The sequence below is a fragment of the Oncorhynchus keta genome, chromosome 12 (assembly GCF_023373465.1).
Source record: "Oncorhynchus keta strain PuntledgeMale-10-30-2019 chromosome 12, Oket_V2, whole genome shotgun sequence".
Classification (NCBI taxonomy): domain Eukaryota; kingdom Metazoa; phylum Chordata; class Actinopteri; order Salmoniformes; family Salmonidae; genus Oncorhynchus; species Oncorhynchus keta.
Window position 1 is genome coordinate 2,108,400 of NC_068432.1, and position 144,179 is coordinate 2,252,578.

The window sequence follows — 144,179 nt, forward strand, 5'->3', positions numbered from 1 at the left end:
TAGTTTTCTTCCCTGTTAGTGAGCATTTCTCCTTTGCCAAGATATGCCACACCTGTCAGGTGGATGGACGATCAAGAAACCGATTACACCTCATTACACAGGTGCACCTTGTGCTGTGTACAAAAATGCCACTCAAATGTGCTGTTTTGTCACACAAACAAAATGCCACAGATGTCTCAAGTTTTGAGGGAGCATGCAATTGGCAGAAATGTCCACCAGAGTTGTTGCCAGGGAATTTAATGTTAATTTCTCTACCGTAAGCTACATCCAACGTCGTTTTAGAGAATTTGGCAGTACATCCAACCGGCCTCACAACCGTGGACTGCGTGTGCGAACGGATTGCTGATGTCAATGTGAACAGCATGCCCAATAGTGGGGTTATGGTATGGGCAGGCATAAGCTACAGACAACGAACACAATTGCACTTTATCAATGGCACTTGATAAAGCACAGAGATACCGTGACAGATCCTGAGACCCATTGTCATGCCATTTATCCTCTGCCATCACCTCATGTTTCACCATGATCTGTACACAATTCTTGGAAGCTGAAAATGTCCCACTTCGTCCATGGCCTACATACTCACCAGACATGTCACCCGTTGAGCATGTGTGGGATGCTCTGGATCGTCATGTACGACATGTACATGACGTGTTCCAGTTTCCGCCTATATCCAGCAACTTCGCACGGCCATTGAAGAGTGGGACAACATTCCACAGACCACAAACAGCCTGATCAACTTATGTGTCGTGCTGCATGAGGCAAATGGTGGTCACACTAGATACTGACTGGTTTTCTGCTCCGCTCCTACATTTTTTAAAGGTATTTGTGACCAACCAATGCATATCTGTATTCCCAGTCATGTGAAATCCATAGATTAGGGCCTAATGAATTTAAATTGACTGATTTCCTCATATGAAACTCAGTGAAATCTTTGACATTGTCTTTGACATTGTTATATGTTGTGTTTTATATTTTTGTTCAGTATAAATAAAACCAACAGCTTCCTCCTTCTGTTGTCACTGCCACGTTTTACAGTGCAACACTGCGGCCTGCTGGTGGTGCTTCTCACTGACCTGTGAACTCATTGAGGCAGAGAGAATATGACTATTCATGGAGATACTGAATTATTCAGCTTTTCTTAATATTTCATCATTTGTTAAAGGTAAACATGGGTGAGCTACATTTAGTTTGATATATTCTGGAGTGTTGCGCATCCTTGCCTGCCCTTATTTGTATGTCTCAAGGAAACCTCTTTGGCTTAGCTGCAGAGGTCACACTTTATTTGGATAGTCTGGATAGTCTGTCTGTAAATGCTCTACAGATGGTCACACTATCAATAAACTGTCTGTTGACAAGCAACTGCTTGCTCGGGTTAGGTTTAGAATAAGGGTAAGCGTTAAGGTTATGTTTAGTAGATAGTTGAAATGTTACTGATAGTCTGTACAGCAGTGTTCCCCAACTGCCGGCCAATTTACCCGCAGGTGATTTTATTTGGCCCCCCCAAAAAAAAATTGAGCAAGAAAACAAAGATTATTTTAAAATATATTTATTTTTGGACATAAAAGACTAAAAACACCAGAAAATCCACTCCAATACATTTTAATTTTGGAAATCTGTTACAAAGTATTCCCACACATAATAGAGATGTGATCCAATACAAATTTAAGCAAGGTTTAAAATTATGTTTGAGTCCAATATTATCTGTTTGGGCTTCTTGCGGTCAATTTGCAGTCTAGAAATGATCTGTAATTGTGTTCCGGCCCCCTGACCATCCGCTCAAGAAAAAATTGGCCCGCAGCTGAATATAGTTGTAGCTTTATAACATCTACAGATGAAATATCCAAATAAGGTGTTAACCGAATATGAAGGAAGGTTTCCCTCTCCCTATCTTTCTTTCTATAGTACAGTTAGGATCACAATCCCACAGGGAATCCCTAATAAAACAGTAATGAGCTGATGCCCAGAGGCTATGGAATCTGCCCTTCGGTTCAATTTGATCACACAGGCTTCCCAGATCAAATCTGATCTGTGCAGGTAGAACCACATATAAAAGCCCCACATAAATGAGCTCAGGAATACTAGCTATTTGTACGCCTCACCCTGATTCATTGGCAGGGTTTTTCATCTTGTGCTTTGGGGAGTTTAGCCCCAGGGCAGCCTTCAGGCCTGGGGAGCAGGGGACCAATGACTGCATCTGCTGTAGGATAACCCGGGGCCCCTCTATGGACTCGCACTGTTTTTCATGTCTCTTCAAAAGTCAGTCCATGGAGAGTGACAGCATGAACTCCTGACAATAATGTGCCTGCAGCCCACTCTAGTGCTTTGGTTTGTACGCCTTCTATGGGCGCCTGTTGTCACAAGACCTTAATGTCAAACTCCACAGGTCACAAAGTGAACCCATCTGATGTGATCGACTTGGAGAAGTAGAGGCGTGACAAGATGGCCGTGCTATTTTGAAAGCTTCTTACCTTTCTCCCTCTCTCGGTTCACTTTTTGGATAAGATTTCTAAAGACTGTGAAGAGATGTGTTCATCTGGTTTCTGCTTTCATGAGCTCTTTCAAGTGCTTTTCTGAGGAAATCACGCCAGTGTGAGTTATTTCTGAGTGGGTTAATCTCATTTCTCAGGGCACTTTTATAATGGAGCGCTGTTAAATTATGCATGCGGTGTATAATAGTGTTATTGGGGGCGGTGAATTAAGCAGGTGGCATCCCAGGCTATATGTCCTCCCAGAAGCCCCCTCTCCTCTGACTGTTTAAATCGGGTGGCACAGTGAAAGAAGACATTCGAGCATTGTTTCATACGCTTGACTGTAAAACAAAACTACAAAAAGAGAAAATATACTTATGCTCTTGGCTTTGCGCATATTTATCGTTTCATGTGAGCTATAAGAACAGATTTAAATGTGCATATTCAGTACTGTGTTTTCCCTAGTAACAAATTGTATCCAAACGGTGATGGTAAACTACAGATAGCGAATTGCACACATGCAGCAGCACACATTTGCATGCTGTCAAATTGTAGAATTTAGGTGTTCGGTCCAAGGGTAACCATAGATTTTAGTCTGGACTGTTGTGAGTCTATGTTGTGCTGGTGCTGAAATGAAGAACAGAGTATCCGTGTGGGAGGTCAGGGGATAAATTGCCTGATATAACCACTGCACCATGCATAATGTAGAGGTCATTCAAGAGCCTATGGAGAGAGACAATTCTGGGCAGCAAGCTGTATTGTTTAGTATTAAGAGAGAGGAAGAGGTTCCATGTAGCCCAGTTAATATTTCATGGTGCTTAAAAAAAAAGACATCACATGATGCAAAATGCATCATTACTGTGACACTTTCTGTGTTTTGAAAGTTCTATATCTTGAAAACTTAATTGCTGACATGCAAAACAGTTTGGGACTGTATCAACAGTGGACTAATGAAACAAATAGATTGAATGGAATGTTTTACAATTTATTTCCCAGTAGAACAACCTTTGAAATAGTTATGTAACAAGGTTCCTCACATGTAGAGAGTCTAAAAGTGACAAAAAACAATCCCCGCCTGGGTGTCATATGTACTCTATGCAACTGGTTAGTACTGTACAATATGTAGGAATGTACACGGATATGATGGTAGCCAAGGTAGGAAGGATTGTTTTTGATCATGTTGGTCAATTATACAGTGGCCATTGGCAAGCATCCACGGTCATACATACACACCTTTGTCACCGTTGTTGAAACATCTCAATTAAATGCATTCACCAGAGAGAAAGGTTCATGAAAAACCCAGGCTGAGGGTAAAGGCAAGTCAAAGAAAAGTGGGGGTAGAGAGAGATGGAGGACATGGAAGGAATAGAGGACGCAACGAAGTTCACATTTGAAGGGCAGCCTCGTGTTTCCTAGTAACAGAAATCCCTCTGGATGACTCGATGACATGCTTGGGAAGAGCTGTGAGCTGATTCCTGGAATGGCTTGGCATGTGATAAAAGTAGGAGAAGGCTAATAAAATGCACAGAGGTAGCTGTCTGCCTCCAAATTAGTCACATTCTCATTTGTTGCTACTGGCACTTTATAAATAATTGAGATGGCGGTGTCTCGATTCTGCCATCGCCCCTACCTACCCCACTCGCTCTCCTCACTGGGACTGCCGAAGACTTAACCAACCAGGATAGGCTAAGAGGGAGAGGAGGGGTGTGCAGTGAAGAACACCATCCGGGAGTCCGTCTTCCGCAATTAAACAGTGCTCTCATCCCCATTCTGTCGAGCACCGTCTCTCACCAGTCCATGAAAACATCCCAAGCAAGCTTAACTCTCTCTCTCCCCCCGTCTCTCTTTCTCTCAAACACTCACTCACTCACTCACTCACTCACTCACTCACTCACTCACTCACTCACTCACTCACTCAAACCCACAAATGCAGACATAACAAGTCCAACACCCACCACAACAAAATGTAATATTTGATGATTCAATTGATGTGGTCCAAATATATATTTATAAGTCAACTTATGAAGTTATAAAGTTATAAAAGTTCATTATGCAATACCTTACATTTTTCATAAAAAAAATATTGTTCATTGACTTTGTAAAAATACTCTTAAGATTTCAGAGTCTTATTTAAGTTATATTTCGCAGCAAATTTGCAATTAATCTGAAGTGAAAATGCACATAGGAATGTTTAATAAATAAATATGCGGGGGTAATGCAGCTCAATTATTACATGAGAAATTGCCATACTTTCCAACTGGGAATGAATAATAGAACGGGCCTCACTCGCCACATGCTCCCTGTCTTTGCTAACCTTCAGCTCAATTTACCTCATAGCAAGAGGTTATGATATCAATAGGGGTATTACAGCGATCAATAATTTACACACGCTTCCTAGCCCCAAAAAATATTTAACCTTCCTCTCCAAGTCATTTCTTTAACATTAATATGGAAAGTCTTCAGACATTGGAAGATGAAATATATTCTGAAATTCTTTAAAGTTTGTAGAAAAATAAAACAGAAACACATGAAGACAATTATAACAAAACAGTTAGATTGAACAATATAAGCATTTCACTTTTTGGTGAAGCTTATTTATCCTGATTTAAAACCAGGATAAATAAGCTGCAGCCACAGATCACATGTTCCCAAGACACAGAACAAGAGAGAAAATGTCCATTAGGTTATCCTCATGAGCAAGTAGACGATCTATTATGTTGCTTTTGCCCCTCCTTCAAATTATCCTTTATTAAAATAAGTTACGCATTGCCTAAGCAATTAATCACATTTTAAGATCAAAGTGAATATTACAAATCCACTGATTTTATTTTCAAATGCAAAATATTGATCCTCTGGCTAAAATATCCAGAGAGCCTATTACACTTGGGAATACCGTGTGTGGCCTGTAACTTCAAGTTATAGTGAATAACTTACAGTATATTTAACAATATGTTATTTTTGTTTTTACTTAAAATTAATATATACATCGAATTTACACAAATTGAATCAAATAATGATTTTATTTAAAGTCTCGACCTGCTGTTCCACTTTTACAGAAAAAGTATCCAATACTAAATGACTCATACAACTGCACTTATTCATCAGGAAGAGAATAAAGACAAATATAATGAAGTGAGTTGGTATTATTACAAGTTCAAACAATAATAGTAGTTTCACATACTATTTCAAACTCTATTGCATTGTTATTAGTATAATAATATATTTAACTTGAGTACAAAAACTCAGAATATAAAGGGGCAGGGGGAACGACACACAGATAAAAACCGTGGAAAATTCTCTTGACTTTCGTACTGGTTTAAAAGATACATTGAAATCTTCAAATCCTTACCTGGCATTGTGAGAGTCCCCTCTATCCCTCGAGTCACGAGCTCCCATACACTGTCAGCCCTCCACACAGCTCCAAGCTTCGTTTTATACCAATATATAATTAATATTGCATCATCATTACTTAATAATTTCAAACCCCACGATATAACCCAGTGACACAAGGGCATTAATTATTAACCAATCTAATTAGGACCAATGTCTTGGTAACAGTGCGTCAATGAAAGGAAAACATAAATTACATGTGCATATAATTGTTGCATTGTGTTTGACTTTGGTTTATCATTCAGCAATGAAATATGTACTTTTTTCAATCGTATTTATGTGCTATATGAGTCGTTTTTAATCGCAGCAGAGAATTGGGAATTCCTAAATGAAACAAGTCATGTTCTCTGTGAAACTCATGGTTTTACAATGATTGTATCGCCTGTAATCTTGAGGCAGGATTTATTCAGACCAGGAACAAACCCTGAGTTAATACTCCCCTAGTCCAACCCGAGAAACAAAATAGATAGTTAAATACAATACTATCACAACCTCACACAAATGGCAAAATTCCTTTAAGCTCAACCTAAATGTTTTTAAATTGGTAATAGCCTGTTGTAATAGTGGTAATGGCCTGCAAATGTCTAATTCTCTACAGTTGACTAAAACACAAAATAATCATGCAACATTTTATCGAAATAATCAATTGCTGATTCAATGGAATTTGAGAAAATATTCAATGATTTATTAATGAAGTTTGAACTTCACTCATTTTGTCAAGTGAAATCCAAGAGTGAAGAAAAATACTCATAGTATTTCAGTGATACTCCAAACTGTTTTACATTTTTCACATCAAAATAGTCCATGACAAAATATGCCGGTTTGACATGCCTTATTTAAAATTAGCCTATTAAAAAAATCAACTCGTGTTGCGTCATAAATAATGTGAATAGTATTTGACTCGTTTACACATAACGGTAAATAAAGTTCAGCTAGTTCACAAAGAGAGCACATTTATTAGCATTTTTGGGGTGGTTGTGTTACCCCTATGCAGTGAACACACATTCATTCCATCTTAAATATGAATCATAAACGTCAAAATGGTTAGTGTAATTGATTAAATTGTCCAAACAACTAACAGGTTTTATGAGTATTCAACAGGACATATCACACGAGAGAGAAGTCATTTTCTCCCTCTATTTATTAGGCCCTATGGTTTAGTTCTGTGATTGAAGAGGTGTCATAGGCAGTCACAAAATCAACAACGAACATTTCCTCCAAGAGACCTTTAGCACGTTACGTTTAATTCCAAACTAAACAACAGGACAAAAAAAGTGAACGAAATAATTGAAATGTAAATAAATCCTATAGAGTCTCAGTAGTAAATTCCAGTCAGGCATGAGATGTTGATATATCCCCGTTATCTCTTCAAAATGTCGTATTTTAGGCATTATTTGAACTAATGCACAGCAGAATATTTCATCCTTTTCTGTTTTTGCCGTTGGTTGCAAAACCACACACGAACCACGTTCTTTTTAAGGTCCAGTTTTTCAGCAATTGCAGCTATTTTTTCCGAAGAGGGACGGGGCTGGATAGCAAAATATGCCTCCAAAGATCGTTTCTCAGGTGCGGCTATCGAAGTGCGTTTTCGTTTGCGTTCGTTGCCATTGAAAAGGTCTGGCTTGCTGTTTTTCTCCCGGTAAGCAGCCTCAGCCTCCTCGAGCCAGGCTTGGAGGACAGGTTTTAGCGCAATCATATTATTGTGAGAGAGGGTGAGGGACTCGAACCGGCAGATAGTGCTCTGGCTGAGAGAGCCCACCCCAGGTATCTTCAGGTTGGCGAGAGCTGAGCCAACGTCCGCCTGGGTCACCCCGAGCTTTATCCTCCGTTGTTTGAACCGCTCAGCGAAGGCTTCCAACTCCCTAGGATCCGACTCCACGTCGTTGACACACGACATTCCGTTGTGCACAGACAATGAGTGCGGATGACCAATGCCCATAGCTTGGTGAAGGTGACCCATGGTCTGGAGGTGGTGCTGGTGGGCTTGAGTGGCCATCATAGAGGAATCCGGAGCCCCCATCCCGCTCACAGAGAGACTGGACGAGATGTGATCCAGGAGATCCCCCTCCAAGCTCTGGTTGAGGTGGTGGTGGTGGTGGTGAGGGGTCAGGGTGGTGGAGTGGGTGATGGGCACCGTAGAGGAGTTGGGGTTGCAGGGGACACTACTCATGGTATGGTAAGTCACGTCAGGCTTGAAAGGGTGACTCTTGCCGTGAGAGACAATGTCAGCAGCCGCCAGAGCTTCCGCGCGTGCCAGTGGACTCTCATCAAAGCAACCGAATATATTGCCCTGAAGCTGCAAGCAAGAGTGCGCATATTGAAGTCAGTGGGGAATTCTGTCAACTCAGGATTAAAAAACATTTCATGAACAGGGAGAACCCTCTTCAAAGCACAGGTCATAAAAATTAATATGAAAGTAGCAGCTTAAATAGACATGTGGATGAGAGAGAGGGAGGGGTTGTGAGGGAGAGAGAAAGAACAAGGACGGTAGTGGATAATTAAGTCCTTCTGATCCACTTAAAACCTTTTAAATGTCTATTTTTTATTATACATTTGTCCCTCAAATAAATGACTAACATACCTGCGGGGCAGGCAGACACACCCTGCGCATGCCTTCCGAACTCGCGTGCAGGCCAGAGTATTTGGGCTCCTGCAGCACCGGGTGCATAGAGAAATGCTGCTTGCCGTTCATGGTCATCATCTTCGTTGCGCACCTTGCAGGTAAGTGGCCCTGACATAGAGGCAGGCTCGGTTCTCTGGCTCGCTGCTGTTACTGAGCTATTTCAATTGGCAGAACCTCCCGGTTTGTCTCTCTCTCTCCCCCCCACCTGCCCCTTTACTCAACTTACAAGTTACAAATCATGGGAATGGCCTAGGTACTGTGCGCAAGCGTGATGCGCGCTTGGAAGTGAACGCAATTAAATGGCCCATGAAACAAAACGTTTGGGCCTATTAGGCATGTCCCACTGGGCGCAGACGTCATTTCAATAATCTCAATACCTTACTGTATCTAGGCCTCTGTATGTCTACATTAACTTGTGGTTCCAGGCTTAATGTAATGAACACAGAGAATATAGGCAGTCTATTTTTCTTAATTTGGTCATGTTTCTTCTCTCTTTGCATCAATGATAAAACAGGAGAGTGGTTAGCTTCAGCACCAGTCTTGGCGTCTCGTGATTCTCACAGTTAAATGAGGGAACATGGGCGCTCACATATTCCACACGCTTACATTGTACATTCGTTTTTGTTGTATATCCCCCTTCCATTGAGAGTGAGGTCACGGACAGGGCTCAACAATTGTTGACCGCGACCATGGAGCAATTAGAGTTAAGTGCCTTGCTCATGGGCACATCGACATACGTTTCATCTAGTGGGTTCCGGGATTCGAACCAGTGACCTTTCAGTTACTAGCCCAACGCTCTTAAACTCTAGGCTACCTGCCCCATCCACTCTTCAACAATCGGAGGGTGAGGCAAATTAATACCACACAAGTTGTGTAAAAAAACAAAAAACATTTTGAAGTGTGTTGATGAAATAGCCAACACAAATAGACTAACAATTCCCTTACCCAATCAATTTATGCTGAGAATCTGAGACTGTGCAAAAAGCAAATTTATGTACTAAACCTTTTTCAAAACATTAAAAGAAACAGAAATACATCAAAACATTGTCAAACTTTTCTTCACTGATCAAACTTTCTAATTATAGATGAAGAACAATTGTACTTCACACTACATACTTTTTCAAAAACGAAAGAGCAATCTATTTCGCTTGGTTTATGTATAAATCCCATGGCTATCTCTCAAGCAACAGCTGGTAAATTGATGTTAACATGTTAACGACATTATTTGGATATGAGTTAACAGAATATAAAGTTTAAAGTTTGATTTTCACTGGCCAGTTACTTTAACAATTATTCTGAAACCACAGCCCTCTCCTATTTGCTCATACAGGTAACTGCCAAAAGTAAAATAAACACCAACATAAAGTGTGTTAATAGGGCGTTGGGCCACCACGACCCACCAGAACAGCTTCAGAGTGCCTTGGCATAGCTTTTACAAGTGTCTGGAACTCTATTAGAGGGATGTAACATCATTCTTCCATGAGAAATACCATCATTTGGTGTTTGTTGGTGGAAAATAATCTCCCATATGTCTTCAATTAGGTTGAGATCTGGTGAGACACACACACACTTTAAACCCCTTAAGCTCATTTGGCTGAGTTTCCAAAGGCAAAGGCCCAATTCTAATATTTTTTTTCCACTAATCTTTTGACACGTTAGATCTTTTTACCTCAGAGCTTTTTCAGAGCTGATCTGATTGGTCAAAAAACCAATGAGTGAAAAAAATATCAGAATTAGGCTATTAATTGTTAAAGTTAATTGCTACTACAGGTAGCTGCCAATATAAAGGCAACACCAGTAAATTAGGTATACAAGTATACTGAAAGCAGGTGCTTCCTGAGTTAATTAAAGGGATACTTCTGGATTTTAGCAAAAAGGCTCTTTATGTACTTCCCTGCAGTCAGATGAACTCGTTTATGTCTCTGTGTGGGGTTTGAAGGAAGTTGCTAACTAGTGCTAGTGCAATGCTAACTAGCGTTAGCGCAATGACTGGAAGTCTATGGTTATCTGCATGCCAGCAGATACCCATGGACTTCTAGTCATTGCGCTAAAGCTACTTTGCTTTGGCTTGCGAAACTACACCTAACTTCCTTCCTACTCGACATAGAGACATACAATTGATATCCACAAGTTCATCTGACTCTGGGATGTAGATAAGGACATTGCCAAAATCCTGAAGTATCCCTTTAAATTAACTCAGGAACCACACCTGTGTGGAAGCACCTGCTTTCAGTATACTTGTATACCTAATTTACTGGTGTTGCCTTTATTTTGGCAGCTACCTGTATTTCCCAGATAGCCAACAGGCTAAAGCCAAAATTATTGTAGTTTAATCAGGACTGACCCAAATAGTGATAACTTTTATGCTGATCATCCAATAGGACACACACTTGTTATTTACAGATATGTCTGGTCTTAATCCTCTTCATTGCATTGGGATAGTGTCAGTTCATGATTATCTACATTGGCTAAATCTGAATACTGGATCTTGTAGATACATAAGGCACCTACACACAACAGCAATGTTGGCTGGGCAGTACCTTGCTCTGCTCTCTATCCCCCATCCAGGTGAACACCTGTTCTTATATATGTTCTTAGTGCATTATATCTCATGTGGCATGCTGACTGTCTCTCCCAGCAGTAGAAAGAAGAGCCAGGCAGGCCAGTGACACAGTGCTTCCATCTGATCCGAGCCACCTTTCCTCCGGTTCCCCAGACAGTGAATAATTCAGCAGCACAGTGGCAGGCATCCATTACCACATTGGCATGTTCTTATTCATTATAGAGATTAAAACAGGCAAGGTCTTTTCTCACAAGGACCTGTTGAGAGAGAGAGAGAGAGAGAGAGAGAGAGAGAGAGAGAGAGAGAGCGCACCTTGGCAGGGTACATACTCTTTTTGTATACAGTAGGCCTACTTTAAGGGAAGTCAGACTCCTCGAACTCCCCTCTATACTTGTATCATTGTCAAGCTGAGGTGCAAAGATGTTCAGAGATGAGTTCTGAATACACAGGACATTGTGTTATAAATCCATTGTGTCAAAAGAGCACTATCCTAAAACTTGCTTGATGTTGTTGAGACGGGGATGGGGATAGGGAAGATATTTCATTGGGGTTCAACAGTGAATTCTGGCGTCCCAGAACCACCCCCCTCTATACCTACCCAGTCTCCTTCCCGCTTACTTTGGGACCCAGCTGGGGTATTTTCTCTTCAGCCAGAGCCACTGGCTATCCCTTTCAGCAGCCTCTGACGCTGACTTGATGGCTTGGCGTAAGGCTGGGCCGTGGAAACCAAGGTCCTTCAGCCAACCTGGTGGTAGATGTTGCCACAAATCCACAACAGACAACCTCCACTGGGCAAAGCCTCACTTTCCAGTCTAGTCTACCTGTTCTGCATCTGCTGCAAGCTTAGCATACTGCAGCCTCTTCCTCTCGTATACCTCGTCCATATTATACTCCCAAGGCACTGTTAACTCCACTAAGTAGACAGCATGCAGAGAGTTGGACCATACATAGTACCAGGTCTGGTCTTAGGTGGGTAGCAGTTACAGTGGCAGGAAAAAGTATGTGAACCCTTTGGAATTACCTGGATTTCTGCATAAATTTGGCATAACATTTGATCTGATCTTCATCAAAGTCTCTACAATAGACAAACACAATGTGCTTAAACTAATAACACACAAACAATTATACATTTTCATGTCTTTATTTAACACAACAATCACAGTGCTGGGTAGAAAAAGTATGCGAACCCTTGGATCATTAAAATGCAGACAGAAAATATTTACACAAGAAGCAATCTAATATCACACAGTCAAAACTCTCCGTCGTTTAGTTAAGTTCACCATTCTGCGATTCTCACTGTTAATAAACAGTTGTTGTTGTGACTTAGATGAAGAGAAAAATCACAATTTCTAACCAATTTATGCAGAAATCCAGGTAATTCCGAAGGTTTCACATACTTTTTCTTGCCACTGTATGCCTGATGAATCTGACAGATTATCCAGTCTCGGGCCACATTGAGCTGTCCAGCCTTTGTCCTTGGAGAGAGCTTCCTTTGTTTTTGCCTACTATGGACAAATGCTTTTCGTTGCACAGGGTCATATGGGGAGCACAATTGGCCCAGCGTCGTCCAGGTTAGGGGAGGGTTTGGCTGGGGTAGGCCGGCAATTGTAAAATAAGAATTGTTTCTTAACTGACTTGCCTAGTTAAATAAAGGTAAAATAAAAAAATGCCGCCAGGCACGTCAGTGCTTTACTGTGCCTCCAGGTGTACCTTTCTTGGGAGAGGCTCACTTTGCTTTCAGTCAGGATGTGTCTGAGGGTTGCTGGTGTTGAACACGGGGGGCATGATGGATCTTCACCCAACCACTTGGGATTTTGGGGTGACGGAAGCACATTATGTCGATCTTGTTACGGTCTTCCTCCTCTTCATCTGAAGAGGAGAGGCGAGAAGGATCAGAGGACCAAAATGCGGCGTGGTATGTGTTCATAGTGAATTTTAATAAAGAGAACACTGAACACTGCAACACTATACAAAAGAGTAACAAAAACAATAAACCAGTGACGACCGTGAAGCTTCAAATGAGACCTGTGCTGAACACAAGCCACTAACATAGACAATCACCCACAAACAAACAGTGCAACCCAGGCTACCTAAGTATGATTCTCAATCAGAGACAACTAATGACACCTGCCTCTGATTGAGAACCATACTAGGCCGAAACATAGAAATCCCAAATCATAGAAAATCAAACATAGACTGCCCACCCAACTCACGCCCTGACCATACTAAATAAATACAAAACAAAGGAAATAAAGGTCAGAACGTGACAGATCTGACAAGGATTATGCCCTCCATGTTCTCCCACCTCATCCACTGCCCCTGCTTGTGAGAAAGCATTGGCACACCTTGCTGCTTATTCCTGACGGCGCACTTCATCCTTAACTAGCTTCCGCCTCTCTGGAGGTGTTGCCTTGTGCCATTAGGGCCGACTTTCTCTGAGACCGAAGCCTCCACTTCTCTGTTGCACTTGCCCTACGATGTCCCCGTGTCAGAGGGCTGCTTTTGCTTGTTGAACTGCTTCCCTTGGAATCCACTTCTGTCCCGTTGACAAGGTTGGTGAAGCATCTCTCGATGTTGTTTTCCGAGACGGTCAGAGTGTCATCTCTAGTCTTCCTTTAGTGCATTTGAACTCTACCAGACCAGAGAGAAGCAGCTCAAGGACTCATTTTCCACAGAGGCCAATGTTGCTGAGGCATTGTGGAGCTCCTAACTATTTCCTCGTGTAGGAGCAATTCATCCTCCCCATCTTCTCAACCTTTGTGAGGGCACTGTCGTACACAGTTAGCAGCCACATCAGACGGGGTAACAGTCCAAACTGCAGGCACCAAAGCTTCAGCTTACCAGGAAGCATGGATCCGTCAATGGTCTCGAGGCCTCTGATGGTCTCCTGCCTTGAGGCTTGCATCATACCATCTTCCAAAGATTTTGATGGGCTGCTCAGACACCGTTGGTATTGGTTCATCATCGATGAATAATCTTTTGTCAGATAGTTTACCTTTGGTGACGGAGATGCTTATTGACTTGCATGGTTTTATCTTCATCCTGGCCCATTTGATGTTATCTTGAGGCTTTCCCAGCCGACGTCTTGTGCATGCCGTATTATTCAAGATGTTACCTTGGATTAAGTATAATGTCCGTCTCTCACATCACATGAACTCTTGTTCTTTGACTTTTTAATAACCGCATGCATAATTCAGTAGTCATTGTGGTGTATTGTTGGCTTGTCATCTGTGTGCATTCCCATTCTGAAAATTGTATCAGACATGTTTTATGGATTTGATTGGGGTGAGATGTGAAAGCAGCATTCCTCTCCCTGTAAAGCTCTAAAGATTTCCTCCTCCAAATGACCCTCCAATTGTTGTCTGCCTCTCCGCTCTCCTCGTCTGTCTCCACTTTGGACTCTTTGGCACGTGCATGTAGAGTGCTCATCGCCCGGGCGACAGGGGATGTGAGGATGACGAGTGGCTGAGGTTGGTGGTTGACGTTCCGTCCCACGGGGAACCCAACAGTGCTTGCATTAAATCAAATAGACTCTGAGTGTTTTCACTTGAATTCCTAAAGTAAGGAATGTTCATGCATTATTCATTAACATTTGAATATGTCAAAGTCACTGAAGCAAAGTTAAGTTCTCCCTGTGTTGGAATTCTGTTTGGGTGGGTGTCATGGAATAACCTGTTCTCCCATTGTCATACAAATACATCTATAATTAAGCAATAAGGCCAGAGGGGGTGTGGTATATTGCCAATATACCATGGCTATGGGCAGTCCTTATGCATGACGCAACGCGGAGTGCCTGGATACAGCCCTTATCCGTAGTAATTTGGCCATATACCACATACCCGAGGTGCCTTATTGCTATTATAAACTGGTTACCAATGTAATTAGAACAGTAAAAAGTTATGTTTTGTCATACCAGTGGAATACGGTTTGATATATCATGGCTGTCGGCCAATCAGCATTCAGGGCTCGAACCACCCAGTTTATAATGTGGTTATTATATACACCGTGTACAAGGTCTCGAAAGTGTTCCACAGGGATGATGGCCCATGTTGACTCCATTGCTTCCCACAGGAGGGTCAAGTTGGCTGGATGTCCTTTTGGTGGTGGACCATGATACACACGGGAAACTGTTGAGTGTGAGAAACCCAGCAGCGTTGCAGTTCTCGACACACTCAAACCAGTGCGCCTGGCACCTACTACCATACTCCGTTCAAAGGCACTTAAACATTTGTCTTGCCCATTCACCTTCGGATTGTGTATGCGTGCCATTCAATCTCAATTGACTCAAGGCTTAGAAATCCCCTTCATCTACACTGAACGAAAAGGGATTTAACAGGTGAAATCAATAGTTTTCACCTGGTCAGTCTGTCATGGAAAGTGTTTGTTTTGTATACTTAGTGTGGATATGGTGCCCAGTAATCTCAAACCTGCTTATTCAGTACCAAACCATGACTATAACAGAGCTATAACAATCAGGAGTCAGTAGGCTGTCATATACAGAAAGATGTGCAACATTGCTCAACAGAAAATAGCATGAAATCCATGTGATAACACAAATGTGTCAAATCTAGCTGTCACTAGGTGCCAGTAGGAGGTATTCTGACAAAATAAGTCCCTCCTTGTTGCTTAGAGGTGTTAAGAGTAAGTAAATAAGTAATATTGTGCCAGTGTAAGACAAGTAGGACTAAGGCATTAGGGACCTGACAGTGTTAGATGCCAGTCTAAACAGACATAATTGCTGTACCAGTATGGAAATTATTGTAGTAGTTTAGTGACATGTAGAACCACTGATTATCAGTGACACAGTTGAAGTCGGAAGTTTACATGCGTCTCAGTCAAATACATTTAAACTCCGTTTTTCACAATTCCTGACATTTAATCCTAGTAAAATTCCCTGTTTTAGGTCAGTTAGGATCAGCACTTTTATTTTATGAATGTGAAATGTCAGAATAATAGTAGAGAGAGTGATTTATTTAAGCTTTTATTTCGTTCATCACATTCCCAGTGGGTCAGAAGTTTACATACACTTAATTAGTATTTGGTAGCATTGCCTTTAAATTGTTTAACTTGGGTCAAACGTTTCGGGTAGCCTTCCACAAGCTTCCCACAATAAGTTGGATGAATTTTGGCCCATTCCTCCTGACAAAGCTGGTGTAACTGAGTCAGGTTTGTAAGGCCTCCATGCTCGCACACACTTTTTCAGTTCTGCCCACACATTTTCTATAGGATTGAGGTCAGGGCTTTGTGATGGCAACTTCAATACCTTGACTTTGTTGTCCTTAAGCCATTGTGCCTCAACTTTGGAAGTGTGATTGGGGTCATTATGCATTTGGAAGACCCATTTGCGACCAAGCTTTAACTTCCTGACTGATGTCTTGAGATGTTGCTTCAATATATCAACATAATTTTCCTCCCTCATGATGCCATCTATTTTGTGAAGTGCACCAGTCCCTCCTGCAGAAAAGCACCCCCACAACATGATGCTGCCACCCCCGTTCTTCATGTTTGGGATGGTGTTCTTCGCCTTCAAGCCTCCCCCTTTTTCCCTCCAAACATAACGATGGTCATTATAGCCAAACAGTTCTATTTTTGTTTCATCAGACCAGAGGACATTTCTACAAAAAGTGTCCCCATGTGCAGTTGCAAACCATAGTCTTTTTTAGATTGGAGCAGTAGCTTCTTCCTTGCTGAGCGGTCTTTCAGGTTATGTCGATATAGGACTCGTTTTACTGTGGATATAGATACTTTTGTACGTATTTCCTCCAGCATCTTCTCAAGGTCCTTTGCTATTGTTCTGGGATTAATTTGTACTTTTCACACCAAAGTACGTTCATATCTAGGAGACTGAATGTGTCTCCTTCCTGAGCGGTATGACAGCTGCATGGTCCCATGGTGTTTATACTTGCATACTATTGTTTATTCAGATGAATGTGGTACCTTCAATTTGGAAATTGCTCCCAAGGATGAACCAGACTTGTGGAGGTCTCCATTTTGGAGGTTTCAGCTCATTTCTTTTGATTTCCCCATCATGTCAAGCAGTCACTGAGTTTGAAGGTTGGCCCTGGAATACATCCACAGGTACACCTCCAATTGACTCAAATGATGTCAATTAGCATATCAGAAGCTTCTAAAGCCATGACATAATTTTCCAATCTGTATCAAGGCACAGTCAATTTAGTGTTTGTAAACTTCTGACCCACTGGAATTGTGATACAGTGAATTATAAGTGAAATAATCTGTCTGTTATCAATTGTTGGAAAAATGACTTGTGTCATACAAAAAGTAGATGTCCTAACAGACTTGCCAAAACTATAATTTGTTAACAAGAAATTTGTGGAGTGGTTGAAAAACGAGTTTTAATGACCCCAACCTAAGTGTATGTAAACTCCCGACTTCAACTATATATCATTCAGATCTATACTAAAGAAAGGACACAACACAGGTTTTAAAGGTAATATTTTTTGGGAATGGTTTCTCTCGCATCTTCGCAATGTTGAAATTTTAACGGTAATATATATTTTTTTTTTTACTTGTCTAATTCAAGTTGTTTATTTAAATGTATTTTGTTCCTAACACCATTCCTCCATGTTTATTGGTAAAAGCAAACATGCTAGTGAGTTAGAAATCCATTTTACAAACAGAATAAATCAAAAATACATACACTTCCTGAAAATATAAACAATAACAAATCCAAAAAAATATTCTTCCAATAAGTGTTTTACATTTTACACTAACTACCATGTCATAGTAGCGTCCACAAGGTAGTACAAACATTGGGAGAAAATCCTCAAAGCAATTTCTGAAATCTCACTGAAGTTATAGTCCTGCCATTAGATTTCTCCTACTGAAGTTATCAAGCAAAGGGCTGTTCATATGTTGCTGTGAAATATGCAATCCAAACAGGAAAAGCACATAGCAAACAAGAAGGGTACTGTGCAGTGATAAACTACAATTTCTTATTCTCTGCAATTGTCCTTCTAGAGCAGGGTTCTCCAACCCTTTTCCCGGAGAGCTACCATCCTGTAGGTTCTCACTCCTACCTTAATCAAACCCAAATCTAATAATCAGCTGGTTGATAAGCGGAATCAGGTGTTACAGCTGGGATTGGAGTGAAATCCTACAGGAGGGTCGCTCTTCACGAACAGGGTTGGGGAGCCCTGTTCTGGAGTCTGACTGGCATCCCTTTCTCACATTCCAATGGGCTTTTTATTGATCTCCAAAAAGAAACATGTTGTGACCTAACTGATCTAAAATTGTCATGCTGATAAAGTTATCGCCAAGCCTCACACTGATAGGACAAGTCAAAGTCTAGAGAGGAGTCTTTACTTTCCTGTTACTCTAATCTAACTTTCCCCAAGAAGACTGCAAAATGAACAAGGGTCAAAATCTTACAGGGGCTACGGCAACATAAACCGTTTTCAGCGCTTATATTGAATCCAATGGTTTAGTCTTGAGTTACAACAGGGTGGTTGGTCCTGGCCAAATATGAAAGCATAACACGCTATAGGGTTCAATATCTATACTTCAGGGGCATCTCTAAAGAATTTAAGCTCTCCCTCTCTTGAATAAATGTAAATACAGAATGGAAATATAGCTTTTGTTTTTCATCAATTATACAAGAGTTGATGTTAGTTAACACATTCAGAGCCACCAACGTTTCTCCACTTGCAGGGCGGTATGGGGGGGATCCTCACTCATTAACATTAGGTGCCTCACTTATGTGGAAATGGATTAACTGCTGATGTATGTAAATTAAGATCCGAATCTGTGCATGGAAACATTACCAATCTGTAACAACTGACTGGTTATTTGACAACTCTGTCAAAACCATGCATTTTCCCTTGATGAATCCTGGCAGAGATGAGTTGGTATGAATGTGTCTTTGATGTTATGTGAAGTGACGCCACAAGGGTTGGTTTAAACACAAACCTATGTTAAATAAGCAGAGTAAGTGGGACCTCTTTTCCTGACAATGTCCACATTCATTCAAATGACTAATTAAAAATGGGGGAGTATCAAAGTAAATCCTATTGCAAACATTTACAACATTTACAGAAGAAAATCACTCATCTCATAAAAAGTCAGCCCTCTGCTGATTACGTAAGGCAAAATTAGAGATACAAATCAAATGTTCAGTATACATTCAAACAACATTGTCTACAGAAATCCAACACGTTTGACAATGAATGACTAGCTCCTCATCCAAATATGTCTTTGGCTTTCAGATGACTAAGGGAAGGGGAAAACAGTTGTTACACACCATCTCAAAAGTGCGTAACAGTCTTGGTGTTCATATGTACATAAAGTGGCACCACACATTTAGTCGACAGCAAAATACTCAGGGGAATATCAATTGTATCTCGAAATTCAAGACGGAGGTTGTATCTAATTTTGCAAGGGCTTTTCAACAGGGGACTGTAAACTTAGTGACCTCTGCTGTAGACCGAGACGGTGAGATCTGTGAGGGTGTGGCCGTCCCTGGACTGAGGACCTTTGTGCCTCGAAATTATAGACAACATTAGCCAAACAAGGGAGCGAAGGAAACCATAGCTTAAATATATATAAAAATAACTAGCTATTCACAGTAGTCACAAATGTTGTGTGTTACCGATTATCTAGTAACCACATCGAAACATACATCTATTTATAACAGTTTAGATTTTTTTCTCAGAAAAAGTGAGATTTTAATAATTATTCAGATGTTTGAAGAGACAAAACAGTCTGCCTTTTCAAGCTTCAAACGTATCATTAAAGGAACTGCTTTCTCTCATGTGTTTCATTCTTCAGTCTCAAAATACTGGAAATTGCAACAAAAGAAAAACCAAGTGATTTCGTCAAATCGGCTTGAATTTGTTTTTAAAAAATAAAGTAATTCCCACTAAAAAGTGTGACGTTCGTATTGCATTCATCGCCTCCATGAACGACTCTCGTACTCGTCATCCTCATCGTCGTCTTCCTCCATAAGCAGGTAGGGGCTGACTTCCTCCTGGAGGAATGAAATCAAAGAACATGCATTTTGATGTCATTAAAACATTTGACTAAAAACGATCTATAATTCTGCAAAATAAATACAAAACTCACTAAATCAACCATTTTGCAATCGATAATTCGTATTAGGACACAGCTATGCTGCACTCTCATTTATATAATTTAATTCTGATTTATTAACATGACATGCTTTTCCAAAATGCCTAAATGGTAAAGAAATGGGAAATGTATGGGGAGAGATGTATAGTAACATACCTTATTGGCCTCATCCTTCAACCTCTCCTCTTCAGGCTCTGTGGACATGGATGGAGTCTTCGGCTTGTGCCATGAAATCTGTAGAACGCGACCTTTGAACTTTGCTCCTTGGTTTGCAGCCTATAAAATGTGAAAATTATCATGAAGGGTGAAATTCAATTCAAACTTGTGTTAACTGTCTGTTATAAAGGCATCCAAATGTTACGAGCTACTGTGCGTCACATCTGCAGGACATACATTCTCTGCTTCACTCCGGGTCTTGAACGTTATGACAACGCTGGTGGCATCCTGATCATGAAGCTCCTGTATCTCACCAAATTTCTGTGACAAAGACAAGAATACGAAACAGCCGTAAGTGCCAGTGGAAACTCCTTTACACATCTTCTCAGGCATTGCTTTTACTACTATAACGATTCATGCTTTGTGCCACAGGATGAGTTCTAGCTCTGACTTTCCAATTTTAAAATAAGCCATTTTGGGGGAACCATGCAACTAGCTGTATAGGATAAGATGTGATGGTTGTATTTCCTTACCACAAAGTGAGGCAGCAGCTCCTCCTTCTCTTCCTGTGTGACTCCCATGATGGCAATGGCCCGGGGCCTGTGGTCCACCACCATGTGATTGCCCCCTCCTCTTCCTCCTCCTCTGTGTCCCCGTCCCCTGCCCCTGCCCCGGCCTCGGCCCCTGCCCCTGACGCCTATTGGATCGTCTACCTTTCCCCGCCCGGTCGGTATCAAGCCCAACCACGTGGCCTAGGGGAACACAGCCAACAAAGTCATCAGATCCACAGCTACTCCTCAACATCACACAAAATGAGGTGCCACCTGGCACTATTAGGAGAGTACCACAGAGACAGATGTGGAAGCAAGAAAGACAGTTGTGCCACCTGGCATGTCCTCAGCAAACAGTGCCATGCAGCGTCAGTATCTAGGAAGAAAATGTAATGCCACTCAGAACAAGTGTCCCCACAGGTCTGGTATCCATCTTTAATGAGTCCAAGGGAATATGGACCAGCAGGCTGATTGTGATGGGCCTGATGTCTTGGAGCGGCAGGTAGCCTACTGGTTAAGGGCGTAGGGCCATTAAACAAAAGATGGCTGGTTCGAATCCCCAAGCTGACTTGGTGAAAAATCTGTCTGTATCCTTGAGCAAGGCACTTAACCCTAAATGCTCCTGTAAGTCGCTCTGGATAAGAGAGTCTGCTAAATAACTCAAAATGTAAAAATGGTGAACGCCAACACTCGTCCTTCCCCACCCCTCCTACTAAATGTCATCCCTCTATTTTCTTACAAGGAACACAAGCTCAAACTTCAATGAAATCAGATGCATCAATGTAGGATATGTGTTTCGTTAGGATTAGTTAGTGGGTGTCCTCTGGGCTTGGTAAGTGCCTGCAGTTTAATGTGCAGAAGAGGGATAAAGCCATGCATATTTCATGGAAGCTAATTTAAGCACACCAGGCTGGGAAAGGATGCAGAGGTGTTGCCATGAGAAGAAAAAAACAACAACGAGTTTGTTGTTTAGAACCTGATCCTCTGACACCGAGGACGTGTTTTCCCTCTGGAATGGATTGTATAATTTTTTCATGTTCCATATTTTTGGGGTGTGCCGGCAATGATTTTGCCCTGGCGCAGCACCCCAGCTAAATGACTGCAGAGGAGTTGTCTTGTCTGCCACTACTCTTTCAGTATGCCAGAACAATGCTACATTCCAGACATGGTCATTAGTTCTAGAGAGATGACTTCCGAAAGTATGGATACTCCGTCTACCCACCTCAACCTGCAGCTGACCCAGTTTCTGCTTCAGGTCTGTCGTGTCCTCTCCAGAACTCATCTTCTTGTGGAAATCAAGCTCTGCATCCAGAAGCTCCTTTTGTTTCTGAGGGAAAGCACAAATCAAACAGAACCATTGATATTACGTTTGGATTTCCACAATGCATGAACTACATAGTATAAGCAAATACTGTAAATGGCGGTGATGGCGCAATTAAGTAATTACAGCCCTATATGATATGGTAGGTAGACTCACATCTATCTTGGTCTTGGACTGGGCCGTGGAGTGGGAGGCTGGGTTCATCTCGTTCTGGAGCTGGGAGATCTTGTCAGTCAGATCCTTCAGAGTCTTCATAAGGTTGGCCCTCTCCTCTGGCTTCAATGTGGCCCGGTTCTTTTCAAGTCTGTTTATTAGAGCCTATAGGAGGAAGGACATGAGATTGACTAATCAGTGCTAGACAAGTAGGGTTTTCCAGGACAACACATCGGCTCTTTTGGTCTTACCGGTGTCCTTAGTTTTGATAGTGAATGGACAATGTGATGATGATCACTGCATGTGGCTTTATGTGCAACTGTAAAATGGAAGGTGGTGATGGTGGTATCCTTTAAATGATTAACTACACTGGACAGAAATATCAACGCAACATGCAACAATTTCAAAGATCTGAACCATTTATAAGGGAATCAGTCAATTGAAATAAATTAATTAGGCCCTAATCTACAAATTCACATGACTGGGAATACAGATACAATCCATTTGGAAAGTATTCAGACCCCTTCCCCTTTTACACATTTTGTTACGTGACAGCCTCATTCTAAAATTAATTAAATCATTTTTTGCCCCTCATCAATCTACACACAATACCCCACAATGTCAAAGTGAAAACAGGTGATTCGAAATTGTAGCAAATTCATTAAAAATAAACAGAAATACCTTATTTAGATAAATATTTAGAACATTTGCTTATGAGACTCAAAATCAAGCTCAGGTGCATCCTGCTTCCATTGATCATCCTTGAGATGCTTCTACAACTTGGAGTCCACCTGTGGTCAATTCAATTGATTGGACATGATTTGGAAAGGCACATACCTGTCTATATAAGGTTCCACAGTTGACAGCGCATGTCAGAGCAAACACCAAGGTCAGAGACAGGAGAGGCATAGGATGGGGAAGGGTACCAAAACATTTATGCAGCATTGAAGGACCCCAAGAACAGTGGCCTCCATCATTCTTAAATGGAAGAAGTTTGGAACCACCAAGACTCTTCCTAGAGCTGGCCGCTCAGCCAAACTGAGCAATCGGGTGAGAAGGGCCTTGGTCAGGGAGGTGACCAAGAACCCAATGGTCACTCTGACAGAGCACCAGAGGTCCTCTGTGGAAATGGGAGAACCTTCCAGAATCTCTGCAGCACTCTACCGATCAGGCCTTTATGGTAGTGGCCAGACTAAAGCCACTCCTCAGTAAAAGGCACATGACAGCCCGCTTGGAGTTTGCCAAAAGGCACCTAAAGACTCTCAGACCATGAGAAATACGATTCTCTGGTCTGATGAAACCAAGATCGAACTCTTTGGCCTGAATGTCAAGCATGGAGGAAACCTGACACCATCCCTACGGTGAAGCATGGCTGTGGCAGGATGTTGTGGAAGATGTTTTTCAGCGGTATTGACTGGGAGACGAGTCAGGATCGAGGGAAAGATGAACGGAGCAAAGTACAGAGAGATCCTTGATGAAAACCTGCTCCAGATCGCTCAGGATCTCAGACCGGGGCGATAGTTCACCTTTCAAAAGGACAACGACCCTAAGCACACAGCCAAGACAATGCAGGACAATGCAAGAGTGGCTGTGAATGTCCTTGAGGGGAGCCCAGTCAGAGCCCGGACTTGAACCCAATCGAACATCTCCGGTTAGGCTTGAAAATAGCTGTGCAGTGACGCTCCCTATCCAACCTGACAGAGCTTGAGAGGATCTGCAGGGAAGAAGGGGAGAAAGTCCCCAAATACAGGTGTGCCACGCTTGTAGCTTCATATAGAAGAAGACTCAAGGCTGTAATTGCAGCCAAAGGTACTGAGTAAAGGGTCTGAATACTTAAAAGTGATATTTCCCCAAAAATGTTATACATTAGCAATACATTTAAAAAACCTGTTTTTGCATTGTCATTATGGGGTATTGTTTGTAGATTGAGGGGGGGAAACTATTTAATCAATTTTAGAATATGGCTGTAACGTAACAAAATGTGGAAAAATGCACTCTATGCATCTGTTGGTCAGAGATACCTTGAAAAAAAAAAGTAGGGGTGTGGACCAGAAAACCAGTCAGTATCTGGTGCGACCACCATTTCCCTCATGCAGCGCGATACATCTCCTTTGCATAGAGTTGAATCAGAATGTTGATTGTGGCCTATGGAATGTTGTCCCATTCGTCTTCAATGGCTGTGCGAAGTTGCTGGATATTGGCAGGAACTGGAACACGCTGTCGTACATGTCGATCCAGAGCATCCCAAACATGCTGAATGGGTGTACAGGTCCTTGCGACAAGGGGCTGTGCAATATCATGCTGAAACATGAGGTGATGGCGTAGGATGAATGGCACAATGGGCCTCAGGATCTGATTACGGTCTCTGTGCATTGAAATTGCCATCCATAGAATGCAATTGTGTTCGTTGTCCGTAGCTTATGCCTGCCCATACCATAACCCCACCATGGGGCACTCTGTTCACAACGTTGGCATTAACAAATAGCACTACCACACGATGCCATACACGTTGTCTGCCATCTGCGTGGTACAGTTGAAGTCGGAATTCATCTGTGTGAGAGCACACTTCTGCCAGTGGCCAATGAAGGTGAGCATTTGCCCACTGAAGTCGGCTATAACGCTGAACTTCAGTCAGGTCAAGACCCCGGGAAGCACAAAGATGAGCTTCCCTGAGACGGTTTCTGACAGTTCTTCGAAAATTCTTTGGTTGTGGAAACCCCAGTTTCATCAGCTGTCCGGGTGGCTGGTCTCAGACGATCCCGCAGGTGAACTCAGATGGAGCTCCTAGGCTGGTGTGGTTACACGTGGTCTGCGGTTGTGAGGCGTGTTGGAAGTACTGCCAAACTCTCTAAAATGACATTGGAGGCGGCTTATGGTAGAGAAATTAAATTATCTAGCAACAGCTCTGGTGGACATTCCTGCAGTCAGCATGCCAATTGCACACTCCCTCAACTTGAGACACGTGGCATTGTGCTGTGTGACAAAACTGCACATTTTAGAGTGACCTTTTGTCCCCAGCACAAGGTGCACCTGTGTAATGAGCATGCTGTTTAATCAGATTCTTGATATGCCACACCTGTCAGGTGGATGGATTATCTTGGTAAAAGAGAAATGCTCAATAACAGGGATGTAAACACATTTGTGCATATAGAATTTGAGAGAAAAAAATATGCTTTTTGTTCATATGGAACATTAATGAAATATTTTATTTCAGCTCATGAAACATGGGACCAACACTTCACATGTTGCGTTTATATTTTTGTTCAGTATATATGTAATATAAGCAACCATACCTTCTGGCATTCAATCTGTTTCTCAAGCATCTCCTGTTTTTTTTTCCTCATGTCCTGTTGCAACTTCAATGTCTCCTGAATGAACAAAGAACAAACCAAACAATTGATTAGAGCGGAATTTAGATTTTTGTATGAAAGGTGATGATACACTGAAGCTTATTCAAAATGCTAACAGCAAAAGTGACTTGCCTGCTTCTTTTTCAAGACCTCCAGTTCTTCAAGTGCTTTGGCAGTTTTACCAAGTGACTTGGATGTTGCCTTGAGGACTGTGGACATGTAGGGTCCCTTCTGAAGGGCCCCAGAGGAGGCGAGGAGTGCCTAGGATAGAGAGAGGCAAACAGACCCTTTGATTACTACCTTACCCCCTGTGTCAATCCACTCTCTTTGCCATAATACAACACCGTGCTGCAGACATGTATAGGGGCACACTCAGACCCACAGAGCATAGGAAATTACTGCTTACTGCTGCAGTGTCCGTGCTGGGGTGCAGGGAGTCCAGTTTTCCCCCGGCCACAGCCCCAACACCGTGGCAATGTTTGGGCACCGTCTTATTATTCAGCACATAGGCCCCGGGACTGTGCTGCTTTATCACCTGCTGGTTTATACAGAAAGATAGAAAGTAATGCATAGATGATGATCACTGCTGACCTGGAACTTAGAACTTCTCTGTTCAAAACCAAAACTGCTGGTTGAATGAATTAATGGTTTGACCAGCTAAGAAAAGTTTTTTTTTGCAGTAGTCACAAGTGTGCTGTTCACCTTGTGGACGTTGGGTTGCTGTTGCCCCATGGCAGAGCTCTGGCTCGGTCCGTCCCCCTGACCCTGACCCATGCTCTGTCCCTGCTGCTGGGTGTTGGCCTCTCGGTGCCAGTACACACGGATGAAGCGGTTGTTGAGCACCGCCTCAATGCTGGAGATGGCTCGCCGTGCCTCTTCGTTGGCTGTGTACTGGATCAAAGCTGCCTCTGGGTCACCACCAAACACCACCTATTGGAGACAGGACAGGTCAAAGAAGATACAGGAAGTAGTGATATAGGCAAGCAGGTGTGTCCTTGATTACCCTCGAAAGTATGTAGACGCCCCAATAATGATCTAAAGAGTTCCTGTGTTTAGTGGTACAAATGATATCAAGAAATTGTGAGTAAAGTGCTGTCGAGATAAAAAATAAAAAAGCTAATGAAATAGTCAACTACAGTCATGTTACTCTTACCTGAATATTCACGATGGTACCAAACTTGCTAAAGTGTTCATTCAATTTGGTGATGTTGTTGAGATCTCGGGGGATTTTGCGCACTTCCAGCTTAGTGTTGACATAGTGATTCTTCTTGGGGAAGCCCCCGTGTTGGGGCTTGTTGTTGGGGAAGTTGAGTTGGTTGTTGGCCTGGTAGTTTGACCTGGAAGAGAATGACAGAAGTGAGTGACAGGGCAGAGGAGCCAATGACAGTGATCTGTGAAGCAGAGTTCGGGTCAAGTAACGAGTCATCTAAATCCAGACTCTTACAGAGCTCAATTAAAACTGCCATTGAACTGGAATCGCTCACAACGCTGCAGTGGTGGAGGGTCGGTACTGTGAGTGTTCAGGGTGGCCCTTGTGTGTGTGTGTGTTCTTACTTGTCCATCCAGGGCTTTTTGGGCAGCTGGCCCTCTGTGGGCCCCATGGGCCTCTTCCTGCTCTCCTGCTCGGTGCTGCTGTAGCGGGACACACTGCTGGGAACACTTGCCACTGCCGGCTCTGTCTGGATCACTATGTTAGCTGCTGGGAAAAGGAGAAAAGCAGTCGGTCGTAATGACACAGCTCGAACCTGGACGACAATAAGGATACGTAAAGTGATTCTAGCTGTTCGAGTTGTTTGATCATGTTTTCCAAATAAATTAACATATGGAACTCGTCTCATGTTTCGTATTGGTTAGGAGCAGAGGAAAGGACCAATCTAAATAACTAAAGTGACTGTGTTAAGTAAAAAGGATTGATTAATTAAAGTGGGACAGGATAGACCCACATGTGATACCTCTGGATCCCTGGCCATCTCCAGAAGTGAGGCCAATCAGGTTGGGTCTCTGGGTCTGGATGCGGGGGATGAACTGCCTGTACTGGGGCCGGCTGGCTGCAGTGATGCCTGGAGACTCTGGGTTGTAGGCCTCTGGGTCGTAATTATCTGGCAACACAAGGGATGGGACACATCATTAGAAGAACTAAAACAGCATTTTACACTGTGGAGAGTGACAATTCCCAAACAGGCATATCTGTAACAACACCTACTTTAACTGTATGCATGCATGCTTACAAGGAAAACCTAAGTATAACCATACTATTGAGCTCAATATTATAAAGTCAGATTTTTCTATATAATAGGCTATGGCTTGGGACTGTCAAGAATGCATGCACTAAACTAAAACATGGAGACACCCAGAGCAAGTAAAATAAATACACACACACACGCAGAGTTCCTCTGTCAAGTGTCTGTGTTCTTTTGCCCATCTTAATCTTTTATTTTTATTGGCCAGTCTGAGATATGGCTTTTCTTTGCCTAGAAGGCCAGCATCCCGGAGTCGCCTCTTCACTGTTGACGTTGAGACTGGTGTTTTGCGGGTACTATTTAATGAAGCTGCCAGTTGAGAACTTGTGAGGCGTCTGTTTCTCAAACTAGACACTAATGTACTTGTCCTCTTGCTCAGTTGTGCACCGGGGCCTCCCACTCTTTCTATTCGGGTTAGAGCCAGTTCGCGCTGTTCTGTGAAGGGAGTAGTACACAGCGTTGTACGAGCTCTTCAGTTTCTTGGCAATTTCTCACATGGAATAGCCTTAATTTCTCAGAACAAGAATAGAATGACGAGTTTCAGAAGACAGTTATTTGTTTCTGGCCATTTTGAGCCTGTAATCGAGTCCACAAATGCTGATGCTCCAGATACTCAACTAGTCTAAAGAAAGCCAGTTTTATTGCTTCTTTAAATCACCACAACAGTTTTCAGCTAATCTAACATAATTGCTAAATGGTTTTCTAATGATCCATTAGCCTTTTAAAATTATAAACTTGGATGAGCTAACACAATGTGTCATTGGAACACAGGAGTGATGGTTGCTGATAATGGGCCTCTGTACGCCTATGTAGATATTCCATTTTTTTTTTTTTTTTTTTTTTTTTACAAATCTGCCGTTTGCAGCTACAACAGTCATTTACAACAGTAACAATGTCTACACTGTATTTCCGAACAATTTGATGTTATTTTTAATGGACCAAAAAATGTGCTTTTCTTTCAAAAACAAGGACATTTCTAAGTGACCCCATACCTTTGAACGGTAGTGTGTGTGTGTCTGTGTGATATATATATAATTATTGTTTTGTATTAAGAGTAGAGAAATGGACTGCATTTCAAATCATTCATTTTCTCATGTATGTGGGCAGGATTAGTCAAATATAGTTTGCACTTATCTAATGTGCACCTTACAGCACCAACAGTAGATTTCCAGTTCAGAAACAGTGTGACCCTCTGGTCAACATAAGTTATTGCACCCTAAATAAATGACTTGATCATGCAGGCAAGGCAGTTGGACACAAAAACAAAACTAACACCACCACCCAAAAAGGAAATCATTTGCAAAACGTGAATGAACCATAAACATTTTTAAACCAATATAATTTCTCTGTCTTTCCTCACTTACTACAGTCAAACTGAACAATACCATTTGGTTCACATTGATTTGAAAGATGCTGTATTTCAAAGAAAACAAACTGACAAAAAGCAAAATAACATGGGAGCTATGCTTAAAAGTACCACTTTTCCATGCCAATTGAGATAATCATAGCTGCTTACATTCTGACTGAGAATATTGGGGGTGTAGAGAGACTGAAGAAGATGGAGGTGGTGGAGGAAGAGGAGGTAGAGGTCCCACTCCAGGCAGTCCCAGAGAGGAGGCAGAACTCGCTCCTGAGTTGTTGGGAGTATCTATCCCACTTGCTGGTATTAATGGGGGCCCTATGGGAGATACAAATCCAAGCTGAACCCAGTTAATACTAGACAAAGGCCATTTACTTAAAACTCCTGAACAGAAAAGGCTAGGTAAAGCACAGACATGCAGTATAGGGTGAGCACTAGTGAGGGTAAGAAAACAACAAAGACAGCTGTTTCTCTGAGGTGCGTATCTGCACTGAACAATTTCAAAGATTTTACTGAGTTACAGTTCATATAAGAAATCAGTCAATTTAATTCAATTCATTAGGCCCTAATCTATGGATTTCACATGGCTGGGCAGTGGTGGGTGGGACTTGGAGGGCATAGGCTCACCCACTTGGCAGCCAGGCCCAGCCAATCAGAATAAGGTTTTCTCCACTAAAGTGCCCTATTACAGACAGAAATAGTTCTCAGCAATGACATTGTAGGTAGCTTATGGTGGAGAAATAAATATTACATTCTCTAGCAACAGCTCCGGTGGACATTCCTGCAGTCAGCATGCCAATTGCCTGCTCCCTTAAAACTTGAGACATCTGTGGCATTGTGTTGTGTGACAACTGTACATTTTAAAGCAGCCTTATATTGTCCCCAGCAAAAGGTGCACTTGTGTAATGATCATGCTGCTAAATCAGCTTCCGGCGGGAATGAAGCCCTCTACCTTAAACAAATGCTAACGGCTTCCTACTCAATGACGTAAACCAGTGGTTACCAACCTTTTCTGAGTCTAGATCACCTTGAGGCAAAATGCAGGTCGATTTTTTAATATATATTTTTTAAACGTGACTTAAAAAGACGTAAGCCTACGCAATAACCTATTAAAACAATTCTGTAGCAGAGGTTTGTAATTAGGCTATATGCAGAATACATTATCCCTGCATATTGGCTATGCTTGAATTGCCCTGCCAATGTTCTTCTCAAACCATTTTGAAATGATATTTTAGGTATATGATCACAAATGGCAATAGATCATTTGCTGAGCATAATAATGTTTTATTTTACTGGACTGATGGCCTGCATCTGATGGTCAACCTGAGGGGAGGGAGAGTGTATCAGTGAGGCTGCCCCTCACCCGACTCACCGTCCCTCCCTCCGCTGAGAAAAGGGGACAGTCTTCCAGCTGATGGCGAAACTCAAGTCGAAGGAGGGAGAACGTTCAACACTTTTATAAGCCATAAAATGCACAAAGTGTTGAAGTTAAACATGAAGTTACTAATAAAATCAGCAGCGCTTTGCTGTATTCGTTGAATCTCTATCTAGTCATGGTTTTAAAAGTTTTAAAATCTCAGAGTATCAACTTTGCTGTGCGCTCAAGACTTATTTTTACAGTCTAAGAAACTGTGCAGACACGGTGATCTGAGCTATCGGATTGGCCAGCAGTTGGCCTGTAGGTGCACTTGATTTGCACTCTGGGCCTGCCGGATAGGCGGAATTCTACCTTCAGACACATGAAACGGTTCAAAATGGTCACACTTTGCCTTCCCAGCGCTAGGGCTGCTGAATCAAGTGCACCTACCGCCAACAGCATGAAGCGAATAAAAAAGAAAGAAACTTAATTGCCAGGCTTTATCGTTGTTTCTTTTTACAGAAATGTTTGGTGATCGACTAGGAACGCGATCGACCGGTTGTTGACCACTGATGTAAACAAACATCCATGCATCCTAAAATGACTCTCACCACATTAAGATCCAAAGTTAGGGCCCTGGGTTTTTCCTAATTATGTGACCTGACCAGGAAAAACACTTGGCCTTAACCTATGTCAAACACAGACTGGTAAGTATTCAGGGATCAGGAGTGATGGTCGAATTGGAGACGGCATCATAGCAGAGACATGGTAACATTACTCACCAGGAGGAGGCATAGGGAAGATGCCCGGTGGGGGCGGCTGGCCGTGGGGGGGCATGGGCATCCTGATGGCAGGGGGCGGCTCGGTCATGGGTGGCATGGCCATCCGGGCCGGCGGTGGCATTCCAGGTGGGGGAAACGGGATCATAGCGGGCAGCGTGACGTCGTCCACAATCAGAGGATCATTGCCGTGGTCAAAGGGACAGAGGTCACCACGCACACAGAAACCTTTCTCTGCAGAAGACAGAAAGGAAGATCAATGAAAATTGCTTAAAAACGATCAATTACATTCTTACCATAATTGCACTCAGAATTGCTTTCTAGAATTGCTTTCTAAAAAATGACATCAGCCCAAAATTAGATGCATCTACTTTGCAACCGTTTTGTTTAGAGCTCCTGATAACATCCAGGCAATTCTCTGAACCCTCAATGGTGGGGCAGAGTGAGAAATATCGCTGCGCTGTTGAGACTGTTGGATAAATATAAACAGTGTCCCATTGGAGAAGCGGCTCTAAGCCTGATCTGTACTCTCAGGGGAAGGATGTTGAACCTGGGTCATTAGTGGTGCTTTAAACCAGGCTCACACTTACTGAGGTTTAGAATGCAACCAACCTACCGCATTTAATTTCTTAAACAAACAATTGGCTGATATTTGTACAATTTGACTACTGTAGACACATGAACTTAACACTCTACAGCTAAGGCTCCTAGCATATACAATGACTAGAAGGCCATCCAAGGCCACCTGCTTCAATTATTCTCCTTTCACAAGTTTTTGCATGTACATTAGAAACTATTTTGGATATGGATGAGTTAAGTCTTGTCGTTCAGTCACTAAAACAGATAAGAGATGTTCAGCTACATAAACAACAGGTCATTATTGTAAAAGAGAATGGGTTCTCAATGACTTACCTGGTTAAATCAAGGCACAAGTAAAAGCCAGATATTGTTGCTAGATTAACTGTAGGGCTAAGAGACATAGGTAACATCTAATTTCATAATATAGACCTAAGATCAGAGTGAAATAAGACTATTTCAGTTGAAAAGTCTTTCTCCGGAATAACCCAGAGGTGAGCCCTTACCGTCGTAGTCGCGACAGCGGTGCTTGACTGAAGTGCTCTTGTTGAACAACTTGCCCTCCCTGTGATTGGAGTAGTAATTAGACCAGCTCTCCGTGGTGCTGTCGGGCAGGTGAGCGGGCGCTACCACGGTAACAGAGCTGGGGACAGCTTGGCCAGCAGAGGAGGGGAACGGGTGCTGCTGGGGGGTTGGCAGGAGAGGTGGCGGATGCTGGTGTTGCTGCTGTTGTTGGGTACCCAGGGACCCAGAGGTGGAGTTGAAACTCTCAGGCTCCTTCCTCTCCACTTCAAACTTTGACCTGTAATCTGTTGAACATACAGAGACACAGAGAAAAGCTTTAACCCAAAAGTCACAATGCGAACTTAACATTACACCACTGGTTCAAGGTTTAGTTTAAAAAACGTTGAAGTACTACTTAAGTCCTTTTTTGGGGTAGCCATACTTGACTCCTATAATTATATTTTTTTACAACTTTTATCTCCAACACATACCTAAAGAAAATATTTACTTTTTACTCCCATACATTTCCCCTGACACCCAAAAATACTCGTGACATTTTAAACGCTCATGCAGAACAGCAATATGGTCCAATTCACACACCTATCAATATAACTTGTTGTAATCCCAACTGTAGTGTGCCTGTCTGTACAAAAAAATAATAATTGTGTCGTCTGTTTTGCTTAATATAAAGAATTTGATGTGTAGCATTTACTTTTACTCAAGTATGACAATTTAGTACTCTTTCCACCACTGTACTTCAGTACATTTAAAACCAGATACTTTTAGATTTACTCAAGTAGTATTTTACTGGGTGACTTTCACTGGAGTCATTTTTTATTAATGTATCTTCACTTTTACTCAAGTATGACAATTGAGTACTTTTCCCACCACTGCCCAGAATTTATCAAAATCTTTATTATGAGACATCCACACCACAGAGGATCTCCCCAGTACAAGTCCAATCAATAGGCTAATTTCTTGAATCTTGCCTCTTCTTAGCAAAGATTTGTTTTCAACCTTTTAGGTTAACATTTGAAGTGAAGCAGATTTATCCAGGTTCGCGCCCCTGTGAGTCTCACCTCTCCCTCTGCTGTGCTCCTTGTCCCTGCTCATGTCTCGGCTCCCACTTCGGCTGCGGCTCCTGCTGCGGCTGTAGCTGCGCCCACGAGAGTTGCCTCCGCGCCGGTCATGCCTATCGCGGTGGGAATCTGTGCTTTTACCGTGACGGTCCATGTCACGCCGCTTGCGGTCGTCTCGTCTGCGGTCATCACGGCCCCTGTGTGGTCAGGCGATCAAGGCATGTTGGTTAGTTATTTAGCAGCACTTTTTATACAGTACCAAACTTTTCATGGTAATTTGTACTACTGATGTGACTAGCATTTCAACAACAAGACCTACATTGTGTGTCAAAGATCATTAGACATAAGGGCCTAATCAAACCAACATCTTGACCTCCAGAGAGCATCATCACTGTCAAGAGGTGAACTCACTGGAGAGAACCAGGAAAATAACAAAAACATAGATATCAGCCTTACCTTGACTCGTTGAAGTCAGAGCGGTTTCTCAGTGGACTTCTTCTCCTCCTGTTATCCCCCCTATCCTCTTCTACATTTTCAACCTTAAGATTAAGAAAATAACAATAATGAGCTATATCCCAACCATCAAAGACTGCAACATAATACAACGGAAAGGATTCTGCATGAAGCCAGTTTAACAAATGCCCTTACCTCCACAGCCTCCTGTTTTAGTACAGGGAGTTTGGTGTCCTCTTTGGGAACTTCCTTAGCAAGTGGATTACCCAAGTAGTTTTTGGTGGTCAAACATTCAAAGAGCTTATCAACAAATCCAGTGGTTTCTGTAATAGGTGAAGTATCAAGGCATAAGACTTTTAGAAACATTTCTCTTGAATTATTTCAGACTATCATTCAGTCACCTAAATGTTTCCACAATGGAACTACTAGTTTATGTGATGAAAAACAACACTGACATTAATGAGTTGTGTGTCCTACCTTTTTGTAAGAAGACATCCAGTTGATCTGCACAAAGTGCTTTTAGCTCTTTCTCAGGTTTGTCCTTCTTTACCAAAGCCACAACATAATTGGCTAAAGCAGAGGGGTCAGCATCACATCTGCAAAAGCAACATTACCCATATTGCTCAGAACAGGGTTTGTAATCAGACAATATCTGTCAATAATCATGTGTAGCCAAGCCAAGAAAGTTGCAATGGCAAGAAAGTTTGAGATTTTGAATTGAGGCAGCAGGTTAGACACGAATCTAGTTCTACCTAACATATATGTTAGCAATGACAACACACACTTATATAAACTGGGATGTCAGGCGTTCTAACTGGCTAGCTAGCTGGTTGGCTACAAATGCTCGACGTCACCACTAGCAGTGTCTAGGGGTAGCTAAGCTACCTTAGTCACTACGCCAGTCTAGTTAATTTAATATCCTAAGTTACCCATACGTCACAAGCCACACTTGCTGTGCAGTAGTAATATCAATGATTATCGTTGATTGGGACGATGTTGATTGAGTTTAACTAGCCAACTTTAGTTAGCTGGTAGTCAAAGTTAACTAGCTTTCCAGCTGGCTAGTTAGTTAATGTATTGCGGCAGCGACACCAAAACACATAACGTTATCTAGAATGCCTTCGTGTGATTTGTTTCTACAATTTGCCCAACATACCAGATATGCAGAATGTTTAACGCCGTATAATTTACACAAACGTTCAATTGGTATTTGCACTGCCACAGAGCAAGCTAGTGGTGGCGTAGCTAGTTAGCGTGCTAACTCGTGCAAGCTAGCTAGCTAAGTGTCATTTCAATTCATCACTCACATTGGCTCCAGGAGTTTTGCGAGCCACGACTTCAAAGCTTCCACATTTTCTATGATCATCGTGAAAACGGCTTAATAATACTGACTATAAGTTCAAGGTGTGTTGTGATATTCCTACTTTCATCGTCTATAAATGTATATTAAGCTTAGGCCTTTACTAATCACTTCACTTGCAGGTCGGACGAGTTGCTTTACGTTCAAACACAGGCATGGCAACATAAGGTTCATTGCTATTTTGGATCATTGGGGCGTCCCAACTCTGACGTTACCCCCATTGAAATTGAAAATGTTAGGGTTTGATAAGGGTTAAGGTAAGATTTAGGGTAGTGATTAAGCTTCGTTCAGGTTAGGGTTAGGGTTAAAGGGTATGAACGTCCCAAGGATACCAGATAGCACTAACCGCGACATAACGGGCATGTCGTAAGCCAATCTGCTGGCCAAACCGAGGGGTTGTCACTAGTTATCACAGCCACAAGGTCTACAGAAAATCGTAAACATGAATGAAAACTAAAATTAGCTTTTTGGTCTTAATTTAAGGTTAGGGTTAAGCATACGTTTAGTAGTTTTGTCAAGGTTCGGTTCAAGGTTAGGTTTCAAATCAGATTTTAAGAAGACAAGTTGTATAAATAGGCGGGGTTTATCTAATTGTGGATGTGGTAACTAGTGACGACCAAACCAACTTTTGTAGTAGGAAATATTTGTTTCTCTTTTGGTCCATTCAACAACAGAGCGATACGAACCTTGTTTCAGCAGGATGTTGTATCTTATGTCATGCCTTATTGGAATGGATGTATTGATAATATCTATTGGAAACAAGTTTGGATGTTGCCACACACATACCTACTTGTTAACAAAATTATAAAAGTTTCCTTTAAAATGATTCATAAATATTATCCTGCCAACCACTATATGAAGAAGTTTAAGGAAAATATAAACTCAAATTGCTCCTTTTGTAATGACCACCCAGAAACAGTGTTGCATCTATTTTGGCATTGTATTCATGTAAGAAAACTGTGGCAAGACATCAGTTGATTTATAATTGAACACTTTTATGAAGGTCTTACACTATTGTGGGGAGATGTACTGCTTGGATTCTTTACCTATGATAGGAATAAGCTGAAACATTTTTATGTAATTAATTTCATTATTCTTTTGGCCAAATTTCATATTCACAAATGTACATTTACTAACAAAAAACACATTTTCTTACCCTACAAAAATAAATTGAACTGTATTTTAAGACAATTAAATACTCTACTAATAAAAAATCTGTTAGAATTATAAGTGTATGTATGTCCCTTAAGGTCTTTGTGTAATGTGATATTGTACCCCCTAGCTCAATTGTCCATTGTATATAATCTATATATACTTGTGTTCCCTCATGTTCTCTCTGTATTGATTTGTTGTCAATAAAAAATAAAATAATAAAAACACTTTTGTAGGATTTCGCTCTAGGTTTTGCAAATTTATTTAAAAATGTAATTTCAAAGTTTCAATAATACTGGAGCCAGGCCAGGGTTGACTCTTCACTCAGTTGGTAGGAAAATAAGACCTTGCCTAAAATCGTATCAAAATCATTTCACCCTGTTTAAAAAAACATATATATATAGTTTATATGCATTTATATGCGTTGATATATGTGTGAAATATTCTTATTGTGTTTTTGTACTCCAGAGAAAGTAGTCTGTGTCCATATGCTGTAAAAGAGCCACTCGCTTATACTACATTTCCCAGAAGTCTGCATAGGCTGTCCCTTGCTGTCGTGTAGATGTCATCAGCCAAGTGCCGAAGCTGTTGGCGTGGGTTTTCTTGACAGATTATCAGTTTTGACCGTTTTCTGCATATTTCTATATCAAAATGACGGTACGTCGTGGCTACTTACTCCACTTGTGCATGTATGATGCTTTTCAGGTTTAATGCTAGTCATGTTATGTATAACTAGCCAACTACTTTGTTAGCTAGCACTTAGCTGCATTAGCATTAGCTAACTTGAACTAGCTTGCAGCTAACACGTTACTTAGAAAAGACGAAACTAGACACCGGGACCTACGTCTAGTTAAGACGCCTATTTGATGTTTAATAATAATAACACATCTACATTTAAATGATACATTACATTAATTTTAGGAGCGGAAGGGAACAGCTAAGTTGGACTTCCTCAGAAAGATAGAAGAGGACATGCAGCAGAAATGGGAGAAGGAAAGAACGTTTGATTGTGATGCACCCACCACTATTGGGGAAAGCACCAAGTAAGTCTACTGGGACTGTTTATTTTATGATCATCAACGCTCTATTTGAGTTTTCATGTCCACTTTTCCCAACCAATTTCTAATGGACCACCCTCTCCTTTGTAGCAAAAACAAATACTTTGTCACCTTCCCCTACCCTTACATGAATGGAAGGCTGCATCTTGGTCATACTTTCTGCCTTTCGAAGTGCGAGGTAAGATTTATATAGATTTGACTTACATTTAGCACTATAGGTCTTATGTTAAATATCCTCTGAAAGATTCATTTTACAATTTGCTGAGATATCTGTCTTTTTCTTTGTAGTTTGCTGTTGGTTTCCAACGCTTGAAAGGGAAGCAATGCCTATTTCCATTTGGGTTGCATTGTACAGGAATGCCAATCAAAGTGAGTTAATTTTAATCCCTTGTTTGCTGTGTACATTATACATGGTCATGGTTGGAAGTTAGACATTAAAATGTATTTTAATCCACAGGCCTGTGCAGACAAGTTGAAGAGAGAGATGGAGGTTTACGGCAACCCGCCACAGTTTCCTGAAGAGGAGGAGGAAGAAGAGGAGAAGCCCAAGTTTGCAGATGAGTTCATCATCAAGGACAAAGCTAAGGGCAAAAAGGTGAACTTTAGATGAACATTTCAATTGATCCTCTGTGCTACTCATATTCTTGGGGGAAATTGTTCCCATTCATACACCATGTAATCTCATTGTGATCTCTTGTGTGATCATCAGAGCAAAGCAGTGGCAAAGGCTGGAGGGTCAAAATTCCAGTGGGACATAATGAAGTCTCTGGGGTTGAGTGACATGGAGATAGTGCCGTTTGCAAACGCAGCGCACTGGCTGGAGTACTTCCCACCCATGACCGTGAAAGATCTGAAGATGATGGGTGTGAAGGTGAGTGATAATGTCTCGAGGCTGCCTGCTGGTTCGACTTAGGAGGCGCGCACACCTCCAACCGCTTCCGAGTATATTACTTGCTAATGTTCAGTCTTTGGATAACAAAGTTGATGAGCTTAGAGCAAGGATTTCTTTCCAGAGAGACATCAGGCCTGTAACATACTTTGTTAAATGGAAACATGGCTCTCTCGGGATACTCTGTCGGAGTCGGTGAAGCCAGCAGTATTCTCAATACATCGCGCAGAAAGGAATAAATATCTCTCCTGGATACGGACGGGTGTATTTCATGATTAACAACTCATGGTGTAATTTTAGGAACATACAGGATCTCAAGTCCTTTTGTTCACTCGACGTAGAATACATCAATTAAATATCCACCTTATTATCTCCCAAGAGAGTTCTCTGTCATTGCCACGGCTGTTTACATTCCACCTCAAGCCAATACCTCGACAGCCCTTAAGGAACTTCACTGGACTGACTTTATGTAAACTGGAAACCACATATCCTGAGCCTGCATTTATTATAGCTGGGGATTTAAAAAAAGCAAATCTGAGGACTAGGCTGCCAAAGTTCTATCAACATATCGACTACTACTCGTGCTGCTAAGACTCTCTACCATTGCTTTTCAAACTTCCGGAATGCTAAGAAGGCCCTCACCCATCCTCCTTTTGGGAAAATCTGACCACGACTCCATCTTGCTCCTCCCGTCCTATATGCAAAAACTCAAAACAGTGCTTCGAACTATTCAACCCTTGTCTGACCAATCGGAATCTACGCTTCAGGATTGTTTTGATCACGTAAGGTAGATTGCGAGTATAATCTAGATGCATACACGGATACGGTGACTGAGTTTATAAGGCAGTATATAGGAGATGTAGTACCCACTGACTATTAAAACCTACCCCAACCTAACCATGGATAGATGTTAGCATTCGCGAACCACTGCATTTAACCATGGCAAGGTGACTGTTTATATTCTGCCATATTACCAGTGTAGTTATTCACTCCGCCAGGCAATCAAACAAGCTAAACGTCAGTATAGAGACAAAGTGGAGTCGCAATTCAACGGCTCAGACACGAGACGTATGTGGCAGGGACTACAGACAATCATGGACTACAAAAGGAAAACCAGCCATGTCGCAGAGACCGACGTCTTGCTTCCGGACAGGCAACCGCAAGGCTCTCCAGAGGGTGGTGTGGTCTGCCTAACATATTACCGGGGGCAAACTACCCGCCCTCCAGGACACTTTCAGCACCCAATGTCACAGGAAGGCCAAAAAGATCATCAAGGACATCAACCACCCGAGCCACTTCCTCTTCATCCCGCTATCACCCAGAAGGCCAGGTCAGTACAGGTGCATCAAAGATGGGACCGAGAGACTGAAAAACAGCTTCTGTCTCAAGGCCGTCAGACTGTTAAACAGCCATCATTAGCACATTCGAGGATGTTGCCTATAGGCATAGACTTGAAATCTCTGGCCATTTTAAGGAATGGAACACTTTAATGTTTACATATCTGGCATTACTCATCTCATATGTATTTACTGTATTGTGGACTATGTTAGTCAGATTTGGGTATATGTTGAGTCATTTGTTAGATATTACTGCACTGTCAGAGCTAGAAGCACAAGCATTTCGCCACACCCGCAATAACATCTGAAAATCATGTGTATGTGACCAATACAATTTGATTTAATGACAAGAAACCAGTAAACTGGGCTTGATTCTTGTATGCAGTACCATGAATCCTGATGTTAAAGGGTAGGGAGCAAAAACGTAACATATGGATTTGTATTAGTTCATGCATTTAAGTCTGAATTCAAGTTAAAACTCATTTTTTATTTTTCAAGTAATTACATAAAATGCCGATGTCATGCCGGACAATGTTTTTCCGTGGAGTGGGGTGGGTAATATGGACTGCCTTGCAAGCCAGCCTATTCCCTATACTGTGAACTCTTAACATAAATAACTTAAAATGTGTAACTTCAAATTAAACAATTGTTTGCACTGATTACTACTGGTTTCAATAAAATGTTCAGGCAACTTACAAGCAAATACTTTATGAATTTGTTACAAATCAGCTTGCAAGGTTGTGAGCCAACTTGCCTGCTAACGTTAGCCCTACCAGCCAGTTGAGTCAGCCAGTTGCTATCAACACCTAGCTTACAGATGCAATAAAGTAAACCAAAGTTTGGGAAATGCATAATGCCATCTAACCAGTTATCAAGTAATGTTATATACAGTTGCCTTAACCAGCCAGTTAAAGTTAGATATTTTTGCCTGTTCGCTAGCCTAGCCAGCTAACTAGCCTAGCTAGCCAACCACCATGGTCGATATAGCTACGTAATAAGCCAGAAATCAACACCAACTAGTCTAGCAGAGGCAGGATCCCACAGAACACACAAAAGCCAGCCGATATAAAGCAGAGACTTACCGAAAGACGGCTGAGTTAGGAGCGAGGCGCTTCAGAGCAAGAGACTGCTTCACTGGTCGAGGGAGAGTCAACTAATCCAATAGCGATATAGTGTGGTAAATCCAAGTAGATAGATTCCAGGGGCAATAATACATAGGAAGAACGGGTTGAAAAATTGACCAAACAAATTGGGGGATGAAAAAGAAGTCCAGACAAGGTACTAAACAGGCAGGAATGATTTGCCAGAGGCAAGCCTGTTGCTGGTACAGGAGAAGTTAGAGCAACCCAGACTAGAAAAGCAGAGCAGGATCATCCGTCCCCCACATGTGGGGAATCTGGCTGTTTAAGTCAAATTGTGATTGAATTGTAGCTCACCACTATCAATACTCGGTCTGCATGGCTAATGGTTAACGTTAGCCAGCTCAAGTTAGATAACGCAGAGTAGATTCTCCATATGATGAGAGTACATTGTGGGTAGTTTAGAAGATGTATCCTGAAATAAGTTAATAAATATGTAAAATCATAACTGTTTGAAGTTATAGGTAACCAGATCGTGACCAATGTTCCCTTAATTTTATAACTAAGCAAATTTCACGTCTCCTGGGCACTAACTTGAACATTGTGGAAATTCTATGCAGCTTCCAGCTCACGCGTTTACTGTGAACACTGAGACTGTACCTGCTTTAAGTTAGTTTTAACAGTGGTCAAGTTGGCTACTGTCGCTATTTGATCATAATGTAGGCCTACCAGAGTGCCCTACCGTCAAGAACAATGGAGAAAATGCATCCCATAACAGCTTTAACATGGAAATAGCTGTTCTCATTCAGCCTACTGTAGCACCCAATGTATGGTGTTCAATGTAGGCCTACATTCCATGAGACTTTTGAAAAAAACACGCATGGCTTGATATTACCCTGTTTATCAACTTGTCCTTCAGACAAGGTGACTGAAAATGTTTTTTGATGCAAGAAACCACTTTCAAAATAAAATGGATAATTATTCCCATACCATTATCAGAATCTCATTATGCTACACTCTGCCTATAGGCTTCAATAAGCTAAGTGGCCAGTCTCAAAATACAACACTGCCCCTTTAAGACAAAAGAAACGGCTCTTTACCTGACTCGCTTTTCAAAGATGTTTAGAAATGTACACATTTTGGTCTCCCGAGTGGCGCAGCAGTCTAAGTCACTTACAGATCCTGGTTTGATACCGGGCAGTGTTGCAGCCGGCCGCGAACGGGAGATCCATGAGGCGACGCAAAATTGGCGCAGCGTCGTCCGGGTTAGTGAAGGGTTTGACCGGCCAGGATGTCCTTGTTCCATCGCACTCTACCGTCTCCACTGGCGGGCCAAGCACATGCACTCTTGACACGGTCACCAGGTGTTTCCTCCGACACATTGGTGTGGCTGGCTTCCAGGTTAAGTGAGCATTGTGTTAAGAGGCAGTGCAGCTTGGCGAGGTCGTGTTTCAGAGGATGCATGGCACTTGACCTTCGTCTCTCCCGAGTCCGTGCGGGAGCTGCATTGATGGGACAATTGGATACCACAAAATTGGGGAGGAAAAAGGGGATACAAGAATAAAATGCATGCACACATTTTATGCTCTTGAAGGACGCAATCACTCCCCTATTGCTGACTACAAATTATCTATAACTGGGCTAATACCTCAATAACTGGATAGAATATGTACAAAATGTGCACACGCGACTACATGCAGCTCTCGCTTTGATATCACAACAAGCGCATCTACTCACGACCGCTAATGCTGTCAACACAGTCCAGTTCAAAATAAATGGCACCGATCCATATCTGACAATGGTCTATTTGCATCTAGGCCTACTGCATTTCTGATTGTTTATGCCGCACCGGTCTGTGTCGAGTCCGGGCTGAGTCGTGCCTGTCAATGCAATAGAATCCTACTTCAATGCTTTCTGCCTACAACAAAATCTCTTGCATTGTTTGTTCATTTTGGTATGTTGCATTGAAAGTGGGTAATACTGCGTTGATTTAGATCACAATTGCCGCAGTTAAGGGAAACGTTCATAGTGCTTAACAGGGAAAACTAGAACAGTGGTCACCAACCTTTTCTGAATCAGTTTAAGCCTAATCTAATGCTCAGATTCTTTTTAAACATGACTTAAATGTAAGCCTATGCAAAGTTAACCAATTAAAAACAGTACTGTAGCAATGACATCCATGTATGACTATTTGAAAGTTAAATGTGTGGTTCTCAAGTTAAGATTCAGGCCTTAATTCTACAGATCAACAACCATTACTCAATTTTGAAAGTATTTCAGGTGCTGTCCAGGTTCTTAAGCATAATTATAATCACAGGTGGACTGGCGACGCTCCTTCATCACAACCGATGTCAACCCATTCTACGACTCCTTCGTGAGGTGGCAGTTCATCACCCTGAAAGAGAGGAAGAAAATCAAGTTTGGTAAAAGGTATGTTTAGAACTTGGAAAGGTTTATTATAACCTTGCAATGTGTAAACCTAAATGTAAATGTTAAATGTAAACCTTGTAGCATTATTACATTGATTTACATTCTAACTTTTTGCAGGTATACCATCTACTCTCCAAAAGATGGACAGCCATGTATGGACCATGACAGGCAGACTGGAGAGGTGAGATTTTCTTGCCACTACATGAACTTTTATTCATCACATGCTTTGGAAAAAAACAGGTAACAATGAAATGCTTACTTACGGGCCCTTTCCAACAATGCAGAGAGAAAGAAAATGGAGAAATAATAATAAATGTGCAATGAGTAGTGATAACTTGGCTATATACACAGGGTACCAGTACCGAGTCGATATGCAGGAGTATGAAGTAATTGATTTAGATTTAGTACATATAACTTGGAATAAAGTGACAGATAATAAACAGTAGCAGCAGTCCATCTGATGAGTCAAAGTTAGTGGAAAAAGTGTCAGTGCATATAGTCCAGGTAGCTATTTGGTTAATTATTTAATCAACTATTTAGTAGACTTATGGCTAGGGGGTAGAAGATTTTCAGGGTCATGTTGGTTCTAGACTTGCTGTAGCAGAGGGAACAGGTTATGACTTGGGTCACTGGAGTTTGACCAATTTTTAGGGCCTTCCTCTGACACTGCATGGTATAGATGGATGGCAGCAACATAATCTCAATGAGGTTTTGTCCCTCTGTTGTGTAGCTGCAGCTCTATAATCAAGTTTTTACATTCTAGGGAGTTGGACCACAGGAGTATACCCTCATCAAGATGAAGGTTGTAGAGCCCTACCCTGCAAAACTAAGGTACTACATGTAGCAGACAAGACAGTGTTTTTTTTAGCATGACCTACATTGTCATTGATATGATATACAATCAACTTTGTCACATTTTAGACCTAGCAGTTTTGCCTGATAGCAGGTAACATTTGTTGCTGGTTGGAGAAAGACTACCATTCACCTTCTGCAAATACTCTTCTGAAAACTGTTACCCTCAGTGGCCTTAAAGGAAAGAACATCTTCTTGGTGGCAGCTACTCTCAGACCAGAGACCATGTTTGGCCAGACTAACTGCTGGGTCCATCCTGACATCAAGTACATAGCCTTTGAGATGGCCTGTGGAGATGTGTTCATTAGCACGAGGAGGTCAGCTAGGAACATGTCTTACCAAGGCTTCACCAAGGAGAACGGCAAGGTTACAGTGATCATGGATGTTCTGGGAAAGGTGTGCACATTTAAATGACATCCTTATGTTTAAGTGTCTGCACACACATTTACCCAATAATGTACGTTAAATAGCCTGAGTTCCCTCTGACACACACGCACCTTGTGAGTTTGACCACACACACTCACATAGTGGTAAATGTCTTTTTACCTTCTCTGTAGGATATTCTTGGATGTGCTCTTAGTGCCCCGCTGTCGTCTTACCAGACCATCTATGCCCTGCCCATGCTTACCATCAAGGAGGACAAAGGTATTGAGAATGCTCCAAATACCGCTTTTTTTAACTGCATCCATCCTGTCTCTGCTAGAGCACATTGAGACGGCTTGAGGCAGTCCTCCTTTTGAAGAGCTAAAGTGAAGGAGACATAAGTCATTGTAGAGCACAGTGAACATTGCTGAAATGGACAACAAAGATTACTTTTTATTAGGGGGTAGATCAGCTTTAATATTACAGATAGATTATGGCTTCCATCAATGTAATTGCCTGCATCATTTCCAATCCCCCATATTTTATTGATAAATATTTTTTGTGTCTTTATTATATTCCCCCAACACCACCACCCCTCCCTTAATTGAAGTAAACTAATGGAGAACAACACTTACGCTTCTATGTGCATTCAGGAAGTATTCAGACCCCATGACCTTTTCCACATTTTGTTACAGCCTTATTCTAAAATTGATTAAATTGTTTCTCCCCCACCTCAATCTCCACACGATACCTCATAATGACAAAGCAAAAAGTGGTTTAGACATTTTTGATAAATTATAAAAATAAATCATATCACATGTAAGTATTCAGACCCTTTACTCAGTACTTTGTTAAAATCAAATCATATTTTATTGGTCAAATACACGTGTTTAGCAGATGTTATTGCAGGAGTAGCTCAATGCTTGTTTCTTGCTCCGACAGTGCAGTAATATCTAACAATTTCACAACATACACACAAATCTAAGTAAATGGAATTTAGAATAATGGAATTAAGAATATATATGGATGAGCAATGTCAGAGCGGCATAGATGAAGATACAGTAGATAATATAGAATACGGTATATACATATGAGTTGACTAATGCAAGATATGTAAACATTATTAAAATGACTAGTGTTCCATTTGATTAAAGTGGCCAGTGATTTCAAGTCTATGTATGTAGGCAGCAGAGACTGTGCTAGTGATGGCTATTTAATTTTGATGGTCTTGAGATAGATATAAGCTGTTTTTCAGTCTCTCCGTCCCAGCTTTGATGCACCTCTACTGACCTCAACTTCTAGGTGGTAGTGGTGTGAACAGGCAGTGGCTCAGGTGATTATTGTCCTTGATGATCTTTTTGGCCTTCCTGTGACATCGGGTGCTGAAGGTGTCCTGGAGGGCATGTAGTTTGCACCTTTGGCAGCGAGTCTTCTTGGGTATGACGGTACAAGCTTGGCACACGCTGCAGGTCCTCTCAAGCTCTGTCAAGTTGGATGGGGAGCGTCGCTGCACAGCTATTTTCAGATCGCCGGAGATGAGGTTCAAGTCCAGACTCTGGCTAGGCCACTCAAGGACATTGAGAGACGTGTCCTGAAGCCAATCTGGTGCCGTCTTGGCTGTGTGCTTTGGGTTGTTGTCCATTTGGAAGGTGAACTTTTGCTCAAGTCTGAGGTCCTCAGCGCTCTGGAGCAGGTTTTCATCAAGGATTTCTCTGTACTTTGCTCCGTTCATCTTTCCTTCGATCCTGACTAGTTTCCCAGTCTCTGCCGCTGAAATACATCCCCATAGCATGATGCTGCCACCACCATGCTTCACCGTAGGGATGGTGCCAGGTTTCCTCCATACGTGACGCTTGACTTTCAGGCCAAAGAGTTCAATCTTGGTTTCATCAGACCAGAGAATCTTGTTTCTCATGTCCTGAGAGCACTTTCGGCTCCTTTTGGCAAACTCCAAGCAGGCTGTCATGTGCGTTTTACTGAGGAGTGGCTTCCGTCTGGTCACTCTACCATAAATGTCTGATTGATGGACTGCTGCAGCGATGGTTGTCCTGGAAGGTTCTCCCATCTCCACAGAGGAGCTCTGGGTTCTTTGTCACCCCCCTGACCAAGGCCCTTCTCCCCAAATTGCTCCGTTTGGTCGGGCGGCCAGCTCTAGGAAGAGTCTTGGAGGTTCTAAACTTCTTCCATTTAAGAATGATGGAGGCCACTGTATTCTTGGGGGACCTTCAATGCTGCAGACATTTTTTGGGACCCTTCCCCAGATCTGTGTCTCGACTCAATGCTGTCTCGGAGCTCTACTGACAATTCCTTCGACCTCATTGCTTCGTTTTTGCTCTGACATGCACTGTCAACTGTGGGAACTTGTATAGACAGGTGTGTACCTTCCCAAATCATGACCAATCAATTGAATTTACCACAGGTGGACTCCAAGTGGTGGAAACATCTCAAGGATGATCAATGGAAACAACATGCACCTGAGCTCAATTTAGTCTCTGAGCAAGGAGTCTGAATACTTGTGTTTTATTTTTTTAATACATTTGCAAAAACATTCTCAACCTTTTATCTAGTTGTAATTATGGGTATTGTTGATCCATTTTAGAATAAGGTTGTAACGTAACCAAATGTTGAAGAAGTCAAGGGGTCTGAATATTTTCCGACTGCACAGTAATATGCATTTTACGGACACAGTATATTTTACAATCGGTATCTTTTGTTTTTAGTCCCATTATTCAGCTCCCCTCAACCCCCTCCCATCAATCTCTGAACACCATCCATATTTTTAGATATATATTTTTTTACTCTGCTGTGATGTTTCACACAAGTTCTGAACCTTTCTAATATTGTTTCTACAGATTGTAAATTAAAGAGATTTTTTTGCTAAGAGTATTATATTATTGATCGATTGACTAGGACATTTAAAGTCAACCAACAGTGTGATTTGCAGCGTTGGTTCCGGGTAATGTTGCAATTTTTCATCCATTCCTGAACCTGCGACCAAAAAAAGTGCTACATTTAGAATCCGGTGTCGTTTTGCGTTTTGTTCATCGCTATATGGCACAGAGGTGACATTTTTTGTCCTTTTTAAACTGGTCTACCTTTTTGTTTATCAAACATTTCTTTAACCAATTTTGGTCTTGAATGCAGGGCCGACAGACAAGTTGTGACTTACTGATGTCCACCTGAGGGGATGCTGCACTATGAGTCATTACAATTAATAATTTTGGTCCGCTTTGCTCCAGGCGTTTACATTTGCATCAAAAGGGTGTGGCTGAATTGAAATATCAGAAAGCAGATATCTATGGCTTTGTTCGCTCTAATGCGCATCATCCTGTGTTTGATAGAAAAGGCAATGACTTCCTCAGAGGACACAGCAGGGGCATGTCTTGTGGTTTGTAGATGTTGGTTTTGTTTGTCATGTGACTCTGGTCCACTTGTTTTGTGACCCCCCAGGCACTGGAATTGTCACCAGCGTACCGTCCGACGCACCTGATGACATCGCTGCCCTCAGGGATATCAAAAAGAAACAGGTGACACTAACTGTACAAAGCTCTGCCTGTTTGTGGCTACTGGTCTATTTTAGTCAACCTATGCATTGCAAAATGTGTTTTGGTTATTGATGTAATTGGAGATCACTTGGATTCCTCTTATAGGCCCTGAGAGAGAAATATGGTATCGAAGACAAGATGGTCCTACCTTTTGAGCCGGTAAGCTTAAGTCACACTGACACCCTCGCCTTGCACGTCCTTTTTCCGGTCCCTAAATGATCAGACAGTGCAGTGTGTGCCTAATATTCACTGCTGCCCTACTCCTCCAGGTGCCCATCATTGAGATCCCTGGCTATGGGAACCTGTCTGCTCCTCTGGTGTGTGACGAGTTGAAGATCCAGAGCCAGAATGACCGTGAGAAGCTGGCAGAGGCCAAGGAGAAGGTTTACCTCAAGGGCTTCTATGAAGGGGTGAGTCCTAATGGCTACACAGAACATCTCGACTATGCATGCGTATAATACAATGCAGCTTTATTTATCCCCATAGAACAGTTCAGGATACTGGGGGCTATAGATGGGCATCAGAGGTATTCAACAACATACAATGGTATATGAAAAATCAACATCCACATGTTCTCTGATTTTTCTAATGAATGGTCCTCTTTTCTCAGATCATGCTGGTTGAAGGCTACAAGGGCCAAAAGGTGCAGGATGTCAAGAAACCCATCCAGAAGATGATGGTGGAGAAGGTACCCTGGTTGAAATCAATTATTTGATAGCAATCTATTTATTGCATTTCTGTTTATTTTCTGCAACTATGTTTACAATGTGGTGCTGTATGCTACTGTTGGTTCTTTCTCTGACCTGTATGATGTGTTTTCTAACTGGGATCTCTACCAATGTTCCCAGGGCCAAGCTTTGATCTACATGGAGCCAGAGAAGCAGGTGATGTCACGCTCTTCAGACGAGTGTGTGGTGGCACTATGCGACCAGTGGTGAGTATGGGAGCCTGAAAATACTCCCTGATGTATGGTAGTTTTTCCTGTTTATTCACTGATAGCAATGGTGAAACGGCGCGATGTTCAGTGTGGATCCAAGGCTACCTGACAGCATAGACAAGTATCTAAGGGTAATTATTAGGGAAACTCTAAACTGCACATTTCTGAGCTGAATTCCTAAAGTATGTGGTGACTGTCTGACAGGTATCTGGATTATGGAGACAAAGAGTGGAAACAGCAGGCCATGGAATGCCTGAAGTCACTGGAGACGTGAGTCATTCCGCTGTTCTGTCGCTCAACTGCCCCAGCTCCCTCCAGTGACTATACCACTGCTAACACGCTCCTTGTCAAAGCAATATGTCAGTGTGTTGACGATTTTGTTGGTCAACCTGTGCTTCCTGTATATGTTTGACTCTTTAGGTTCTGTGACGAGACGAGGAAGAACTTTGAGGCCACTCTGGACTGGCTCCAGGAGCACGCCTGCTCTCGTACCTACGGACTGGGTGAGGAGGGTGACGGGAGTTGGAGGAGGGTGACGGGAGTTGGAGTTAGTTTGTCACAACACAGCGGATTCTGTGCAGAACCAGGAGGTTTTTACTGACCATGTGACCTTACAACTCTGGGCCTAGTTATAGCTATAAAATACAGTCTATAACTAGACCCCATAGAGTCACATTGTCAGAAAACATTCTGGGACCTCTCACGTCCAGAGCATCTTTTGAGACCATCAGTAACCGTTCAGAGCCTTTTTGGAATTTGCAAGGACTTAAGATAAAGACAAAATACCCACCATAAGGAAGCATTTTTTAGTAAGTCATGTGCCATACTGCAAGGAAGGACACGTTTCACATGCTTAATGATCAGTTATCCATTTCATTGGTGGACCCAGCATGCTAAGACATAGTAATGATATGATAATCATATCCCTTACCGTTCACATTAAGTGTTTGATTGTTGATGTTTTTTGTACGGTGTGCTTGTTGCCATAGGTACAAGGTTGCCATGGGACCAGCAGTGGCTGATCGAGTCCCTATCTGACTCCACCATTTACATGGCCTACTACACCGTGGCTCACTTCCTCCAGGGGGGAGTGCTCAACGGACAGGGACCTTCTCCTCTAGGGATCAAGTATGGGCCACTCGACTCTCACGCGGTTGTCTTATTTAGCGGCGATAGGCATCTGTAGATGCAGATGGAAGATATTGCAGCATGTTCAGATGTCCTTTTAAACATATTGCAATGGAGAAAGTTTGTATTTTAGTAGTTGGAGATGTATATGAACATCATGTACTGTTTTGCACATGTATTCCTTTTCGAGGAAGAGGATAAATGCGCTGTGCCAGATTTTTAAATCCCTATTTGGTTATGGATACAGTACTATTGGAGCCACTACATAATCTGAGTCTGTGCCTGCTCTCTCGCTCTCTCTCTCTGTAAGGCCAGAGCAGATGACCAGGGAGGTGTGGGACTTCATCTTCTTCAAAAGCTCTCCCTTCCCCAAGACGGACATCCCCAAGGAGCACCTGCAGAGGCTGAGGAGGGAGTTTGAGTACTGGTACCCCGTGGATGCCCGTGTGTCTGGGAAGGACCTGGTGCCCAACCACCTATCCTACTACCTGTACAACCACGTGGCCATGTGGCCCAATGACAGGTGAGACGTACCACCTTCCTGTCTCTGCCTGCCTGCCTCTCTCTGGTTCTAGGGCTGCTGCAGTGGTACAAGTCCGGTATTCCTCCTAATGAATATAATAGTTTAGATAGATTTAAACGTTTATATGCTTCGTAGCCTTACGGAGAGCAATTTGAACTTTGAAATGAAATGAGACAACAACCATTCAAAAAAGTAGTTTTGTTTTTGTTGAATTTTTACCCCTTTTTCTCCCCAATTTCGTGGTATCCAATTGTTTTAGTAGCTACTATCTTATCTCATCGCTACAACTCCCGTACGGGCCCGGGAGAGACGGAAGGTTGAAAGTCATGCGTCCTCCGATACACAACCCAACCAAGCCGCACTGCTTCTTAACACAGTGCGCATCCAAACCGGAAGCCAGCCGCACCAATGTGTCGGAGGAAACACTGTGTACCTGGCAACCTTGGTTAGCGTGCACTGCGCCCGGCCCGCCACAGGAGTCGCTGGTGCGCGATGAGACAAGGACATCCCTACCGGCCAACCCCTCCATAACCCGGACGACGCTGGGCTAATTGTGCGTCGCCCCACGGACCTCCCGGTCGCGGCCGGTTACGACAGAGCCTGGGCGCGAACCCAGAGTCTCTGATGGCACAGCTGGCGCTGCAGTACAGCTCCCTTAACCACTGCGCCACCCGGGAGACCCAAAAAAGTAGTTTTATGGGTAATATTTAAAAAAGTAACTGGTGTACATTGTTATAAACTTATCGTTATCGTGATAATTCAGTACATTTATCATGATATGGATTCTTGCACATATCGCCCAACTTTAAGCCTAATGGCCATTCACTGCAGGGTCTAATCAGTTATGGGTTTGACAACTTGCCGATTGTATGGAATGTAAGACAATCCCTCCAGAGAGCCCCATGATTTTCAAGGAGATTATCTTTGTGTACACAGCGGAAAATGGCCGCAGGCAGTCCGAGCCAATGGTCACCTGTTATTGAACTCTGAAAAGGTGCGTTTATTTCCTTCTCAAATTGATTTTGTTAACTGCAATGAACTCTCCTTTTTCTGTCTCCTGCTCTGGCATGATGGGAGCGGTGTGTTTGTCTTAAGACGTCAGTGTCTTACACAAAAAGTGTGTGTTTGCGTGTGATCCTCCTAACGATCTGTGTTTGTATTCATCAGATGTCCAAATCCACGGGCAATTTCCTCACTCTGAGTGAAGCCATCGCCAAGTTCTCTGCTGACGGTAAGCATTCCAGCCTCTTACCACAATGCTTCCTAATTGCTAGGAGGCTTGATGAGAGGAGCAGTCCTTTTTATTTCCGGAAGTCGTTAGCATAATCAATTAGTTATTCTTTACTTCTCAATGTTTCCTTCTGTTTCTCCTCTGATGGGAGGGTGGCTAGCTTTATTTGAGGAACAGAAGAGAAAGGGGGAGCAGAGCAGTGGGATAGCTTCTCCTCCCTACCTTTTGATCTCCTCTTCCTACTTGGAGAATAGAAATCAATGCCATCTGTCCCAGAGTGGTGATGGGAGATGAATCATTTTGAGATGATGCCATGCCTGTGGCTGAGTGCTTCGTTCTGGTTATTTATGTAGAAGTTGGACTGCCTAAATACACTGCGCTCTTCACGTACTTTTGTAGTAGACAGGAGAGGATGGAGGGGAATTGTTTTGAAGCTCTGATTGTTATTATGCATCATTTAACAAATTGATCGGACTCTGCTTTTTTTAGTGTCAAAGTGCTTGTTTCTAGCAGTGCCGCTGTAATAGTGTGTCTGTGTTTAACACTCAGGGAACGCACACAGTCTTACTGTGTTGTGTGTGTGTGTGCGCGCCCTGATTGTTAAACAGTCTTACCATGTTGTGTGTGCCTTTGCCCAGGGATGCGCATGGCCCTGGCGGACGCGGGAGACACAGTGGAAGACGCTAACTTTGTGGAGGCCATGGCCGACGCTGGCATCCTGCGCCTCTACACCTGGGTGGAGTGGGTCAAGGAGATGATAGCCAATCAGAACAACCTGAGGACCGGGCCAGCCGACACCTTCAACGACCGCGTGTTCGGCAGGTACAGTCCAATGAGACACAAATTTGTGTGGATTCGTCATCCAAACTCCAACTAATTGATCCCTAGCGAGGATAAATGTCTGACCTTAGCATAGTTCTAAGACTTGTTGACTTATTTCCCCCTGTTCAGTGACATGAATGCAGGCATCATGAAGACCGAGCAGCACTATCAGAGGATGATGTACAAGGAGGCATTGAAGAGCGGCTTCTTTGAGTTCCAGGTAACAAGCTGACATCTGTCAGTGTTTGGGCTGTGTGCAGCATTCCCAATCACCAGTGATGAGACCCTAAACTGTGTGTGTGCATGTGTGTGTCCTGGCAGGCAGCCAAGGATAAGTACAGGGAGCTGGCCATCGAGGGGATGCACCGGGACCTGGTGTTCCAGTTCATTGAGAAGCAGACCCTGCTGCTGGCCCCCATCTGCCCACACCTCTGTGAACACACCTGGGGTCTCATGGGCAAGGTAAGGGGGACAGGGCTCACAATATGACAACCTCTAAAGGCCATACATCCATATCAGAACCTTGTTGGGATGAAAGGCTATGGTCATAAATATTGCCATAATACCCCCTCCTCTCTCCCCAGACTGGCTCTCTGATGAAAGCATTGTGGCCAGTGGCAGGTCCAGTAGACGAGGTGCTGATGCGCTCTTCTCAGTACGTCATGGAGACAGCACATGACCTAAGAATACGTCTCAAGGCCTACCTGGCACCCCCCAAGAGCAAGGTAAGACCTATAGCTAGCTACCTGGCACCCCGCTAAGATCAAGGTAAGACCTATAGCTAGCTACCTGGCACCCAACTAAGAGCAAGGTAAGACCTATAGCTACCTGGCACCCCACTAAGATCAAGGTAAGACCTATAGCTAGCTACCTGGCACCCCACTAAGAGCAAGGTAAGACCTATAGCTACCTGGCACCCCACTAAGAGCAAGGTAAGACCTATAGCTAGCTACCTGGCACCCCACTAAGAGCAAGGTAAGACCTATAGCTACCTGGCACCCCACTAAGAGCAAGGTCACATTAATGTTCTGCCAAGGTGCAGAGAGATCTGGGCACACAGCCAACAGGGAACTAGCCATTTTATTGCAATGACAATACATTTTGTACCAGTACCACAGTAATACCGTGAGTGAATAGTAATGTGTGCTTTATGGAGCTGAACTAACCACTTTTGTGGTTCTCATGTTTGATGAATAGTCTAATTGTTAAATGAGACACAATAGTCCTGCAGAATCTTCTCCCTTTCACAGAGAACATTGAGCCAGAAAACAAGTCACTTAATTAAACCGTGACAATACCAGCCTTGGCTACAGGCAAATCTCACTAAGTTGTGCAGCCATTCCCCATTTAGTGACATGTTAGATCTCATTGTTTTAGTAATGTTCTCACAGCACTGCAGAGACCAAATGAGCTCTCACACTCAAATGGATACAGTCCTAGACAGATGCTAAAATGTCAGGCTCCATCATCAGGTTATCCTGTGTAGTATTCCGTTTTAGGGACATGCGTGTATGGCGGAGCGCTATATAGTCATAGCTTCTAGCATGTATGTTTATTTTTCAACCTTGTCTACATTTTGACATTCCATTAGTAAGTGCCTGGAGGCAGCAGGGAGCACAGATCCTATAATTCATATATAGTTCTAGCTATATCTAATTCTTTGGCAAAGGAGAATATTATTAACAACTTGTAGCTCTCGCTTTCATACATTTTATTCGTTGTCTTTAAAAAAAAAAAGAAGTTTTTTTTTACTACACTTGAATTTGTATACTCAATCGGAAATTAACCCATACGTTTCAATCGCACTATATAGCTGAACTTCCGCGACACGGATTGAATCGTGCCCTTAGTGACCATCAGTGAGAACAGCTCTACTTCAGAGACCATTAGAGTAGCTGTAGCATCCTGCCTTGGAGACTAGACATATTTAATGTGTGGCTCACACACACCCTCCACTACTCATCTAAGAAGAGGGGGGGGGGGGAAATGACCGTGAAGGCAAAGTGTCTAGTATGGTGACTGGAAGAGACGACAGCTGTCATGTAAAATGAGTTCACGGATGCCCAGCTCCACTTGGCACAGAGACTAGTTCACACAGTAGCTTTTAGAGCGGGAGCATTAACTAGAGTGACTTTTCTCAGTCATGTCATGTTAACCCAGGTGGTGTGATAATGGATGTCAGGCTGGATCAGGACTGCCTGCTCTGATGCACATTGCAGCCAGGGTAATGCTACTGCTGTTGTTTAATAAGACTGGACCAGTACTAGCAGACTGACTGAGCTCTCTGTTTTCCGTCTCTCTGTCTGTGTCCCTCCCCTCAACAGAAGGGTGATGTGAAGCCCACGGCCAAGCCCTCCCACTGCACTATCTACGTGGCCAAGACGTACCCCTCTTGGCAGCACAGCGCCCTCTCGCTGCTGGGAAAACACTACAAGGCAAGTACCAACCCCCAGAAATCTGCCTGATGGGGAATCATACAAGGCAGACCCAGGGAATCTGGGGGAAATAATCCACTATAACCTGACTCAACTAGGTTTTTAACATAAGTCCCAAAGGACACCCTATTTCCTATGTAGTGCACTACTTTTTACCAGGGCTCATAGGTTGGGTCCTATAGGTTTCTGGTCAAAAGTAGTGCACTATATAGGGAATAGGGTGCCATTTGTAAGACATCCTAAGTCTGTTTAGAAATAGATAGTTATAAAATGTGAGTTCAAGCTGTTCCCTCCTGTTGTTTTGGGGTGGAGTTGCAACAGAATGGAGAGACCCTACTGTGAGCTGTGATCTGCCCAGAGGCAGAGAATGTCATTCTGCTGACAACCTGGAATCCCCTTGATGATAGACTCTGACCCCCCCTGTGCGTGTGTGTGTGTTCTTCCCTGTGTGTGTGTGTTCAGAGCAACAAGGGCGCTCTGCCTGATAACAAGGTCATTGCCATGGAGCTTGGCGCCCTGCCGGAGCTCAAAAAGTACATGAAGAGAATGATGCCATTCGTGGCCATGATCAAGGTGAGGCTGAGGACAGGAGGGTTGGCCCTTATCTGCTCTCCCAGGGCCCTGATCTGTGGTGGGGTGGGAGGGTCTCACTATAACGGGGTTCTCTGCCAGGCTCTGCATTCTCACAAGGAGACTAATAAAAATAAACATCTCTCTGTACAGTTATTAAGCACATTGAGGACAAGATTTCCTTCATTAAATCAATTGTATTCATACAGGGGCAGCACAACAGTGATTTGCTAGCCTTACTCAGTGGTTCAGAGCTCAGCATGGTGTATTGCTAGAGGTATGGCTGTGCCAAAGTGATCAAACAAACAGTCTTCCAAGCCAGATGATTGCCTGTGTTGACTGTAAAATCGTGCTGTGTGTCAAATAAACGGATGTGAACACGAGCGCTTTAAGGCTAACTGCTGTGTGTTGTGTTCCTCAGGAAAACCTGGAGAAGAATGGCGCCAGGGTTCTGGACCTGGAACTGGAGTTTGACGAGCGAGCCGTGCTGCTGGAGAACCTAGTTTATCTGACTAACTCTTTGGAGGTACACCAAACACTCTTCCCTCACTTTCTCCCAGTACTACACGTTTCATGGAATATGTTGTGGAGGACAGACTCCACAACCTGATGTTCGTTCTCTAACTCTTAGCCCCCTGGTCATCACCGAAACAAGTGTGTACATCAATCAAGCTGTTGTTTTTAAACATCCCTCGTTCCTGTTGACTTCTCTTTTTTTTTGCCTGTTCATTTATCCATCACCTCGAGGGTGGAATGCAGCTATTTTGTATCTGCTTACGAGCACTGCTGTCCATACAGCCCTATGTGTTTTATCAATCTAACCTATTTCCCACCTCATTCATTATCCAAGCTAATTCCCCACTAGAGAAGTGTGCTTTATTAGTACTGTATTGACCAGAGTGATTCAGCCTGCCCCCTTTTATTTAGAGGCTATTGACACACAAAGATCTAGTTTGTAATCCCCTCTGTAGCCAGTCTCAATTATACTGAAACAACAACAGTTGCCTTGAATGTGCAATCAGGGTAATTTTGCTGCAGCGCCAATCGCATCAGGATTTCAGTCCAATGCCAACGCTCTTTTATTTGCACTCCACCTGTTCACCACAGTATGAATTCACAATGCCTCAAACACACTCTGCATGTCACACTGGCTACTGTGCTAATCGTTTCTCCCTCAATCTTTCTCATTCTCTCTCTTGCTCTCTCGCTCTCCTCTTTTCATCCCCAGCTTGATCAGATAGATGTGGTGTTCGCATCAGAGGCAGATGACAAAATAAAGGAGGACTGTTGCCCAGGGAAACCGTTCAGTGTCTTCAGATCCGAAGTAAATCCTACCACTATTTCTGCTTGATTAGTCCTCCACACAGATTTTTGCATCGTTGTAGTTGCATCATTACAGTGTTGAGACATCTTTTTATTTTTAGACCTTTCATCATTTTTTCTTAAACCACAATGTGCACTTCAACATTTTTGACAGCCATGGTAAATAATTCCTTGACACTAAAACGTGACTTATGACAACATGCATATGTATGTCTGTATAATGATTTGAACACTTCGTGAAATGATGCATTCAGTTCAGACCAGTGAGCTGTGTGTTTGTGTCCCCTAGCCCGGTGTGGCAGTGTCTCTGCTCAACCCCCAGCCATCCAACGGTCTCTTCACCACCACTATTGACATCCGACAGGGCGACAGCAGAGACAGCATCATCCGGAGACTATCCAAAGTCAACAGATTCATTAAAGGTATGTTATTAAACCCCTAAAGACCTTGCGACTTCACTGCTTTCCTATTGATACCGTGTAATTGAACCATATTTTATCAAGGTTTGTTAATAGCCTGCCCTGGGCTATTGCTGTTTCCTTGAGTTAACTCTTAAAGTAAACTTTACTGAGAGTATACATTGTTCTTTTAGATGTTCTAATTTTTTAAGTCTAGTAGTAATTAGATGAGTACCGTGCTCTTAGTTTCCGCACAGTAACTTCTGATCATACAATTAGCAGAATTTTGTTATTTTAGGTTGCTGTTCAACACGTCCCTTATGTCCTGTAGACCTGACGTGAAGTATTTACATTGTCTTCCTGTCCCCTTGCAGACCTGTCCAAAGTGAAGCTGATGCGCTTTGAGGACCCTGTCCTGGGGCCTCGCCGGGTGCCCATCCTGGGGAGGGAGGAGCAGGGCAAGCTGCCTATCTCTGACATGTCGTCCTTCAGCATCAGCCTGGCTGACAGGAAGGTCCTTATGACAGACAATGGCCTCAGTGTAGACATAGGAGACACCCTGGTGTACCTGGTACAATAGAGCACAGGTCTTGGGTCTGTTTCAATACTTTTACAATGCTTCCGTCCTTGAGGAAACCACTGGTCTTACAAGGGTTAATCTTGTCTCAAAGATATCAGTAATTACCTCAAGGAAGGTAGGAAGGATGCATGTTAAAAAGCATTTGAACAGGGCCCTGCTCTCTGTGTAGGGGTGTGGGACTGAACAGCAGGAGGCTGTAACAGAATGACAAGACAGCATTTTTCTGCTGTAGATGTTACTATGTGCTATGACATACACAGCTCTGTGGAGTACAGCCAGGAAGTAGTCTTGCCTTCACCGTTTCTATTCAAGTGGTTAAAAGAAATAGAATGTACTCGTGTCTTCTCCTCCCATCGTATACGAAATGCAATTATGTTGTTTCAGCGATTCAGTGTCTGTCATGATGTTTTAAAGAATGGACGAAAGAGTAATTGTACAAGGTGACGTGAATTTTCCTAAAATAAATCAATCTTTAACGTATTTGGGTGGTGCATTTCTTTATTTTCATCCATATTGGGATATATGTCCCGTATTATGGTCACATTGAGCTCCCTCTGCAGTGGTCCACTAGATCAGGGTTTCCCAAACTTGGTCCTGCCCCCACTCCCCTAGGTGCACGTTTTTTGCTCTAGCACTACACAGCTGATTCAAATATCCAATTCCAAAAACCACAACGTGCAACGAGTTTGGGAAACCCTGCTCTAGGTTGCCAGTTGGGTGGGATGTTCACATGACCAACCTAGAAAACACAACAATGAATGAAATGGAAAAACATCTAATGGACTGAAGTCAATCTACTGGCAGTGTGAGCACAGCTAATTAGATCCCCTTTGGAAATCAGTCATGTAGTTGAAACGGTCTACCTCTGTCTCTACTTTGTAGTGTGTGTTTATAGAAACATAATGCTTTTTTGCTTTCAACAGGAAATGTTCTCGGCTGTTCAGAGAATCATGGTGAGATGTTTCTTATTTGACCACGAGCCTCCCCAGCCCATTACTGTCATACTGTTACTACTGTCAACGACGGCACCAAAAAAAGCAGATGTGATCAGGTCGATGTGCGCTCATTAAGAGGAAACGCTTTAAGGCAGCAACCACAAGAGTACATGCAGACGCTCGCTTAGTGTGTGTCTTTGGTTGTGAGCGAGTCATTTGCCATTACTACAGCTCTCTGGTAGCACGTAGCTGGTGTCTATGATTAAGGTAAGTAGTGTGTTTTCTTTTTGGCACTGCTGTCAATGCCTGGGTGAGTATTCTTTATCTTGGGAAGAGCTCTCTCTATTGGGGGTATGAACCTTCTCATCCGCAGGCTCTCTAGCTGGCTGGCTAGCTCTGGCCTGGCCTTGGCCCCCACACTGGTGGTGTGCCATTTGCACTGTATTAAGAGGGCGTTACGAGCCCCTAGAAAAGGAGGACCAAAATGTCTTATCTTCCCAGAGCAGCCACTGGCAGGGCTGCTGCGCTCCAGCCCTATCTGGAAGAGCACACCCCATCTTAGTGGGAAGCTCACCCAGTCTCCCCCTCCCTCCTTCCCTGGCAGGGAGCAGTCAGCATGGAGGATACCACAGCCATAGTCACAGCCACCACAGACCAGTAAGTGTTAGTCCCTTATCACACCCAACAATGGTAATCTCTACTGATATGTCATTCCGACATGTTCTTATGCCCTTTTTGAGGTGTTATGTTTATTTATTTTTAACCCCTATTCGAGCCACATTGCACTACTGCTAATCCTACATTAATTTCTATACTTTAAATGCCACTGCCGTTTGTTTGTCTTGTTTATCTCAGTTGTGCACCAGTCACCAAAGCAGCATTGCAGCAGGCCCCAGGTTATGAGGAGGAAGCCGGGGGCTGGGACATAGGAACAGGAAGTGCAGGTTGGAACCCACAGAGTGCTGCTGCTGCAATGGAACTTCCCGTTCTCACGCAGCCTGGCTTGGGGGTAACCAAGACGACAGTGACCACGATCACTCAGACTGGAGGGGATTGGAACAGCAGCCTGTTCAACGTGTGTGGAGACAAGACTACATGTGAGGCAGACACAGCCCTGGGCTTATCTTTGGTTGTTGTACACACACTCGGGCTAAGTGTGAAAGTCAAAGTTACCAGTTTGGGTAACTAAACGGGTCAAATGGTGGATGGCTATACTGCTGTCTTACATAGACCTACTCCCTGTTATGCTCTACCTTTGTTAATTAAGGAAATTCCGTGTTTTTTATGGAGGATTTATCATGGAGATGACGATTCTCTTGCATGATACCACATCAAATCTATCAACACTCTGTAGGGTTGCTAAACATGTATTTAAATTAAAGTTGTCGAACCGACTACTACTGTCTTGTGGAGAATTGCGGAGAACTAAACTAAGCCCTGTATTTCTCTCTTTCTGCCCATGCAGGTCTCTTAGGGGCCTTTGTGCCCTGCTGCCTGGACCTGAGTCTGGCCCACCACTATGGGGAGTGTCTGTGTTTGCCCCTGCTTCCTGGCTCCACGTTTGCCATGCGGGTGGGCATCAGGGAGAGATACAAGATACGGGTGAGGATTGTTACGCAATAGTTAAGAGGTTTATTGGGTGTTATTGAGGTCGATGTCCGTGTGAATTGGTGACGTCATCACGTTTGATTAAACATAACACTGTGGGTCCATACTTGCAAGCGTTTCGAAAAAGTTTAAGTTTAATAAAATGTTTCTCCAAATGCATACCAGCCAATTAAAATCATTGACATAGTTGCACTTGATAAAACACTACATGTTAGCTGTTCCCAAAAGATTAACTGAGACATTTAGTCCGATACGAACTTCACCAGCCGGCAGTCATTATTTCCTGTAGAAAATTAAGCATCAGCCAATTACAAATGTTGATGTAGTTGGATGTGATCGAACACTTCCATGAGAGCGTCCTTGACAGATATCAAATGACACCATCTTCTAATCGAAGGTACTAAAACACGTACTACATTTCAACTGGAGGAATGACTCAGTGTAGTGAGCCTGGCTCCTGGTAGTTTTTGCAGTTTGCTACAAGTTTGAATCCCAGGTGAGGTATTGTTTTTTTTCCTTTGAAATGTAGAATTACATTTAGTGTGTAGTGACGGGAAGTGCAGCCAACACATTGAAAATGAAGATTAAGAATACATTTAATGAGGAACTGCATCTTTCTATAGCCTTGTAGACAAGCACTGCTAATAATAAAGTTTATTAGGCCTACAAACACTGAGTGTACAAAACATTAGGAACACCTTTGTAATATTGAGTTGCAACCCTTTTGACCTTCGTTGGCTGAATGTCCTTTGGGTGGTGGATCATTCTTGAAGCACACATGGGAAACTGTTGAGTGTGAACAACCCAGCAGCCTTGCAGTTCTTGACACACTCAAACCGGTGAGCCTGGCACCTACTGTACTACCAGACCCCATTCAAAGACACTTACATCTTTTGTCTTGCCTATTCACCCTCTGAATGGCACACATACACAATCCATATCTCAAGGTTTAAAGTCCTTAAACATGTCTCCACCCCTTCATCTACACTGATTGAAGTGGATTTACCAAGTGACCTCAATAAGGGATCATAGCATTCACCTGGCCAGCCTGTCATGGAAAGAGCAGGTGTACCTAATATTTTTTACACTGTGTATATTGCATAGATGTGCAAGCTACACCTACGTGTACAATGTTTTATATACATTATTAGAATCATCCACTTCGTCACATATGCGGAATTTGAATCGAGCGTTGAGGACCTCAAACCCACAGTTAATGTATCCAATTGATTAACAATTTACCTGTTTAGTGGTGTACTGTATGCCACCTGGCAGTGGTTGTAATGGAGCTACTTGACAGCTATTTGCCAAGACCATAAGGCTCTTCCACTTTTTTTACAATGTAGGATACACTTAATTAAATGTTGTATAGATCTCATTTGATCTTTTTCCCCAAAAAGCACATGGATGTGTTTTGAAACGGATAAGTAAAAACGTGGGATTTTGTCATATGTGCAAAAACCTGCCTCTTGAACATTAGTAGCTCGTAGCCTAGTCAAGGATGCACCATGAGATATTGTCACACTACAATTGTGATTGGCCAAGTGGAACAAAAGAATACCTTAAAATATCCCTCTTATGGCCAAGTTGACCTATTTTCAGAAATGGATAGCTTGGGGCTATAAGGTTGTATCTGCATCTTTGTCAAAGTGTTGTTATTGACAGCCTTGTTCTGTCCAATGTTCTCTACCTATATAGTACTCTAAATACCCAAATTCATGTTAAGTTCAAAATAATACAAGATAAAAATTGCAGCATTTAAACCAATAAGGGTTCGGGAACTTTAAAGCCAATTATCTCAGAATCATATTTTTGCAGATAGAACCTTATTGTCCCAAACTCTCAAAATACCATTGGTTGGTGGATTTAAAGTCTGTCTTTGATAGGCTGATGCAGAATTGTACATAATCACTGCCAGGAGGTCAGGTTAGCATAGGGCTAAATGTGCCATGTAATCTAATGGGAACAGATAACGTGCAGTGTTTTATCACATTCTACTTTAATTGGCAGAACGTTTATTTAAACGTAAACCTTTTGTAATGTTCATAAGTATGGACCCCGGGTGTAAGCAAAAGTTTGAGTATGACCTTGAGTGTGTTGACGCTAGAGACTTCCTGTTTCTTTTGCATGGGCTCCGTCTCAATCCACTGAATCCGCTGGTGTTGGCCATTCGCCTATGCGGTAGACAGGCCTTTCCCAAAATCGGTGTTTGTCAGACATGAGAGGATGCAGAAAGGTTACTTCTCACAAAAACATCTGAAGTTCGAACGGTTTGAGCCAGAAACGATTTGGACCCCACCATCAAACTAAGACTCTCAGGAACACGGATATGGTGGCTGTTTCGCAAGACTCTTCTGACTGTAACCCAGTACCGGACAGTGAAAATGAATAGGAGATACTGTAGAATGTGCCAAAACTAAAGGGGTCAAATTTGAAGAATAAATATACAAGTGGCAAGAAAAAGTATGTGAACCCTTTGGAATGATCTACATTTCTGAATGAATTGGTCATAAAATGTCATCTGATCTAAGTCACAACAACTCATATAATAAAGTCACAACAACAGACAAACACAGTCTGCTTAAACTAATAACACACAAAGTATTGTATTTTCCTTGTCTATGTTGAATACATAATTTAAACATTCACAGTGTAGGTTTGAAAAAGTATGTGAACCCCTACACAAATGTCTTCACGAAAAGCTAATCGGAGTCAGCTGACCTGGAGTACAATCATTGAGACGAGATTGGAGATATTTTTTTAGAGGTGCCCTTCCCCATAAAAAATATTCACAAAATTTGAGTTTTCTATTCACAAGAAGCATTGCCTGATGTGAACCATGCCTCGAACAAATAAGATATCAGAAGGCCCAAGATTGTTGACTTGCAAAAAGCTGGAAAGGGTTACGTAGGCATCACTGAATGCCTCGATGTTCATCAATCAGTCCATGGTAAGACAAATTGTCTATAAATTGAATGTTCAGCGCTGTTGCTACTCTCCCTAGGAGGGGCCGTCCTGCAAAGATGACTGCAAGAGCACAGCGCAGAATGCTCAATGAGGTTACAGTGTCAGCTAAAGACTTAAATAAACAAATACATCTCTGGAACATGCTTACATCTCTGTTGATGAGTCTGCGATATGTAAAACACTAAACAAGCATGGTTTTCATGGGAGGACACCACGGAAGAAGCCACTGCTGTCCAAAAAAAAAACATTGCTGCACGTCTGAAGTTCGTAAAAGAGCATCTGGATCTTCCACAGCGCTACTAGGCAAAATATTCTATGGACAGATGAAAATACAGTTGAGTTGTTTGGAAGGAACATGCAACACTGTGGAGAAAAGAAGGCACTACACACCACATCAAAACCTCATCCCAACTGCAAAGTATGGTGAAGGGAGCATCATTGTTTGGGGCTGCTTTGCTGCCGAAGGGCCTGGACAGCTTGCAATAACTGCCGGAAAAATGAATTCTCAAGTTCATCAATACATTTTGCAGTAAGGCCATCTGTCCGCCAATTGAAGCTCAAGCTCAACCAGTTATTAAAACCAAGGGTTCACATACTTTTCCCACCCTGCACTGTGAATGTTTACACGGTGTGTTCAATGAAGACATGAAAACGTATAATTGTTTGTGTGTGATCAGTTGAAGCAGACTGTGTTTGTCTATTGTTGTGATTTAGATGAAGATCCGATCAAATTTTATTACCAACTTATGCAGAAGTCCAGGTAATTCCAAAGGGTTAAAATAGTTTTTCTTGCCACTGTGTATAGATGTTCCTGAGCTTTCTTATCTCTCAGATATAGGACAGCCACTTGAAAAAAACAGTTCCTTTTGATGTGTTTTTTTTACGATCAGTTTTGTCATGTATGAATGTGTTATTCAATGCATTTCTATGGCTATAACAGTAAGGCCAAATTCAATGTTTCATCAAATCATTTTGTAATATATATATATATTTGTATTCATACCTACAGGGGTCCTAAAATGTAAGATCAAATAGCTAAATGATCCACGGTATGACAGTCTTAAAACAATTGCAAATGTTAACTTAGTAGATATTGCCCCTAAAGGCTTAGAGACCCAAGATATGACCTTACTGGGCACAGAGATCTATTCCACATTGTTTCACGGCACAGTACGAGTCAAAAGTTTGGACACTCCTACTCATTCAAGGGTTTTTCTGTATTTGTACTATTTTCTATATTGTAGAATAGTAGAATAGTGAAGACATCAAAACTATGAAATAACACATATGGAATCATGTAGTAACCAAAAAAGCGTTAAACAAATCAAAATGTAATTTATATTTGATATTCTTCAAAGTAGCCACCCTTTGCCTTGATGACAGCTTTGCATACTCTTTCTCTCAACCAGCTTCACCTGGAATGCTTTTCCAGCATTATTGAAGGAGTTCCCACATATGCTGAGCACTTGTTGGCTGCTTTTCCTTCACTCTGCGGTCCAACTCATTCCATAACATCTCAATTGGCATGTCGGGTGATTGTGGAGGCCAGGTCATCTGATGCAGCACTCCATCACTCTCCTTCTTGGTCAAATAGCACTTACACAGCCTGGAGGTGTGTTAGGTCATTGTCCTTTTGAAAAACAAATGATCGTCCCACTAAGCGCAAACCAGATGTGATGGCGTATTGCTGCAGAATGCTGTGGTAGCCATGCTGGTTATGTGTGCCTTGAATTCTAAATAAATCACAGGCCGTGTCACCAGCAAAGCATACCCACGCCATCACACCTCCATGCTTCATGGTGGGAATCACACATGGGGAGATCATCCGTTCACCTACTCTGCATCTCACAAAGACATGGTTGGAACCAAAAATCTCCGATTTGGACTCATCAGACCAAAGGACAGATTTTCACCGGTCTAATGTCCATTGTTCGTTTTTCTTGGCCCAAGCAAGTCTCTTCTTCTTATTGGTGTCCTTTAGTAGTGGTTTCTTTGCAGCAATTTGACCATGAAGGCCTGATTTAGTCTCCTCTGATAAGTTGATGTTCAGATGTGTCTGTTACTCAAACTCTGTGAAGCGTTTATTTGGGCTGCAATCTGATGGGCAGTTAATTCTAATGAACGTATCTTCTGCAGCAGAGGTAACTCGAGGTCGTCCTTTCCTGTGGCGGTCCTTATGAGAGCCAGTCATCATGAAGCCAGATTTTTTTTTTTTGCGACTGCATTTGAAAAAACGTTCAAAGTTCTTGAAATATTTCGGATTGCCTGACCTTTATGTTTTTAACTAATGATGGACTATCGTTTCTCTTTGCTTATTTGAGCTGTTCTTGCCATAATATGGACTTGGTCTTTCACCAAATAGGGCTATCTTCTGTATATCACCCCCACCTTGTCACAACACAACTGATTGGCTCAAACGCATTAAGAAGGAAAGAAATTCCACAAATTAACAAGGCACACCTGTTAATTGAAATGCATTCCAGGTGACTACCTCATGAAGCTGGTTGAAAGAATGCCATGAGTGTGCAAAGCTGTCAACAAGGCTATGGGTGGCTAGTATGAAGAATCTCAAATATAAAATATATTTTTTAGATGTTTAACACTTTTTTGGTTACTACATGATTCCATAGTTTTGACGTCTTCGCTATTATTCTACAATGTTGAAAATAATAAAAATAAAGAAAAACCCTTGAATGAGTAGGTGTGTTCAAACGTTTGACTGGTACTGTAATATCATTGAAATGATGTGGAAACGACGTTGATTCAATCAGTGTGTGCCCCGTGGGTGGTGTCATGGGCACAAAAGCAGTGTTCACTCACAGAAAGAACAATTCAGTATCACTGTCTTTATTTAAAGATATTTAGGTTGGACTTTGTGCTAGTGTACAATGAAATGTTTCACTCACATTTACTTTCGCTCTCTCTACTAACAGTGGATCACTTTATTTATTTTGTATGGCATGCGGTTGGCAATTTGTTTATGATTTGTTTTGAAAAGACTATGCCACCACATTTGTTCTGCAGCCAGGCTTAAGATAGCTAAGCACCCTTTCACCGGAGACCAAATGTGATCAGGCCGTGTGTGTGTGTGTGTGTGTGTGTGTGTGTGTGTGTGTGTGTGTGTAGGGCAGTGTCTGTGAGGACTGGACCACGGTGTACTGCTGCTACCCCCTGGCCGTCTGTCAGATGATCCGAGAGATGAAGAGGAGGATGAAGAGCCAGACCTACCAGGTGTCCACTGCACTGGAGTGCTCCTGACAACATGGCTGTGGACTAGGTTCATTAATCCAGGTTAGGACAACATCGCATTCATGTATGTTATGGGATATTAGAATATTCATGACCTACCCTTGGTATCTAACAACCTTGGCTGTGTATAGAACCTTCATAGGCTCATGTCACTTCCTTTGTACATCACATGTGTCTGGATATTACTATGTCACAGATGTTTATGTTAATTATTGCAGGTGTCTGAGGGTCATCATACCACAGGTGCCCATTTGGTTTCTTATGAGCTCTCATTATCCAAGGTTTCTGAAGACTTTCCTGTTAAAGACAAGTCTGTATATGTGAAATGAATGGTGAGTTTGGTTGAGTCTAGATTCATTTGGCTAGTGATACTTTTCTTTATTTGCGAGTGGGGACTTGCAGTAGGTTTAGTGTTTTAGCCCATTTAGTATCTGTAACGTCAGAGCTACTTTACCAGACAAGGGTTCTAGATGTTTGTAAATGAAGTTCACAGCCAAGTTTATGACACAATCCATGTACGCCATGAAATAATAATAAACCTATTTGCATATTTGTTTTATTTTCTCATTTTATCTATGACTATACCCTGCGGCTGACAATCACGTTAATCTAATTTTGTACGTTCCTCTCTAAACCTCTTGCTAGTCAGCACCAGGATAGGAAAATATTATTCATTTACAAAGCTGGGATGTATCTAAAGGCTGAGTATGCAATTTGTGAAATGTTATTGATGTATTTTTTTTAAATTTGACCTTTTATTTAACTAGGTAAGTCAGTTAAGAACAAATTCTTATTTACAATGAAGGCCTACACCAGCCAAACCCAAGTTCCTTTGGTCTGATGTACATCGACTGTTTATTGCTTCCTACAGCATTATATGTCGAATATGGAACTCATTTTAAAAGTCTACTACAATGATTTCATAAAAGGAAGTGTAAGTATCAAAATAATCCTTGCCATCTAATCTCCCTGGATTAGAACAGCTGTCTTTATGACAGCCTGTGAAGAGGATGGCTAGCTGGGAACATGGTGATAGTAGCATGGGAATGCTAGGGTTGCAGAGCTACTGGTATTTTACCAAAGTTACCATCTTCGTTAATCTATGGTAATGTTGGTAATATACAATACCAGTCAAAAGTTTGGGGACACCTAACTCATTAAAGGTAAAAATAAATACATGTTTTTACTATTTTCTACATTGTAGAATAATAATGAAGACATCAAAACTATGAAATAACACACATGAAATCATGTATTAACCAAAAAAGTGAATTATGAGATTCTTCCAAGGAGCCACCCTTTGCCTTAATGACAGATTTGCACACTCTTGGCATTCTCTCAACCAGCTTCTTGAGGCAGTCACCTGGAATGCATTGCAATTAACAGGTGTGCCTTGTTATAAGTTCTTCTGGCATTTCTTTCCTTAATGCATTTCAGCCAATCGTGTTTTGTGACAAGGTAGGGGTGGTATACAGAATATTTGGTAAAATACCACATTTTGATGTCTTCACGATTATTGTACAATGTAGAAAATAGTAAAAATAAGAAAAACCTTGGAATGAGTAGGTGTGTCCAAACCTTTGACTGGTACTGTAAACTTGAACAACTATGTGTTCATATATAGTATTACTTTTTATGTGTCCATGAGTTTCTTGTGGAGAGATCATATGCTTTAATAGAAAATAGCCGAATTAATGAAAAAAGCATCTAATCAAAAATGGCATCGCCAATTAACTCTGCAACTATTGCATTTTTTTCCACAACTGCCACCAGTTTGGTGTCAAAATATTTACAACAAAGACATATTGACATGATAAAATAAACAATTATAAAAAGGAAACAAAATATATATACACACCAATGGTTTTCACTCAGTTAATGGTTTATATTTAAGGATGTGTTACAGATTTCTCATTCTATTTTCTCTCTTATTATTTTATATATTTGACATATAAGGCCACACAGAGGGCCATAGATAATAAGACACCTGGGTTAATCTGAAGTATCCAAAAGCGTTGGGGCAGTAACCCGAAAGGTCCCTGGTTCGAATACCCCCAGCGGACAAGGTGAAAAATCTCTGCCCTTGAACGAGGCACTTGACCCTAATATGCTCCAGTAATATGCTCCAGTAATATGCTCCAGTAATACAACACTTTTCACTGCACCTATTCAATGAATGTGACAACTTTTTAAAATTTTTTATGGTAAAATTCTCCAAAAAACATTAAAGTTACAAAACCTCTGGTAGTTACTGGTAAACAAAGTTTCCAGTAATATACTCTTCATTTGCAAACCTAGGTATTACCGTATCATGATTGCGTAAGACTCCGATGGTGATTTAGCGTCATACCCTCATTATTGAAAAGGTTTCTCAGTCAAATAACAATCTGGTTTGAGCCAGATGGACAGGAAAACCTGCTGTATCGCCCAATGCTTGACGCATGCACCCAGGTCGAAACTGTTCAGGCATATGTTATGACGAAATGTGATGTTTTTGTTCATTTTGGTGGTCGTGCACACAAAATTTGTTCCGAAGGCATGTCTAAGTTCAGTAGCCGAAGTCTACGCCTCTTCATCTTTAGGGAGTATGCGAGCACAGGTGTTTGCCTCTCCTTGCCGAGTTAAACTATCCACAAACCGAACCTATGCGTGCGGACACCTGTAAAGACAATGATTGATTGTCTTTATGCTTGATTCGAGGCTCCATAGGCATGCAGAGGACAAAATGAGCTCCATACTGCATCGCCATACACCTCCCAAATTTTGTAACAATGCGGAGAGCTCCGTATTGCTCCGCGTTGACATGTTTGGTGGGTGGGAGGTCCTGTTTAAACACAAACTCACTTACTTGACAACAGGGTATGAATGCCCTGACTGCAGAGGCCTTTAGACCAGAAATGGCTGAACTACCAATGTAGACGTCGGATTGACCATGCAAGCGAGCGCATTTTAGTGATCCGTGTCAACAGCAGTTGCATCCAACCCCCTTTACATATACCTACCAGCAGATGGCAATGTTGCCTCAGAGCTGCAGAACTACTGCTGCTGCTCTGCTGCCCCCTTGGCTTTTGCATGGAAAATGAAGGGTGTGTGTGTGTGTGTGTGTGTCCCGCTTGGTGCACCAGGTGTGCAGGTGATGCTGTTGGTCTGTGGTGAGACCCCTGGGGTGCGGGACTGCTGGATCCAAACTACTGCAGAGCCCATGAGATGATGAGAGGGAGGGGAAGGGAAAAACAACAACAGCAGCAGTGATACTGTAGATGCATATGCACAGCCTCCCTTTGTAGTCTTCTCATACATTTCACAGCGTGGATAGGTTAAATGTTTTATATTTTACACACGGCTTGTCTCTACGCTTTTACGTTCCATGCAGTGATGTTACAACTGCTCCTGCTTGTTGGTATTCAAATCCCGTTTAAAGGATTGCTTTAAGTGGAATATGCGCCACTGGGTTTATTGACATTTCTGCAATCCAAGAAGGTTTTTCTTACATTCCTCTTAGCTGCCATACCATCCCTCCTACAGAGCATGTCTGTCAATCAGCTTCTAGTAGCACAACTTTATGCTATGAGTAAGACAAAGGAAGGAAAGGAGGTGTGGTGCAGGGGGATCTGGGAAGTTGGCACAGTGAGTCCCCTTGGTGACTCTATCCAGGGTAACAACAGTCACCTGGGGCTCCATTGATGTTGTTGCTCTTTCATCTGCCATGACTGGTGTCTCATGTTGTTGGGTGTTGTTAAAGGCTTTCACTGTGGCGACTTGTGGCGAGTGGAATTAATGCTGTGTGTGTGTGTGTGTGGCACTGATGCAGAGGATAGATCATAGCACCTCTCTCATTGCTCCTGACTTTCTTAATGGTTGCTCCTCCCCTCCCTGGCTTTGGATGTGGTCCAAAAAGGTTTGTTACCTTGACTGTAAACAGATGAGGACAACTACAGAAAAGTGATCAGACTACCAGACAGGTAGAATGTATTTTTTACGATTCTAGATCCCTGACTGGAGTTATTCATTGTGTTCTTAGGGAATCTTGTGATCGGATCTTGTCCAACCCATCACTCTCTAAACTACTCATACAATCAGCATATCACCCAGCTCTCATTTAATCATAACAACCACACCGCATAACCCCTCACACTCGGTGTACTGCTCGGTTGGTGACATAGTTTGATGAGATAATGACGGTCATAGCATGAGGGTAAAGAACCTGACGACAGCACAGCATAAGGTATGCTTGCAATGACGCACACATGCAGATGCACCAGATTTATGCAGAACATCAAAACAAACAGCTATGTGGAGCTCAATAAAACACATTCAGATCCCTAAAATAAACCATATTAATCAAATTATGAAACGCGCGCACACACACTCACCCTCATTGTGATAGTGTAACTGTCCTACTGAATGTCACAGTAGGATCCTAAATCAACATTTTATAACAGATGGACTACCACACCTCGGCATCATTGACATCCTTTCAACAAAGGAATTAAAGTAGAACTGCTCCCTCGACAGGGAAGGCATCCAGATTTGAACTCCAGCAGGGAATTAACTCAATGGTCACAGCACTGAACAGCCATTTCATGCAGAAGCCTAGCTGGCTGCGTACATATGTTGTCAAATCAAATACACTTACCATGAAATGCGTACTTACAAGCCCTTAACCAACAATGCAGTCAAATAAATAGTTAAGAAAATATTGACTAAATAAACAAAATTAAAAAATAAATAAAATACAATTACATTACAATAACGAGGCTATATACAGGGAGTACCGGTACCGAATCTATGTGTGTGGGTACAGGTTAGTGGAGGTACTTTGTAAAGTTACTATGCATAGATAATAAACAGGGAGTAGAAACAGTGTAAAAACAAAGGGGGTGGGGGTCAATGTAAATAGGCCGGGTGGCCATTTGATTAATTGTTCAGCAGTCTTACGTCTTGGGGGTAGAAGCTGTTGAGGAGTCTTTTGGTCATAGACTTGGCAGTGTCTGCTGTGCGGTAGCAGAGAGAACAGTATGCCTTGGATGTCTGGAGTCTTTGACATTTTCTTGGGCCTTCCTTCCTAGTATATACAGTATCAGTCAAGTTTGGACACACCTACTCATTCAAGAGTTTTTCTTTACTTTACTATTATTCTACAATGCAGAAAATAGTCAAAGACATCAAAACTATGAAATAACACATATGGAATCATGTAGTAAACCAAAAAAGTGTTAAACAAATCTAAATATATTTGAGATTTTATATTCTACAAAGTAGCCACCCTTTGCCTTGATGACAGCTTCGCACACACTTTGGCATTCTCTCAACCAGCTTCATGAGGAAAGCTTTTCAAACAGTCTTGAAGGAGTTCCCACATATGCTGAGCATTTGTTGGCTGCTTTTGGCTCTGATGTCCAACTCATCCCAAACCATCTCAATTGGTTTGAGGTCGGGTGATTGTGGAGGCCAGGTAATCTGACGCAGCACTCCATCACTCACTTGATCAAATACCCCTTACACAGCCTGGAGGTGTGTTTTGGGTCATTGTCCTGTGGAAAAACAAATGATAGTCTCACTAAGCGCAAACCAGATGGGATGGCGTATCGCTGTAGAATTCTGTGGTAGCCATGCTGGTTAAGTGCGCCTTGAATTCTAAATAAATCACTGACGGTGTCACCAACAAAGCATCCACACACCATCACACCTCCTTCTCCATGCTTCACGGTGGGAACCCCACATAGGGAGATCATCCGTTCACCTACTCTGCGTCTCACAAAGACACAGTGGTTGGATCCAAAGGACAGATTTCCACCTGTCTAATGTCCATTGCTCATGTTTCTTGGCCCAAACAAGTCTCTTCTTCTTATTGATGTCCCTTGGTAGTGGTTTCTTTACAGAAATGTGATCATGAAGGCCTGAATTCACGCAGTCTCCTCTGAACAGTTGATGTTGAGATGTGTCTGTTCATTGACCTCTGAAGCATTTATTTAGGCTAGGATCTAAGGTTGGTAACTCTGACAAACTTATCCTCTGCAGCAGAGGTAACTCTGGGTGAACTCTGCACAAGTTTTGGGACACGGTAAAGTTCCTGGAGAATAAGAGCCAATAAATCCATGATACTCAAGAATTTCAATAAGCATTTCTCTATGGCTGGCCATGCTTTACACCTTCAGCAAGCAGCTTAAAAGACACCTGTCCACACACTCAATCAAACAGAGAAGGCAACAACTGATGGCGCAATTATTAGAAAATGGAAGAAGTTCAAGATGACGGTCAATCACCCTCGGTCTGGGGCTCCATGCAAGATCTCACCTTGTGGGGCATCAATGATCATGAGGAAGGTGAGGGATCAGCCCAGAACTACACAGCAGGACCTGGTCAATGACCTGAAGAGACAAGGGACCACAGTCTCAAAGAAAACCATTACGCACTACGCCGTCATGGATTAAAATCCTGCAGCGCACGCAAGGTTCCCTTGCTCAAGCCGACGCATGTCCAGGCCCGTCTGAAGTTTGCCAATGACCATCTGGATGATCCAGAGGAGGAATGGGAGAAGGTCATGTGGTCTGATGAGACAAAAATAGAGCTTTTTGGTCTAAACTCCACTCGCTGTGTTTGGAGGAAGAAGAAGGATGAGTACCATCCCAAGAACACCATCCCAACTGTGAAGCATGGAGGTGGAAACATCTTTCTTTGGGGATGATTTTCTGCAAAGGGGACAGGACGACTGCACCGTATTGAGGGGATGATGGATGGGGCCATGTATCGCGAGATCTTGACCAACAACCTCCATTCCTCAGTAAGAGCATTGAAGATGGGTCGTGGCTGGGTCTTCCAGCATGACAACGACCCGAAACACACAGCCAGGGCAACTAAGGAGTGGCTCCGTAAGAAGCATCTCAAGGTCCTGGAGTGGCCTAGCCAGTCTCCAGACCTGAACCCAATAGAACATCTTTGGAGGGAGCTGAATGTCCGTATTGCCCAGTAAGTCCGTACAGCCCCAAAACCTGAAGGATCTGGAGAAGGTCTGTATGGAGGAGTGGGCCAAAATCCCTGCTTCAGTGTGTGCAAACCTGGTCACGAACTACAGGAAACATATGATCTCTGTAATTGCAATCAAAGGTTTCTGTACCAAATATTAAGGTCTACTTTTCTGATGTATCAAATACTTATGTCATGCAATAAAAGACAAATTAATTACTGAATCATGCAATGTGATTTTCTGGATTTTTGTTTTGGATTCCGTCTCTCACAGTTGAAGTGTACCTATGATAAAAATGACAGACCTCTACATGCTTTGTAAGTAGGAAAACCTGCAAAATCGGCAGTGTATCAAATACTTCTTCTCCCCACTGTAAATACCTAGGCATCTGGCTATACTGTAAACTCTCCTTCCAGACTCACATTAAGCATCTCCAATACAAAAATAAATCTAGAATCGGTTTCCTATTTGGCAACAAAGCCTCCATGCTGCCAAACATACCCTCGTAAAACTGAATATCCTACTGATCCTTGACCTCGACGATGTCATTTACAAAATAGCCTCCAACACTCTCGTCAACAAATTGGATGTAGTCTATCACAGTACCATCCGTTTTGTCACCAAAGCCCCAAATACTACCCACCACTGCGACCTGTATGCTCTCATCGGCTGGTCCTTCCTACATATTCGTTGCCAAACCCACTGGCTACAGGTCATCTATAAGTCTTTGCTTGGTAAAGCTCCACCTTATCTCAGCTCACTGGTCACCATAGCAACACCCACCCGTAGCATGTGCTCCAGCAGGTATATTTCACTGGTCATCCCCAAGGCCAACACTTCCTTTGGCCGCCTTTCCTTCCAATTACCTGCCGCCAATGACTGGAACAAATTGCAAAAATAACTGAAGTTGGAGACTCTGTGAAACAGGATATTACCATTTTTATGTCCCATGGGTAGGATAGTCTTAGTCGTAGATCGTCCCGTTTGTTTTCCTAAGAAAACTTGGCCAATAATAACGAAGGGAAGTGGGGATTCACCTACTCGTCGGCAAATTCTTAAAAGGCACCTTCGCGTTGGAAGAAATTAAAGAAACAATCTTCAACCACTTCGAGGTGAGTAATCCCTGTTCTGATGACCAGAATATATTTTTGGTCATAAGAGACGGTAGCAGCAACATTGTGTACAAAATGAGTTTCAAACAATGCGTAAAAACAAACAAAATATCACAGTTGGTTAGGAACCTGTAAAGCGGCGGCCATCCCCTCCGGCGCCATACCTGTTGTCACTCTACTCTCAGCGTTTCTCACCAAACTCCATTACCCATACCACGTTATTATGTTCTCTTTATTAATAAGACAGATTGTATCTCAGGCAAGTATTTACATCGCTGTCTTTGTCTGTAGCGGAATAGGGATTGTGGGGAGGTAAGTCAGATCACCTTTTATCCAAGAATCTCTGTAGTTTTCTAACACAGAACTAGAGGGTTCATCAAGTCAACTTATTTCACACTGACACTTTCATCAGCAGCTGATTAAAGCCACGTGGAAAAAAGAGGTGAGGGAAATCTGTTTTCAAACAATGAAGACTTGAAGTAAAGTAATATTCTGGGTTGCAAGCCGCGGGGGGTGGTATCTCCTCTAAGATGTAGGAGAAGAACAGCTGGATTCCATACTCAGTGCATTTTTATATCTAATGCAGTAAATGGCTTAGCTTATCACTGAGCTGCATGTATGATCCCGTGACTGCGGGATTCTCCTCGCAGGCTGGGGGTCCGCTTCAAGCTTACACTCTGGAAACACCTCATATTCCCTTCAATGGAATGCCAGCCACTGCCACTATGTCAAAATACACCAGTGGAAAAACAGATATCACCTTTACAGAAGTATTCAGACCCTTTATTCAGTGCTTTGTTGATGTACCTTTGGGAGCGACTACAGTCTAGAGTTTTCTTGGTTATGACGCCACAAGCTTGGCATACCTGTATCTGGAGAGTTTCTCCCATTCCTGTCTGCAGATCCTCTAAAGCTCTATCAGGTTGGATGGGGAGCGTTGCTGCACAGCTATTTTAAGGTCTTTCAAGCAATTGTTCGACCGGCTTCAAGTCTGGGTTCTGGCTGGGCCACTCAAGAACATTCCGAGACTTATCCCGAAGCCATTCCTGCGTTGTCTTGGCTGTGTGCTTAGGGTCGGTGTCATGTTGGAAGGTAAACATTCACCCCAGTCTGAGGTCCAGAGCACTCTGAATCAGGTTTTCATCAAGGATCTTTCTGTACTTTGCTCCGTTCATCTTTCCCTCAATCCTGACTAGTCTCCCAGTCCCTGCCGCTGAAAAACATCCCCACAGCATGATGCTGCCACCACCACGCTTCACTGTAGAGATGGTGCCACAGAGGAACTCTGGAGCTCTGTCAGAGTGACCAACAGATTCTTGGTCACCTCCCTGACCAAGGCCCTTCTCTCCCGATTGCTCAGTTGGGCTGGGCGGCTAGCTCTAGGAAGAATCTTGGTGGTTCCAAACTACTTCCACTGTGTTCTTGGGGACCTTCAATTCTGTAGAATCTTCTTTTGTACCCTTCTTCAGATCTGTGCTTTAACACAATCCTGTCTCGGAGCTCTACGGACAATTAATTTGACCTCACGGCTTGGTTTTTGCTCTGACATGCACTGCCAACTGTGGGACCTTGTATAGACAGGTGTTTGCATTTTCAAGTCATGTCCTATCAATTGAATTTACCACAGGTGGACTCCAATCAAGTTGTATAAACATTTCAAGGATCATCAATGGAAACAAGATTCACTAGAGCTGAATACTTATGTAAATAATGTATTTCTGTTTTTTAGCTTTAATAAATGTGCACAATTTTATAAAAAACCTGTTTTCGTTTGGTCATTATGGGATATTGTGTGTAGATTGTGAATTTTTTATTTAATGAATTTTAAAATAAGTAACGTAACAGAATGTGTAAAAAGTCAAGGGGTCTGAAAACTTTCCGAATGCACTGTATAGGCAAATCAGAGAGATTAAATGTTACGGGCAGGCCTTGTCTGGATAAAAATGGGAATTTTATTTGTCCAGAAATGAGTGCCAACAAGAGTACAAGCCTTATCGTTCCACTAGAGTAGCTTATTTAAAGATCCATAGCTCTTGTCAACTGATCATACCATTCCCCCATCAGAGAGTAATACTTTCACAGAACTCCAAAAGTATGAAGCACTAAAAATACACTAGCACTGTCTATATTCGAATAGACAACAAGATCCTAGAAGCATGTCCAATTTAAGCTTGTGAGCGATCTAAACATCTTTTGTGGATGACAATGTCACTCAAGTGAACAGAGTACAATGGAGGGTGATGAAGCATCATGACTGTTTGAGTTGCAATAGCTCAGGCTTCACTCAGCACACAAACCCCTGTCTGGCTGCTTATTCTCACACACAGACAGAGACAGAGAGAGCGCAGGCAGGCGAGCTGACATGAATACTTCTAGAAAAGGAGACTTTAGAGAGTGATGAGAAAGAGTGGCATCTGGGATTCAAATATACCATATTTGTGCTGGTGTCCACTCTGGCATACGTTAGCAGACGGCGGTGAGAGCAGAGGGGTACATGAGGACCTCTCATACAGTGGTGGACAAAGTAAAAGTGAAAGTCACCCAGTAAATTACTACTTGAGTTAAAGTCTAAAAGCATTTGGTTTTAAATATACTTAAGTATCAAAAGTATCATTTTAAATCACTTCTCATTCCTATACTAAGCAAACCAGATAGGATAATTGTATTCTTTTTTTGTAAGGATAGCCAGGGGCACACTCCAACACCCAAACATAATTTACAATTGAAGCATTTGTGTTTAGTGAGTCCATCAGATCAGAGGCAGTAGGGATGACCATGGATGTTTTCTTGAGAAGTGTGTGAATTGGACCATTTTCCTGTCCAGCTAAGCATTCGAAATGTAACGATTTACTTTTGGGTGTCGGGGAAACTGTATGGAGTAGAAGGTACATTATTTTCTTTAGGAATGTGGTGAAGTAAAAGTCGTCAAAAATGTCAATAGTAAAGTACAGATACCCCAAAAACGACTTAAGTAGTACTTGGAAAGTAGTTTTACTTAAGTACTTTACACCACTGCTCTCACATTGCACTTGATGACACTTCAACAGAACCTTGACTTGGACCAAAGTAATGTGGGCCTCATCTATACTTCAGGTAGAGCTAGATGCATGCATGCTTGCCGGATAATAAAAGAGGACAGACATATTTTTTGTGTGTGAGCCAAAGTGTGCATCATTCATTCTTTCAGCGACCCAAAGAGGAAGGGGAGGAATTGGGGCGGGCTGTTGTATTGGTGGGTAGAGGACTTTGAGATCTTAGGAAATAGTTAAATTGGGGGAAAATAATGACCTGGGTGGACTAGACTGGAGAAATGCCTAACTTAAATGATCCGCTAATCAAATCTTCCACCAAAAACAGAATATTCATATATTTCAATTTTAATAAAAGTTAGTAGCTATTGATTGCCGTTTTCTTTGACGTCATTATAAAGAAAATAAGTGAAGAAACCCCAAGGATGTCTCACAGCCTCTTTAGAACATACTTTACCTTCAGACACTGGTCACAACTATAAAATAACACATGAAATCATGTAGTAACCTAAAGTGTTATACAAATCAAAATATATAGTAGCCACCTTATAAAGTAGCCACCCTTTGCCTTGATGACAGCTTTGCTCACTCTTGGTATTCTCTCAACCAGGTGAAGCTGGTTGAGAGAATACAGTCTTCAACAGTCTTGAAGGAGTTACCACATATTGTGGCATGTTTAACATCTCATCCCGTTTACTTTAGTTTTTTGCAGTCTGCGCAGGCGCAGTTTCACATATTATGGGTGTTGTGTGATGTTTTCATCTGATTGTCAAATCACTTAATTGAAAAGACGTATAAAATACATATTTTCTAGACGTTGAGGTTAGGTTTAATTTAGGTGCTGAATGAAAGGTGGAAATGAGTATTTTCCGTATGTTTAAAATGTGTTACAAATGTCAAATTTCGAAGTGTTTATGGTTAAGGTAAGGTTCCAGATCTGGGCTGGCTTAAAACAAAAATCTCAAAAACAACTTTCTTTCGCTGGATTCAAACATGCAACCTTTGACACCAGAGGCAGATACTTACACCCATACCCAAACACAAAACTGAATCTTACTACTTGAAGGTAACAGCGCTCACTGTTGCCCCTAGTGGCTGGTTTCCATATCATCTTCTGACGTCCTCAGACATGGATGGATGTCGAATAGTGGTGTTACTATGGTGTTGAAGGCTGAGCTGTAGTCGATGACCTGGCTGGGCTGAGCACACACCTCTGTGGGGCCCCCAGAGTAGCAGAGGTGTTGTTGCCTACTTTCACAATCTCGTCAGGAAGTCTAGGACCTGGTTGCACAACGCAGGTTTCAGACCCAGGGCCCTGAGCTTAGTGATGAGCTTGGAGGACACCACGGTGTTAAAGGCTCAAATGTAGTCGATATACAGCATTGTTAAATTCCTCGTCCAGGTGAGATTGTGCAGTGCAATGGCGATTGCGTCGCCTGTGGCTCTGTTGGTGCTGTATGCACATTATAGTGTGTCTAGGCTACCGGGTAAGGTGGAGGTGATAGGATCCTTAACTTGCCTCTCAAAGCACTTCATGATGACAGAAGTGAGTGCTATGTGGCAATAGTCATTTAGTTCAGTTACCTTTGCTTTTTTGGGTTCCTGGAACAAATGTGGACATTTTGAAGCAAGTGGGAACAACAGACTGGGAAAGGGAGAGATTGAGTATGTCCATAAACACTCCAGCCAGCTGGTCTGCACATGCTCTGAGGATGCCGCTTCAATTTAATACCTATTTTATCTACATGAATATTTATCAAGGTAGATCAGGAACTATGAGAGCATGGATTCTAAAGACCTTACACGTTCTCTCACTCCACTGGGCCTGCTGTGGGTCATTTGCCTGTTAAAGTGTCATCCATCCGCCTGTGAACAACAAATAGCAACACTTTTAGCCTCTCTCCTGTTGGTGTGCCAGAGCAAGGAGGGGAAAACCTGTGTGGGGATGGGACTGCTGAATTATTCAGAGGTTGATGCATCAGTTCTAGGCAGGGCACAAATGGCTTATCTATATCCCGCCCTGCATCGCTACTGTTTCTCAAAAGCCAACGCCTGCAGGAGGTCTCAGTAACACTGTTAAAACCCAATGAGCTCACAGCGTGACTCTGTCTCTGTTTCCTGTAATAAGCCTGGCACATTGTGACACAGTGGTCTGGGCTGGCGTGAGCCTGGAGAGCAACATCTGAGAGGTCAGCAGCAGTGTGGACTTGACACACATGCACACACACACACCTCATCATCTCCCACCAGGTGTTTATGTGAAGGTTCACTTTGAGCCACAGGACGCCATCCCTCAAGACAGGTGGAGCTCGTTAGGAATGCATGAGAAACTCAGTGATTCTATTTAATGCTGTCAACGTTTATCAGTGAACTGTAAGTGTGATTAATGATGGAGCTCCTGTCCCCTGTACTACTTAACCAAACAACCATGGAAGTCAGTCATTTACAGTAATGCATGGGGAGAGTTGAGACAAACTCATGTGAGTCCTGAAGGCAGGTGTGCGCAGTAGCTTACAAATTGCTGACCCAGCTCAACCTCCACAGACAGATAGTACTTTAATGTTATTGACTTTATTGTGTTGTTGCAGTGTCATGTACACATTTACAAATTGACTGTACAACTTTCATAACAGTTACATACCAATAAAAAGAGACGAGCCTGCTGGCCTTACTGGGCCGGAAGGAACATTAGCCCGAGCTATTTAGGAGGGATATCACATCTGGCACAAATTATGTCTAGTTCTGATTTTCCTGCAGAGGGGTGCCGTTTACCTGCACCCATAGGGGAGCGGTTCAAAGTCCGGGTGCAGGGGGTGGCTTGGGTCTAAAATTATTTTGTGAGCCTTGCGGAAGGCCCTGACCTTAAAGATCTCATCCAGGCCTGCCTGTTTGACTCCAAGTACCTTGCTTGCTGTGGTGATAATCCTTCTCAGCATGTTTCTCTGGCTGACAGTGGCATTGCCAAACAAATAAACAATGCAAAAAGTTTAAATACTCTCAATGAAAGATTTGTGAAACAGAGTCAGTATAGTACAGTCAACATTAAAAGATCCCAGCTTTTTGAGAAAGTACAGTCTCTGTTGACTCTTTTTGTAGATCAGGTCTGTACATTTACTCCACTGAAGTATATTGTCCAAGAGGACACCCAGATATTTGTATCCCGCTACAATCTCTATGTTCTGACCTCTGATAGATGTTGCAGAGGTACTGTAGGTGTTGTACGCTTACTGAAGTCTATACATAGACTTGCACAGGTTCTTTCCTCAGCTTCCTCAAACTTGGAATATATTATTTCAGTAGTTCATTTCTTGTTTTAGTTTGAACTCTTGGCCGCAGTCAGGTGTATGGCTAAGTGATATGAAAGACAGGAGTCTAGAAGACAATTTTCTTTTGTGTGTTTTTTTTTTCTTTTTCTCCCCAATTTCGTGGTATCCAATTGTTTAGTAGCTACTATCTTGTCTCATCGCTATAACTCCCATACGGGCTCGGGAGAAACGAAGGTTGAAAGTCATGCGTCCTCCGATACCCAACCCAACCAAGCCGCACTGCTTCTTAACACAGCGCGCATCCAACCCGGAAGCCAGCCGCACCAATATGTCGGAGGAAACACCGTGCACCTGGCAACATTGGTTAGCGTGCACTGCGCCCGGCCCGCCACAGGAGTCGCTGGTGCTAGATGAGTCAAGGATATCCCTACCGGCCAAGCCCTCCCTATCCCAGACGACGCTGGGCCAATTGTGCGTCGCCCCACAGACCTCCCGGTCGTGGCCGGTTGCGACAGAGCCTGGGCGCTAACCCAGTCTCTGGTGGCACAGCTGGCGCTGCAGTACAGCGCCCTTAACCACTGTGCCACCCGGGAGGCCTAGAAGACAATTCTTATGCTCTACTTCCCTTTTTTTGGGTTGCTTCATGTGGCAGATAGGGGTTCAGTTCCTCACTCTGTTTCTATGTAGATATCCTGGGTTCTATCCCTTTATCTGACAGGAAGCAGGGAGACTGTTGTGGTTAGGTACAGGAAGCGCAAGAATGGACACAACTTTGCCAAGGCATACCGTCTGGGATAATGCATCCCATGTGTTAGTGTAACGGATGTGAAACGGCTAGCTTAGTTAGCGGTGCGCGCTAAATAGCGTTTCAATCGGTTACGTCACTTGCTCTGAGACCTTGAAGTAGTAGTTCCCCTTGCTCTGCAAGGGCCGTGGCTTTTGTGGAGCGATGGGTAACGATGCTTCGAGGGTGACTGTTGTCGATGTGTGCAGAGGGTCCCTGGTTCGCGCCCGGGTATGGGCGAGGGGACGGACGTAAAGTTATTCTGTTACATTGGTGCCGTGACCCGGATTACTGGTTGCTGCGGAAAAAGGAGGAAGGTCAAAAGGGGGGTGAGTGTAACGGATGTGAAACGGCTAGCTTAGTTAGCGGTGCGCGCTAAATAGCGTTTCAATCGGTTACGTCACTTGCTCTGAGACCTTGAAGTAGTAGTTCCCCTTGCTCTGCAAGGGCCGCGGCTTTTGTGGAGCGATGGGTAACGATGCTTCGAGGGTGACTGTTGTCGATGTGTGCAGAGGGTCCCTGGTTCGCGCCCGGGTATGGGCGAGGGGACGGACGTAAAGTTATTCTGTTACATTAGACAGCATTTCAGTGCATCAACATTCTGTTAGTCTGCACCAGTCAAGCGTCATAGGCTCAGTGAGGCTCACCACCACCAGAAGCAGCATGTGATTCACTCACACAAAGGATGCTTCCTAAATGGCACCTTGTTCCCTATATAGTGAACTATTTTAGACCAGGGCACATTGTGCTCTGGTCAAAAGTAGTGCGTTATTTAGTAATAGGGTGCCATTTGGGAGCCAGTCATATCTTATATTGGCATCCGGCATACAATTCATTAACCATTCAAACAACCAGGTATAGCTTCTTTTAAGAGTCTACAGGAGCTTTAGCACCAAGAAAATGAATGTCTGGTTTTACCTCCCACAGGCTAAACCGTGTCATCCCCCCAAAATGCCTTGAAGTTAATATCCAACAGTCAAAGTATAGTTTTAAAGGACAACTCTGCCACTTTTAACATTTGGGTTATTTTTAATTATATGTAATTATACGATTTCATGTTTATTGACTTAAATAAAGTTTTAAAAACTAAAATAAAAAATAAAAAAACTGTTCCTGAGACATTTTCAAGTAGGATCCCAGAAATGACTAATACAATACATTATGGACAGTAATTTTCAGTGATCTACACTGATCAAAAATATAAATGCAACATGTAAAATGTTGGTCCCATGTTTCATGAACTGGAAAACAAAAATCCCAGAAATGTTCCATATGCACAAAAGGGGTATTTCTCTCAAATTTTGTGCACACATTTGTTTACATCAATGTTAGTTAGCATTTCTCATTTGCCAAGATAACCCATCCATCTGAAAGGTGTGGCATGTCAAGAATCTGATTAAACAGCATGATAATTACACAGGTGCACCTTGTGCTACAGATATCTCAAGTTTTGAGGGAGAATACAACTGGCATGCTGACTGCAGGAATGTCCACCAGAGCTGTTGCCAGAGAATTTTATGTTCATTTCTCTACCATAATCTGCTTCCAACGTAGTTTTAAAGAACTTGGCAGACCATGTGTAACCACGCCATCCCAGGACCTCCACATCCAGCTTCTTAAATGCCAGGATCGTCTGAGGGGAGGTGGCGGTGGTGAGTATTTCTGTCTGTAATAAAGCCATTTAGTGAGGAAAAAGCTATTCTGATTTGCCATGCCTGGCTCCCTATTGGTTGGGACTGGCTGCCAAGTGGGTGGGCCTATGCCCTCCAAGCAGGGTTGGGTAGGTTACTTTCTAAATGTAATCTGTTACAGTTACTAGTTGCCTGTCCAAAATTGTAATCAGTAACGTAACTTTTGGATTACCCAAACTCTAACAATGTGATTACATTCCGTTAATTTTAGATTACTTCCCCTTAAGAGCCATTAAAAGAAGACAAAAATATGTTACCAATTGAACGACATCTATTGCAGGATAAATCAATGTTAAGGTTTACAAAGCTGGCCATTAACATTTCATTTATTGGTTGGTTACGCAGGCATTTTCTAACCAATCGCTTTCTACTACATAAAATAATATGATTACATTATATCTTTACATTAAAAACCAAAGTCTGTCAGAATTCCAGTCATTCCAAAACAATGTTATACCCCTTGATCTTCAAGAATAGGACTTGGAGATATGGAAGTATAGATTAGCCAAATTGTTTTACCTAAGCATGACCCCAAACCTAAGGACATATTAGCCAGCCATACTCTGTTGTTAATGATTTTCTTGTCATGGAGGACTGATTGGTCTCATTGGTTCCGGGTTGAAAAATAAATGCTGCGCTCATGGAATGGCATGCTTTGAGCACTACTGAAAAGTGCTATATGCAAGTGAAAAATGAATGCCATGTGCTGCATTTGCTGTAAGCATATTGTTTACATTTTTGTCTGTGACACTGATATCAAATCAAATTTATTTATATAGCCCTTCTTACATCAGCTGATATCTCAGAAACCCAGCCTAAAACCCCAAACAGCAAGCAATGCAGGTGCAGAAGCACAGTGGCTAGGAAAAACTCCCTAGAAAGGCCAAAACTAAGGAAGAAATCTAGAGAGGAACCAGGCTATGAGGGGTGGCCAGTCCTTTTCTGGCTGTGCCGGGTGAAGATTATAACATTACATGGCCAAGATGTTCATAAATGACCAGCATGGTCAAATAATAATAATCACAGTAGTTGTCGAGGTTGCAACAAGTCAGCACCTCAGGAGTAAATGTCAGTTGTCTTTTCATAGCCGATCATTAAGAGTATCTCTACCACTCCTGCTGTCTCCAGAGAGTTGAAAACATGTCTGGGACAGGTAGCACGTCCAATGAACAGGTCAGGGTTCCATAGCCGCAGGCAGAACAGTTGAAACTGGAACAGCAGCACGGCCAGGTGGACTGGGGACAGCAAGGAGTCATCATGTCAGGTAGTCCTGAGGCATGGTCCTAGGGCACAGGTCCTCCAAGAAAGAAAGAGAGAATTAGAGAGAGCATACTTAAATTCACACAGGACACCGGATAAGACAGGAGAAGTACTCCAGATAAAACAGACTGACCCTAGCCCCCCGACACAAACTACTGCAACATAAATACTGGAGGCTGCGGCAGGAGTGGTCAGGAGACACTGTGGCCCCATCCGATATTACCCACAGACAGGGCCAAACAGGCAGGATAGGATATCTTGATAATATTCAGGGAAAATCCACAGATGAAACAATAACAAAACTGTCACTCCACCTCTGTTTTGGTAAAAAGCAGAGGGATGGGCCTGGAGAAATATAACCACACGCCTCCCTACCACTGAGGAAGTACAGTTCCCGCTCAGCCCAGTCAAAACTGTTCGCTGCTCTGGCCCCCCAATGGTGGAACAAACTCCCTCACGACGCCAGGACAGCGGAGTCAATCACCACCTTCCGGAGACACCTGAAACCCCACCTCTTTAAGGAATACCTAGGATAGGATAAGTAATCCTTCTCACCCCCCCCCCCTTTAAGATTTAGATGCACTATTTTAAAGTGACTATTCTACTGGATGTCATAAGGTGAATGCACCAATTTGTAAGTCGCTCTGGATAAGAGCGTCTGCTAAATTACTTAAATGTAAATGTAAATGTAAATTAATTGACATTGCTATGAATGCAAAGACTGACAAGTCCATGATATACAAATGATTGTTTAACCGTATTATGAGGCTAAACTGTATACAGTGTTTGTTTACATGTACAATGTTTACAAACATTGGAGTAAAACAAGGTTATATTTTGGGTTCTCATGGAGTGTGACAGTTAAACTAAGCTCATGAGGCATTTATAAGTTATATTATTCAATAATAAATGTATATATATATATATATATATATATTGTTTTTAATATATATATATATTTTTTTTATATACAGTACCAGTCAAAGGTTTGGACACACCTACTCATTCCAGGGTTTTTCTTTATTTTTAAAACTATTTTCTACATTGTAGAATAATAGTGAATATATCAAAACTTGGGGCGGCAGCGTAGCCTAGTGGTTAGAGCATTGGACTAGTAACCGGAAGGTTGTGAGTTCAAACCCCCGAGCTGACAAGGTACAAATCTGTCGTTCTGCCCCTGAACAGGCAGTTAACCCACTGTTCCCAGGCCGTCATTGAAAATAAGAATGTGTTCTTAACTGACTTGCCTGGTTAAATAAAGGTAAAAAAAAAAAAAAAAAAAAACTATTAAATAACACACATATGGAATTATGTAGTAATGAAATAAGTGTTAAACAAATCAAAATATATATTTGTGATTCTTCAAAGTATCCAACATTTGCCTTGATGACAGCTTTGCACACTCTTGGCAATCTCTCAACCAGCTTCACCTGGAATGATTTTCCAACAGTCTTGAAGGAGTCCCACATATGCTGAACGCTTGTTGGCTGCTTTTCCTTCACTCTGCGGTCCAACTCAAACGACACAATCTCAATTGGGTTGAGGTCGGGTGATTGCAGAGGCCAGGTCACCTGATGCAGCACTCATTCACTGGTGAAATAGCTTTTACACAGCCTGGAGGTGTGTTGGGTCCTGTTGAAAAACAAATCATAGTCCGACTAAGCGCAAACCAGATGTGATGACGTTTCACTGCAGAATGCTGTGGTAGCCATGCTGGTTAAGTGTGCCTTGAATTCTAAATAAACCTCCTCCTCCATGCTTCATGGTGGGAACCACAAATGCTGAGATCATCCGTTCACCTACTCTGCGTCTCACAAAGACACAGAGGTTGGAACCAAAAATCTCAGATTTGGACTCAGCAGACCAAAGGTCTAATGTCCATTGCTCGTGTTTCTTGGCCCAAGCAAGTCTCTTCTTCCTATTGGTGTCCTTTAGTAATGGTTTCTTTGCAGCTATTCAACCATGAAGGCCTGATTCACGCAGTCTCCTCTGAACAGTTGATGTTGAGATATGTCTGTTACTTGAACTCTGTGAAGCATTTATTTGTGTTGCAATCTGATGTCCAATTAACTCTAATGAACTTATCCATGCAGTAGAGGGAACTCTGGGTCTTCCATTCCTGTGGCGGTCCTCGAGAGAACCAGTTTCATCATAGTGCTTGGTGGTTTTGGCGACGGCACTTGAAGAAACTTTCAAAGTTCTTTAAATATTCCGTATTGACGGACCTTCATGTCTTAAAGTAATGATGGACTATCGTTTCTCTTTGCTTATTTGAGCTGTTCTTAATAATATATGGACTTGGTCTTTTACCAAATAGGGCTATCTTCTGTATACCACCGTTACCTTGTCACAACACAACTGATTGGCTCAAATGCATTAAGAAGGAAAGACATTCCACAAATGAACTTTTAAGGCACACCTGTTAATTGAAAAGGATTCCAGATGACTACCTTATGAAGCTTTTTGAGAGAATGCCAAGAGTGTGCAAAGCTGCCATCAAGGCAAAGGGTGGCTAGAATCGCAAATATAAAATATATCCTGTTCAGGATACCACGGTTTACTGCCCCTTCTGGAGGATTTGGGTACCCATATAAAACATGATACATTTTTGTCAAAAGTTGCTAATATATGCAAATAAAAAATATTATCGAATAGAAAACACTCTAAAGCTTTTAAAACCGTTTAAATTATGTCTCTATGTATAGCAGAACTCTCAAAATCTGCATTTTCCCAAAATATCTCTTCTCATCTGAAAAGTTGGGTCACCTTTGACCTCATCGCAAACACCCTTCACAAACAGTCACAGCACCCGGAACAGTCTCCACGTGTTCAGCGTGATCTCAGCTTTCAATGGGACTTCTCATTGTGAGAATCGCCCGCTCCCGAGAGTTTGAGCACGCTGTAAACTCTCAGTCACTCAAAAAAACCTGTGCGCAATGGTTAAGTTCTCTCTCTTTTCCAAGATCGATTGAACAGTGCTTGTGTTTCTGTTTGTTCTCAAAATTGCTGTACACCTTTATAACATGTTAAAGCTTGATTATGAAGTTAGTTTGACAAGTTTACTCGACATATTATATATACTTTCGAAGTTTTGGTGCGCAACCACTTCAATTTTGACTACATTTTTACCAAAATCAGGCTATTTTGAGAACCGAAAGACGCAGACTTGAAAACTGAACGCTAATTTGGTGAGTATAATCCCTTACAGGTCGTTTGATGGAAGAATAACAAAGGTAAGGGAATATTTAACGTATTAATTTTGGGTTTCTGTCGACTCCAAGATAGAGGAGTCATTATGCTACTGTGGGAGCGCCGAGTCCATATTATAGTCTAGTGAACGCAAAATGTAACGTTAAAATTAAATGTAACAATGCAATTGCATTTAGAAGAAGTGTATCTTGCTATACATATGTAAAACATGCATATTTAGTCAAAGTTTATGATGTGTATTCCTTGTTAGCTGACGTTATCTGCCGGGGCTATAGTCATTTCTCAGGACATTTGGGTAGCATTTTTTGAACGATGCATCATTGTAAACAGAGATTTATGGATATATATATAGCATATTATTGAAAAAAAATGAATGTACTGTGTAACATGTTATATTACTGTCATCTGATGAAGATTTCAAAAGGTTAGTGAAATGATTTCTTTTAATCCTGCGTTTGTTGATTGCATATTTTTTCCTACTTGGCTATGCTAATGAGCTATGTCTGCGGTGGTGGTTTGACATAAATATGTGCTATGTTTTCGCCGTAAAACATTTTAGAAATCTGACTTGCTGGCTAGATAAACAACTTGTTTATCTTTCATTTGAGCTATTTTACTTGTTAATGTGTGGAGGTTAAATATTTTTAGGAATATTTTTGCGCATTGTGCGTTATGGTAATGAGCTTGAGCTGTACCAGCAGAGGAATAAAACTCCCGAGCTGGATATTTAGATTTGTTTAACACTTTTATGCTTATGACATGATTCCATATGTGTTGTTTCATGATGTTGATATCTACACGATTATTCTATAATGTAGAAAATTGTCAAAATAAAGAAAAACCCTGGAATGGCTAGATGAGGCAGCACACAATTGGCCCAGCATCGTCCGGGTTAGGGGAGGGTTTGGCTGGCCTTAATTTCCTTTTCCCATCACGCTCTAGCAACTCCTTATGGCGGGCCGTGCGCCTTTAAGCTGACTACTTTCGCCAGCTGGACAGTGATTCCTCCGACACATTGTTGTGGCTTATTTAAAGGTCAAGCGACCTTTGCCTCTCCCCAGTCCGTATGGAAGTTGCAGTGATGGGTCACACCTACCAATTGGATATCATGAAATTGGGGATAAAAAAGGGGTACCTTTTAAAAAAAAAATAACAATGTGATATTTCTGTTATTTATTTACTTATTTTCACGTGGGGGGGTGTAAAAAACACTTTTTTCTTTGTCATTATGGGGTATTGTCTGTCGATTGATGGAAAAAAATAACATAACAAAATGTGAAAAAAGTCAAGGGACCGCATACTTTCCGAATGCACTGTATACAGTTGAAGTCAGAAGTTTACATACATACCTATTTCCTTCAGCATCTTCACAAGGTCATTTGCTGCTGTTCTGGGATTGATTTGCACTTTTCGCACTAAAGTACGTTCATCTCTAAGAGACAGAACGCGTCTCCTTCCTCAGTGGTATGACAGCTGCGTGGTCCCATGGTGTTGACACTTGTGTACTATTGTTTGTACAGATGAATGTGGTACCTTCAGGCATTTGGAAATTGCTCCCAATGATGAACCTTGGCTGATTTCTTTTGATTTTCCCATTATGTCAAGCAAAGACACACTGAGTTTGAAGGTAGGCCTTGAAATACACCTTCAATTGACTCAAATGATGTCAATTAGCCTATCAGAAGCTTCTAAAGCCATGACATAATTTTATGGAATTTTCCAAGCTGTTTAAAGGCACAGTCAACTTAGTGTATGTAAACTTCTGACCCACTGGAATTGTGATACAGTGAATTGTAAGTGAAAGAATCTGTCTGTAAACAATTGTTGGAAAACATACTTGTGTTATGCACAAAGTAGTTGTCCTAACTGACATGCCAAAATTAGTTTGTTAACAAGACATTTGTGGAGTGGTTGAAAAATGAGTTTTAATGACTCCAACCTAAGTGTTTGTAAACTTCCAACTTCAACTGTATGAACATTTTATAAATTATATAATTGCGTGATATGATAGCATTTTGCCAACCCGGTCCTCTTGTTGCCCCAAGATAAGTGGTTTTGACCTCTAAGGTTTTGCTTCACACTATTGGTCTAAAGTTAACTAGAAATCACAAGTGTCTATCAAGATAATGAAAAGAAAATTCAAAGAACATATAGTTTCAAGTCATTTGCAGTGTGCATGATTATGAGCAAAGAAAGTCATTGTGACCTATCATTTTACTTCTCCTGTAAGAATCATGAACACGGGCTGACACGGCTTTTCTGTATCGCAGCCGAAGCTTGCCAGCAGCCTACCAAAGGTTGCACTGTGTCCATTCCAATGTAGAAAAACATATTAGCTGTCTTTCAATAGTTATCCATAGCTTAATCTATTATTTCAAACTATTTCTATGGCAGATTCACGGCCGCAATTTATGGAAGATGACAAAACTTTGGAGACACAACAATAGGATGGCAAAGCCAAAGATAGGCTATTGGTTTTTATCTGTGGCAAAGATTTCACTTGATCTATGCTTATGACAGATCCAGCTCCAGGACTAATCTTTTGAATCTGGTGTAGTAAAAAAACAAACAGCAATAGCATGAGCTAGCAAGATAAGGTTAGCAAGATAGCTAGATAAGGTTAGCATGCAAGCTAGCCACACTGACAGCCATGTGGAAATTCCCACACCCAATTTGTGAATATGTACAGTATACCTTAGTCATTCTTCAGATGTGGAACCTAAATGTTCATTTCATCTCTAGGACATGAAATGATGTCTAAATAGTAGCGGCAACTATTTAGACATCATTTTGTGTTTTGTGTTTCTTTATAAAGAAAATAGAGGTGGCTGAACTCTCACTGGGTAATTTTACCCCATTCTCCTGCCATAAGTCAATAACTTTTCCTTTTACGCTGTCTTTTCCCTTTTAGTTACAGCATGTCACCGAATGCCTCTTGTATATTTTTTGTCAATAAAGAAACCTCTGATTATGAACTGGGCTTAGTTTGTCACTTGAGCACTTCAAGACATTGCTGTGACATAGGAAATATGTCACTTCTCATTGTTATGGGAAAGGGATATAATGGTATAACTGAAGAGAAACAGGCACTGTTGCATTTTCCAACCCTGATTCCATGTTATTACATAGAAACTACTATCTCAGTTTCCAGGTAACACCATGGCTAGTTAGGAAAGGATTGGGGGGAAACTTCATTGGAAACTACCACTGGTAACGAATGGTAATTACTAGCTGATTACTTAGTAAATACGTCGTTATTACCCGAGCTGGACTATAAAACGCTCCCAGTTTTTCTTACATTTTTTTTCTCTTCTGTTTGAAATGAAAAATGTTAACAGAAAATGTAAAATGGTGACTCTGCTCAGTATTTCAATGCTGCCATATATCCATGGTTTCCATTTGGATAAGTTCTAATCATCACAGTGAGAACCAATATCCCCTATAGACTCGATTATGTTGTCCATTGGATAACCTTAATTTTTTCCTACACCTCGCTTGACCAAGTACATATAATATAGAATTCTGACACAATAGGCCTCTGCCTATAGGCTGTCTTATTAGCGGTAGCCTGGCTGGGTTGTCCAAACAGCAGCCTCTGGGTGTCTTCTCTGCCCATGCCATCAGGCCTGCCATTCTGTACCTTACGGACTCTGCCCTGGATTACTGACCTCTGTCTGCCCTTGACCTGTCGTTTGCATGCCCCGTTTTGTAAATAAACTTCTGTGATTCAAACTGTCTGCATCTGGGTCTTATCCTGAGTTCTGATAGTACGAACTGGCCATGACTGACACAGCAGACATGGACCAGCTCCGCAACACTGTCTCCTCCCAAGGAGCCACCATTGGGAGACACGAGGAGTTACTTCAAGGTCTTTTGGAACCATTCTAGACCTTGACGGAATGCCATTAATGTTCCTTGAATACATTGCTGGAGCAATTCCGCGGATTGTCTCTTAGGCAGCCAGCCACAACGGTAACCTCCCAGCCCCTTAGTAACCTCGCAGTCAGCAGCACATCTCTCCAGGCCACCCTGGCGTCTCCAGAATTCCACTTACCTCCTCCAGAACGCTTCACTGTAATGTCAGGAACTTGTCGGGTGTTTTTCTCCCAGTTTTCCCTCATCTTCGAGCTGCAGCTCTCTTGTCGTTTCCCTCTGACCGCTCTAAGATAGCATACCTCATAATGCTGATGTCCGGGAGGGCCCTCGCCTAGGCTATGACTGTGTGGGAACAACAATCTGCCGTGTGCTTCAGTCTGGAGGAGTTCGTGGCTGAGGTGAAAAATGTTTTTGATTCTCCATTGTCTGGGAGAGTGGCTGCCTGGAAGTTACTCCAGCTTTGTCAAGACTCCCGCGGTGTGGCAGACTATGCGATTGATTTCCGCACATTGGCTGCCAAGAGTGCCTGGAACCGGAATCCCTGTTCGACACATTCCTCCACGGATTATTGGAGGAGGTGAAAGATGGGCTCACAGTCCGGGAACTGCCTATGGATCTCAACTCGCTCATCACGTTGACCACAGGAACGTAGGATGGAGAGGTGGTCTGATTCCGGTCCCACTCGATCGCCCAAGGATCCCACCTCGCCTCCGAGGAATCCCGGAAGTCCACGGAGTCTACGTTTCCGAGTGAATCCGTGGTTACCCGAGTTCCCCTAAGAGTCTCCGAGGTTTGCCGATACAACTCGGCAGAACTAGGTTGTCTCCAGCCGAATGTTTACGCAGACGTAACACCAAAAGTTGTCTGTATTGCGTGACTACCGGTCATTATGTATCTACCTGTCCATTAAAAGACCAGGCTCATCAGTAGGTACGAGTACTCTGGTGGGCCATACAGATAATTTTGCTTCTCCCCTTACTCGTAACCCTCTCCATGCCATCCTGCGGTGGGGCCACCAGTCGAAATCTCTCCGTGTACTCATTGACTCTGGGGCAGAGGAGAGTTTCATGGACACTACCCAGGTGTCAGAGCTGGGCATCCCCACTCAGCCCCTCTCCAATCACATGGACGTTAGAGCGCTGGATGGGCGCTCTATAGGCAGAGCTATCAACCTGCGAGTGTCAGGGAACAACAATGAGACTATGTAGTTCATGCTCATCATGTCTCCTCAGGTACCCGTGGTATTAGGGTTTTCGTGGCTCCAGCGTCACAATCCCCTCATCGACTGGACTGCTGGTGTTATTATGGGCTGGAGCCCGTTCTGCCATGCTCATTGCCTGAAGTCGGCATAGCCTGCCCTGGGACGTCTTCCTGTGGGCTCGGAAGAAGCCTCAGACTTCTCCACCATTCTTGCAGAATACCAGGACCTCCGGGAGGTTTTCAGCCAAGCCTGGGCCACTTCGCTTCATCCGCATCAACCCTATGACTGGGTGATTGACGTTCTCCCGGGCAGTACTCCCCCATGGGGATGGCTGTATTCACTGTCAGGTCCGGAGAACAAGTCTATGGAAATGTACATCAAGGAGAAGGCCCAGCTCATGGTGCTGCACAACTTCTGGATCCTTTGACTTCCGGTCAACATGGTCTCCAATCGTGGTTCTGGAAGGAGTTCTGCACCCGAATTGGGTCATCGGACAGCCTGTCTTCTGGTTTTCACCCCTAATCTAATGGCCAGTCACAGAGAGCCAATCGGGACCTGGAGACGGAACTTCGTTGCCTCGTCCCCGCCAACCCCACCACCCGGAGCCAGCAACTCGTGTGGGTGAAATATACCCGTAACACCTTTCCCTGCTCGGCCACTGGTCTCTCACCCTTTGAGTGTTCCTTGGGATATCAGCCCAAGGAACACTATGTTTTGTACCTTTTGATACTGCCCTGGATTACTGACATCTGCCTGCCCTGACCCTGAGTCTGCCTGCCCCACTGTTTTGTAATCATTTCAGTGATTCGAACGGTCTTTATCTGGGTCTTATCCTGAGTTCTAATTGCATACACATGACCATAGATGACCATAGCTAATTAATAGCTCAACTTTGTGTGAAGATTAAATATTAATATGAGAAGGACTAACCACATTTTGTAATTTAATAGATACTGTAATTAAGATAACGTTTACTCAATTTTTTTGTTTGTTTTTAAATAAAAGCCTAATAGATCACCTACTCTGTAAAAATCTAATATTTGTGATTTTTTTCCCCCCCTGCTCAACAAACTCCTTTAACACATTGGAAACTCCTGAATCCTCGCTTTGTCTACTTGCAAAATAAACTTGTTCCATTGTGCTGAAATAAACCGTGTGTCAATCTCAGTCCAAAATAATTATGTATTGAATCAGTTCAGCAATAATTTAAGACAGACATGAATATTTCAAGCTCATCTGTAACTTCCCATCTTGTCAGAGGATGGAGTGTGATGACAAAGTCAAAGTACAACTTAAATTCCATGTGCAAGACAGTAATAGACCCGTAATGTCTGCCTAGAACAAATCACTTGCAATGCATTATGGATGAGATTCTGAAAGGGAACAGAGACTATATTGGCTGCTATATTGTCTTTTCTGGGACTAGACCCACATAAGCCAACGAAGTCAGTTTACAAAAAGGAGTTATTCATCAGTAACTCTGCTAGGGCTCTCTCAGTAACTTTGCCACTGTCAGTGAATTCATAATTTCAGAGATTTTCAGAGACATGTTCTATTAGGATTATGACTTGACACATGGGTCTACTTGAAATTGTGTTCAAATCCTATTTCCAAATGATGTGCAATTCATGTATTCAGTGTAAAACCTTGTAGCTGTCTTCAAAACTGTTCTGAATTACTTTTTAGACAGTCATGACAAAATAAAATAGTGTTTGTGTTTTAAGACATATACTCATTATTATTTAGCCCAGACATGGCATGTGTTTGTTGTATCTGCAAACGCATGCTGTGGCCAGGCAGAGTGATGCCTTGCGGAAGGTCACTGAAAGCGATGATTTATTATGACTATTGAACACATTTGAAATGCATCAGTGGAGTGTTAAAAGGAAATAATAAAAAACATCAGAGCTACATTGAGATCACAGTGGCAATACTTTCAACCAAACCAGCAGGATTCCTTGGACATTAAATCATTCCTTTACTGAGATGCAACCAAAACTATTTATCTCATGACCGAGCCCATGGTTCTACTGCAATCAGATTACACAGACTTGGACTGGGTAAAAATAAACAAAAGGGGGATCCATCTAAGCCTTGCATTGACTCACAATATAATAACAGTTATCTGTGGAGATAATTGCCAGATTGATTTAAACATGCATGGGGGGTTAATGGCCGCTATTTGTTAGATTAGTCGGGCCTATCTAAAAGGGCTCCTCACAGGCATATGGCCCAACCCTAAAAGCTAATACTGATATTTGTGATTTCTAAACAGAGATACAGTTGAAGTCGGAAGTTTACATACACTTAGGTTGGAGTCATTAACTCGTTTTTCAACCACTCCACAAATTTCTTGTTAACAAACTATAGTTTTGGCAAGTTGGTTAGGACATTTACTTTGTGCATGACACAAGTCATTTTTCCAACAATTGTTTACAGACAGATTATTTCACTTATAATTCACTATCACAATTCCAGTGTGTCAGAAGTTTCCATACACTAAGTTGACTGTGCCTTTAAACAGCTTGATGAGAACATCAAAATAAAGCAATTTCCAAATGCCTGAAGGTACCACTTTCATCTGTACACACAATAGTACGCAAGTATAAACACTATGGGACCAAGCAGCAGTCATAACACTCAGTCTCCTAGAGATGAACGTACTTTGGTGCGAAAGTGCAAATCAATCCCAGAACAAGAGCAAAGGACCTTGAGAAAATGCTGGAGGAAATAGGTACAGAAGTATCTTTATCCACAGTAAAATGAGTCCTATATCGACATAACCTGAAAGGTCGCTCAGCAAGGAAGAAGCCACTGTCCAATACCACCATACAAAAGACTATGGTTTGCAAGTGCACATGGGGACACTTTTTGGAGAAATGTCCTCTGGTCTGATGAAACAAAAATAGAACTGTTTGGCCATAATGACCATCGTTATGTTTGGAGGAAAAAGGGGGAGGCTTGCAAGCCGAAGAACCCCATCCCTACCGTGAAGCACAGGGGTGGCAGCATCATGTTGTGGGGGTGCTTTGCTGCAGGAGGGACTGGTGCACTTCACAAAATAGATTGCGTCATGAGGAAGGAAAATGATGTGGATATATTGAAGAAACATCTCAAGATATCAGTCAGGAAGTTAAAGCTTGGTCGCAAATGGGTCTTACAAATGGACATTGACCCCAAGCATACTTCCAAAGTTGTGACATAATGGCTTAAGGACAACAAAGTTAAGGTATTGGAGTGGCCATCACAAATCCCTGACCTCAATCCTATAGAAAATGTGTGGACAGAACTGAAAAAGCGTGTGCGAGCAAGGAGGCCTACAAACCTGACTCAGTTACACCAGCTCTGTCAGGAGGAATGGGCCAAAATTCACCCAACTTATTGTGGGAAACTTGTGGAAGGCTACCCAAAACGTTTGACCCAAGTTAAACAATTTAAAGGCATTATACCAAATACTAATTGAGTGTATGTAAACTTCTTACCCACTGGGAATGTGATGAAAGAAATAAAATATTAAATAAATCATTCTCTCTACTATTATTCTGACATTACACGTTCTTAAAATAAAGTAGTGATCCTAACTGACCTAAAACAGGGGATTTTTATGAGGATTAAATGTCAGGAATTGTGAAAAACGGAGTTTAAATGTATTTGGCTAAGGTGTATGTAAACTTCCGACTTCAACTGTATATCCTACACACTCCATGGGAGCATGATAGTATATTATAGTCTGAACATGTATGTGCCATGGGATGAAACACATGTTGTCAGAGCTAAATGGCTGCTGATTGCATAGTACTGGACTGGAGTGCAACATCAGTACACCTACATTTTCATGTGTCCTTTCCAAGCCTTCATGCCAATGGTAAAACATCACGCCCACAATTCTTCTTTTGACCAACACGCCACTACTCCCACAAACAATATTATTTAATGATATGGTCTCAGTGTCCCCAATGAATAATTTACTGAATAATTCAGCTGTGGTAGATAGAGACAGACAGCAGGTAGAGGTAGGCTGATCTCAAGCAGTCTGTGGACTCCATATCTTACAAGCTCATTGTTCAGGTAGGTACATAGGGTCTCAGACAGATTGTCACAGTCACATTTCCCACCAGCAGAACCATCGAGGAGCTCCAGAGGAACCTGGACAAGAAGTATGACAGCAACCAGAGGTACCACAGCAAGTCCAGGAAGGCGAGGTTCAAACTGGCCTCGTCGGCCAGTGGCAGGATGCTGAAGCATGTGTACGAGGATGGCCAGGAACTTGACAGCCCAGAGGAGAAGTACCCCCACAGCTTCCACAGCCACAACATGCCCATACACCTGGAGATGGTGCAGCTTTGTAGCTTCCAGGACATGCAGGACCAGGGCCCACCTACCGGACCGATGACCCAGAGGATTAACATCTACAGCGGGGGGCTAACGATAGACCCCCTTCCCGCAGCGATGCGCCAAGGCGAGACTCCAAAGCAAGTAGTAGCGGCGTTGTTGAAAAACTATGCAATGAAAACTGTTGATTTGTAGCTTAATACAGAACCTCAAGATTCCCCTTCAACCCACTCCTATTTAGTTTCATTACCTTTTGTAGTGCATGCTTCATGGTTTTCGATTAGTAATTCATTCTCTTCTGACTGGTGGATGCTTGTCTATGAGATTCTCTATATGCCTCAGAGGTGATTGAACCAAGTGAGTTACACTCATTCAGCATTAAACAAAGGGAAGAACTTTAGCAGAGGAAAACAGGGCCAACGTTATGAACGGGCCTTAGGTGGCCTGGCCAGACCTACCGTACGTTCTTGCCCATCCAAATAAAATATTTAAATGTTGAACATTTATTTGACCGAGACGCACAACGACAGAAAGACACATCAATCTCAGATAAAGCATCCAAGCAAGTGAAGCAGCACCCCTCTTTCTCAGTATGTGTTGAGCAATGTAATAAAGTAATGACTGTAATGAGCGTTTAGAGCGCATTCTGGACGCTCTGGCCCAGGAGTAGGGTTGATCTGAGCGTTCTGTCCTCACAATGGCAGTCAAGCACCCAAGCTAACTGGCTAGCTTGCTAGCTACTTGAAGACACAAATGAGAGAACACCTCACTCTGATAATTTTACTCGCCCGAGCAGAGCTGGTTAGGCTGTTTTCATGTTATCCAGAGCGTTGGTGACTGTAACTGTGCTGCTGGCAACAATTTAATTACGATGAAAACTGACATATTCAACAGGTCATATTCAACAGGTGTTGAGCGTTCGTAAATTGCTCAGTTATTCTGCGCTTTGGCACACAGATGAGAGTGCTCTGAAATCGGAGTAGAACTTCAGAGTGAATTTACAAACACAACCTATTGAATTGATTGTTCAAGCCATTCTTAGCTTAGCTAAGTGGTATAGTCGGTGTGCGTTCTTAATGGACATTGTATGAAGTCGTATGATTTCTAGCTTGTAATTTGTTGTGCTAACAAGCTGGCAAGAATTTGCATAGCAACAGCATCAACTTCCGGTAGACAGGAGAAGTGCTAGTACGCTCAACTGAAAGAATACTATTAGTTTACATTATACTAAAATGAACTAATAGGTTGTATATACTCATTAAGTGTGTAGTATACAGTATGTTACATGTAGTATGGGTATTGGAACACAGCTACAGTCTTTTGTTTGGAGTGCTCCGTCCTGATAACGTTGAGGGAGTGTGCACGCCTGAGCACGCATAGAAGTAGGCTTACCTGACATGTTACATGCAAATGTAGGAAAGTGCCTATTTGGCAATGTCTGATTTCTGATTGTCTTAACTCACCATGTCCACCACAAATAAACGGAGCTTCTCAGTCATTTTTTCTTCACCTCACACATTGTAAACTAAGTCTTTTTTTTAACATCCATTACAAATGATAGTTCCTCAGTATTTGAGAAATCTTTCCAACTCTCCTGGCCTCGATAATCGGTGTGAAAGAGCAGTGGGAAACTGAGGGCCCGGAATAGGCTAGTTGATACAATCGATAGGATCCAGTTGATGAATTTATGCAATGTTGCAATTCACCAGTAATAGTCTAAGTCAAGAAAGATAGAAAGGGAGGCAGACATGTGGAGCAGAGAGATGAATGTGATTGAAAGAACCAGAATCTTTATCAGGATATTTTCTTCTGTTTTTATTTGTTGGCTTTGGGCCTATGCATTTACTTAGTTGATGATGGAAGTTATAGGCCTACTGCTGCATTGGCCTATAGGCTATCTCTCTATGCGCTCATTTCTTTAGCTGCCATTGGACCACAGTCTGTCAATGAGTCCATCTGGCAGATGCTGGTGATCACACCTTAGTTGAATTTTAACTTTAAGATTTTTATAATTTTTCTTCAGATTTGTATGATTAACCACTTGACAATGATTTTGAGAAACAAACATTTTATTATTGAAAAGAAACTGTGCATTGTCACGACTTCCAAAGGTGGCTCCCCTTCCTGTTCGGGCGGTGCTCGCCGTCAACGGTCTACGAGCTGCCACTGATTCCCTTTTTCCTTTTCTGTTGGTTATGTCTTATTGGTTTCACCTGTTCCTCGTTTGGGGTTTGGTTTAGGGCTATTTAAGCCTGGTATGCCCGCCTCCTTGTTTCTCTGTTCTGTTGTGTGGATGGTATAGTTTGTATTTTTCCCAGGCTGTTTGGGTCCTGTTTTGGGCCGGTCATTTATTCGCCTGTTCTGGCATGACTATTTATCACCGGAATAAATATGGTTGTCCTTAAACCTCTGCTCTCTGCACCTGACTCCGCACCCACCACTCCCAGTTCCGTAACACGCATCATAACATTCACGCAGATGGGAAGGAATTTTAGGAAAACTGTAAGCTTCCCCAAACTCTAAACTCACAAGCTGCCTGTGGTCTTTACTATTGCACCCAGTTAAGGAAACCTATACTAAATCTGTATTTTGCGGTGTTAGTGAACCCTTTATTAGTCCATATTCCCTATTAAATACGGTTGTTGTGTGACACAACACTAGCCATTCATTTTTACTTGCACAATCATATGTTATGATGGCATAAGATTCAATGGCTCGTCTTATAACAGTTCCAATATGTTATTTCATATGAGCTGTTGGCCTATCGAACTGTGTTAAAACCAAGGACAAAACCAAGTTTTTGTTTTATGCCCTCATTTGCCAACCTCAATGTGTCTGCAATATTTTATCAATACAGCAATTAAGAGTCAGCTGATCAGATTCCAGTCACATCTTCAGTATTTTATTTACTGGAGCGAGTCAGGAGAAATGTCTCTACTGTCGTCTATCCGCTGATGTTCAGACTAGACAATATACGAAAAGGAAAAGATGTTTACTTTCATCACTATGTCAAATTTCTCCAAATGACTTAATAAAAATGCCTTTGAATAAATGACAAGGCATGTATCACACAGTCCCATAAACAATTTATGATAGTGCACTTACAAAAGCCCCTCAGAAAGTTGTGTCTGCTGAAGCAAATAAAGACACAGGCCATAACCACTAAAACATCAATTCATATTCGAGTTTATCTTTATCAATATCTTTATACTGAGTAATGCACATCATTGACCAGGCTTTTTGTTTTGTGTCCTTTGGAAAGATAATAATCTACACCAGCAATCTGCGGATCATCCGGGCCTATCAGAGTGAAGGAAGGACATGGAGACATCCTCAGCTCCCTGGGGGAATGGGCGAGTACTCACAGGGATACCCAAAGCCCTCTGTGCTCACAGGGAGGGGCAGAGCACCGATCGACCGGACAAGGTAATGGTGCCTGACCAGACCATCTTGTGCCTCTCTCTAACCACATTGTCTCATCTCTCTGCCTGCTGACTGTGCACAGATAGTGATGACTACTCAGGTTTCTGATCCTTATGAGCTGGGATACTCTCAGTAATTCCCCATGGTCACTTTTACTGATTGCAGGTTTCTTTCTCTCTCTCTCGCTCTCTCTCTCTCTCTCCTCTCTCTTTCTCTCTCTCCTCTCTCTTTCTCTCTCTCTGTCTCTGTCTCTCTCTCTCTCTTCTCTCTTTCTCTCTCTCCTCTCTCTTTCTCTCTCTCTGTCTCTGTCTTTCCATTCCTAACTCAATTCTCTTTCTCTCACTGGTTTTTCTCTAATTTGTCTCTTTTTCTCTTGTTTTTTGTTGCCTTCTTCGCAATCTCTGTTTGGACCCAGGTCATGTTTCTTTTACTTGTAATATTGCGGCTCGGGTTACAAAACTACCGGTAATTTACCAAAGTTACCGTAATCTTCAGTAATTTTGTTAATCAACAGAAAATCTCTGGTAATCTATCGTAACTTTGGTAATTTGCACTTTAATATCTTTTAGAAAATGTATTAATATAAAGTTTTAATTAGTTATGTGTGTGTCCATATTGTCCATGAGTTTCAAATAGATAGACTGTATGGTTCACCAGAAAATAGCCTATACAGTGCATTTGGAAACTATTCAGACCTCTTGACTTTTTCCACATTTTGTTACGTTACAGCCTCATTCTAAAATGAATTAAATACACTTTTCCCTCATCAATCTACACACAATACCCCATAATGACAAGGCAAAAACTGGTTTTAACTATTCAGACCCTTTGGTGTGAGACTCTAAATTGAGCTCATGTGCATCCTGTCTCCACTGATCATCCTTGAGATGTTTCTACAACTTGATCGGAGTCCATCTTTGGTATACTCAATTGATTGGACATTATTTGGAAAGGCACACACCTGTTTATATAAGGTCCCACAGCTGACAGTGCATGTCAGAGCAAAAACCAAGCCATGAGGTCGAAGGAATTGTCTGAAGAGCTCAGAGACAGGATGGTGTCGAGGCACAGATCTGGGGAAGGGTACCAAAAACTGTCTGCAGCATTGAAGGTCCCCAAGATCACGGTGACCTCCATCATTCATAAATGGAAGACATTTGGGACCACCAATGCCCTTCCTACAGCTGGCCGCCCAGCCAAACTGAGCAATCGGGGGGAGAAGGGCCTTTGTCAGGGAGGTGACCAAGAACCCAATGGTCACTCGGATCGAGCTCCAGAGCTCCACTGTGGAGATGGGAGAACCTTCCAGAAGGACAACAATCTCTGCAGCACTCCACCAATCAGGCCTTTATGGTAGAGCGGCCAGACTAAAGCCACTCGTCAGTAAAAGGCACATGACAGCCCACTTGAAGTTTGTCAAAAGGCACCTAAAGACTCTCAGATTATGAGACACAAGATTCTCTGGTCTGATGAAACCAAGATTGAACTCTTTGGCCTGAATGCCAAGCATCATGCCTGGAGGTAACCTGGCACCATCCTGAGGCAGGGACTAGGAGTCTAGTCAGAATCAAGGGAAAGGTGAACGGAGCAAAATACAAAGAGATGAAAACCTGCTCCAGGGCACTCAGGACCTCAGACTGAGGTGAAGGTTCACCTTCCAACAGGACAACAACCCTAAGCACACAGCCAAGACAAGGCAGGAGTGGCTTCGGGACAAGTCTCTGAATGTCCTTGAGTGGCCCAGCCAGAGCCCAGACTTGAACCCTGGCACCCATCTCTGGAGAGCCCTGAAAATAGCTGTGCAGTGACACTCCAACCTGACAGAGCTTGAGAGGATCTGCAGAGAAGAAAGCGAGAAACTCCCCAAATACAGGTGTGCCAAGCTTGTTGCGTCATACCCAAGAAGACTTGAGGCTGTAATTGCTGCAAAAGGTGCTTCAACAAAGTACTGAGTAAAGGGTCTGAATACTTATGTAAATGTGATATTTCAGTTTTTTTCTTTTTTTTTTTTTACATTTGCACACAAAAAAACAGTTTGCTTTGTCATTATTGGTTATTGTGTGTAGATTTATTAGAGAAAAAAATGATTTAATCAATTGTAGAATAAGGCTGTAACGTAACAAAATGTGTAAAATGTCAAGGGGTCTCCCCTAGAGCGACTTAGAGGAGAAATTAGGGTTAAGTGCCTAGCTCAAGGGCACATCGACAGATTTTTCACCGAGTTGGCTCAGATATTTGAACGAGCGACCTATAGGTTACTGGCCCAACACTCTTAACTGCTAGACTACCTGCTGACCATTTTTGACCTCTGAAACCCGTCCAACAATCAACTTTCTTCACAACTGCCACCCGTTTGACCCCAAAACATTGACAACAAATACATATTTACATTATAAAATAAATTAGTGTGTAAAAATAAAATATTTCATGCTGAAACCCTCATATTAAACGTGAATGTTATTGACTAAGTTGATGGTTTATATTTAGGATAATGTTTTACAGCTTGGTCATTCTATTTTTTTACATTTTTTAAAATCATCTTATTCAATTATTTCATATATTTTAGATGGAATAAGGCCACACATGGGGCTGGACATAATTACAGATGCCTGTGATAATCTGAAGTACCCAAAAGGGCCACTAGATGTCTTGTGATATATTTAATCAAATCCTTGAAAGATACCAACATTCTGGTAGGTTACTGGTAAACTTAGAAAGTTTTCAGTAATATACCTTCCCTTTGCAAACCTAAATTTGCCACACCATTTGATCAATACATTAGTTATGATACAGTATCTTATATGAGTTTACATAGGTGGCAGTGTCCCTCTGTGTTGTTTTTGACACTGTGTGTTTATTTGTGTACCTCCAGCAAGATGCTGCATCCAGCTGCCAGCATTGTGGAGGTTCGGGCTGTCCCCTGCTCTTTGTGCCATGGCAGCTGTCCATACTGGCCAACCGCTTCAACGAGTCTATCAGTGTGCTGTGATGCCAGTCCTGCTACTCTGATGGACTGGAGAGGTGCCAGTCCTGTACCAAATGACACCAACCACTGGCTGTGTGTGCCAATGGTACTGCTGCCTGAGGTAATATCACTGTAATACAAAATGCTTATGATGGGTTTGGGAGCACTGTGTATGTTTTTGGATCCTACCATACATGCAGCCGGCTGAATTATAAAGAATGAATTATAGAGAACAATTTGTGTGTGCAGTGAATATTGCATATGATAAGACAACATATTCACTCTTTTGGTGGTAGCTGGTGCATCTGAGTCCCTACAAAGAAAACATATACCTCCAACTGGTTTCTTCATGACAACATGTCATTTTAAGAAAAATATTGTAAAACCATTGCATTTTATTTTATCCACAAGGCAAGCTGTCCTATCGTCCCCACATTGAGAGAAAACTGCTTTTATCTCCCATGTTATATACAGTGGGGCAAAAAAGTATTTTGTCAGCCACCAATTGTACAAGTTCTCCCACTTAAAAAGACGAGAGAGGCCTGTAATTTTCATCATAGGTACACTTCAACTATGACAGACAAAAATGAGAAGAAAAAAAATCCAGAAAATCACATTGTAGGATTTTTAATGAATTTATTTGCAAATTATGGTGGAAAATAAGTATTTGGTCAATAACAAAAGTTTATCTCAATACTTTGTTATATACCCTTTGTTGGCAATGACAGAGGTCAAACGTTTTATGTAAGTCTTCACAAGGTTTTCACACACTGTTGCTGCTATTTTGGCCCATTCCTCCATGCAGATCTCCTCTAGAGCAGTGATGTTTTGGGGCTGTTGCTGGGCAACACAGACTTTCAACTCCCTCCAAAGATTTTCTATGGGGTTGAGATCTGGAGACTGGCTAGGCCAGTCCAGGACCTTGAAATGCTTCTTACGAAGCCACTCCTTCGTTGCCCGGGCGTTGTGTTTGGGATCATTGTCATACTGAAAGACCCAGCCACGTTTCATCTTCAATGCCCTTGCTGATGGAAGGAGGTTTTCACTCAAAATCTCATGATACATGGCCCCATTCATTCTTTCCTTTACACGGATCAGTCGTCCTGGTCCCTTTGCAGAAAAACAGCCTCAAAGCATGATGTTTCCACCCCCATGCTTCACAGTATGTATGGTGTTCTTTGGATGCAACTCAGCATTCTTTGTCCTCCAAACACGACGAGTTGAGTTTTTACCAAAATGTTCTATTTTGGTTTCATATGACATTCTCCCAATCTTCAGACGGGCCTGGACATGTACTGGCTTAAGCAGGGGGACACGTCTGGCACTGCAGGATTTGAGTCCCTGGCAGCGTAGTGTGTTACTGATGGTAGACTTTGTTACTTTGGTCCCAGCTCTCTGCAGGTCATTCACTAGGTCCCCCTGTGTGGTTCTGGGATTTTTGCTCACCGTTCTTGTGATCATTTTGACCCCACGGGGTGAGATGTTGCGTGGAGCCCCAGATCGAGGGAGATTATCAGTGGTCTTGTATGTCTTCCATTTCCTAATAATTGCTCCCACAGTTGATTTCTTCAAACCAAGCTGCTTACCTATTGCAGATTCAGTCTTCCCAGCCTGGTGCAGGTCTACAATTTTGTTTCTGGTGTCCTTTGACAGCTCTTTGGTCTTGGCCATAGTGGAGTTTGGAGTGTGACTGTTTGAGGTTGTGGACAGGTGTCCTTTATACTGATCGAGCTTGTTCAAACAAGTTCAAACAGGTGCCATTAATACAGGTAATGAGTGGAGGACAGAGGAGCCTCTTAAAGAAGAAGTTACAGGTCTGTGAGAGCCAGAAATCTTGCTTGTTTGTAGGTGACCAAATACTTATTTTTCACCATCATTTGCAAATAAATTCATTAAAAATCCTACAATGTGATTTTCTGGATTTGTTTTCTAATTTTGTCTGTCATAATTGAAGTGTACCTATGATGAAAAATACAGGCCTCTCTCATCTTTTTTAAGTGGGAGAACTTGCACAATTGGTAGCTGACTAAATACTTTTTTGCCCTACTGTACAAAGGTAATTGATGCTTTCATTTTCACTAAGCTTAATAATGAGAGAGAGCGGGAGAAACTGATGGTAATAATGGTGATGGAGAGGCTTTTGGTCAGCTCTGGAGGGAGAAAGAAATGAATTTGTTTATTGTCGTCCTAATTCTGAGGTAATTGCTTCCAGAGTTGTCTTGGGTGAAAATGTATAGAATGGACTCGTGCCTTCTTTTAATTGGCTCATATTAGTCAATTAAATAATCAACTTAGGTTTATAGGCTCCTGTCTTTACTAGTAGAAATTGAGATACACGGGTTGTACAGCAAATATGCATGAAATAAGTTTGTTGATATACAGTTGTTGCTGGAGGTTTCTTAATGGCTTTATCTCAGCTGAACACACACATAACTGTAGTGCCAAAAAGTAAAAGAGCTGGTCTTATTCATTGCCTCTCCTCTTTGTGGGGAAATTGCTGCATCAGAGCATTGAGCTGCTGCTCTTCCAGGGAATCCTGCAGCATGGAGAGCTACTGTAGCTGCAATAATTATGTGAGGTTCTGTCAAAGCGGCAGAGGTGTGACTAATTGCCTCGTTAGCTCCCCAAGAAATTGTATTGATTAATTGTGTTCACCTGTACTGTATTTAAGCCTTGTTTCTTTTTGTTTGAGGGACGGCTGCCCACAGGAGGGAATACAGGCCAGAGGTAATGGTTATTTCAAGGAGCATGGAGGTAATGGAGTCTGAAACGTTGGAAGTTATGGGAAAGAAGATGGACTCCTGCCCCCTTTTGTTTCTGTTCAAATCAAATCCAATTTTATTTGTCACATACACATGGTTAGCAGATGGTAATGCGAGTGTAGCGAAATGCTTGTGCTTCTTGTTACGATAATGCAGTAATAACCAACGAGTAATCTATCCTAACAATTTCACAACAACTACCTTATATACACAAGTGTAAAGGGATGAAGAATATGTACATAAAAGATATATGAATGAGTGATTTTACAGAACGGCATAGGCAAGATGCAGAAGATGGTATCGAGTACAGTATATACATATGAGATGAGTAATGTAGGGTATGTAAACATATAAAAGTGGCATTGTTTAAAGTGGCTAGAGATACATGTATTACAAAAAGATGGCAAGATGCAGTAGATGGTATAGAGTACAGTATATACATATTAGATGAGTAATGTAGGTTTATGTAAACATTATATTACGTGGCATTGTTTAAAGTGGCTAGTGATACATTTTTTACACCAACTTTTCCAATATTAAAGTGGCTGGAGTTGAGTCAGTATGTTGGCAGCAGCCACTCAATGTTAGTGGTGGCTGTTTAACTGTCTGATAGAAGCTGTTTTTCAGTTTCTCGGTCCCTGCTTTGATGCATCTGTACTGACCTCGCCTTCTGGATGATAGCGGGGTGAACAGGCAGTGGCTCGGGTGGTTGTTGTCCTTGATGATCTTTATGGCCTTCCTGTGACATCGGGTGATGTAGGTGTCCTGGAGGGCAGGTAGTTTGCTCCCGGTGATGCATTGTGCAGACCTCACTACCCTCTGGAGAGCCTTACGGTTGTGGGTGGAGCATTTGCCGTACCAGGCGGTGATACAGCCAGACAGGATGCTCTCGATTGTGCATCTGTAAAAGTTTGTGAGTGCTTTTGGTGACAAGCCAAATTTCTTCAGCCTCCTGAGGTTGAAGAGGCGCTGCTGCGCCTTCTTCACCATGCTGTCTGTGTGGGTGGACCAATTCAGTTTGTCCGTGATGTGTACGCAGAGGAACTTAAAACTTACTACCCTCTCCACTACTGCCCCGTCGATGTGGATAGGGGGGTGCTCCCTCTGCTGTTTCCTGAAGTCCACGATCAACTCCTTTGTTTTGTTGACGTTGAGTGTGAGGTTATTTTCCTGACACCACACTCTGAGGGACCTCACCTCCTCCCTGTAGGCCGTCTCGTCGTTGTTGGTAATCAAGCCTACCACTGTAGTGTCGTCTGCAAACTTGATGATTGAGTTGGAGGCGTGCATGGCCATGCAGTCGTGGGTGAACAGGGAGTACAGGAGAGGGCTCAGTGTGCAGTGTGGCTGCGATTGCGTCGTCTGTGGACCTATTGTGGCGGTAAGCAAATTGGAGTTGGTCTAGGGTGTCAGGTAGGGTGGAGGTGACATGGTCCTGACTAGTCTCTCAAAGCACTTCATGATGACGGAAGTGAGTGCTATGGGGCGGTAGTCGTTTAGCTCAGTTACCTTAGCTTTCTTGGGAACAGGAACAGTGGTGGCCCTCTTGAAGCATGTGGGAACAGCAGACTGGGATAAGGATTGATTGAATATGTCCGTAAACACACCAGCCAGCTGGTCTGCGCATGCTCTGAGGACGCGGGTGGGGATGCCGTCTGGGCCTGCAGCCTTGCGAGGGATAACACGTTTAAATGTTTTACTCACTTCGGCTGCAGTGAAGGAGAGTCCGCAGGTTTTGGTAGCGGGCCGTGTCAGTGGCACTGTATTGTCCTCAAAGCGAGCAAAGAAGTTGCTTAGTCTGTCTGGGAGCAAGACATCCTGGTCCGCGACGGGGCTGGTTTTCTTTTTGTAATCCATGATTGACTGTAGATCCTGCCACATACCTCTTGTGTCTGAGCCGTTGAATTGTGATTCTACTTTGTCTTTATACGGATGCTTAGCATATTTGCTTGCCTTGCGGAGGGAATAGCTACATTGTTTGTATTGGGTCATGTTTCCGGTGTTTGAAGTGTGGAATCAGATTGGTTGGACCAGCGTTGAACAGAACGGGAGCTTCCTGTTTTAGTCTCTGTCTATAGGCAGGGAGCAACAAAATGGCGCCGTGGTCAGCTTTTCCGAAAAGAGGGCGGGGGAGGGCCTTATATTAGTCGCGGAAGTTAGAATGACAATGATCCAGGGTTTTACCAGTCCTGGTAGCACAATTGATATGCTGATAGAATTTAGGGAGTCTTGTTTTCAGATTAGCCTTGTTAAAATCCCCAGCTACAATGAATGCAGCCTCAGGATATGTGGTTTCCAGTTTACATAGAGTCAAATAAAGTTTGTTCAGGGCCATCGATGTGTCTGCTTGTGGGGAAATATATGTGGCTGTGATTATAATCGAATAGAATTCTTTTGGTAGATAATGTGGTCGACATTTGAATGTGAGGAATTCTAAGTCAGGTGAACAGAAGGACTTGAGTTCCTGTATGTTGTTATGATCACACCACGTCTCGTTAATCATAAGGCATACCCCCCCGCCCCTCTTCTTACCAGAAAGATGCTTGTTTCTGTCGGCGAAATGTGTGAAGAAACCAGCTGGCTGTACCGACTCCGATAGCGTGTCTCGAGTGAGCCATGTTTGAAGCAAAGAACATTACAGCCTCTTACGTCTCTCTGGAATGCTACCTTTGCTCGGATTTGATCAACCTTGTTGTCAAGAGACTGGACATTGGCGAGTAGTATGCTCAGGAGCGGTGCGCGATGTGCCCGTCTCCGGAGCCTGACCAGAAGACCGTTTCGTCTGCCCCTTTTACGGCATCGTTGTTTTGGTTCGCCGGCTGGGATCCGATCCATTGTCCTGGGTGGTGGGCAAAACACAGGATCCGCTTCAGGAAAACCGTATTCCGGGTCGTAATGATGGTGAGTTGACGTTGCTCTTATATCCAGTAGTTCCTCCCGACTGTATATATTTAAACCTAAGATTACCTGAGGTACCAATGTAAGAAATAACACGTAAAAAAAAACAACAAAAATAATGCATAGTTTCCTAGGAACGCCAATTGAGGTGGCCATCTCTGTCGGCGCTGGAAGTAATTGTGTTTGGTGATAGGAAACTGAGGCTTTCTGAAGGCCTTGGAGCGTTCACCAAATTGTGCCGTAAAATGGTTGGTCACAATGCTCATTAGTGACATCTGCTGGTCCGCTTTAAATAGCAGCATTTGATTATAAGATGTTTTTTCAACTGTATTAATCAAAACTCTGTTGCACAGAGTTGCAATACCAGGTTTGCATCTTACATCATGCTTGAATTTTTTGCCTTCGTGTTTACTAATTTTCATAAACTGGATCTATGGTAGAATTAGGATGGTTAAGACAGAAGCGTATTCTATATGAAATAATAATGATTATTTGAACAACAATGTGCAGAAAGTGGGGTTTCACATGAAACAATTTTCAAAATAGTGTACCTTGACCAGGATCCGACCCCATACCCTCACATCCCTGAATATCCCACAGTTCCCTACTAAAACCTGCCAAGCTACCAGTCAGAAGAAACTAGCAGTAAAAAATCCTAACTATATTTGTAAGTACTGTACAGTGTCTAGTAGAGGTCGGTGTTTGAAAGCGGCTTGGAATCTAAGAAAGCACCGGAACCACGGCGAAAACAGTGGGATCTCGCATTTTGCAGCACGCAGTTTGAAAAAGCACGTGATCAAAAGAAGCTTGGGACATCATTGATGACGTGCATCTGATAGTGATACACTGCTTTGATCTTGAACGCATCCCCCGGCGCTCCAGAATCGAACATAACATCACTAGTTGAGTTATTTGGTACGTTTAACATTCGCATGTTTTATTTATTGTGTTCTTGGGCCAACCAGAGGGGTATCCTATGAAAGCAAGCTCGATCTACTCAGGGTTTTCTAAAGCTAACCAGCTTCAGTTAGCATCACATTCCAGCTCAGGCTTCATCTGTACTAAGACGGTGGATATTGGTTGTCCGGCTGCCGCTAACTCTAGCAGGCTTTTAACTGCATGTGCATGTCACACATGGCTAGTCAAACGCTGAACTCTTCATTGAGACAATGCTGAAACATCAATCCATGGGCGAGTCAGTGCTTTTGCTGACTTTTGTGTGCACAACCACAAGCACCTTATTTCACGCTCCTATCGATAAAATAATTTATTTAGCTAAGTCATACAAGTGTTAATGTGCGTGAAGTGTAAGATGCATTACTGTTTTTTAATCCACAAAAAAAACATTTGATTAATAAAAATTTTAATCAGTCGTCTTCCTCAAATGAAGAGGATGGGGATCTTAATTTCATTGGACCTCAACTCAGCTCAGTCATTTCATTTAGGGTGAGTGGAGATATCTTTGAGTTGGCCTGCCCCGGAGTAGGTTAGTTCTGAAGAATTCGTTGCTATAGAAATGTACCAAATTAATTTGACTTGGTAAAAATCTGTTTTATGGACCTAACTTGCTTACAACTTTTTCCATGTGGTTTCTTCCTTCATAGACTCCATGAAATGATGACCTAAGTTTTGGTCAAATTATTCATTTTGTGTATGATTTCCTAGAAACAAGGATGGCTTAACTTACCCCTTTGGTTCGATTTACCCCACTCTTCCCTACTGAAGACATTGTTGTCTCTGTGCTGGAACCTGGCCAAAGACACTCAGCTTGGACAATTTTCCTAAAAAGTATCCTATGGTAGTGCCCCTAGGTTAACAATGTTCAGAGCAGACCATGTTTTTTGTTTGCTGTACCACATACCATTTATATGGAATTGTTTTTAAAATATCATACCAAGGATCATTTAGCTATTTGATTTGGAATTTTAAGACCCCTTGAACCTTGAAGTAAAAAAAATATACAGTATACGTATAAAACGTGTATTAGACCATTGAATAACAGGTTCACTACATGGAACAACAGACAGTCCCAAACAAATATCAAAAGGACGTTTGTTCTGAAGTGTCTCTCCTATATCTGAGAGATATAAGAAAGATCAGGAACCATTATTATTATATATATTTTTTTTACATGTATTTAACACCATAGTTTTGGCATTAAACAGTCTCCATATATACTTCCAGTAATTTTTTAAGCTGATAGCGGAGGACCTTCAGATGAGTTTTGTGAGATCTGTGGGCGTCCTAGAGCAAAACAACCAACAAGTACAGTACCGATCAAAAGTTTTAGAACACCTACTCATTCAAGGGTTTTTATTTATTTTTACTATTTTCTACATTGTTTAATAATAGTGAAGAGATTTTCCTGATGATAAACAAATTATACTGTAGTCCCACTAAGTGAAAACCAGATGGGATGGCATATCGCTGCAGAATGCTGTGGTAGCCATGCTGGTTAAGTGTGCCTTGAATTCTAAATAAATCACTGACAGTGTCACTGGCAAAGCACCCCCACACCATAACACCTCCACCTCCACGCTTCACGGTGGGAAATACACATACGGAGATCATCCGATCACCCACACCGCGTCTCACAAAGACACATTTCCACCGGTCTAATGTCCATTGCTCGTGTTTCTTGGCCCAAGAAAGTATCTTCTTAATATTAGTGTCCTTTAGTAGTGGTTTCTTTGCAGCAAGTCGACCATGAATGTCTGATTCACATAGTCTCCTCTGAACAGTTGATGTTGAAATGTGTATGTTACTTGAACTCTGTGAAGAATTTATTTGGGCTGCAATTTCTGAGGCTGGTAACTCTAATAAACATGTCCTCTGCAGCAGAGGTAACTCTGGATCTTCCTTTCCTGTGGTGGTCCTCATGAGAGCCAGTTTCATCATAGCACTTGATGGTTTTTGTGACTGCACTTGAAGAAATGTTCAAAGTTCTTGAAATGTTCCGTATTAACTGTCTTAAAGTAATGATGGACTGTTTTTTCTCTTTCTAATTTGTGCTGTCCCTGCCATAATATTGACTTGGTCTTTTACCAAATATGCCTATCTTCTGTATACCACCCCTACCTTGTAACAATACAACTGATTGGTTCAAACGCAAGAAGGAAAGACATTTCACAAATTCACTTTTAAGAAGGCACACCTGTTAATTGAAATACACAAAAAATAAGAAGAAATATGAAGAACACAATAAGTAAGCAAGCAAGCATACTATATACAGGGTCAGTTTCAATACCATATTTACAATGTGCAGGGATACTGGAGTAATGGAGGTAGATATGTATAGGGTTAAGGTGACTAGGCAAGGGGCTATATAATAAACAGAGTAGCAGCAGTGTGTATGTGAGTAGGTGTGCGTGTGTGTAGAGTCAGTATAAATGTATGTGCATGTGCGTTTGTGAGCAAATTATGGAGTGAGTGTGTGTGTGAGTGTGAAGGGCCCTGTGAGTGTGCATAGAGACAGGGCAAAAATAAAAATGTCAAAGATACAAGGTTAACTCAGATAGTCTGTGTATCTATTTTGTTAGCTATTTATCATTCTTATTGCTTGGGGATAGAAACTGTTCAAGAGTCTGTTGTTGTCAGACTTGATGCACCGATACCGCTTGTAATGCATAATCAGAGAGAATAGTCTTTGGCTTGGGTGGGTGGAGTCTTTAACGATTCTCCGGGCCTTCCTTCCACACTGCCTGATACAGATGTCTTGGAAGGCAGCTCGGCCCCAGTGATGTACTGGGGTATCCACACAACCCTCTGTAGTGCCATGCGATCGGGGGTGGTGCTATTGCCATACCATGCAGTGATGCAGCCAGTCAAGATGCTCTCAGTGGTACAGCTGTATAACTTTCTGAGTATTTGAGGGACCATGCCAAACCTTCTCAACCTCCTGAGGGGGAAGAGGTGCTGTCACGCATTCTTCAAGACTATGCTTGTGTATTTGGATCCTTTTAAGTCTTTTGTGATTTGGACACAGAGGATCTTGAAGCTCTTGTCCTGCTCTACTGCAACCCTGTTGATGTGGATATTTTGACTCTGCAGAGGTCATAGAGGGAATTATTGTACTTGTTGCTGTCCTCAGACTTAGCCTCAGGGTCCTCTATGATAGCTCTGTGTGCGGTAGCCCTGTCCTTTAGTTTAGTGACAACCTTGGTGTTAATCCATGGCTTTTGATTGGGGTAGCAGTGTGCCCTCACCGTGGGGACAATGTCGGCCGATGCATTTTCTAATGAAGCCAATGATGGAGGTGGTTACCTCGTCAATGTTATCAGCGGAGTCTGAAAACATATTCCAATCAGCGCTAGCAAAGCAGTCCTGTAGCATAATATCTGATTCTGGTGATTGCAATATATAACTTTTTGGGCTACCTGACAAAATTGACATTGAAATAAGGGGATACCTAGTCAGTTGTACAACTGAATGGGTACAACTGAACGCATCTACTGCATTTAACCCAATCCCTCTGAATCAGAGAGTTGTGGGGGGCTGCCATAATCAACATCCACATCTTCGCCACCCGGGGCCTTGCTCAGGGGAAAACGACAGATTTTTTACCTTGTCAGCTCAGTGATTGTCAGCAACCTTCTGGTTACTGGCCCAATGCTCTAACCACTAGGCTACCTGACGTATTATAGATCTGTCATTCTCATTGAAAGCAAGTCTAAGAAGCAGTAGATCTGTTCTATGTGTGCTATTTCTATGCTTCCTGTTCTTAAGTTTAATTTTTGTGTCTTTTACTTTCAGTTTTGTGCACAAGATTCAAACAGCTAAAAATACAATATTTTGGTTATGGAAAAGGCATTTATACAATTTAACCGAAACTTCTTATTTCCATCATAGCTGTCGTAATTTAAAAAATAATTGGTATGACTTTACTCACATAAAAACTGTGGATGGAAACGTGGTTACTTCTAGAGACGACTTTTCTATTGTTGAACATCTTCTTTTGCTGGCAATGAAATATTCTATTGGCAGAAAACCAAGTTTTCATGAATGGAAATTTGAGAGAAAAAGACTCCTGGCCAGGTAAAGTACTTTGTTCAAGCCACTTTAAGCTGGTTTGGGACATTGCAAAGTATTTGATATGTAAATGACAACAAGTCACCTGATTATGTCAGGACCATCATCAACATGTAATATTTCTCATTGAGAGTAAATGACTGTTCAGATCAGTAGCTCGATATTTAAGGTAGGCCTATTACAAATACCTGGTCTATTCCATATGGCTACAGAAAGTATTTATACCTCTTGACTTATTCCACATGTTGTTGTTGTGTTACAGCCTGAATTAAAAATGTATAACATTTTTGTTCCTCCCCCATCTACACACAATATAATGACAAAGTGAAAACATGTTTTTAGACATTTTAGCTAATGTATTGGAAATGAAATACAGACTTGTATTCGCAACCATTTGCTATGACACTCAGCTCAGATGACAGCTCAGAGGCATCCAATTTCCTTTGACCTTCCTTGAACTTTATTGGAGTGCACCTGTTGCTAATTCAATTGTTTGGACATGATTTGGAAAGAAACACACCTGTCTACATAAGGTCCCACTGTTGACAGTGCATGTCAGAGCAGAAACTATACAATGAAGTCCATGTCTGTAGATCTCTTAGATAGAATTGTGATGAGACATATATACGAGTAAGGGTATTAAACAATTTCTAGAGCGTTGAAAGTTTCTAAGAGCACAGTGGTCTCCATCATTGTAAAATTGAAAATTTGGAACTACCCAGACCGGGCAAGAAGGACCTTGGTCAGGTAGGTGACCAATAACCCAATGACCACTGACAGAAGTACAGAGTTCCTTGGCTGAGATGGGAGAACCTGCCCGAAGGTCAATAGTCTCTATAGCGCTTCACAAATCTGGGCTTTATGGGAGAGCGGCCAGACAGAAGCCACTCCTGAGAAAAAGGCACATGACAACACGCCTGGAGTTTCCAAAAAGGCATGTGAAAGACTCTGAGAGCATAAGGCAAAAGATTCTGTGGTCTGATGAGACAAAAAATGTACTCTTTGGCCTGAATGCAAAGCGCTATGTCTGGAGAAAACTAGGCACAGCTCACTAACACCATCCCTACCCTGAAGCATGGTGGTGGCAACATCATGCTATAGGGATACTTTTCAGCTGCAGGACAATGACCCCAGGCATACAGCCAAATAAATGCTAGAATGGCTTCAGAACAAGAATGTGAAAGTCATTGAGTCGCCCAGCCAAAGCCCAGATCTGTGGAATGACTTGAAGATTGCTGTACACTGCCGCTCCCCATATAATTGAACAGAGCTTGAAAAAATCTGCATGTAATAATGGGAGAAAATTCCCAAATCCAGATGTGCAATATTGATACAGACATACCAAGATGACTCAAAGCTGTAATCGCCGCCAAATGTGTTTCTACAAAGTATTGACTTGGGTGTGAATACTTTTGTAATTGATATATTTCTGTATTTCATTAAATACGTCTAAAAACATATTTCCCTTTGTCATTATGTGGTATTGTGTGTAGATGGGTGAGAGAAAAACATAAATTGAATCCATGTTTAATTCAGTAACACAATAAAATGTGGAATAGGTCAAGAGGTATGAATACTTTCTGAAGGGACTGTATATCATACTGCAAATAGAAATCCTACTGAGCAAATAATATTGAATGAAAAATAGAATTACAGAAGTAGCATCTACAATGTTTATTCTTATTTTGCATTTACTATAAATGTCTGGACATAATAACAATGTGTGTTTGAATGTGTCAAAATGAAAGCCTTCAAGTTGTGCTGATGTGTCCTTTTTTTCCTTGTTGTACACAGTACACACTGAGCTTATACAACATACATTATGTGTTTTGAGGGATACTGGATAGAAAGAATGGGATGAATAAAGCAAACCATATTATTGTGCTTTGAAGGAACTGATATCAGATTTGCCATTTACTGCTTCTCTCCTCAATCCGTCCAAATACCCCTCTCTTTCTGAGATCAAGGCCACAGACGACCCTTTTGACAGAACGTATACATTGTCAATGACCATCAGCCCTCAAAGCCAATCATTTCACAGTTACTTATCATCTCTCCACCGAAACTGAATTGAGATGAATCTTTATGAATATGATCTGTGTGTTAGGACTGCCAGGGGAAGATGTGCACCAAGCAGTGGCAGTTTAAATTGGCTTATTTGATACCTGCCTGGATCAGAAGTACTATAACAGGTATTCAGGGGATACTGCAGTGTAGAAGTTACGGAAGGCTTCTTTGATTTTTTTGGAATGACTCCAGGCAAGTCCGTCTGTGCTGTTAAAACAATTATATGGCTAAATGTCCAACCTGGATTGAAGTGCTTACTCACAACTGTTGGCTTGGTGAATAATATATGTTCAGGTTTCCCCCGACCCCTGCTATATTGCTTTTCTCTATTAAAGTATGACATATGAGGAGAGTGTACATTCCTGTGAGAAACATAATTTAAAAAAATACCATTTATATGTGTTGTTAATGGTACTGCGACAGGATCAGCACCATGCACAGCTCCAACATTTTGTAAGAGTACTCGCCACAACAAATACAGGGGATAAGCCAGCCAAGAGTACTGATTGGATCAGCCTTTGAAACCACTCCACTGTACAGTCAAGGATAATGGAAACTCACTTAGAGTTGATAGACAAGTGAGAAGAGTGGAGTGCAGTCATCGTTACCTCCATGAAGGACCTTTGCAAGGACCTCATGAGCATACAGTCCTCCTGCCTGCTGCTTCTCTCAGGTGAGGCCATCCTAGCGGTGCCACCGCCACCCGTTACCTCTGTGTCCTGTGTCAGCATTCAATGAACTCGGGCCATTGAGTAATATATAATATAATAATAATATATGCCATTTAGCAGACGCTTTTATCCAAAGCGACTTACAGTCATGTGTGCATACATTCTACGTATGGGTGGTCCCGGGAATCGAACCCACTACCCTGGCGTTACAAGCGCCATGCTCTACCAACTGAGCTACAGAAGGACCATTGAGTGATATGTTGCAGGCCATTTGGTCACTAGATTTGATTTCCTCCTCTATCTATAGGTAAGGGACCGTGCGGTCTCGGGAAATGTGTCCTTCAAAGTGATGCTTGGCCTTCAAAAAGGAGCCACTCCCCACAGACTCAGTTCAGCAATCGCTTAGAGCTTCTCTACAAATGAGGCACCAAAGCAGTTTGAAAAACAACATCGGCAGCTTGGTTCTGGTAATTCTTACATCTTTCAACTTGTGTAGATGTTAAGGGTCTGCTGAAATCCTGGGGTAGTGTACATCAATGGAATTCTATGGGGTCGTCTTAGACCGCGTACACATGACTGGTTAGAGGATGATGGAGATGTAGAGAAAATAAGGTTGTAAAGCTTTAGATTTGCTTTGTGTTTATAGAAATATCCACATGTACATCTACATTATATAATTTACCATCCAATTAAAATCAATTAGATAAATGAAATCTATTTCATGAGGCTGTTTGTCAACTGTTAAAGGCCTTTGATGACTGGTAAGTGAAGGCTGTGTTCATAACTGGGAATATTGAAGAAAATAAATATATACTCAGTGGCACTTAGTTTATTAGGTACACCTATCTAGTACTGGGTCGGACTTGAATGTTGCTCAATTGGTATCAAGGCACCTAACTTGTGCCAGGAAAACATTCCCCACACCATTACACCATCTCCGCCAGCCTGGAATGTTGACACCAGGCAGGATGGGGCCATGGATTCATGCTGCTTACACCAAATCCTGACTCTGCCATCAGTATGATGCAACAGGAACCAGCATTCGTCGGACCAGGCAATGTTTTTCCACTCCTAAATTGTCCAGTGTTGGTGATCGAGTGCCCACTGGAGTCGCTACTTATTGTTTTCAGCTGATAGGAGTGGAACCTGTTGTGGTCGTCTGCTGCAATAGCCCATCTGGCCCATTCTGTAGCTCAGTTGGTAGAGCATGGCGCTTGTAACGCCAGGGTAGTGGGTTCGATTCCCGGGACCACCCATACGTAGAATGTATGCACACTATGCACACTAAATGGCATATTATTATATTATATTATTATTATTATTATTATTATTATTATTATTATTATTATTATAAGGACCAACGGGTTGTGCGCTCCATTCTCCTTCGACTTCTCGTCATCGAGCTGTTTTCGCCCACAGGACTGCTGCTGACTAGATGTTTTTTTTTGTTTGTCGCACCATTCTCTGTAAACCCTAGGCACTGTCGTGCGTGAAAAGCCCAGCAGGCCTGCCATTTCTGAGATAACTGGAACTGGCCCTCCTGTCACTGACAATCATACCACACTCAAAGTTGCGTAGGTCACTTGTTTTGCCCATTCTAACGTTCAATCGAACAGTAACTGAATGACCTCGATGCCCGTCTCCCTGCTTTACTGTACAGTGAGTGACTCACTATCTGTAGGAGCGAACCATTTTTGTGAACGGGCCACTGAGTGTATTTCACTGTGTTATACATAATAAATACAGTAGACTATATTTTGTATGTGCAGGATTTGTGGGATACCTTTGGTGATCATTGGAAGCACATCAGCCCTGCACATCCTCCTCACGTCAACACCCTGCTCCAACTCTAACCTAGTAGGACAAGTCTTAACATTTCTATACACTCTTTGGTAAATGAACCATTGACCTGACACCAACTTTAGCCTGCCTTTTTATCTGCTGTGTGAAATAAAACAAGATGGTCAGGAGGCAGATCAAAGCCAGGCACTGGCCAATCAGCTGTGTTGATATTGTTGAGCGATCCGGATCACAGAGTTCAAGGTGCCTTTGCCCCTGGGTGGCTGGCTCTCTGGTCTTCCAGGAGTTCGTTAGCTCTGGAGCTCTCGTCTCCTCACCTTATGGATGTGCAGCTTTCTGTTCTTCTTTTGTTGTCCATTAAATTATCCGGAACAATTAAACCACTTGGAGGGTGCATGGCTCCATAAAAAGTGTATCCATAAAAGTGACATCAGTAATGATTTTGCAAGCAACAGGAAACGATATCGTGGACTGCTCACACTACGAATAGCATGAAGATGTCTAAATGTTTATTGTAGAGGCTGTTTCTTTTGCTGTCTCTGTGCAAAAAGCTTTTAATTAATCTGTTCACTGGTGAAAGTCATTGCGTAAAAGGTGTCAACGTTGACGTGTCCTATCAGTAAGATCGGAGGCGGCTATGACACTGTGTGATAGGTAAGACCCAGGGGATATGGTTTCCCTATGGTCCTGATAAACCACTGTGTGTGCCAGTGGCACTGTAAAACCCTTATCTGTTTAGTGACTCAAAAGGGACCCCGTCACAGCTTAGGATGGGAACCTATGGGGTTCTCCATGATGTCACTGAACACATTTAACATAACATAATGTGCCTGCATCCACTGCAAGTCATTCCCATGTCTATTTTCCAGACATTGTGTTGCATGCAGAAAGGAGGTAGCTGACGTTCCAGCCCTTGAGAGGTTATTTCTGTGGTCCAGGCCATCGTGCCCATAAGATTCATTTCAGCAGAAAATTATGAAAATGTGTTTAGTCCGAAACTAATTAGGCTATACGATCCATTATTGGACTCAAATGAGCACACTGCATGGCATTCACATTCATTATCATTCTCTTCAGGCCCATTAACTCAATTGATTCATCTAATAGTAGTGTTGAGACATGTGACCCATAGACATATACAAATAGTCAAGTTCTCACATATCGATAAATTGTTTTTGCACAGTCACCATCCCATAACTGTATGCATTATACTGACAAAAACCTGTTCCACATGACTCTTCAATCCACTATGTAACAACAACATTGAAGTAGCCCATTTGCCTCTCACTAATAATTTGGTCTATTTAACTCTCTTAATTTCACCTAATGGTCTGACGGTTCTACTGTAGCATATGACCTGTTGTAGAGAAATGCAATAATCAAATATTGTAAGAGCTTTCATTGTCTGCTTCTATGCCCCCTTTATTTACCCTACAGGGAGAGCACTGTAAGAATGGCCCATGTTCTGAATTCTGCCGTTGTTGTCGTGTCTTTGGCTATATCGGATTAAGTGATATGACATGCTATTCTATAAAATAATTTCTCTGTAATTAGTATTACCTGATTGAGCTAATCATGTAAATGTAATTAACTAGAGAGTCGGGGCACCACAAAAATAATATTTATAGAGCTGTTATCTTCCGAATAAACTCTTAAAGACCTAGTAATATTTTACATCAATTAGCAGTCAATATTAATCGTCATCTTAATTCAGTCTCATCTGAAAGTTGTAAATTCTTGGTTATCTGCACGAACCCTGGCTAATGAGTTGAATCAGCAATACAAAATTGGGTTTAATGATTTATTTAACAAATACCTAACAAATCACACAGAATTACACATACACATAAATCGTAACTTGATTACAAATTATGTCATAAAGGAAAACCTAGTGGGCGGAACAGATATGACAGATGGTTACACAAAAGAAAAGGGCTGGGTTTGAGTGAAAGAGCGGGAAGACTGAGGAACAAAGGACAAAGCTGTGCTATCGTAAATACAGAATCTTATGCATTCTAAATTACCGCCCATTTGGAAAAGGAAAATCCATTAAATATTTACTCTGAGCTGCGCTTCGGTAGGCTGGTGGTAGATGGAATGCTGTGTTGCCCAACCGAGTACTTTGTGCTTTGAAGAATGTCTCTGCTGGTAAATTGGATACGTTGTAGTAATGTCGTTGTGTGGCAGATGGGATACTCTGTCTATTCCTTCCTAACCTGCATTTGCAGCTGCTGTTGCTAACTCAACGGCTAGGAGGTATCACTTCTGTAGTGAATAAGAGATCAAAGTTCATACCATTCGCAACCAAAGCTCACGCTGATGTTGGCTTCATTCTGTAGTTATTATTATCATTCTGTAGTTATTATCATTCTGACATCGGACCGTCATCCTCACATCCTCGGAACATGAGGTTACATTGTCGTCAAGGCTTTATATAGGAAGGGAGAGGAGGGCGTGTTTGAAAAGTTTTATAGCCCATGTCCCTTCACAGGGGCGGGCCACTGATTGAGCATAGCCCTAACCTTATGCAAACCCAAATCTCACATTTTAGAAGCTAAAATCACATTTCATCCCATCACGATTAATTTCATATTCAAACATTTAAATTGAACAAAAATTCCATGTGAATCCGATAACTCTGATGTGTAGACTTTCCACTGTAGAGTTTATGTCATCTTATCATTGATGAGAATGTCTCAGATGACAACCGAACTGACATCATATTCATTAAGTACCACTGCATATGTTCAATTGGTCGGATTACCAGAATATAGTTCATTTCCCCCCACATTCTGATGTTCCCAGAGTCTCTGTTAACCAATGGGTTTTCAAATGTAACATCAGTAGGGTAGAGAGAGGAAAAAGGGAGGAAGAGGTATTTATGACGGTCATAAACCTACCCCCAGGCCAACGTCATGACAGTTGTGTGGGGGGGCCTTTGCATTTGAGATTTAATTCACTACGATATCCAACTGCATTGAGGCGGACTGGAGGTGCTTATTCACCTTGTTTATCATTGTCAGTATCTCACACCATACGACACAGCAAATCAAGAAGCGGTAGGACCCAACTTCCTCTGCAAGTGCTTGTGCCTCCACTTTGTCCACCGGATCATTGATCGGCTGTCTGGCTTCCAGTAATGCCTCCCAAACCTCAGAAGCCTGATACCTGATTGTACTTTGGAGCCTACTCTCCCATCTTGTCACTCCATGACTCCACGGTTATGTTCACGTGTTTCTTCAAAACACTCTATCTTTGTTTGCCAGCTGAAAATAAGGTGAAGATTGCTAAAATTGCCACTGCATTGAGTCCAGCCTACTTGGGTTCCAGCATTGTGATCTCAAGTTTGGTGGTGGTACAGAGTTGTTACTGTTAGGCTGCGGGTTTGGGAGGTAAAGATACTGCATTCAGTCAGGTGCGGACTTGGACAAGAAATCGGCTCTGGCATTTCTAAAACACCTGCCCATTTTTCTTTCACTTGAGGCCCCCGTTATTAGCTAGATAATGACAATATTGCTCAAAAACAACAAGTTCAGTTATGAGGTAGACACGCTTATTGCTAAAAGACATGTCAGTCTAACAGACGTCTTATTGCATTATTACTTCAGAGTTCTAAACTGATCCCATGACCCAATATCAATCATGAGAGAAATTAACAGCTCATTTTCTCTTTCCACCGTCCAGTGCAATTCAGCTTCTCTCTGTCAGGGCCCAACTCTCTTTCCACCTCAGCTCAAATATTCATATTCTAAAATGAATGCTCCATTGCCCTGTTATGAGGAGGAAAAATGTATACATTTGACCTGAAAGCTAATAAACATTCACAAACACACCAGCTCACAAATCAGCAGAGGGAATGTGATTCCGTTATTTAGTCTTCCAAAGACATAACAACATATCATTTTACAGGGACATTCATTAGCATATTCATGCAGCAGGAGTGCAGATAAACGGGCAAAGCCTCTGTATTAGTCCAACCAAGGAGTACTAGTTCTGCCATGGAGGGCGCAGACTCACCGAGCTGAGACTAAATATGTACTGTAGTCTCCTCCTGTCATCCAACGCCCGTGTGTGGTCAACCTTGAAGTTTCCAGAGCAACTCGACTAGAACTCTTCACAGCTACACTGTAGCTGAGCCATTTCATGCTACCTCCCACCTCTTGAAAGATGAAAACCTGTGCAGGCTTTGTTCGGTTCCTCTTGAATTAGTAAGAGATGTAGGGTTGTTGAACCTTGCTCTAGATGCACACTATTTCATTTTAGCCAATTGCTCCACTGTCATAGTCACACCCAATTTACACCTCTTCATTAGAGCAGATTAGCAGACTACTGGAAATCTCGGAGTTCTGAATGGTTCACATTTTATTTTGAGTTATTTTCCCATGGGACTCAGTACCTCAGTTTTCATGGGTAAAGGAACACACTGGTGATGTTGAATAAAACAGTCTCAGAGTCGTCTATAAAATTAAAGTTGGTGTTTTATACCACGCTGAAGGCTTGCATTTACTCAGTAGATTACAGCACTCTGTCCAGTGGTGCCAGACAGAGGAGAGCAAATTTGCAGTTTGGTAAACAACTTTGCAATTAGAGTCATTCATTACACACCTGGCTCAGTCGACCATGAGATGGCTATGTCTGCGAAGGCAACATTTTGTCAATCAAATTTCCATTTTATTACTGGCAGTTGTTTCTCTAATATAGGCTCAGAAATGATGGAGGATTGGATTTCAGATGAGGATAATTACAACAATGCTATTAACTTTGTTCGCTCAGGCAAGCAGTGGTGTAAACGTCAACACACGTACTCGGAATGCTTAGATAATAGGTTACCAATTCTGTGGAGTCCATCTTAGCTAGGTATGTGTGGCACATGGAGATGTGTGAAATTTACTCCTCAGCCTGAAGTGTCCCTACTTGTGCCACCGAATAGCTAGCTTTTCTGGTGGGGCTGACTGGTAAGATGCTTCAGGAGGGTGGTCACATGTGATGACCTGGGTTTTAATCAAGGTATGAGCTGAGGAGGAAGTGGTACTCGCTAAGCAAGCAGCATGACGTCCTTTATACATGCGCTGTTCACATGGGTCTTAGGGAGTTTTTTCTGACCACTTGACCTGGTACCAATAAGTCCCAGTGTTTTTCCTGGTCTGGTCACATTTTAACATGCTGTACTATGAAAGCATGTTTTATTTATTTAACCTTTATTTAACTAGGCAGGTCAGTTAAGAACACATTTTTATTTACAATGACGGCCTACCTCGGCCTACCTGGATGACGCTGGGCCAATTGTGCGCCGCCCTATGGGGCATAATGTGAAAATGAAATGAAACATTGCCCTAAAAACCATGAAAATACTGAGTTATGTATGTACTTGGCATGTAAAAACACTGTTTTGTGATGATAATAGCCTATTAGGCAGTAGACCTTAAAAGCGCAACAGGAAGGAAATAAACAAACTAATCTGATAGAAAACTGCATCGATATTAGTCAGAAATTCTAGTGTCAAATTTGAACACAATGTGTAAATAGGATAATTTCGTTCATGAAGTCAGTCTCGTCCAAAACTAAGTTTTGTAAATTAATTCGTCATGACTTCCTTAGGGGTTGGGTTTTGATTTCGACAATGCTCACTTGCCCACTAACAGAGGATACACAGCTGTGGTGATTGCGGTCAGACTGCAATCTCATTTTTCTTAACGAGCATTCAGTCGCTCTTTATAATATTAGAATGAGCTATGTCGAGAATACAGTATGTAAATACACGGTACAAATTCACATAGCGAAATTGATAGAACTGCAGGAAATTAGCTTCTGGACCTGAGTGTAACGATGTGCTCTGAGAGTTGGGTAGCAAGTTCAAGGAGTGAGTGTTTTAATAAAGAAACCCAACATAACACAAAACAAGAAACACAAACAACACACAAGACATGATCCTGGAACAGAAACAATAATGCCTGGGGTAGGAACCAAAGGGAGTGACATATATAGGGACGGTTATCATGGAAGTGATAAGGTGAGTCTGATGACGCGTGTGTGCACCATAACGAGCAGCCTGGTGACCTGGAGGCCGGAGATGGAGCACACGTGACACTGTGAGTCCGGAATAAAAATAATATATACACTACCGTTCAAAAGTTTGGGGTCACTTAGAATTGTCCTTGTTTTTGAAAATAAGCACTTCCATTAAAATAACATCAAATTGGTCAGACTTTTTATTTTAATTTAAATAGGCAAGTCAGTTAAGAACAAATTCTTATTTACAGTGTTAACTGCCTTATTCAGGTGTAGAACAATTTTTACCTCGTCAGATCAGATCTAGCAACCTTTTGGTTACTGGCCCAAAGCCAGTAGGCTACCTGCCGCCCCAAATACAGTGTAGACATTGTTAATGTTGTAAATGACTATTGTAGCTGGAAACGGCAGATTTTTTATGGAATATCTACATACAGTAGGCAGCTTCATTAAATAGTACCAGCAAAACACCAGTCTCAACGTCAACATTGAAGAGGCGACTCCGGGATGCTGGCCTTCTAGGCAGAGTTGCAAAGAAAAAGCCATATCTCAGTGTGGCCTATAAAAATAAAAGATTAAGATGGGCAAAAGAACACAGACACTTGACAGAGGAACTCTGTCTAGGCCAGCATCCCAGAGTCGCCTCTTCACTGTTGACGTTGAGCCTGGTGTTTTGCGTGTACTGTTTGATGAAGCTGCCAGTTGAGGACCTGTGAGGCGTCTGTTTCTTAAACTAGACACTCTAATGTACTTGTCCTCTTGCTCAGTTGTGCACCGGGGCCTCCCACTCCTCTTTCTATTCCGGTTAGAGACAGTTTGCGCTGTTCTGTTAAGGGAGTAGTACACAGCGTTGTACGAGATCTTCAGTTTTTTGGCAATTTCTCGCGTGGAATAGCATTCATATCTCAGAAAAATAATAAACTGATGAGTTTCAGAAGACATTTCTTTGTTTCTGGCCATTTAGAGCCTGTAATGGAACTCACAAATGCTGATGCTCCAGATACTCAACTAGTCTACAGAAGGCCAGTTTAATTGCTTCTTTAAATCAGCACAACAGTTTTCATCTGTGCTAACATAATGATCAATTTGCCTTTAAAAATTATAAACTTGGATTAGCTAACACAACCTACCATTGGAACACAGGAGTGATTGTTGCTGATAATGGGCCTCTGTACGCCTATGTAGATATTCCATTAAAAATCAGACGTTTCCAGCTACAATAGTCATTTACAACATTAACATTGTCTACACTGTATTTATGATCAATTTGATGTTATTTTAATGGACAAAAAAATGTGCTTTTCTTTCAAAAACACACATATCTAAGTGACCCCAAACTTTTGAACGGTCATTTAATTCTCAGCCATTTATTCTGTTACTGCAAGTTATTGCTAGTTTGACCACCAGAGGGCATCTTTGAGAAGCATTTGATAGTATTCCGTATTGGCATTACCAGAGAATTTAAAACCTTTTTGTAATAACATAGTATATGGGATTAACTTGATTAATATTATGAAAAACAAAATCATTAGGATGGAATGGAAAATATGGCGCTGTACAACGTGGTTGTTGGGAGTAGACTACAGGATTGGAGGATTCTAAATAGTTTGCCTTCATAAGACAACTTTTCCCAATATTTCGGTAAATTAGTGATATTTGTTCCGATAGTAATTCGTTATGGATCCATAACTAAATCAACATCTGCAATTTGAAAGAGTATTTTTTTATCTTTATTTTATTAACGAAATGTGGTTATTTGTTTATTAGGCTACTATGCAGTCTACAATACATACTGTAGTAAACATGGGAAAGTGCCTAGTTCCTTAAATAAGGGAGAGCAGGCCATGTCTGTACTACAGAATGCAGGGCACCGGGAGACCGGTTTCCGTTAGGATGGAACAGAAAATATGGTGCTGTACAATGTGACGCTCATACATTCAGAGCATTGACAGTTTCTAAATTCAGACTGTTTCTCTCTCGGATCGAACACTGAACGTTCGTGCCGAGGAGGAAGGTTCATTTGAGCATTTTGGCCTTACAACGGCAGTCAAGGCCCAAGCTAACGTTGGCTAGCTACTTCCAGACACAAATGAGACCACTCTGCCCATTTTACTCACCCTAGCAGAGCTGGTAAGGCAGTTTTCATGTTAACCAGAGCGTTGGTGACTGTAAATGTGCTGCTGGAAACGATTTAATTACGTTTTTGCCCCCGACGTTTACTGACACCGGCCATATTCAACGGGTGTTGAGCACTCGTAAAGTAATTATTCTTCGCTCTGGTACACTCAGACGAGAGTGCTCTGAAATCGTGTAGATAGTAGGCTGGACATATTACATTTTTAACAACAAAAAAATGCAGATGAAAACTAGTTCATTGCATCCGCCGTTTAGCCCAGTTTCATAATATGACCATATTTACCAGCTACTTGCTGTCGTTTTGAAGTAATCGTGAAACAACAGGCCTTATTTTAGTGCATTTTCCACCATGCCATGCCAGTTCTATTGACCACAATGGCACCAACTCGCCTTCCGAACATTCTATTCGCAGCTTATTGTTCAACGTCACAATGCCTGCTTCGCTATTGTTGGCAATGAGATCTGCTCATGTTGTTTTATAGTTAAAATGTAAACAACAAAAATAATATTGGAACTCTGCAGTCTTCCCATTGTTTCCTATTGGGGAAATATAGGCATGTCTGTCTATTTCGCCAAATATCTCGCAATGTGTATATTTAGATTTTTTTGGCTAGCTAGTTAGCGGGGTGCGTGCTAATAGCGTGTCACTTGGTCCGAGACCTTGAAGTAGTTGTTCCCTTTGCTCTGTAAGGTCTGCGGCTTTTGTGGAGCAATGGGTAACTATGCTTTGAAGGTGGCTGTTGTCTATGTGTGCGGAGGGTCCCTGGTTTGAGCCCAGGTAGGGGCAAGGAGAGGGACGGAAGCAAAACTGTTACACGGACACCATTTTAATCCTCTTTGTAAGTCTGGGCAGTGAGCTCGCTTGTCATCGATCGCTAGACCAGAAATATACGTTTGATTTCTTCCTCTATTTTTTCATTGCATAGTTGACACCATCGAGGTGATGGTGATGGATGTTTACTTTCTACACAAGTTGTTTTTTTACAGTTTCGTCCGATGAACAGATTGTAGTGGTAAAATTAAAAGACATACATTTTTAATGTTATCACTCCAGTCAAAACAGGCTCTGCGAACGTTCAGTTCCATTAATTTGCTATGGGCTTGCGGTAGTGTTCCAGTTTAGCCAACGTTCTTTAAGACGTTTTTCAGCCTTGGGTGAATTTTGACTCATTCTATTGTCAAGCCTATAGATAGCCATAGCGAATTTACGAATGTACCCGAATGTACATTGAGAAAGCACAACGACTATACCATTTAGCTGAGCTAAGAATGACAAGAATAATATAGTCAATAAGCCTTGGGTAGTTAGATAGCCTATAATAATATACTGGCAAGATTGATTTATAACTACTAACGTTAGTTAGCTAGCTGACATACCGGTTCATACTGCTGTAATGATATGCTATGTGGTTCGTAATGACAGCAGAGCTAACAAATTGTCAGCCAACATAACATGTAAGGTAACTTATTTGACCCCTTGGTCATTCGGGCAAATCTGGTCTGATAGGAGTTTTTTTTTCCCCACCCCAGCTCGGCTATTAGACAATTCTTTAGTGAAGGTTGAATAGTCTATTGTTCCCCTACTTGCAACAAATTGTTGTTCCCATCTCATTCCTTTCCCTCTTCCACGCGTCATCATTCTGCTCCTGAGTGGCTTGTGGAAGTGCTGGTAGGATATGGCAGCATCTTCGGTTGTGCATCAAGAATTCTGCATACAGTCGCACGTTTGTAGGAAATTGTGGTTATTCACAGGCAAATTGTTATATGCTATGCAGGTACATTTGTGTCTTTTTGTCAAGAGCAAAACCTTTTTTATTTTCAATCGAAAATAAATGTTCTGAAAGCAACTTATTTTCCGACACAAAGGAAGTCAAAGCTGACACCTATGAAGATGGCATCTCTGATAAGCAGCACTGGGCTGTATTGACGTATCCTAAAAATGACATCTGCTGTTTTAGATTGAACGGTCATATCTCAGTTATTGTTTTCATATCTATAAAAATAAGCTGTTTTCTTTACTTTCAGTGAGCGAGCTGATCAAGGGGTCGAAAATCTAGATATTGCCAGATGTTCACGGTCCGAGGAACAGGCTGTGGAAGCTTATTGCTGGAAAAAGTGGTCCATAACCAGAGGTAATTAAACTGTTCTGTTCTTTTTCTCCATCTCTGCCTGTCTTGTTGTACATGGAACCTGTCTCACATGCATTAATTTAAAAACCCTTAAGATGTCAGCTGCTAATTTTCAGATCTACACCACATAAACACAGCCATTTTCACTGGACTATCTGTTGCTATCTGTGCTCTCAAGTCATGATTTCCCTGGGGGTTAGCCTTGCAATATCCAAGTGGTGAGACACATAGCCCTCTATATTAAAATGTTTCAGATACACTCCGATAGGTGTCTGCGTCACATCTTCTATTGACATATCTATTATCTTTTGTCCTCATGTGTCTGTTTTTCAGCATAAAGTACTCTGTAGCCACTTGTAGACATTAGGTGAGACCACACACACACAATAACAGTCTCTCTTCTTCACTTCATCCCTCTCCCCCTTCTCCCTAAATCCTCTAGGTTATATCAGCTGTTTTGGTGAACCCCTCCCGCATCTGAACTTGCTGACACATAGGGCACAGCATGATCATAGGTGAGATGTCATTTGGTCGGGTCACCAAGGAAGTATTATTAAAGAGATGCTTGACATTGAAATACAGACAGAGATGTAGTAGTCCCAGAGTTAATGATCCAAGGTCAGTTTTGCATTTCACCTCCTGATTATGATGACCGACCGTGTTAGAATAAAAAAAAACAAGGTTGAATCATTCTCTCTCTCTCTTTCCATCTGTCACTCGTCTGCAGGTATGTTTTGATGTGAGAGAGGAAGCCAATCCCGCCATCGCCACCTTACCCGCTCTTAAGATAACCTTATGGCCAACTGGGGGCCCAAGGCTGGTTAGGAGACACCGCAATTGTGATGAACTGAGAGAATAGTAGGGTCGCGCTGTAATTCAATGAATCATATGCTGTCTGCTGCTGTTCTTACCTATTTCCCTTTCTGTATTCTACACCTCTCTCCCCACCTTGTCTTTCTTCCTTATTTTATAATGCACACCATATGTGCATTGAAGTACAGATTGAACTTGTATTTATAAACAATTGTTGGAAAAATTACTTCTGTCATGCAGAAAGTAGATGTCCTAACCTACCAAAAGTATAGTTTGTTAACAAGAAATTTGTGGAGTGGTTGAAAAACAAGTTTTAATGACTCCAACCTAAGTGTATGTAAACTTCCGACTTCAACTGTAAATTACTTCCAGACTAGAGAAAGTTATTTTTCTCACTATATGTTTACTGCTGTATGTTTAAAAAGCTTATCCACGCATGACTTGCTGATGTGGTATGAGGCCACACACTGGACACATCTGTAACGAAATTCGTCTTCCTCTGACGAGGAGTATGAAGGATCGGACCAATATGCAGCGTGGTACGTGTCCAAGTTGATAATTTATTAACATTGAACACCAAAAACAAAATAACAAGTAGAACGAACGAAAACGAAACAGTTCTGTCTGGTAATTATACAGAGACAGAAACAATCACCCACAACTAAAAAGGGTGAAAACAGGCTACCTAAGTATGATTCTCAATCAGAGACAACAAACGACACCTGCCTCTGATTGAGAACCATACCAGGCCAAACACATAAACACAACAAAGAAAAAAGAACATAGACTACCCACCCCAACTCACGCCCTGACCAAACTAACACAAAGACATAAATAAAGGAACTAAGGTCAGAACGTGACAACATCTGCTGATAATCATGTTGGCAAATTTATATAGCGAGATGTATAACCTTCTGAAGTATCACTAGGGGACAGGCTGAGTGGCCGCGCATCTTCCTCAGCTCTACCTCTCCTGTCAGTTATGATATGAACTAGCAATGAATGCATTTAGACATGTATAGAGGCTACAATACCATGCTCTGAGACACCATGCCAGATATATTCACCAGGCAACAGGGTGTGGAATAAGGGTTTATTTGACAAACATATGTGACTGTGCTGCCATCCTGTTAGAAGGTAACAGATTATTTTATTTACAATGGTTAAATTGAATTTTCATTGTGTTCAATGGTGTTATTTGCCCCCTAGTGGCGCTTTCTGGTACTTAGAAAGACAACGCAAACGGGAAGTTCAGAATTTGTTTTGCACGCATAGAAGCAGCTACAAACAACGCTACGGTGCAGGTCTTTCAATGTAGTTATTTCTTGTCACGCTTCAGCCTTGGAAAAATATTTGTTTGTAAGTTCGATTCAAGCATTTAGCTAATGATGATAATATTGTTATTGATAGAGTTTCTTACATATCAATGTTGGTTGCATTTACTCACAAATTGCAATGCCTTTAATGTATGTCGTTAGCTGTATTACTTTGCTCATGCAAACGAATTGTAAAATATACAATACTGTAGTTTTGTTACTGTTTCTAGTGTAATATGCTTTGTTATTCTACATAGATGGTTATACATTATTAGAGTAATGAAAGGAGCAATTACCATATGGTTAACAATTAGCTATATGGTTTGGCATCATGCCAGATGCATGGTACCTTAGCGCGTGCTTTGTATTTATGCAACTTCAAATGTTTAATGTACAGCTACAGTATGTCGGTGTGAATTGAACACTAAAGTATATTCTTTTCTGTATTTTGCAGTTTCACAACATAAACGTTTCAATATATTCATTCAAGAAAAGTCACGCCTTGGGAGTTTTATTGAAGACTTAGTTGTTAGCTATCTGTCTAGTTTTGCATGGGAACGCAACTCAAGGGCAGAATAGTGACCGACCACGTTGATTCGGTTTTATGGAGCAACATTTTGTTTTTTAAATATCGGATAAAAGCAGACAGAGCTACACAATGGTACAGTCGAAGTCGGAAGTTTACATGCACTTAGGTTGGAGTCATTAAAACTTGTTTTTCAACCACTCCACAAATTTCTTGTTAACAAACTATAGTTTTGGCAAGTTGGTTAGGACATTTTGTGCATGACACAAGTCATTTTTCCAACAATTGTTTACAGACAGATTATTTCACTTATAATTCACTGTATCACAATTCCAGTGGGTCAGACGTTTACAAACACTTAGTTGACTGTGCCTTTAAACAGCTTGGAAAATTCCAGAAAATTATGTAATGTCTTTAGAAGCTTCTGATATGCTAATTGAAATCATTTGAGTCAATTGGAGGTGTACCTGTGGATGTAATTCAAGGCCAGCCTTGAAAACTGAGTGCCTCTTTGCTTGACATCATGGGAAAATGAAAAGAAGTCAGCCAAGACCTCAGAAAAAAATTGTAGACCTCCACATGTCTGGTTCAGTGCAAATCTATCCCAGAACAACAGCAAAGAACCTTGTGAAGATGCTGGAGGAAACAGGTACAAAAGTATCTATATCCATAGTAAAACGAGTCCTATATCGACACAACCTGAACAGCCGCTCAGCAAGGAAGAAGTCATTGCTCCAAAACCGCCATAAAAAAGCCAGACTACGGTTTTCAACTGCACATGAGGATAAAGATTGTACTTTTTGGAGAAATGTCCTCTGGTCTGATGAAACAAAATGTTTACTGTTTGGCCATAATGACAATTGTTATGTTTGGAGGAAAAAGGGGGAAGCTTGCAAGTTGAAGAACACCATCCCAACCGTGAAGCATGGGCGTGGCAGCATCATGTTGTGGCGGTGCTTTGCTGCACTAGGGACTGGAGCAATTCATAAAATAGATGGCATCATGAGGAAGGAAAATTATGTGGATATATTGAAGCAACATCTCAAGACATTATTCAGGAAGTTAAAGCTTGGTCGCAAATGGGTCTTCCAAATGGACAATGAACCCAATCACACTTCCAAAGTTGAGGCACAATGGCTTAAGGACAACAAAGTCAAGGTATTGAAGTTGCCATCACAAAGCCCTGACCTCAAGCCTATAGAAAATGTGTCGGCAGAACTGAAAAAGTGTGTGCGAGCATGGAGGCCTTACAAACCTGACTCAGTTACACCAGCTCTGTCAGGAGGAATGGTTCAAAATTCAACCAACTTATTGTGGCAAGCTTGTGGAAGGCTACCCAAAACATTTGACCCAAGTTAAACAATTTAAAGGCAATGCTATCAAATACCAATTGAGTGTATGTAAACTTCTGACCCACTAGGAATGTGATGAAATAAATAAAAGCTCAAATAAATCATTCTCTCTACTATTATTCTGACATTTCACATTCCTAAAATAAAGTGGTGATCCTAACTGACCTACGACCGGGAACTTTTACTAGGATTAAATGTCAGGAATTGTGAAAAACTGAGTTGAAATGTATTTACTTCCGACTTCAACTGTATATCGTACACTGCATTTGAGGAACAACGGGAAAGTATTTCTGATTTGAAAGTTAACAAACTTGTAATCTCAGTTTTGAGAAAATGGCCTTTCAATGTTTTGGTACCTACTGGAGAGCTCTTCTTTGTCTACACCCATTCAGCATTATTCACACCCTCTTAAGCTTTGGCCCCACCCATCTCTTTAAGGGTTTATCCGAGCGTTCTGTCCTAACAACAACAGTCAAGCACCCAAGCTAACTGGCTAACGTTGGCTATCTTGCTAGCTACTTCCAGACACAAATGAGAGAACAACTCACTGACCATTTAACTTGCCCTAACAGAGCTGGTTAGGCTGTTTTTATGTTCTCCAGAGCGTTGGTGACTGCAACTGTGCTGCTAGCAACAATTAACTTTTTTTTGTCAACGTTTACGCACACGGGTCAAATTCAATGGGTGTTGAGCGTTCATAAATTCAGCAGTTATTATGTGGTCTGGCACACTCATAATAATAATAATGATAATGACAGTTCACAGAAGTAACAAGTAAAGGTAATTGATTTATACATTTTTCAATTATTTATAAAGGTTTATGATTTATTAAGGGATTAAAAGACGGAAATTGACTTGGAATTCATAGTCACAAAACATAGTTTGGTCACCTGCTATACTGTCCCCCCTTCCACTGGCATACTGTTATGTTCAACTCATAACTATTTTTTTCACCCTCTTTCTGTTGTTTGGTGGTCAAAGTAAAACTGTAAAAAATTGTCTGGACAACTCCTCCCTATCACTGTCTCTCTCTCTTCTCACTCTCTTTAGTTAATGACACCTCTCCCAGCTCTTCCTGACACCTACCACCTACCCACTTTCCATTTACTGTAACAAACATCCCCACCCACTGAGCACCGACTGACACTGGACGTCAATGGACTTTGAAAAGTAGTTGAAATTGGGTCAGTCCGCCCTGGCCGGACCAAATCTCAACCAATCATAGACGTCTATGTTTCACAAGTTTGGACAGTACAGTACAGCAAAGCACAGCACAGTAGAGAACAGTACAGTGCAGTAAATCAGTACAGTACAGTAGAGCATACTATAGTAGAGTACAGTATAATGTACTGTACTGTACTGTACTGAACATATCTACTTTACTGTATTCTACTGTACTGAACTCTAATATGCTGTACTGTAGTCTACTGTGCAGTACTGTGCTCTACTGTGCTGTACTGTGATGTCCAAACTTGTGGAACATAGACTTCTCTGATTGCTTTAGATTTGGTCCGGTTCGGACCAACCAAATGAGGTCTTATTAAGGAGCTCATTACAATAATAACCAGTGTGTAGAATAATACCCAAATATGCAAAATAAAATTCTATTCACATCCATAATTATGCATTTCGGTATAATACAGATCAGGAACCCATGAGGAAATCCATTACTGTAATTCCGTTATCTGCTTCACCTACTGTAGTTCAATAACCAAAATACCACTTTTCAAACTCAGTGTCACGTTATAGCTGACACCGCATTCTTTCTGCAGACATTTTCTAAATCTTAATTCGGCGCAGATATTTAACCGAGTTTTTGAGAAACGTGGTAGCTGCATGTGATTGAGCATTTGATGTTGATGAATTCTGCAATTTCATCCAAGCATAATGGTTTCTGGGAAGAATAAAAACAAGCTAAAATTATAGTCAGCCATGCGACACCACATGCTGCCCCCTATGTTCTACCTCCAATAGTGCAGTCTGATAGAGTCATCTGGCCTCTAATTTCTTTCTCATTAGGCAGGATAATGAGGAGGCTTCGCACAGGCAACAGTATTCGAGGGATATTCATACCCGTGAAAAAAAGCTAACAAACACTAACAATTAGCTTCATGTTGACACAGAGGATACTAGACACATCTGCTCTAAATTACCCCAGACTGGGGACAATACCACACTGTGTGTCTCACACTTTCGAGCAGGCTTTAGTAATTAAATGGGAATTCAATGGTTCTCTCACCGAACATTTTGTCAGTAGACAATATTGTTATTTATTTACAAAATGTAAGATGGCAGCTTCAGAATGTGAGTAATCACCTGTAGTTTGTGACTGATGGCAGGGTTTGCTGGGAAGCCTACCAGGCAAGGGCACTCCATGCTGACTTCGTGTTCACCCTTTATTTGTACTTCTGTCTGGTGTAGGAAATGAAAACCCTACAAAAGTGAAATTAATTCAGTTGAGATCTTTCTCTCATCTCTTCAATCTCCCTCTACCTCTGTCTGTCTCTTTCCCTCTCCCTGACAACAGTAATGTACAAAATATTCTATTACTTTGATCACTAGCTGATTTAGAATGTATTTCTACACTTTGTGGTTTTGATATATTGATATACACTATATATACTCAAAAGTATTTGAACACACATTCAAAATAGTGGATTTGGCTATTTCAATCACACCAGTTGCTGACAGGTGTATACAATTGAGCACACAGGCATGCAATCTCCATAGACAAACATTGGCAGTTGAGTGGTCTTACTGAAGAGCTCAGTGACTTTCAACATGGCACCGTCATGGGATGTCATCTTCCAACATGTCAGTTTGTAAAATGTCTGCTCTGCTAGAGCTGCCCCGGTCAACTGTAAGTGCTATTATTGTGAAGTGTAAATGTCTAGGAGCAACAACGGCACAGCCGCGAAGTGGTATGCCACACAAGCTCACGGAACAGGACTGCCGAGTGCTGAAGTGCGCAACACCCTACCAAGTTCCAAACTGCCTATGGAAGCAACGTCAGCACAATACCTGTTCGTTGGGAGCTTCATGAAATGGGCTTCTATGGCCGCACACACACCTAAGATCACCTTGCTCAATGTCAAACGTCGGCTGGTGATGTAAAGCTAGCCTCCATTGGACTCTGGAGAGATGAATCACGTTTCACCATTTGGCAGTCCGACGGACAAATCTGGGTTTGGCGGATGCCATGAGAACACTACCTGCCCCAACTGTAAAGTTTGATGGAGGAAGAATAATGGTCTGGGGCTGTTTTTCATGGTTCGGCTAGACCCCTTAGTTCCAGTGAAGGGAAATCTTAACGCAACCGCATACAATGACATTCTAGACTATTCTGTGCTTCCAACTTTGTGGCAACAGTTTGGGAAAGGCCATTTCCTGTTTCAGCATGACAATGCCCCGTGCAGAAAGCGAGGTTCATACAGAAATGGTTAGTCGAGATCAGTGTTTAAGAACTTGACTGGCCTGCACAGAGCCCTGACCTCAACACCATCGAACACCTTTTGGGATGAATTGCGAGCCAGGCCTAATCGGTCCACATTAGTGTCCAACCTCACTAATGCTCTTACGGCTGAATGGAAGCAAGTCTCCACAGCAATGTTCCAACATCTAGTGGAAAGCCTTCTCAGAAGAGTGGAGGCTGTTACAGCAGCAAATGGGGGACCATCTCCATATTAATGCCCATGACTTTGGAATGAGATGATAGACAAGCAGGTGTCCACATACTTTTGGTCATGTAGTGTATATATTTGATATGTTGCTCATTTTAGAGCTAGAACTGGTAATACTTCAATATTTTTCATGAATCTTATTTCTAAAGTATTTGCAGCTTTTTCATGTTATCGCAATTCATCACAGCCTTGGGGTAATACATGTCATACAATTAAAAGTTTTCCTCAACAACTTCCCTTCCGTTCTACTCTCCTCAAAACAATGCTCAGTCCAATGCTTCCAAGCAGCCAAACCATCATGATATATTATATCATTACATTCTCAACCATGGTTGCAAAGTTGAGGAAACTAAATAATTCAGTGTCTACCTTATTATGAATAATTTATAGACTAAATCAGTTCAATCCCTTCTCACATAATGGGACTTTCAAAATCAAAGAGAGAGGCACTTTAAACCACAGCCGCTCCCTAATTGGGTAAACAATACAAGGATCTATAAGAAGTTAGATCAACACTTCGCTTATTCTTATGCGGCTCACCTCTTGTGTCTTGGCCCTGGGCACGTGCCCCCTCAGATTTGTCCTGTTTACATTCTTCTTCTTATTATTCTCTAATATTACTAGCCACCTAGTAATTTACACAAAGTTGGCTTTAGCTAGCCCAGATTTGTTCCCAACCTCATAACTAGTTACTAAGAAGCCATTTCAGGCTATCCATCAAGTTAGAGTAGCTAGCTTGTCTAACTTTTTTTTTAAACTAAATGTTTTAAAACACCATCCACATGCAGTAAAACCGCTCAACTGTCCTCAGCCCCCCCCCCCCGAACACCTTCCCCTCCCCAAACCCCACCATCTCCACCCCTTCCGAGCCACCATCGCCACCACCCAACCAAACACCTTCCCCTCCCGGAGTGCCAAAGACCAATACAAAAAAGAAAACAACATAACAACAGTTGTCTTACTATCTTAGCTGGCATGCCTGCTGGCATGTAATTAATAAAATTAACATTCCTTTCAATAATTTATCCAGCTTTTTAGCAAAGAATCAAATTCAGTTTCTTTAAAAAAAGAACCACCCTTCAGGAGGATACAGACAGCTCAAGAATGTGCATTTTCTTTTACACAGAATTAATTAGAATGAATATGGCTCTAGACTGCAGGAAAACGCTGTTTCATGTGTTTGAATAATACTAAATGTTACAATCTATCACCTCGCCCCGTTCTGGACCACCCCCTAGCCATCCTCACGTACTTTGTGTCCCCTCAGATTTCTACATGACCCCCTAAGTCTGAATCTCTGTGAGGTAGGCTACTGTTGCGCCCCTGAAAAAAGATCCATCTATAATTGTCAATATTCTTGCCAAACTCGACTCACACATTCCAATTTGTAGACCTTGAGTGTGCTTCCTGAATCAAAGCAATCAAATTAATTTCCTGTTTAGTGCACAAAAGACATGACACAAATGTTTAGCTCAAGTGAGACTGTATTGCTGAATCATGTTTCGGGTTCAAAGGGAGGGTACACTGTAAGACCTTTCTGTAATTTCTACAGTTAAAAGCAAGAATGCACAGTAAAATACCGTAAATCTGTTTCACAACATTAATGCTGTAGATTGCACTGCTTTATGGGTAAAATGCTGATAATTACTGTTATTAACTGTAATTGTAAACTTTCAACTGGTTACCCCACTGAGCAATGAGTCGGAGTCAGATGCCGAACATTCTCGGGTCTCTCGTCCACTTCTTACAGGGTCTGAAGCCAATGACAGATGTGGTGTACTCCTCAATGCCATTGGAAGATTTCCGGATTCTAGTCTGTGCGAGCAAAACAGTCCTGTAGCTTAGCATCTGCTTCATCTGACCACTTTTTTATTGATCTAGTCACTTGTGCTTCCTGCTTTAATTTTTGCTTGTAAGCAGGAATCAGAATGATGGAATTATGGTCAGATGCCAAATGGAGGGCGAGGTAGAGCTTTGTATGCATCTCTGTGTGTGGAGTATAGGTGGTCCAGAGTTTTTCTTGTTTGCTTATGGCGGAATACAGCTCATTCAATGCCAGCCTCTGACTGTGGTGGTATGTAAACAGCTACAAAGAATAGGTAGGTAGTGTGGACTACAGCTTATTATGAGAAACTCTACCTCAGGCGAGCAATAGCTTGAGACTTCCTTAGATATCATGCACCAGCTGTTGTTTACAAAAATACATAGACCGCAACTCCTTGTCTTACCAGACACCGCTGTTCTATCCTGCCGGTTTGTCGTGTCTTTGGCATCTTTAAAGGTGAAGACTGTTACTTTATCAAACCAATTCTCTCTAATTAGTATTAGGTGATTAAACTAATAATGTAAATTTAATTAACTAGGAAGTCGGTGCACCACAGAAAATCTTCAGATTACAAAGTTATTATTTTCTGAATATAACTCTTCAGATATTTTAATATCTGATAAATTAGTCTTCTATTAATTAATTAATTATTATTTACCTCAAGTCAGTCTCATCTGAACGTCTTATTCTGAATGGATCGATAGTCTCAGAGTTGAACCATTTCCAGCCGTGTAGCCAATGCTCCACGTGGTATGGTTAGGAATTCAATAACTATTCGCAATCACAGCTCACACTGTGGGTTTGCTTAGTCTTGGTACTCAAACCTGTGCCATCTCAGCTTACACCGAGGTATGTGTGGTCTGAAGAGGATTTCCTCAGGAGGGGTTTTTATTCGTAACAATAGGAAAGGGCTGTTCCATGACGCCAGATCATGTCTGTGCTCACGGGGGCAGGCCAATGACTTAGTTCAACTTTACATCATTTCACAAATAGTTTAATCTTTACTCATTAATTTTATACAAGAATTAGATGCAAACACCATAATTGAGAAATGTACACATTCAGAGATATAGTTACTGTATGTGTGTTTCCTGTCCTTCGTGAGGTCACCGAATTAAACACACTCAAGATATATGTCCCTTAAGTGTCCACAAACCCTTCCCACATTCTCACAAGTGGACATATAGTTTCATTCTCCCATTTTGGGGATTTAGGAGTTTGGCCACGCTAAATCCTTTGTTCACTCTGTGGTCTCTCTCTCTGCATGAAAATGGGGAGATAGTCTCTGCCATGAATTTATAACCTGAGATAACATAACCTGGGTGTAGGAGAGAGTGAGAGTGAGGGAAGCCACAATCTACACCCAGAAAAGGCCACGTTAGGACACGGTACATTGTATAACCTGCCAGCTGTATGTTGATATTGTTGTCGTTCAGCCACGACTTTGTGATGCATAAGATGTTACAGTTTTTAATGTCCCGTTGACAGTTTAATCTTCCCAGTAACTCGTCCATTTTATTGTCCAAAGATTGCATGTTCGCTAGCAGAAGTTAGGGAAGTGGGGGTTTATTCGATCGCCTCCCTCTTCTCAGAAGGCAGCCCGCTCTCTTCGTCCTCACTTTCTCCACATCCTCTTCACGCAGATCACTGTGGCCAGGGCCTGTTCCTGAGGTAGCCGTATATCCTTGGGCTCGTCAGAGTCGTGATTGAAGCAAAAGGATTCTGCTAGCCCGTGGTGAGTAATCGCAGTCCTGATGTCTAGAAGTTATTTTCGGTCATAAGAGACGGTAGGCGACAACATTATGTACAAAAAGAGTAAAAAAATAAGTTACAAACAATGCAGATAAACAAACAAAAAAGCACAATCTGTTGGGGGCACATAAAACGTCTGCCTTCTGCTCCAGCTCCATCTTACTTAATGATGGACTGTCATTTCTCTTTGCTTATTTTAGCTGTTCGAGCCATGATATGGACTCGGTCTGTTACCAAATAGGGCTGTCTTCTGTATACCCTCCCTACCTTGACACAACACAACTGATTGGCTCAAATGCATTAAGAAGGAAAGAAATTCCACAAATGAACTTTTAAAAAGACACAACTGTTAATTGAAATACATTCCAGGTGACTATCTCATGAAGCTGGTTGAGAGAATACCAAGAGTGTGCAAAGCTGTCATCAAGGGAAACGGTGGCTATTTGAAGAACCTCAGAGATAAAATACATTTTGATTTGTTTAACACTTTTCGGTGTGTTATTTCATAGTTTTGATGTCTTCACTATGTCTTCACTATTATTCTACAATGTAGAAAATAGTAAAAATACAGGAAAACGGGACTTCCAGCAATGGCGAAGCTCTAACAAGACGCGTCTGCATAGTGTCCTCGAACCTTCGAACAATTTTAAGGCATTTTGACAGGGTTTACCTGTTCGTTAATAGTGAGTTGGAAGTTAAAACATCTATTGTATCGCCAAAGCCCCAGACAAGGCATGGAAAAATGCCCCTCTCTGACAGCCCTTCTTTGGCCTCGGGTGATGCTAGCTCGGAAGAACCACCAGCATGGTTCAGAATGGAGATGGACAAGGGCATAACAAAAATCCAAGAGACACTTTCGGAACGCATCAGCAAAATTGATGTTCTGACCAGAAAGTCACAAAGGGACGAGTGACAAAGTTAGAAAAAGACCATGCTGACCAAAAAATACAAGAAGTTGGAAGATGCCATCTCTAAACTCGAGGACAAATTTGATTATTATGAAAGTTTCCAAAGGTGCTCAAATTTGAGACTTCAAGGTTTCCCGGAGGCCGTGGTGGGAAGTGACGCAATCTCCTTTCTACAGGAATGGATTCCCAAAATTCTGAATTTCCCACTCCCGTGCACCCACTGGAGTGCACCCACTGGAGATCGAGAGGGCCCATTGCACCCTAAGGAGGCGTCTGACTGGCCGGTTGCACCCAGGGCATTTGTCATTAAATATTCTACGGTACCAGGACACTGTTTGCATTCTCTCTGCTGCCTGAGCAAAGGGAGAGCTCAAGTACGGAGATGCCAGAATCATGATCTTTCCGCATCTTTCTCCCACACTAGACAAGAGGAGGATGGCTTGGTATTTTTGCTGTATATATTTTTTATTTTACGCAGAGAGGTCCAGCCGGGTTTGGTTAAATAGTTGTGGCTTTTTACTGGGTTTCAAGCCTAACTATGTTGTTTATATTACTTCAGGGGATTTTAGCTACTATTAAGTTTGCTGGCTTGTTAATTGTTAGAGATGTATCCTGGCGTGGTCCTTCTGTGGCTCAGTTGGTAGAGCATGGCGCTTGTAACGCCAGGGTAGTGGGTTCGATTCCCGGGACCACCCATACGTAGAATGTATGCACACATGACTGTAAGTCGCTTTGGATAAAAGCGTCAGCTAAATGGCATATATTATTATTATTTATATTATTATGTGTAGTACAAAGTGATGGGTTAGAAGAAGCCTACATAACCAAACCATAAAGTAAAATTTAACATCCATATTTGGCAAGCTATGTAAACTTTAACATTGATTTATTCTACAATAGATGTTGTTCAATTGGTAACATACATTTTTGTCTTCTTCTAATGCCCCTTAAGAAGAAAGTCATCTAAAAGTAACAGAATGTAATCAGGTAATCCCAAAGTTACATTACTGATGACAATTTTGGACAGGTAACTTGTAACTAACGGATTACATTTAGAAAGTAACCTACCCAACCCTGCCTACACGTACTACAGTCACAAGATGCAGGCCTTCTTATTGTTCCTAGAATTTCTAAGCAAACAGATGGCGGCAGGGCTAAATCCTATAGAGCTAAATTTTTATGGAATAGTCTTCCGATCCATGTGAGAGACGGAACGGAGACTCTATCTCAACCTTAAAGTCTTTACTGAAGGCTCATCTCTTCATTATGCCCTATGATTGAGTGTAGTCTCTCTCAACTGGGATTCTCTGCCTCTGACTCTATTACGGGGGCTGAGTCAATGGCTTGCTCACGCTCTCTCATCATTCCTGTCCTCGAGATCGTGCGGTGTGAGAGATCTTCGTGGGCTATACTGGGCCTTGTCTCAGGGTATTAAGTTAGTGGTCTGTTGTCCTGGGGTAACCTTGGTCAGGGCCACAGTGTCCCTCGACCACCCCTGTCTCAGTCTCCAGTATCTATGCTGCAAAAGTCTATGTGCCACGGGGCTAGGGTATGTCTGTCATATTTGGTGTAATTCTCCTGTCTATCTGGTGTCCTGTGTGATCTCAGATATGCTCCCTCTAATTCTCCTCTCTCTCTGTCCCCTCCCCCCGCCGCACCTGCTATCTCGACCTCTGAATGCTTGGCTATAAAAGCCAACTGACATTTACTACTGAGGTGTTGACCTGTTGCACACTCTATAACCACTGTGATTATTATTTGACCCTGCGATCTGGTCTTAACGGCCATGTACTCTTATAATCCTGCAGATTCGTGACTGTTATATTTTCACCATCACTACGGAGAAAACGGCCTTAACAGCATTTTTTTCCCTCCAGATTGACAGGCCGCATTTGACAGAAAAACCACAGTGGGCCGTTAAACTAGACTATTCACATGGCCCCTACCGATTGTGTTTTTTTGTTAGATTATCTGCGTTGTTTGTAACTTGTTTTTTTACTCATTTTGTAAATAATGTTGCCGCTACCGTCTCTTATGACCGAAAATAACTTCTAGACATCAGGACTGCGATTACTCACCACAAACTAGCAGAATCCTTTTTCTTCTTTCACGACTCTGATGAGCCCAAGGTGGAGGATATACGGTTCCCTTGGGAACAGGCTCTGAGCCCATGATCTGTGTGAAGAGGAGGCAGAGAAAGAGAGGCCGGAGAACGAGCTGCCTGCTGAGAATTCAAGGTGCGATCGAATAAACCCCCACTTCCTTCAATTCTGCTAGCAAATGTGCAATCTTTGGACAATAAAATGGATGAGGTATGTGGAAGATTATATTACCAACAGAACATTAAAAACTGTAACATCTTATGATTCACGGAGTCGTGGCTGAATGACGACAACATACAATGTAATGCGATGTACCAGCAGGATAGAACAGCGGCGTCTGGTAAGTCAAGGGGCGGCGGTCTATGTATTTTTGTAAACAACAGCTGGTGAACGATATCTAAAGAAGTCTAGAGTTATTGCTCGCCTGAGGTAGAGTTTCTAGACCACACTACCTACCGAGAGAGTTTTCATCTATATTCTTTGTATCTGTTTACATACCACCACA

General features: G+C 42.1%; 4 protein-coding genes and 1 long non-coding RNA gene across 11 annotated transcripts; 3 read left to right on the forward strand and 2 right to left on the reverse strand.

The window, feature by feature from the left end:
• Positions 1–6,684: 6,684 nt before the first annotated feature.
• On the reverse strand, positions 6,685–8,562 carry pou4f3 (POU class 4 homeobox 3). Its single transcript, XM_035783161.1, has 2 exons — positions 8,443–8,562; positions 6,685–8,157 (listed from the first exon to the last, which is right to left on the reverse strand). The coding sequence occupies exons 1-2, from the start codon at positions 8,560–8,562 to the stop codon at positions 7,261–7,263; spliced, it is 1,017 nt and encodes a 338-aa protein (XP_035639054.1). The 3' UTR covers positions 6,685–7,260.
• An 8,928-nt stretch (positions 8,563–17,490) lies between these two features.
• Positions 17,491–35,635, reverse strand: LOC118390858 (RNA-binding protein 27-like). Of its 5 annotated transcripts, none has more exons than XM_035781558.2 (21): positions 35,321–35,634; positions 34,491–34,609; positions 34,209–34,336; positions 34,017–34,099; positions 33,561–33,757; positions 32,484–32,786; positions 31,405–31,635; positions 29,422–29,583; positions 27,609–27,764; positions 27,220–27,361; positions 26,819–27,002; positions 26,368–26,595; positions 26,072–26,200; positions 25,798–25,926; positions 25,609–25,683; positions 22,319–22,480; positions 22,064–22,168; positions 20,824–21,042; positions 20,528–20,611; positions 20,291–20,410; positions 17,491–20,033 (listed from the first exon to the last, which is right to left on the reverse strand). In XM_035781558.2, the coding sequence occupies exons 1-21, from the start codon at positions 35,377–35,379 to the stop codon at positions 19,953–19,955; spliced, it is 3,096 nt and encodes a 1,031-aa protein (XP_035637451.1). In that variant the 5' UTR covers positions 35,380–35,634; the 3' UTR covers positions 17,491–19,952. The 5 variants fall into 5 exon arrangements, with proteins under 5 accessions (XP_035637451.1, XP_035637450.1, XP_035637453.1 ...); XM_035781557.2 differs by having other exon boundaries at positions 26,072–26,203; XM_035781560.2 differs by having other exon boundaries at positions 26,072–26,203; positions 27,618–27,764; positions 35,321–35,633.
• A 1,395-nt stretch (positions 35,636–37,030) lies between these two features.
• On the forward strand, positions 37,031–58,505 carry LOC118390859 (leucine--tRNA ligase, cytoplasmic-like). Its single transcript, XM_035781562.1, has 32 exons — positions 37,031–37,182; positions 37,447–37,568; positions 37,674–37,761; positions 37,872–37,952; positions 38,041–38,178; positions 38,293–38,454; positions 43,206–43,318; positions 43,436–43,499; positions 44,082–44,149; positions 44,341–44,566; positions 44,728–44,815; positions 47,984–48,060; positions 48,184–48,237; positions 48,348–48,488; positions 48,689–48,766; positions 48,927–49,012; positions 49,220–49,285; positions 49,436–49,518; positions 50,005–50,143; positions 50,454–50,666; positions 51,603–51,660; positions 51,834–51,897; positions 52,536–52,719; positions 52,849–52,939; positions 53,041–53,181; positions 53,304–53,444; positions 55,044–55,154; positions 55,617–55,727; positions 56,146–56,250; positions 56,953–57,048; positions 57,337–57,469; positions 57,820–58,505. The coding sequence occupies exons 1-32, from the start codon at positions 37,177–37,179 to the stop codon at positions 58,023–58,025; spliced, it is 3,534 nt and encodes a 1,177-aa protein (XP_035637455.1). The 5' UTR covers positions 37,031–37,176; the 3' UTR covers positions 58,026–58,505.
• Positions 58,506–59,082: 577 nt separating this feature from the next.
• Positions 59,083–67,337, forward strand: LOC118390860 (PLAC8-like protein 1). Of its 3 annotated transcripts, XM_035781563.2 has the most exons (6): positions 59,088–59,227; positions 59,565–59,617; positions 59,816–60,057; positions 60,426–60,562; positions 66,662–66,826; positions 67,003–67,337. In XM_035781563.2, the coding sequence occupies exons 1-5, from the start codon at positions 59,219–59,221 to the stop codon at positions 66,791–66,793; spliced, it is 573 nt and encodes a 190-aa protein (XP_035637456.1). In that variant the 5' UTR covers positions 59,088–59,218; the 3' UTR covers positions 66,794–66,826; positions 67,003–67,337. The 3 variants fall into 3 exon arrangements, with proteins under 3 accessions (XP_052313565.1, XP_035637456.1, XP_052313566.1); XM_052457605.1 differs by lacking the exons at positions 66,662–66,826; positions 67,003–67,337 and adding an exon at positions 64,945–66,200 and having other exon boundaries at positions 59,083–59,227; XM_052457606.1 differs by lacking the exons at positions 66,662–66,826; positions 67,003–67,337 and adding an exon at positions 64,945–66,201 and having other exon boundaries at positions 59,092–59,227; positions 59,462–59,617.
• Positions 67,338–100,253: 32,916 nt separating this feature from the next.
• LOC118390861 (uncharacterized) lies at positions 100,254–132,023 on the forward strand. The gene is made up of 5 exons (XR_004827028.2): positions 100,254–100,938; positions 103,808–104,021; positions 129,297–129,403; positions 129,843–129,915; positions 130,128–132,023. It is a non-coding gene; the product is annotated as an uncharacterized LOC118390861 (long non-coding RNA).
• The last annotated feature ends 12,156 nt before the right edge of the window (positions 132,024–144,179 follow it).

Excerpts from the sequence above, each read along its gene's own strand:
- pou4f3 (XM_035783161.1), bottom strand. The coding sequence starts at position 8,562 with ATGATGACCATGAACGGCAAGCAGCATTTCTCTATGCACCCGGTGCTG. Across the intron at positions 8,158-8,442 it reads TGTGTCTGCCTGCCCCGCAG|CTTCAGGGCAATATATTCGG; the intron begins GTATGTTAGTCA and ends TCTTGCTTGCAG.
- LOC118390858 (XM_035781557.2), bottom strand. The coding sequence starts at position 35,379 with ATGATCATAGAAAATGTGGAAGCTTTGAAGTCGTGGCTCGCAAAACTC. Across the intron at positions 33,758-34,016 it reads TCTGACTTCAACGAGTCAAG|GGGCCGTGATGACCGCAGAC; the intron begins GTAAGGCTGATA and ends CTGACCACACAG. Across the intron at positions 27,003-27,219 it reads AAAAAGCCCTGGATGGACAA|GTCAAACTACCAGGCCAACA; the intron begins GTAAGAACACAC and ends ATTCTCTTCCAG.
- LOC118390859 (XM_035781562.1), top strand. Across the intron at positions 44,816-47,983 it reads TACCATCAAGGAGGACAAAG|GCACTGGAATTGTCACCAGC; the intron begins GTATTGAGAATG and ends GTGACCCCCCAG. Across the intron at positions 48,767-48,926 it reads AGAAGATGATGGTGGAGAAG|GGCCAAGCTTTGATCTACAT; the intron begins GTACCCTGGTTG and ends CAATGTTCCCAG.
- LOC118390860 (XM_052457605.1), top strand. Across the intron at positions 59,618-59,815 it reads GTCACAGCCACCACAGACCA|TTGTGCACCAGTCACCAAAG; the intron begins GTAAGTGTTAGT and ends TGTTTATCTCAG. Across the intron at positions 60,058-60,425 it reads GTGTGGAGACAAGACTACAT|GTCTCTTAGGGGCCTTTGTG; the intron begins GTGAGGCAGACA and ends CTGCCCATGCAG.